Source organism: Oncorhynchus gorbuscha, linkage group LG13 (assembly GCF_021184085.1).
Source record: "Oncorhynchus gorbuscha isolate QuinsamMale2020 ecotype Even-year linkage group LG13, OgorEven_v1.0, whole genome shotgun sequence".
NCBI classification, from domain to species: Eukaryota; Metazoa; Chordata; class Actinopteri; order Salmoniformes; family Salmonidae; genus Oncorhynchus; species Oncorhynchus gorbuscha.
Genome location: NC_060185.1, coordinates 70,326,459 through 70,470,637, shown reverse-complemented (window position 1 = coordinate 70,470,637; position 144,179 = coordinate 70,326,459). Strand labels below are relative to the sequence as shown.

Genomic DNA, 144,179 nt, shown 5'->3' with positions numbered 1-144,179 from the left:
AGACAACCCATATGGAATTCCTGGTCCAGCGTTTGGAACTTCCAATCTGCGGTCAAGAACTTTGCGTTCATCTCAGCCTATGCTGGCCTTCAGTCTCTGGACTTTTTGGCCCAGAAGGAGACATGGATTCACCCCAGACAACACAGCTACTCCAGCTGCTCCCTCTTCATCTATGTGTTCTCTCATAGTAAGAGAGGATCTGGTCATCGTGGTGGTGGCACTGGTCTACACATTTCTTCTATTTTCTCTCACCTGTCCATCTCCTTATTTGAATTCCATGCTGTCTCTGTCACTTGTACACTCAAACTTAAACATTTTCTAATTTATTGCCCACCAGGTGTCTTTGGAGAGTTCCTCAAAGAGTATGACACCTTGATTAGCTAATTTCCTGACGATGGCTCACCGCTCTTCGTACTTGGCGTCTTCAACCTTCCGACGTCTGCCATCGATTAATTTCTTTCCAACTTCCCCTCCTTGTCTCTTTTCACCTCACCCTTTCCCAGTCCCCTCCAACTCACAATGGAGGCAATATGCTTAACCTCACCCTTTCCCAGTCCCCTCCCACTCACAATGGAGGCAATATGCTTAACCTCAACCTTTCCCAGTCCCCTCCCACTCACTATGGAGGCAATATGCTTAACCTCACCCTTTCCCAGTCCCCTCCCACTCACAAGGCAGGCAATATGCTTAACCTCACCCTTTCCCAGTCCCCTCCCACTCACAAGACAGGCAATATGCTTAAACTCACCCTTTCCCAGTCCCCTTCCACTCACAAGGCAGGCAATATGATTAACCTCACCCTTTCCCAGTCCCCTTCCACTCACAAGGCAGGCAATATGATTAACCTCACCCTTTCCCAGTCCCCTCCCACTCACAAGGCAGGTATTATTATTATTATATATTATTAGGTATTATTCTTAACCTCACCCTTTCCCGGTCCCCTGCCACTCACAAGGCAGGCAATATGCTTAACCTCACCCTTTCCCAGTCCCCTCCCTCCCACTCACAAGGCAGGCAATATGCTTAACCTCACCCTTTCCCAGTCCCCTCCCACTCACAAGGCAGGCAATATGCTTAACCTCACCCTTTCCCAGTCCCCTCCCACTCACAAGGCAGGCAATATGCTTAACCTCACCCTTTCCCAGTCCCCTCCCACTCACAATGGAGGCAACATGCTTAACCTCACCATTTCCCAGTCCCCTCCCACTCACAAGACAGGCAATATGCTTAACCTCACCCTTTCCCAGTCCCCTTCCACTCACAAGGCAGGCAATATGATTAACCTCACCCTTTCCCAGTCCCCTTCCACTCACAAGGCAGGCAATATGATTAACCTCACCCTTTCCCAGTCCCCTCCCACTCACAAGGCAGGCAATATGCTTAACCTCACCCTTTCCCAGTCCCCTCCCACTCACAATGGAGGCAACATGCTTAACCTCACCATTTCCCAGTCCCCTCCCACTCACAAGACAGGCAATATGCTTAACCTCACCCTTTCCCAGTCCCCTTCCACTCACAAGGCAGGCAATATGATTAACCTCACCCTTTCCCAGTCCCCTGCCACTCACAAGGCAGGCAATATTCTTAACCTCATCTTTACTAGAGGCTGTTTTCCTACTTATCTCACCCACTCCACTACCCAGATGATCATGCGCTGTCACAATCTTCCCTCTCTCTTTCTCCCACTACTCTCTCCTCTTCTATCCTATCATCTCTCCCTAAATCCTTCTCCCACCTGTATCCTGATTCTGCCTCTTTGACCCTAGTCTCCTCCCTGTCCACATCCTATGACAAGCACTGTCCCCTTTCCTCCCGGCTGGCTTGTCCCTCCCCCTGCTCCGTGGCTGAAATGACTCATTGTTAGATTACAGAACAGGGCAGAAAATAAAGGAAAGCTCCTCGGGAAGTTATCATCCTTCCACTCCCTCCTCTCTACCTTATCTTCTGTATCCACTGCTAAAGTGACTTTCTTTCACTTTAAATGTCAAGCTTTTGCCTCTAACCCTAGGAAACTATTTTCCACCTTCTCCTCCATCCTTAATCCTCCAGCCCTTCACCCTCCCTCCTCTCTCTCTGCTGGCGACATTGTCAACCACTTTGAAAAAGAAATTGATGACAGGTTCAGCCTATTGAGTCCACTGGTCCCGCTCACACGGAACTATTCTCCGCATTTACCTCTTTATCCCCTCTCTCTCTCTCCATATGAAATCCTGCAACTAGCGAGGTCCAGCCGCCCGATAATCTGCCTGCTCGACCCATTCCCTCCTACCTTCACTAGGGCATCTCTGGAGACCCTCTCCCATTCCTCACTTCCCTCATCAACTCATCCCTGACCACTTCTACAATGTTGATACCTGGTTAGTGTTAAGGATGACATCACCAGTGGCTGTAGTAACACACACAGACTTCTGGTCCGGTAAGTCCTGGATACCAACAACTGTCCCACCGCCATTCTCTGGAAGGTAGTTCTAAGCTGTCAACGACACCTCATTCATCACCTGAACATGATGGGGAGAGGAAAAGTTGAATACAGTGTGTTAGTGATGGGCTGGTGTCATGCAGGTGAAAGAGGACCCAAAAGCGACTTAACAGAAACAGAGTTTATTCAAGTCCAAACAGAAAACGACAAATCCTGAATCCTTAACAGGAAATGTCCAAACAGGGAATAACAGAAATCCTCTAGTCTGTAGAGGGGAATAACAGGAGAAGCGGCCACAGACTGCAGGTCGCTTCGGGTAGGCGCAGGCCGTAGCTGACAGAGACACCTGCTCACACGCAGCATCTGATGAAGGCAAAAACACGACAGGACAGGACGATACACAATCACAGCACGGTGAATTCTAAACAAGGAACCGACAGGACAGGAACGGAACACAAAGGAAGAAATAGGGACTCTAATCAGGGGAAAGGATCGGGAACAGGTGTGGGAAGACTAAATGATGATTAGGGGAATAGGAACAGCTGGGAGCAGGAACGGAACGATAGAGAGAAGAGAGAGCGAGAGAGTGAGAGAGGGAGGGGGAGAGAGAGGGATAGAAAGAGGGAAAGAACCTAATAAGACCAGCAGAGGGAAACGAATAGAATGGGGAGCACAGGGACAAGACATGATAATAAATTACAAACATGACAGTACCCCCCCACTCACCGAGCGCCTCCTGGCGCACTCGAGGAGGAATCCTGGCGGCAACGGAGGAAATCATCGATGAGTGAACGGTCCAGCACGTCCCGAGACGGAACCCAACTCCTCTCCTCAGGACCGTAACCCTCCCAATCCACTAAGTATTGGTGACCCCGTCCCGAGAACGCATGTCCATGATCTTATGTACCTTGTAAATAGGTGCGCTCTCGACAAGGACGGGGAGGGGGGAGGGAAGACGAACGGGGGTGCGAAGAAAGGGCTTAACACAGGAGACATGGAAGACAGGATGGACGCGACGAAGATGTCGCGGAAGAAGCAGTCGCACAGCGACAGGATTGACGACCTGGGAGACACGGAACGGACCAATGAACCGCGGAGTCAACTTACGAGAAGCTGTCGTAAGAGGAAGGTTGCGAGTGGAAAGCCACACTCTCTGGCCGCAACAATACCTTGGACTCTTAATCCTGCGTTTATTGGCGGCTCTCACCGTCTGTGCCCTGTAACGGCAAAGTGCAGACCTCACCCTCCTCCAGGTGCGCTCACAACGTTGGACAAACGCTTGAGCGGAGGGAACGCTGGACTCGGCAAGCTGGGATGAGAACAGAGGAGGCTGGTAACCCAGACTACTCTGAAACGGAGATAACCCGGTAGCAGACGAAGGAAGCGAATTGTGAGCGTATTCTGCCCAGGGGAGCTGTTCTGCCCAAGACGCAGGGTTTCTGAAAGAAAGGCTGCGTAGTATGCGACCAATCGTCTGATTGGCCCTCTCTGCTTGACCGTTAGACTGGGGATGAAACCCGGAAGAGAGACTGACGGACGCACCAATCAAACGACAGAACTCCCTCCAAAACTGTGACGTGAATTGCGGGCCTCTGTCTGAAACGGCGTCTAACGGGAGGCCATGAATTCTGAATACATTCTCAATAATGATTTGTGCCGTCTCCTTAGCGGAAGGAAGTTTAGCGAGGGGAATGAAATGTGCCGCCTTAGAGAACCTATCGACAACCGTAAGAATCACAGTCTTCCCCGCAGACAAAGGCAGACCGGTAATGAAGTCTAAGGCGATGTGAGACCATGGTCGAGAAGGAATGGGGAGCGGTCTGAGACGACCGGCAGGAGGAGAGTTACCCGACTTAGTCTGCGCGCAGTCCGAACAAGCAGCCACGAAACGGCGCGTGTCACGCTCCTGAGTCGGCCACCAAAAGCGCTGGCGAATAGACGCAAGAGTGCCTCGAACACCGGGATGACCAGCTAACTTGGCAGAGTGAGCCCACTGAAGAACAGCCAGACGAGTGGAAACAGGAACGAAAAGGAGGTTACTAGGACAAGCGCGTGGCGACGCAGTGTGCGTGAGTGCTTGCTTAACCTGTCTTTCAATTCCCCAGACTGTTAACCCGACAACACGCCCATAAGGAAGAATCCCCTCGGGATCAGTAGAAGCCACAGAAGAACTAAACAGACGGGATAAGGCATCAGGCTTGGTGTTCTTGCTACCCGGACGGTAAGAAATCACAAACTCGAAACGAGCGAAAAACAACGCCCAACGAGCTTGACGGGCATTAAGTCGTTTGGCAGAACGGATGTACTCAAGGTTCTTATGGTCTGTCCAAACGACAAAAGGAACGGTCGCCCCCTCCAACCACTGTCGCCATTCGCCTAGGGCTAAGCGGATGGCGAGCAGTTCACGGTTACCCACATCATAGTTGCGCTCAGATGGCGACAGGCGATGAGAAAAATAAGCGCAAGGATGAACCTTATCGTCAGACTGGAAGCGCTGGGATAGAATGGCTCCCACGCCTACCTCTGAAGCGTCAACCTCGACAATGAATTGTCTAGTGACGTCAGGAGTAACGAGGATAGGAGCGGACGTAAAACGTTCTTTTAGAAGATCAAAAGCTCCCTGGGCGGAACCGGACCACTTAAAACACGTCTTGACAGAAGTAAGAGCTGTGAGAGGGGCAGCAACTTGACCGAAATTAAGAATGAAACGCCGATAGAAATTAGCGAAACCTAAAAAGCGCTGCAACTCGACACGTGACCTTGGAACGGGCCAATCACTGACAGCTTGGACCTTAGCGGAATCCATCTGAATGCCTTCAGCGGAAATAACGGAACCGAGAAAAGTAACGGAGGAGACATGAAAAGAGCACTTCTCAGCCTTAACGTAGAGACAATTCTCTAAAAGGCGCTGTAGAACACGTCGAACGTGCTGAACATGAATCTCGAGTGACGGAGAAAAAATCAGGATATCGTCAAGATAGACAAAAACAAAGATGTTCAGCATGTCTCTCAGAACATCATTAACTAATGCCTGAAAAACAGCTGGCGCATTGGCGAGACCGAACGGCAGAACCCGGTACTCAAAATGCCCTAACGGAGTGTTAAACGCCGTTTTCCACTCGTCCCCCTCTCTGATGCGCACGAGATGGTAAGCGTTACGAAGGTCCAACTTAGTAAAGCACCTGGCTCCCTGCAGAATCTCGAAGGCTGATGACATAAGGGGAAGCGGATAACGATTCTTAACCGTTATGTCATTCAGCCCTCGATAATCCACGCAGGGGCGCAGAGTACCGTCCTTCTTCTTAACAAAAAGAACCCCGCCCCGGCCGGAGAGGAAGAAGGCACTATGGTACCGGCGTCAAGAGACACAGACAAATAATCCTCGAGAGCCTTACGTTCGGGAGCCGACAGAGAGTATAGTCTACCTCGAGGAGGAGTGGTCCCCGGAAGGAGATCAATACTACAATCATACGACCGGTGAGGAGGAAGGGAGTTGGCTCGGGACCGACTGAAGACCGTGCGCAGATCATGATATTCCTCCGGCACTCCTGTCAAATCGCCAGGTTCCTCCTGAGAAGTAGGGACAGAAGAAACGGGAGGGATGGCAGACATTAAACACTTCACATGACAAGAAACGTTCCAGGATAGGATAGAATTACTAGACCAATTAATAGAAGGATTATGACATACTAGCCAGGGATGACCCAAAACAACAGGTGTAAACGGTGAACGGAAAATCAAAAAAGAAATAGTCTCACTGTGGTTACCAGATACTGTGAGGGTTAAAGGTAGTGTCTCAAATCTGATACTGGGAAGATGACTACCATCTAAGGCGAACATGGGCGTAGGCTTCTCTAACTCTCTGAAAGGAATGTCATGTTTCCGAACCCATGCTTCGTCCATGAAACAACCCTCAGCCCCAGAGTCTATCAAGGCACTACATGTAGCACCCGAACCGGTCCAGCGTAGATGGACCGACAAAGTAGTACAGGATCTTGATGGAGAGACTTGAGTAGTTGCGCTCACCTGTAGCCCTCCGCTTACAGATGAGCTCTGGCTTTTACTGGACATGAATTAACAAAATGTCCAGCAACTCCGCAATAGAGGCACAGGCGGTTGGTGATCCTCCGTTCCCTCTCCTTAGTCGAGATGCGAATCCCTCCCAGCTGCATGGGCTCAGTCTCAAAGCCAGAGGAGGGAGATGGTTGCGATGCGGAGCAGGGAAACACCGTTGATGCGAGCTCTCTTCCACGAGCCCGGTGACGAAGATCTACCCGTCGTTCTATGCGGATGGCGAGAGCAATCAAAGAGTCCACATCTGAAGGAACCTCCCGGGAGAGAATCTCATCCTTAACCACTGCGTGGAGTCCCTCCAGAAAACGAGCGAGCAGCGCCGGCTCGTTCCACTCACTAGAGGCAGCAAGAGTGCGAAACTCAATAGAATAATCCGTTATGGACCGTTCACCTTGGCATAAGGAAGCCAGGGCCCTAGAAGCCTCCCCACCAAAAACTGAACGGTCAAAAACCCGAATCATCTCCTCTTTAAAGTTCTGGAACTTGTTAGAGCAATCAGCCCTTGCCTCCCAGATAGCTGTGCCCCATTCTCGAGCCCGGCCAGTAAGGAGTGAAATGACGTAAGCAACCCGAGCTCTCTCTCTAGAGTATGTGTTGGGTTGGAGAGAGAACACAATCTCACACTGCGTGAGAAAGGAGCGGCACTCAGTGGGCTGCCCGGAGTAGCAAGGTGGGTTATTAACCCTAGGTTCTGGAGGCTCGGCAGGCCAGGAAGTAACAGGTGGCACGAGACGTAGACTCTGGAACTGTCCAGAGAGGTCGGAAACCTGAGCGGCCAGGTTCTCCACGGCATGGCGAGCAGCAGACAATTCCTGCTCGTGTCTGCCGAGCATGGCTCCTTGGATCTCGACGGCAGTGTAACGAGCGTCTGAAGTCGCTGGGTCCATTCCTTGGTCGGTTCCTTCTGTCATGCAGGTGAAAGAGGACCCAAAAGCGACTTAACAGAAACAGAGTTTATTCAAGTCCAAACAGAAAACGACAAATCCTGAATCCTTAACAGGAAATGTCCAAACAGGGAATAACAGAAATCCTCTAGTCTGTAGAGGGGAATAACAGGAGAAGCGGCCACAGACTGCAGGTCGCTTCGGGTAGGCGCAGGCCGTAGCTGACAGAGACACCTGCTCACACGCAGCATCTGATGAAGGCAAAAACACGACAGGACAGGACGATACACAATCACAGCATGGTGAATTCTAAACAAGGAACCGACAGGACAGGAACGGAACACAAAGGAAGAAATAGGGACTCTAATCAGGGGAAAGGATCGGGAACAGGTGTGGGAAGACTAAATGATGATTAGGGGAATAGGAACAGCTGGGAGCAGGAACGGAACGATAGAGAGAAGAGAGAGCGAGAGAGTGAGAGAGGGAGGGGGAGAGAGAGGGATAGAAAGAGGGAAAGAACCTAATAAGACCAGCAGAGGGAAACGAATAGAATGGGGAGCACAGGGACAAGACATGATAATAAATGACAAACATGACAGGCTGGTACAAAAACCTTTACCCAGTGGGTCTCCAGGACCATGATTGAAGAACACAGCTATGTGTAAAGTACCTGGCCAGCCCGTGAGTCCACCTCGGTGACGGAGTATTCTGAAGCGATGAGCACTTTACCCGTGTCCATCAGAACAGAGAAACATTGCGGCGTGCCCGGGCCCTGCAGCTCCGAACAACGAAGGCTCTTCAGCAACCTCAAGTTCCGCATCACACCCTATTTAGCTAGCTACCTAAACAGAGATGCCGACAAGGCACATTGGTTTGTCACAGTTACCATAGCCACATCGTCATAAACCCTGCCTCGTACTACATTTTAACTTCTTACAATGTGATTGTAAATCTAACCTTAACTAGGGTCATAACATTTTGTCAGACGGTTATTGTCATGCAAAAAGACTGACGGTCCCACGGTAATTGACCATCAATGAACATAAACAGGTTTAGCATTTCCAGGCCTTCAGGCATACAAGCCGAAAAAGTCTGATAATTAAATATACACCATCACAATTAATCCACTATTTATTTTGGGCAGGTCTAAAGAAACATTTACCACAAACAATTACCACAACAGTAGGCTACTCTGGTTATTTTGCTGCGGTACAGGTGATATTCCGTCCAAACTCTGTATGCCATGGACTCACCAACCCTGTTGCTGCAGCTACGCAATGCTTAATTTGGAAAACCAAGTGAAATTTGTTTGGGAACATGTATAGTAACATGTTTTCACAAGGAAACATTTCATTAATCTGTTGACAGACCCTGTCTCTGCGCACTGAAGAAAGGAATGAAGAAGAGAAGGGAGGAGATGGAATGCACAGTGGTGAGATATTGTGTAAATAAAGGTAATATGTCAGCCTATTAATTATACTATTATATATTATATATATATATATATATATATATATATATATATATATATATGGATAATCAAATAGAAATTCATTATAATTGTAGGCTAACTCCAAATTTCTCTTAATTTAGGCTAGACCAATTATGTACCAAATATATCTTTTTTTTAAAATGATTCTGCCGTGTGTAGTAAGCTGTAGGCTATGTACTGTATAACAGCACAATTATTATTTTGTTTCAGTTTTCTTGGGGTTGGGGGGCTTTGGCTCATATATAAGTTTATACGTATGTTTCAGCTCTAATACTGTATGCCTATGGGTAGTTTGAATTTAATCAACACCTTAGAAAATGCTGTCCATTTCGTTGTTAGGTTGCGAAACAACATGCACAATGACCATGTTTTACACTCAGTTTCAACCTGTTGCACATTCTTGAAATGGATCAATTACTGTGAGGTGAGTTTTAAAAGTACATACTGTTTTTAAGTGTTTGATGTGATTTTTTTTCTCCCCGGTTGCATTTACATTGATGTCAGAGTGGTTAGGGGACTATGAGTACCAGGCCATTAGCACTGAGTACCAGGTCATTAGCACTGAGTACCAGGCCATTAGCACTGAGTACCAGGCCATTAGCACTGAGTACCAGGCCGTTAGCACTGAGTACCAGGCCATTAGCACTGAGTACCAGGCCATTAGCACTGAGTACCAGGCCATTAGCACTGAGTACCAGGCCATTAGCACTGAGTACCAGGCCATTAGCACTGAGTACCAGGCCATTAGCGACTTGACAATCATTAGCATTGGGTACAACTAACACATATTCAGAGTGCACTCAATGGTCACAGTCCATATTGACTCATGACTGCCTGTGTAATGAGTGCACTGCAACAGCCCTAACCTTTACGCTAACCTTAACCACAATGCTAACCTTATGCCGAACCCACATTTATTGTTTTCAGGAATTTTTACTATATTGGCAATTTTGACTGTGTGGCTGTGCTATCTAGTGGAAAATGGAGTATTGGTTAGCATCTGTACCAGCAAGCTAGCTCATATGGTAAGGTAGCAAGGTATGTGTGTGGAGTAACAAATCCAATTTTATTTGTCACATGTGCCGAAAGCAACAAGTGTAGACCTTACTGTGAAATGCTCACTTACAAGGCCTTAACCAACAATGCAGTCCAAGAAAAAAAAGTAACAATTAATGAGTCTATATACAGGGTGTACAGGTACCGAGTGACTGAGCGGGGGTACAGGTTGGGTAGGGGTAAAGTGACTATGCATAGACAATAAACAGCGAGTAGCAGCAGTGTAAAAACAAAGGGGGAAGTCAATGTAAATTATCCAGGAGGCCATTTTATTAATTGTTCAGCAGCCTTATGGCTTGAGGTTAGAAGCCATTAAGGAGCCTTTTGGTTCCAGACTTGGCACTCCGGTACCGCTTGCCAGAGAGAACAGTCTATGACTCGGGTGACTGGAGTCTTTTTGACAATTTTTTGGGGGGCTTCCATCTGACACAGCCTATAATATAGGTCCTGGATGTCAGGAAGCTTGGTCCCAGTGATGTACTGGGCCGTACGCACTACCCTCTGTAGTGCCTTATGTTCAGAGGCAGAGCAGTTGCCATACCAGGTGGTGATGCAACCGGTCAGGATGCTCTCGATGGTGCAGCTGTAGAACTTTGAGGCTCTGGGGACCCATGCCAAATCTTTTCAGTTTCCTGAGGAGGAAAAGGTGTTGTCGTGCCCTCTTCACGACTGTCTTGGTGTGTTTGGACCATGAGAGTTCGTTGTCTTGCTCATATTGAGATAGAGTTTGCTGTCCTCTGACCTCGTCCCTATAGGCTATCTCATCGTTGTAGGTGATCACGCATACCACTGTTGGGTCGTCAATAAACTTAATAATGGTGTTGGAGTCGTGTTTGGCCACGCAGTTGTAGGTGAACATGGAGTACAGGAGGGGACTAAGCACACACCCCTGAGGGAACCCAGTGTTGAGGATCAGTGTGGAAGATGTGTTGTTGCCCACCCTTACCACCTGTGGGGAGGCCCGTCAGGAAGTCCAGGATCCAGTTGCAGAGGGAGGTGTTCAGCCCCAGGGATCTTAGCTTAGTGATGAGCTTTGTGGGTAATATGGTGTTGAACGCTGAGCTGTAGTCAATGAACAGCATTCTCACATAGGTGTTCTTTTTGTCCAGGTGGGAAAGGGCAGTGTGGAGTGCGAGTGAGATTGCGTCATCTGTGGATCTGTTGGGGCAGTATGCAATTTGGAGTGGACCTAGGGTATCCAGCATGATGGTGTTGATGTGAGCCATGACCAGCACTTGATGGCTCCCGACATGAGTTCTACGGGGCGAGTCATGTTATTCAATATAAAATGTATAATTTTAACCTCAATAAAAGGTACGTGACACAAGTAACCTACCTTTGCGTAACTCCAATAATATTTCCAAAAGCTAGCGACTGCATCAACAACATATACTGAATCTCAAGTAGAGTCCAAACAACCCGGCGTGTGTACCAACACAGAATGTACAGTAGAAGTTGAAGGTAATGCTAACTGGCAAAAGGTAGGTCGCATTTGTCAGCAGACAGCTCCCCTCTGTCCTGAGAAACGCTAAGGGACCTAGCCTGCTAAATTATTGTTTTAATATGCTATGGGGTTAGCATGTTTTAAAAGAGTACTTCATGGGGAAGAAAAGATGAGACATTGGCTTGTGAGGCAATTACAACAAAATGTGAGATAAGATAACAGACTGGTCACTGAATATAATGTAATTCTCTTCATGTTTTCTCATTTTGACAGGGAACATAACAAGTCTACTGGAAGTATACAGTACATAGTTTATAGCTTTCTCATGTAAAAACAAATGCACCCAGCCACCCCATTACATGTTGCTGGAAGAAGTAGGAGTCCCTCAGGTGTTGATTTATATTTATTAATGATGTGGGTTGGTGATAACACCTCTCTCTACCAAATCTCATTGGCTTGCTTTTCAACATTGTTGAATTGAGATGCAGACTGTGTGCTGTGTGCTTACTGTGTGAGAGGTCATAACATTATGATAATCTTACTCAGTTCACAGCCAATCATAATGCTATGTCCTTTGCAGATTGTCAAACTTCCTAATAAAAGCTGCTTGCTGATGGTGGTTGCAATCGAGCTTTTCTATTCTCATTGCATTCCAGTGGTGTTGAAATAGCAAATAAAATCGAATGCTTTCATCAGAGCCAATATCATTGGAAGTGCAGAACAAAGGATAGTTCAACTCATTGTATACATGTTCAGCAAAATCCTCCGTTTAATGAGTGTTCCCTGAGGCTCTACTGCTCCAGAGACGCAAGCAAACAAATGTTGTATTAAGTGCGTTTCTGATACACTGTTGGTATTTCAGACAAATGGAGAATAATTTACTATCTTATTTTTGATCTGCAGAAAACACGTTTGCATCACATTTCTGCTGGTTAGCGTGATAAAGAATGTGCATTGTTATGGGCATTGGCACATCATTTATTCCGAAGTTTAATAGCTGAGTTGATATGGTTTTTACTCTTTCCTACAACAATCACTTAGCAAAAGAGTCGTTATTCAATGTTCATGTCTAGCAATGGGATGAAAACAGAAAGGCCTGTCCACCCTATTTATATTGCAAACATGTCTACGAGGATATACGCCTCTTAAAAATGTGCAATAAATTTGATATCAACAAAGAGAGAGAGGAGACTGAAATAAAATGCTGTTCAGTTGTTTACTGGAGTATTTTCTTGAAGCTGTTGTGGAAGTTGTTCGAGAGAGAAAATGAGGAAGACTTAGTAAGTTGGGCATTTGAAAAAGGCCGCTGAATGATTATAAACCATCATCACCACCACCATCATAATCACCATGATCATCCTCATCGTCATGTTGAAACCATACCAGGGAAGGGACAGCATGAGAAATGTTTTTAAATTTGTTCAAATCATTTCCTTGCGATAACACCATATTTCGCCATATGACACTCTGCAACCCCTCGCATTGGAACTAGTGAAAGCGATCACCAGTTTCATCAACATTTCACTAGAATTACAAGAAGTCACTCAAGAGACATGCCCTTTGGTTGCACAAGCAAAATGACTTGTGTTAATTATAGTATAAAAAAATGTGAGTTGTTGGGGAGAAAACATTAACTTGACTCCTGATCACACAGTCAGGTTCCAGCATCTTGTTCTTGAAGGTAAGAGACTAATGTTGTTTCTTTGTGGTTTGGTTTGGTCCTGGAAGGCTGTTCAGACAACACAACTGAACACTACCTACAGAATCTACCTGTGATTTAGTCAAGTCATCTACACCATCCCAAGTGTCAGTCTTGGATATTTACTTTGTACACTGTATGATAAGTTGTGTTTTTAAAATCTTTTACAATCTAATCTTTTCAAGAGACTGTCCCCATGGCGACGATGTTGACTGTCCTTATCCTACTCAGCATTGCCTTTGCATGTGAGAGAGACACCTTCACACTACTAATTCCCACCTACTGTTAGTTGTTCTGCACCCCTCACCATTTCTATCCCTGTTTAGATTTGGAGTGTAGAGATATATAGAGATGTGTTTTGTAGTGTCTGTTGACCATTTTACCGTTCTAAATATTCCTTTTGTAAAGACTTTTTCTATTCTGAAAGTTTCATTCTAAGGGTTTCAATTCGAAAGATTCCATTCTCCTCCTAACCCTAACCCTAACCCTAACCCTAACCCTAACCCTAACCCTAACCCTAACCCTAACCCTAACCCTAACCCTAACCCAGTGCAGGATACATGCTGTAAACAGGTCAATGGAATTCAACCAGAACAGTGAAAATGCCATGGAAACACCTCCCACGCATCCCCCTGTGAGGGATAGATCTAGAATCTCCTCATTGCCACCCTTCAAAATTAACCTACATTTAAAAATGTTTGCCTACATTTACAGTGCATTCAGAAAGTGTTCAGAGCCCATGACTGTTTTCACATTTTGATAAGTTACTGCCTTATTCTAAAATGTATAAAATGTTGTTTTTTTCACTCATCAAACTACACACAATACCCCATAATGACAAAGCAAAAACTGTTTTTTATGTTTTTTTTCCAAATGTATATATATATATTTAAAAAACTGAAATATCATATTTCCTTAAGCATTCAGACCCTTTACTCTGTACTTTGTTGAAGAATCTTTGGCAGTGATTACAGCCTCGAATCTCTGGAGAGACCTGAAAATAGCTGTGCAGCAATGCTCCCCAGCCATCCTGACATAGCTTGGGAGGATCTGCAGAGAAGAATGGGAGAAACTCCCCAAATACAGGTGTGCCAAGCTTGTAGTGTCATGACACTACAAGCTTGGCACACCTGTATTTGGGGAGTTTCTCCCATTCTTCTCTGCAGATCCTCCCAAGCTATGTCAGGATGGCTGGGGAGCATTGCTGCACAGCTATTTTCAGGTCTCTCCAGAGATGTTCGATAGGGTTCAAGTCCAGGCTCTGGATGGGCCACTCAAGGACATTTAGATACTTGTCCCAGAGCCACTCTTGCATTGTCTTGGCTGTCTTCTTAGAGTTGTTGTCCTGTTGGAAGGTCAACCTTTGCCCCAGTCTGAGATCCTGAGGACTCTGAAGCAGGTTTTCATCTCTCAAGGATCTCTCTGTACTTTGGTCCATTAATTTTTCTCTTGAAAGATGCTGCTGACAAACTTCCTGACAGCATGATGATGCCATCACCATGCTTCACCGTAGGGATGGTGCCATGTTTCCTCCTGACGTGACTCTTGGCATTCAGGCCAAAGAGCTCAATCTTGTTTTCATCAAATCAGAGAGTCTTTAGGTGCCATGTGGCAAAGTCCAAGTGGGCTGTCATACCTTTAACTGAGCAGTGGCTTCTGTCTGGCCACTCTATCATAAATGCCTGATTGGTGGAGTGCTGCAGAGATGGTTGTTCTTCTGGAAGGTTCTCCCATCTCCACAGAGGAACTCTGTAGCTCTGTTAGAGTGACTATCATGTTCTTGGTCACCTCCCTGACCAACAAGGCCCTTCTCCCCCAATTGCTCAGTTTGGCCGGGCGGCCAGCTCTAGGAAGAGTCTTGGTGGTTCCAAACGTATTCCATTTTAAGAATGATGGCCATTGTGTTCTTGGGGACCTTCAATGCTGCATAAATGTTTTGGTTCCCTTCTCCAGATCTGTGCCTCGACACAATCGTGTCTAGGAGCTCTACGAACAATTCCTTTGACCTCATGGCTTGTTTTTTTTCTCTGACATGCACTGTCAACTGTGGGACCTTATATAGACAGTTTTGTGCCTTTCAAAATCATGTCCAATCAATTGAATTTACCATAGGTGGACTCCAATCAAGTTGTAGAACCATCTCAAGGATGATAGATGGAAACAGGATGCACCTGAGCTCAATTTCGAGTCTCAGAGCAAAGGGACTGAATACTTATGTAAATAAGGTAATTCGGTTTGTATATTTTATACATTTGCTGAAGTTCATAAAACCCCTTTTTCACTTTGTCATTATGGTTTGTTGTGTGTAGATTGCTGAGGATTTGTATTTATTGAATCCATTTTAGAATAAGGCTGTAACGTAACAAAATGTGGAAAAAGTCAAGGGGTCTGAATACTTTCCGAAGTCCCAATGCATTTTCATGTCATCGTCACCAATCAACTTTATTACAATTAAAAACGTCTTCACCTACAACCACCAATTTCTATATGCTAGTTATGTTACCAGCTTATATGAACAGGAAAAGTACACCTTCTAAATATTATGCAGCTAAAACAGCCAAATATGTCCAAATAGGATTTTAGTAACCACCTTGTGGGCCTGTTCGAACGTAGAAACGAGGGATTTGATGAATATCCACTTTTTTAATAGATTCTCTTTTTGAATGGGTGCCAATGACAGTGTTTCTTTTATCTCCAACGGTCTGCGTTCCATTGACCTCTTTAACGCATGTATGGTAAATGATGAGTTGATTGTTTGGTGGTTCCCCCAAAAACATTGCCATGTTGAATAAGAACACTCAGAATGATACATTGCAACAGTCACTCTTTAGCTCACGCTTATTACCAAAATGTGTGTCTAGACCTGTCCTTTTCAGGTAACAGGACCCTGGAACCCCCATCATCTGGAACCGAGGAGCCGTCCTTCTCAGGTGACAGGACCCTGGAACCACCATCATCTGGAACCGAGGAGCCGTCCTTCTCAGGTGACAGGACCCTGGAACCCCCATCATCTGGAACCGAGGAGCCGTCCTTCTCAGGTGACAGGGCCCTGGAACCACCATCATCTGGAACCAAGGATCCGTCTTTCTCAGGTGACAGGAACCTGGAACCCCCATCATCTGGAACCGAGGAGCCATCCTACTCAGGTGACAGGACCCTGGAACCCCCATCATCTGGAACCGAGGAGCCGTCTTTCTCAGGTGACAGAACCCTGGAACCACCATCATCTGGAACCGAGGAGCCGTCCTTCTCAGGTGACAGGACCCTGGAACCTTCATCCTCTGGAACCAAGGAGCCGTCCTTCTCAGGTGACATGACCCTGGAACCTCCATCATCTGGAACCGAGGAGCCGTCCTTCTCAGGTGACAGGACCCTGGAACCCCCATCATCTGGAACCGAGGAGCCGTCCTTCTCAGGTGACAGGACCCTGGAACCACCATCTGGAACCGAGGAGCCGTCCTTCTCAGGTGACAGGACCCTGGAACCACCATCATCTGGAACCGAGGAGCCGTCCTTCTCAGGTGACAGGGCCCTGGAACCACCATCATCTGGAACCGAGGAGCCGTCTTTCTCAGGTGACAGGACCCTGGAACCCCCATCATCTGGAACCGAGGAGCCATCCTACTCAGGTGACAGGACCCTGGAACCCCCATCATCTGGAACCAAGGAGCCGTCTTTCTCAGGTGACAGGACCCTGGAACCTTCATCATCTGGAACCAAGGAGACGTCCTTCTCAGGTGACAAGATCCTGGAACCCCCATCATCTGGAACCAAGGAGCCGTCCTTCTCAGGTGACAGGATCCTGGAACCACCATCATCTGGAACCAAGGAGACGTCCTTCTCAGGTGACAGGATCCTGGAACCACCATCATCTGGAACCAAGGAGACGTCCTTCTCAGGTGACAGGATCCTGGAACCACCATCATCTGGAACCAAGGAGACGTCCTTCTCAGGTGACAGGATCCTGGAACCACCATCATCTGGAACCAAGGAGCCGTCCTTCTCAGGTAACAGGACCCTGAATCCACCATCATCTGGAACCGAGGAGCCGTCCTCCGGAGTGTGAGAAGATCATGAACAGCAATGGGAGAGTTGATAATATTGATTACCATGATGTTGACCAGGGTATATATTTTTTTACATGTATATTACAGTGCCATGTCAGACACAGCCTGAGAGGGAAAAGTACAGCAATTGTTTGTCAGATTTAATTAGCATAATTGTTAACTTTTCTGCTATCCTGTCCAGTAACGTTCCATAACTATGTAGACAGTAAGGCCTTATATGCTGTGGTGCGTCTTTCATTGAAGCTTTCCTTTCCTCTGTGCTGACTGTCATTAGCAGACCTGGGCTCAAACATACTATCTGAAATCTTCCAAATACTTTGAGTGTTTTATCTAGCCTGTCTGAAGTGCTGGATGGGCAGTGTTTGCAGTTTTGGGACAATTGTATTGGTCCATTATACCATGCAGGCTCATTCAAGCACAGATTAAGTATTTGGAATGATTTCAAATAGTATTTTAACCAGGTCTGGACACAAGAAAATATTACATAACATACACATGTAAGATCCTGTTTTTGTTATTTTATCCCCCTCTACTTTACACAGGGCAGGAGGCCTTCCAGGCTTCTGGTCTAGCAGATGTCAGAGACCTCTGTAGTATGTCAGAGACCTCTTCTGTTTCATCATCTAAACCCTGTGTCCCATCATGTAGTTGCTTTGGAGGCATTCTGTCAAGGAATAAATCTATATGATCAAGATCATCTTGTCCTAGTTGCAAGGTCCCTCCTGGGAAGGTGGGTGAGGTCATTTGTTTTTCGTTGTTTCTCTCTTTGCAATTCTGTCACTATTGTGAAAGTTGTTTTAGACTTAAAGTATATAGCCCAATTGACAAGTACTGCATGACTGTGCCACCAGTGGACGCTGCTAAGGGGAGGACGGCTCATAATAATGGCTGGAATGGAGTCAATGGAATGCTATCAAACGTGGTTTACATGTGGTTGATACCATTCCAATGACTCCATCCCAGGCATTACTATGAGCCGTCCTCCCCACAGCATCCTCCACTGTGTGCCACACATTGTAATTGATATACAGTATGTTTGCCAAGGTTATACAGTGTAAGATTAAGTAGTGTATGGTTCCAACTTGTATAGATCACGGTAACATATAATGTACTAACAATATCAATATTATGTTTGCGTTTTCTCTAGGCAATGTTAATGTACTGTACTTCTTCATATTGCACTCGGTGAACCAGAACTGTGTGTGTGCGTGTGTATGCATATGTATTGCTTGATTAGGACAAGCAATACAAACGCAAAAGTGTACTTCTCTTGAGACGAGTATGATGAAGAGAGGAAAAAAAGAGTTGCCGAGTTGCATAAACGCCCAGGCTTTGGGGAAGTGTTGCTACTATTAAATAAAGAAGAGATGATTAATGCATATGCTCATTATTTCCATGTGAGGGGCTTCATTAATTAACCCCCACCCCCACCAGTGAGTGTGCTACTGCTGTTGGTGGGTGTTGGGTTACAGATGGTAGGTTGAGCGATGGTAATCCAACACGCTATTTGGAGCAATGCGTCGGCGGGACTTGGCTCCCTGAGTTCCAGTTCTCATATAAGCTGTGAGTTTACACCGGAAAACCAATAAATACTTGCTAAATAGACTCAAACTTCATCAAAATACTGCGGAGAAAAATTGGTTTCACGTCCAAGTTGTTTGGGGGGAGAGGATGGAACCAGAATATACAGGATACAGTACAGTTGCCTTCAAAATAGAGCAGAAACTGTCCAGAGGACCAGATGGCATGCCCGCTACTGTTGAGGGGGGTTTCTGTTTCTCTGGTGAGGATGTGATATGATACACTGAGGGACAGTTTCAGAGCTCTCTTTGAGACACAAAAATAACCCATTCCTCTTGGGTTTGTGGCATCTGACATCCATGGCCATTAAAATTAAATATCCATGGGATACTGCTGCTTTCTATTTTCTGCAGGTCTGCTTTAGCCAAGTCATCCTCTACGTGACGCAAAGGGTTGCCCCATGAGGAGTAAGTCAGCAGAGGTCAGGCGAACAATGAGTCACTGCAGCTCTGGCCTGCAGCGCACTGGCTTCTTGACGACACTCACCTTTAATTTGGATAGCGTGCTATTCAAATTCAGCGGGATGTTATGTACACGACCGTTCAAAGATTTTAGAACACCTACTCATTTAAGGGTTTTTCTTCATTTTTACTATTTTCTACATTGTAGAATAATAGTGAAGACATCAAAACTATGAAATAACATATATGGAATCATGCAGTAACCAAAAAGTAGTTTTATATTTGAGATTCTTAAAATAGCCACCCTTTGCCTTGGTTACAGCTTTGCTAACACGCTTGGTATTCTCTCAACCAGCTTCACCTGGAATGTTTTTCCAACAGTCTTGAAGGAATTCCCATAGATGCTGAGCACTTTTCCTTAACTCTGCGGTCCGACTCATCCCAAACCATCTCAATTTGTTTGAGGTCGGTGATTGTGGAGGCCAGGTCATCTGATGCTGCACTCCATCACTCTTCTTCTTGGTAAAATATCCCTTACACTGCCTGGAGGTGTGTTGGAGGCGTCCTGTTGAAAAACAAATGATAGTCCCACTAAGCCAAAACCAGATGGGATGGCGTATCGCTGAATGCTGTGGTAGCCTTGCTGGTTAAGTGTGCCTTGAATTCTCAATTAATCACAGACAATGTCACCACCAAAGCACCCCCACACCACAACACCTTCTCCTCCATGCTTTACAGTGGAAAATACACATGCGGAGATCATCCGTTCACCCACACCGAGTCTCACAAAGACACGGCGGTTGGAACCAAAAATCTCAAATTTGGACTCATCAGACCAAAGGACAAATTTCCACCGGTCTAATGTCCATTGCTTGTGTTTCTTGGCCCAAGCATGTCTCTTCTTATTAGTATCCTGTAGTAGTGGTTTCTTCACAGCAATTTGACCAAGAAGGCCTGATTCATACAGTCTCCTCTGAACAGTTAATGTTGAGATGTGTCTGTTAGTTGAACTCTGTGAAGCATTTATTTGGGCTGCAATTTCTGAGGCTGGTAACTCTAATGAATGTATCTTCTGCAGCAGAGGTAACTCTGGGTCTTCCTTTCCTGTGGCGGTCCACATGAGAGCCAGTTTCACCATAGCGCTTGATGGTTTTTTGACTGCATTTGAATAAACTTTTAAAGTTCTTGAAATGTTCCATATTGACTGACCTTCATGTCTTAAAGTAATGATGGACTGTCGTTTCTTTTTGCTTTTTGAGCTGTTCTTTCCATAATATGGACTTGGTCTTTTACCAAATAGGGCTTCTGTATACCCCCCTACAACACAACTGAATGGCTCAAATTCATTAAGAAGGAAAGAAATTCCACAAACTAACTTTTAACATGGCATACCTGTTAATTGAAATGCATTACAGGTGACTACCGCATGAAGCTGGTTGAGGAAATTCCAAGAGTGTGCAAAGCTGTCATCCAGGCAAAGGTTGGCTATTTGAAGAATCTCAAATATAAAATATATTTAGATTTGTTTAACACATTTTTGGTTACTACATGATTCCATGTGTTATTTTATAGTTTTGATGCCTTAACTATTATTCTACAATGTAGAAAATAGTCAAAGAAAGAAAAACTCTTGAATGAGTAGGTGTTCTAAAACCTTTGACCCGTTCTTAAGTTTAATTTCTGAGTATTTTACTTTCGGCTTTGTACACTGGCTTGAAACAGCTGAAAATACAATATTTTTTGTTAAGGAAAATATATCTAACAGGGGTTTAGATGGTACAATGATTCTCTACACTGTACTTGCTCGTTTTGCCACATGAACTGAAATTTTAGCAACAAGGAAATGAGGGGAGTGATTTCTGCATAGTGCACCTTTAATACAACAGATCCATCTTCATCAGTCTGGTAGAAAGGTAAAATATATTCAAGGATTCATGGGGTGGAGGAAAACTTTGTCTGCTTTAGAATTCATGGCTGTTCTTCATCTCTCCATCCATGCTGTGCTGGAAAATTATGCCTCTGACCTACTTTTGCCTCCTGTTGAGTTAACTACCATTTTGGTTGTGGGTCCTATCCATTGACTCTGCCCATGCAGAGTGCATTGGTCTTTACACAGGCTCCTCCATAAAGTGTCACTATGGATAGCATAGAGAACTACAGGTGTTTTGAGATCACTACCCTGTGACTGTTAAAAAACGTGTTTGACTGGGTTGTGAGTTTGGCTGCCGCGAGAGCAAATGTACACAGAGCATGGTGGGACATATTCTTCTTGGAATCCAAAAAAAAAATCAAATACATTTGGAACTGACATGCAGCTGTGAGACAGCCGGCCGACCTTTTTCTTTGAATGAACCATTTTCTGCAAGCGGGAACAAGCGATGACAATGTTCGGCTCGACTAGAAATGATAAGACTAGGGTACACAGGGTCAGGAAGATAGTCTCCTTTTAATGGACCATTAAAAATAAAAGCTTGCCAACATTCAGTAACTTCCAAAGCCTTAAAGCACAATCAAATGACCTGTTCTTTTAAAGCTCTCGGTCAAACTTTTTTAAAACAGGTTTGTTTTCCTTTGTAGCCACATCGGACTGGAAACTACTGTAATTATCACATAACATAGCAGGACCCCTGTTTTCATGCTGGCTGACATTTTGATTTGAGTGCGGAAAGAGAAAGCAATCAGAAGCACACATTCAACATCCCACAGAGCCCCCAAACCCTTTCTGACATGTTTACCTTCATTTTGAGAGAGCTCCGCCTCCATGTTTCGTTAATTGGTCCACCACAGGGCATCCCAGAGATCATTATGTTTACTCGGTCTCCACATGGGATGTGAAAGGTCACTTACCATCATCGCTGTTTAATTGTCAGTCTTGTTAACACGGTAAAATAATGGGCAAATGCTTCCATTGTGTTGTTTTCTTCACCAGGAATTATCGCAGTTTGTTACTTGTTGCAATCATGCAAAATGTACTAAATTATACTATTCGTTGACCCAGTGCTAGCACGTTACATCAGTACATGTGCAATTTATGTATTTATAAAACTTGATGTCATACTGTATATTGTAAATGTATATAATATAAATATAACTGTCATGCTGTATGTATGTAATATGTACTGTATGTATAAAAGGTATTTACACATGCAGCAATGACATCATCTCATGACACAAGGCGAGACCCAGATGCAGACACAGGAGGTAGACGGTTGGAGTATTATAATGTTTATTAATCCAAAGGGGTAGGCAAGAGAATGGTCGTGGACAGGCAAAAGGTCAAAACCAGATCAGAGTCCAGCAGGTACAGAGTGGTAGGCAGGCAGAATGGTCAGGCAGGCGGGTACGGAGTCCAGAAACAGGCAAGGGTCAAAAACCAGGAGAACTAGAACAAGAAGAAATGCAAAAAGCAGGAGAATGGGAAAACCGCTGGTTGACTTGGAAACATACAAGACGAGCTAGCACAGAGAGACAGGAAACACAGGGATAAATACAGTAGGGAAAATCAGATCAGGGCGTGACACATCATATATCAATCAAGTTGGCTGGCAAGCTCTTTTAAGCGTCCATCATCGCCTAAAAACAAAACTGGTGTATTTTTTAACAATGTTCACAAATTCCAAGGCCGTAATATCTTCTCTGCAGTCCTGCCAAGTAGTGAACGTGCAGCTGTCTTAACAGCCAGCGAGCTAACTGCAAACGATACATTACATGACCAAAAGTATGTGGACACCTGTTTGTCAAACATCTCCTTCCAAAATCATGGGCATTAATATGGAGTTGGTCCCCAGTTTCCTACCATAACAGCCTCCACTCTTCTGTGAAGGCTTTCCATTAGATGTTGGAACATTTCTGCGGGGACTTTCTTCCATTCAGCCACAAGAGCATTAGTGAGGTCGGACACGGATGTTGGGCAATTAGCCTTGGCTCGCAGTCTGCGTTCCAATTAGGTGTTCGATGGGGTTGAGGTCAGGGCTTTGTGCAGGCCAGTCAAGTTCTTCCACACCAATCTCGACAAACCATTTATGTATGGACCTCGTTTTGTTAACGGGGTATTGTCATGCTGAAACAGGAAAGGGCCTTCCCCAAACTGTTGCCACAAAGTTGGAAGCACATCACTATTATGACAAACATTTTTTGATGATTACATTACAAATTAATCCAACACTCAACAAGTCACTGTTTTAATTATGGCAAATTGATACCCGCACCCACTAAACAAGTTGGAAGGAGACCCAGCGATCAGACAAGGTTCTTCACTGCATCCTTGCTCTCAAAGATAGAATGCATTGAAGAGTGTAGAAACTCTCAACAGCACAACAGAGGCAACAAGGGAAGAAAATCAGCCTTCCTTGAGTACTAAGCTCCTGCAACATGGTGCAAAAGTTCAGCCAATTTCATTCTTATTTTGAAGCAAGAACCATTCAGAATTGATTCATTAATTTAAAAAAATGAACAGATAAACAATTAGTGCAAAGAACCGTCTAGAATGTCATTGTATGCTGCAGCGTTAAGATTTTCCATCACTGGAACTAAGGGGTCTAGCCCAAACCATGAAAAACAGCCCCAGACCATTATTCCTCATACATCAAACTTTACATTTGGCATTATGCATTGGTGCAGGTAACATTCTCCTGGTATCTGCCAAACCCAGATTAGTCCATCAGACTGCCAGATGGTGAAGCGTGATTCATCAATCCAGAGGACACATTTCCACTGCCCCAGAGTCCAATGGCGGTGGGATTTGCACCCTCCAACCAACGTTTGGTATTGTTCATGGTGATCTTAGGCTTGTGTACGGCTGCTCGGCCATGGAAACCCATTTCATGAAGCTCCCGATGAACAGTTCTTGTGCTGATGTTGCTTCCAGAGGCAGTTTGGAACTCAGTAGTGAGTGTTGGCCTACCACTTCGTGACTGAGCTGCTGTTGCTCCTCCACTTTTCCACTTCACAATAACAGCACTTACAATTGACCAGGGCATCTCTAACAGGACAGAAATTTGACGAACTGACTTGTTTGAAAGGTGGCATCCTATGACGGTGTCACGTCACGGAGCTCATCAGTAAGGCCATTCTACTGCCAGTGTTTGTCTACTGAGATTGCATGGCTGTGTGCTCGATTTTATACACCTGTCAGCAACGGGTGTGACTGAAATAGCGGAATCCCCTAATTTGAAGGGGTGTCCACATACCTTTGTATATATAGTGTATATCTTCTCATATCGATACCAACTCAGTGGCTGATCAATCACAGAGGACATGGCTAAGAGGCACTGATACAGTAACGGAGGGAGAAAAAAACAAATGGAAAATGTCCTGTTGTGTTTATAGTAACATGTAGCAGATAGGTTATGTGATGGAAGCTACCCAGATGAAAGGGAAATGAATCACTTCCCCTGCCAGATAACATGTCAGATAAAATGTTGTCCACATCAACAGGAATACGCTTGCAGTCGAGATTATTTTCACTACAGGCATCAGCAGATAAGATATGTTGTTTGAGAGAAGGATGATGTAATTCATAGACTGAGCCTGGTCCATTCTGAAAGGGTAGGGAGAGAGTAATACAAAGGTTTTCCGGGAATTTTCTACACATGAAAATATCATGGAAGTTGGATAATATCATGAAGGCTGGATACGCCACAAGGTCTACCCCCAATTCAAACGCCTAGATGATAAAGTAAACTACAGTGCAGTAGTTTTCATTCTTACATCAGCCCAAATTATGTGATTCATTAGAATGATAGAGAGCCATTAGAATGATAGAGAACCATAAGAATGATAGAGAACCATTAGAATGTAAGAGAACCTTTAGAATGTAAGAGAACCTTGTATTACAGTACATGAGTAAACCGGATAAAACTATGTGTAGATTTAAACCAATTGAACCGCATCTAAATCCTATTTAAAAATACAAAAACGACTCCTTGTCACTATTATGACAAACATTGTTTGATGATTAAATAAAAAAATAATCCAACACTCAACAAGTCACTGTTTAAATTATGGCAAATTGATACCCGCACCCACTAAACAAGTTGGAAGGAGACCCAGCGATCAGACAAGGTTCTTCACTGCATCCTTGCTCGCAAAGACAGAATGCATTGAAGAGTGTAGAAACTCTCAACAGCACAATAGGGGCAACAAGGGAAGAAAATGAGCCGTCCTTGAGTACTAAGCTCCTGCAACATGGTGCAATTTCACGAATCACTCAGTTCAGCCAATTTAACTCTTATTTTGATGCAAGAACCATTCAGAATGTATTCATTAATTTAAAAAAATTAAACAGGTGAACAATTAGTGCAAACAGAGAGTATTAGTGCACACAGAGAGTATTAGTGCACACAGAGAGTATTCGTGCACACAGAGATAATTAGTGCACACAGTTGTCCATAAAGGTGTTTTTGTTTACTTAATGTAATAACAATTTAATAACTGTTTAATAGCACATTAATAACACAAGAATAGGATATATTTCTGGCTGGTATTAAGGATTCTCTGTAAACAGACCCTATAAAGTCCAGCCAAATCAAAACAATATCCTGATGCCTACGCCTAAAGCATACTGTGCAGTCTTACATTTGTATTACATTGTGAATGTCAATTAGGGTCATTCATTAACATGCACGCCACAATGGGGGTATAACTGTGCTAATAACAGGCTGTCAGTGAAGTTTTTGGCAGAGAGGACAAGGTGCAGGGGTCAAGACTACAGCATCGGTGATAGATGTCCCTGGCTTTGTGCTGCCGATCTAGACGGCACACTGTGAACCCCGGGACTGTGCATCAAAACATGGCACAGCATCCTGTCAGGCTGTAGCGTTAGTTGATATGCTAGTACATGAATCATCCCGTATAGAAGTGAAGCTCGATAATGGAAGCAGAAAATAGTATGTCAATGTGGTGTTGCCGTTCTCCATTCACCACACTAAATCTGAACGGTTGTATCATGGGATTGTAGTGGGACGAATGTAACGTGCGGCCAAACATTATCCTGGAACTGGAAGGTGACAGTGAGACTGATAATACCTGTTCTCCTGGAAGAGATGAAATCCTGCAGAGATGGTTATTCCTGGAGGTGTTCCTGGAGGTGATCTACAGTAGTGCCTCAAAGCCCCTCCGGCCATATTTCTATAGAGGTTCCAGCTCCGTCCACAGGCAACACAACTTCAGCTTGATGCAGGTGGATAAAGGCCTGGTGGTATTAGGTGAGTGTGCCATAATAGGTGTTCTAATGCTGACATGCTAACCCCTTCCATGGAATACCATAGGTGCAGCGGGATTTATGCCTGCTCTCTTGCTATCAACAGCTTTGTAGGGTACGGCCTAAGAGGCGTAATGATCCATTGGACTGTGGTCAGATGATTTGTTCTAGTCTGTTAATTGGACCCTCGCTTAGTGCTCAGTCATGCCTCCGTTGGCCTCTGTAACACCACAACAACAAAGCCAAAGACGACAAAGGGACTGTCAATGAGCGGATGCATGTAAAAGGCGCATTAAAAGGTATATGTCTGTCGATACATTATTATGTATGAGTTTACTGTAAAAATATATATATATATATATATACGTAAAAAGGTGATTGGAATAACAATATCAAGATGTGCAATAGAAATAGCAAGATGGGTCTGTAAATCCAAAATCCCTCATACAAAGAACACAATGACACTGCGGTATTGATTTGCATTGACTCAATACCATACTGTGACTGAACGATACAATGATGAACAATGTCCCATTGTCTGCTTGGCTGAGCATTACCTTCTCACTATATCCCTGGAATGGATGATATCATTGAACAGATCTCGCTGAGCTGAATATTGTGAATCCTTTGTCATGCTCAGACGCTCCTCTCTTTCTCTCCCAGTTGTGTTAGCGTCTCTTTTTCCAGACGACTGAGCAACAGACAGAACGGAATCGCTTTGTCCTGGTCGGGCTCTCGTTTGTAGTGCTGGACTGCACATTTCAGACCCACTGTTCACATCACTCAAGCCAGGGAAAGGTCAAGTTAACCATGCACATTAGAGATGTTCTTTATGCATGCAGTGACAGGATCTTGCAAGCTAAACAAATGCCCTTTCACTTCCAATCCACCACGTTGTCAAATATATAGGGAACGTCGTCAGACCAGTGCTCCAAATAGCAGACGAATATGCAGTATGAATATGCAGTATGAATATGCAGTATAAATATGCAGTATAAAGATGCAGCATAAGACAATAGATTGGGAAGTCCCACTGGGGACAACGTCTATTCCACGTTGGTCCTATTCCACGTCGGTGAACTGTACCCAGTGGGGTATTTTTACAAAGATGATTTGTATGCTGCCTCCGTGCTGTCAGAGGAGTCCCTCATAAAATATTGAACAGGAGATTCTTTCTCTGGCCACACAAGTGAGCCAGCATTCACAGAGAGCAAGTATAACATTGAAGTTAGAACAAAAGAGGCCTATTCGGATTGAAGTGTAGCAACACAGAGTGGGGAGATGAAAGTGGGGTTTAACACGTCTGATTGAAATGGCATGCAGCCTGCCCGAAATGAAGTGCCCCGGGTATCCAGAGAATGCACACACACACACACACACACACACACACACACACACACACACACACACACACACACACACACACACACACACACACACACACACACACACACACACACACACACACACACACACACACACACACACACACACACACACACACACACACACACACACACACACACCAAGGGTCTCAGCAGGCTTTCTAACCACCTCCTAGCTAGATGGGTTTCTTAAAGAGCTCACTCACTGGCTGCTTTATATAGAAACATTGAAAGACGTTGACTCACCTGTAGCAGGGCGTCAGAACGAATCAGTTGGATGGGCATTTGATTTCTACAGGCAGGCCATTTTCATAGAACCCCTTGTGCATGAATTTTGTTAATGGGTATTAATGGGTGTTACAATTGTTAAATTACCGGCAGCCATGATTGGCTGAGATAATGTGTGGGCTGTACATAACGAAAGATGAGTTCGGATTGGGCTGCCATGTAGCACTCTTCTGTCTATAACATGAGCTGTTCTGTAGCTCAGTTGGTAGAGCATGGCGCTTGTAACGCCAGGGTAGTGGGTTTGATCCCTGGGACCACCCATACATAGAATGTATGCACACATGACTGTAAGTCGCTTTGGATAAAAGCGTCTGCTAAATAGCATATATTATTATTATTATTATTATTATATGTGTAGGTAATGCTTTCTAACACTGCTTCAAAAAAAGATATCACAGTAGAATTGCAAAAGTGTTGCTCTCCACCTTCTGGAGGACTGAGTTTTGAAATCAGTGGAATGCCCGGTGGAATTAGAATATGATAGCTAAGGAGATGGTGAAAATTCTGGCGTTTGTTTGCAAATATCCAAAGGGAGTCGAAAAGAAGACACACAGAAGGCTGTTGTATAAAACACCTGTCTCCGGATTACGTCTTCAAACTAAGGGCAACCATGGCGTCCGTGTAACACGTTCGTCATAACGATGAGACCAAGGCGCAGCGTGATAAGAATACATTCTTCTTTATTTACATGAAGAACACTTAAACAAAATACCAAACGACCGTGAAGCTATAAACACGAGTGCTGACATGCAACTACACATAGACTACACATAGACAATAACCCATAACAACGATAAACATCTGTCTTTGATTGGGAACCAATTCAGGCCACCATAGACCTAAATTTACCTAGACAATACCAAAACCCCATAGATATACAAAAAAACCTAGACAAGACAAAAACACACATAACACCTTCGTCACACCCTAACCTAACCAAAATAATAAAGAAAACAAAGATAACTAAGGTCAGGGCGTGACACTGTGACAGATAGGGAGAAGCGTCCATCCATGTATATGGGTAAGAGAGTCTAGCTAGCTACATTTTCAGATATCAGACGTTTCTAATTTTGTCAGAAAGCAATTTTCATTTCAAGTTAAAGTGTACTGTTAGCTAGCCAATTTTAGCAGGCTGGCTAGCTAGCTAACATTACGTGTATGATCTGTGTAATAATATTATTAATATCTCATTGTTAGTTATAGCCTAATGTTAGCTAGCTAACTTTGAACCTGGTTGGTTAGTTACCTGCAGATTTATCCAGGGTAGTAATGTTATGAGTTGGGATTATGGATAATTGTTTAGCTAGCTACGTGTCTAAACAAAATACTCCACTATGCAAGTAATAATTTCAATAGAATGTTCATGATACTGTCGATAGACGTAGCTGGTACATTCGCTCTGGCTATCTGCTCCGATTTCAGAGCACTCTCGTCTGAGTGTGCCAGAGTGCAGAATAACTGACAAATTTACGAACGCTCAACAACCGTTGAATATGGCTGGTGTCAGTAAACATTGGCAATGACGAGATGCTCATGTCTCTGCCCTAACAATGCCAGTCGTTGTCCTAAAGGCAGGAAGGCAGGCGACAAGCTTAGGTCTACCTATTATTCCCATAGAAACGCATTGGGTTTATTCAGGAATCAGGACAGATTTGGATGAGATTGAACCCTCTCCTTCACCTCTTCCTCTCTGCTGAAACTAGCGAGCAAAACAGTGCCCCTCTGTCTCACTATATGTAGCCCATGTAACTGATTATGTCTGTCCAGACGGCATCAGATACAGTGGCAAGACAAAGTATGTGAACCCTTTGGAATTATCTGGAGTTATGCATAAATTAGTCATAACATTTAATCTGATCTTAATCTTAGTCACAACAATAGATACACACAGTGTGCTTAAACTAATAATACACAAATTATTGTATTTTTCTTGTCTATATTGAATACCTCATTGAAACATTCACAGTGTAGGCTGGAAAAAGTATGTGAACCCCTAGGTTAATGACTTTTCCAAAAGCTAATTGGAGTCAGGAGTCAGCTAACCTGGAGTCCAATCAATGAGACAAGATTAGAGATGTTGGTTAGAGCTGCCCTGCCCTATAAAAAACACTCACAAAATTTGAGTTTGCTATTCACAAGAAGCATTGCCTGATGTGAACCATTCCTCAAACAGAAGAGATCTCAGAATTGTTGTCTTGCATAAAGCTGGAAAGGGTTACAAAAGTATCTCTAAAAGCCTTGATGTTCATCAGTCCACAGTAAGACAAATTGTCTATAAATGGAGAAAGTTAGTGTATAAGAGGTCATACAATACATTTTGTAGTGATTCCTATGTTGTTGATGTAAATCATTTTTTGTTAGTCCATGGTGTGTAATAAGGAGCAGACAGATGTTGCACTTGACTCATTTATGAAATTGCTTATCCCAGTTACTAATAAGCAGGCACCCACTAATACAATGACAGAAAAAAACTGTTAAATCCCAGTGGATTGATGAGGAATTGAAAAATGGTATGGTTGAGAGGGATGAGGAAAACCAGAATGGCAAATAAGTCTGACTGCACCTACTGCAAATTGAGAAATCATGTAAACTAAACTGAATAAAAAGAAGAAGAAACTATACTATGAAACAAAGAGAAATTACATAATCATAGTAAAAAGCTTTGGAGCACCTTCAATTACATTTTTGGGAAAACGGCAAACTCAGCTCCATCATTCATTGAATCAGATGGCTCATTCATCACAAAACTGACTGATATTGCCTACTACTTTAATGTTTTTAGGTATTTAGGTATGACATGCCAGAACCAAATGCTGACACTACACATCCAAGTATATCTTAACAAATTATGAAAGAAAAGATTTCCGTAAAGTGAATGTGGAAGAGGTGAAACAACTATTGTTGTCTATCAACAAATACAAGCCACTGGGTTCTGACAATGTGGATGGAAAATTACTAGGCATAATGGAGGATGATATTGCCACTCCTATTTGGCATATCTTCAATTTAAGCCTACTATTAAGTGTGTACCCTCAGGCCTGGAGGGAAGCAAAAGTCATTCCAGTACCGAAGAATAATAAAGCCCCCTTTACTGGCTCAAATAGCCGACCAATCAGCCTGTTACCAACCCTTAGTAAAGTTTTTTTAAATAGTGTTTGACCAGAAACAATGCTATTTTTTGGTAAACAAATTGACAACAGACTTTCAGAACGCTTATAGGGAAGGACATTCAACAAGCACAGCAATAACACAAATGACTGACGATTGGCTGAGAGAAAATTGATGATCAAAATATTGTGGGGGCTGTTTTGTTAGACTTCAGTGCGGCTTTTGACATTATCGATTATAGTCTGCTGCTGGAAAAAGGTATGTGTTATGGGATTACATCCACTGCTATATTGTGGATAAAGATTTACCGGTCTAATAGAACACAGAGGGTGTTCTTTAATGGAAGCATCTCCAACATAATACAGCTAGAATCAGGAACTCCACAGGGCAGCTGTCTAGGGCTCTTACTTTTATCAATCTTTACTAATTACATGCCACTGGCTTTCAGTAAATCCGGTGTGTCTATGTATGCAGATGACTCAACACTATACACGTCAGCTCGTAAAAAGCAACTGAAATGACTGCAATACTTAACAAAATGATGCAGTTGGTTTCAGAATGGGTGGAAAGGAGTAAGTTAGTCCTTAATATTTCAAAACTAAAAGCATTGTATTTGGGACAAATCATTCACTAAACCAAAACTTCAACTAAATCTTGTAAAAAAATAATGTGTAAATTGAGTAATTTGAGGTGACTAAACTGCTCGGAGTAACCCTGGATTGTAAACTGTTATGGTCAAAACATATTGATACAACAGTAGCTAAGATGGGGAGAAGTCTGTCCATAATAATGCTCTGCTCTACCTTCTCAACAGCACTATCAATAAGGCAGGTCCTACAGGCTCTAGTTTTGTCGCACCTGGACTACTGTTCAGTCGTGTGATCAGGTGCCACAAAGAGGGACTGGCTCAGAACAGACCAGCATGGCTGGCCCTTGGATGTACACAGAGGGAAACATGAATAAAATGCATGTCAATCTCTCCTGGCTCAAAGTGGAAGGGAGATTGACTTTATCACTACTTGTATTTGTGAGGGGTATTGACATGTTGAAAGCACCGAGCTGTCTGTTTAAAGGACTAGCACACAGCTCAAACACCCATGCACACCCCACAAGATATGCCACCAGAGGTCTCTTCACAGTCCGCAAGTCCAGAACAGACTATGGGAGGCACACAGGTCTACGGTATATAGAGCCCATGACTACATGGAATTCTATTCCACATCAGGTAACTGATGCAAGGACTAAAAAATCTGATCAAAAACACCTAATGGAACAGCAGGGATCTTTTCCAAGATGGAGTAGCAGTCAGACGTCTTTGTCTTGTGTCCTGTTGTGTCCCTTGTATATATCTTTTACATCTTTTTCTTCGCATATCTTTTAAAAAATATTTTCCGAAACCTCAACTTCTAAATACTCTCCTGCAACCCGCCTCACCCAATGTGGCATGGATTTCTATTTACTTCGGATCTGGAATCCCTCAACTGAAGCTAGCCAGCTAACTACCTACCAGCTATCAGTTAGCAAACCATTGCTAGCGGTCATCAGCTAACCTTTATCTCGGAAAGCTCTTCTCCAGTTCGAACAACATGACTCAAACCAGAGCATAACGGACCTATTTCTCTCCAGGGCTCCTGTGCTACCACCGAAGCCCACTCCTGGGCTACAATATCCGAACCCCTTCTACTGCCGGTACGGGGCACGGAACCCCGCCGATCCTCCACGACTGGAATACCGACATAATCTGCCCAAGGATTCAACAGGCCCCTCAGGCACTACGCCCGCTGAAGGCCCATTCTGCTAACCTGCAAGGCCTGCTAGCTACCTAGAGCTACTTGGAAACCTACTAACTCCACGACTGATCTATCGACGTCACTGCACGAAGAGGCAAAAACAGACTTACCCCCATCGCGACGTCCCCCAAAGGCTAAATTGCTAGCTTTGCTCTACTAACTGCTAGCTTGCCTGCCCCGGTCTGCTAACTGCTTGCTTGCTAACCCGGTCTGCTAACAGCTCGCTTGCCAGCCCCGGTCTGCTAACTGCTAGCTTGTTTAGCCGTGGCCTATTAACTGTTAGCGTGTTAGCATCGGCCTGCTAACTGTCTGAATCGCCATATTTCCAGTCAGCCCAACCACTCACTGGACCCATTTGTTCACTTGGCTACGCATGCCTCTCTCTAATATCAATATGCCTCGTCCATTACTGTCCTGGTTAGTGATTACTGTCTTATTTCACTGTAGAGCTTCTAGCCCTGCTCAATATGTCTTAACCAACCATGATGTTCCACCTCCTACATATGCAATTTTATTTTATATTTTATTTTATTTCACCTTTATTTAACCAGGTAGGCTAGTTGAGAACAAGTTCTCATTTACAACTGCGACCTGGCCAAGATAAAGCATAGCAGGGTGAACAGACAACAACACAGAGTTACACATGGAGTAAACAATAAACAAGTCAATAACACAGTAGAAAAAAAGAGTCTATATACATTGTGTGCAAAAGGCATGAGGAGGTAGGTGAATAATTACAATTTTGCAGATTAACACTGGAATGATAAATGATCCGATGGTCATGTGCAGGTAGACATACTGGTGTGCAAAAGAGCAGAAAAGTAAATAAATAAAAACAGTATGGGGATGAGGTAGGTAAATTGGGTGGGCTATTTACCGATGGACTATGTACAGCTGCAGCGATCGTTTAGCTGCTCAGATAGCAGATGTTTAAAGTTGGTGAGGGAGAAGTCTCCAACTTCAGCGATTTTTGCAATTCGTTCCAGTCACAGGCAGCAGAGAACTGGTAGGAAAGGCGGCCAAATGAGGTGCTGGCTTTAGGGATGATCAGTGAGATACACCTGCTCGAGCGGGTGCTACGGGTGGGTGTTGCCATCGTAGAGTATTGGAAGCTATTATGTAGATGACATCGCCGAAGTCGAGGATCGGTAGGATAGTCAGTTTTACTAGGGTAAGTTTGGCGGCGTGAGTGAAGGAGGCTTTGTTTTGCTGAATAGAAAGCCTACGCTAGATTTGATTTTAGATTGGAGATGTTTGATGTGAGTCTGGAAGGAGAGTTTACAGTCTAACCAGACACCTAGATACTTATAGATACACATATTCTAGGTCGGAACCATCCAGGGTGGTGATGCTAGTCAGGCGTGCGGGTGGAGGCAGCGAATGGTTGAAAAGCATGCATTTGGTTTTAATAGCATTTAAGAGCAGTTGGAGGCCACGGAAGGAGTGTTGTATGGCATTGAAGCTCGTTTAGATGACATCACCAGGTTTAAACCTCTCTAGAGACAAAATCTCTATCTTCATTACTCAATGCCTAGGTTTACCTCCAATGTACTCACATCCTACCTTACCTTTGTCTGTACACTATGCATTGAATCTATGCTGTCGTACCCAGAAACCTGCTCCTTTTACTCTCTGTTCCGAACGTGCTAGACGGTCAGTTCGTATAGCATTTAGCCATACCCTTATCCTACTTCTCCTCTGTTCCTCTGGTGATGTAGAGGTTAATCCAGGTCCTGCAGTGCCTAGCTCCACTCCCACTCCTCAGGTGACTTCTGTAACCGTAAAAGCCTTGGTTTCATGCATGTTAACATTAGAAGTCTACTCTCTAAGTTTGTTTTACTCACCGTTTTAGCACACTCTGCCAACCCGGTTGTCTTAGTCGTGTCTGAATCCTGGCTTAGGAAAACCATCAAAAACCTTAATCTCCATCGCTAACTATAACATTTTCCGCCAAGATAGAACTGCCAAAGGGGACGGTGTTGCAATCTACTGCAAAGATAGCCTGCAGAGTTCTGTATTACTATCCAAGTCAGTACCCAAACAATTCGAGATTCTACTTCTAAAAATTCACCTTTCCAGAAACTAGTCTCAGAAACTAGTCTCTCACTGTTGCCGCTTGCTGTAGACCACCCTCTGCCCCCAGCTGTGCCCTCGATACCATATGTGAATTGATTGCCCCCCCATCTATCTTCTGAGCTTGTGCTACTAGGTGACCTAAACTGGGACATGCTTAACACCCCGGCCATCCTACAATCCAAGCTTGATGCCCTCAATCTCACACAAATTATCAATGAACCTACCAGGTACAACTCCAAATCCGTAAACACAGACACCCTCATCGATGTCATCCTAACTAACTCGCCCTCCAAATACACCTCTGCTGTTTTCAATCAAGATCTCAGCGATCACTGCCTCATTGCCTGCATCCGTAATGGGTCTGCGACCAAACGACCACACCACATTACTGTCAAACACTCCCTAAAACACTTCTGCGAGCAGGCCTTTCTAATTGACCTGGCCGGGTTATCCTGGAATGACATTGACCTCATCCCGTCAGTAGATGATGCCTGGCTATTCTTTAAAAGTGCCTTCCTCACCATCTTAAATAAGCATGGCCCATTCAAAAAATGTAGAACTAGGAATATATATAGTCCTTGGTTCACTCCAGACCTGTCTGCCCTTGACCAGCACAAAAACATCCTGTGGCGTTCTGCATTAGCATCGAAGTTAGGAACAAATATACACAGGCAGTTAGGAAAGCTAAGGCTAGCTTTTTCAAACAGAAATTTGCATCCTGTAGTACTAACTCCAAAAAGTTCTGGGACACTAAAGTCCATGGAGAATAAGAGCATCTCCTCCCAGCTGCCCACTGCTCTGAAGCTAGGAAACACTGTCAGCACCAATCAACAAATCCACTATAATTGAGAATTTCAATAAGCATTTCTCTACGGCTGGCCATGCTTTCCACCTGGCTATTTCTACCCTGGTCAACTGCCCAGCACCCTCCACAGTAACTTACCAAAGCCCCCACCATTTCTCCTTTACCCAAATCCAGATAGCTGATGTTCTGAAAGAGCTACAAAATCTGGACCCCTACAAATCAGCCAGGCTAGACAATATGGACCCTCTCTTTGTAAAATGATCTGCTGAAATTGTTGCAACCCCTATTACTAGCCTGTTCAACCTCTCTTTCGGATCGTCTGATATTCCCAAAGATTGGAAAGCTGCCACGGTCATCCCCCTCTTCAAAGAGGGTGACACTCTAGACCCAAACTGCTACAGACCTATATCTATCCTACCCTGTCTTTCTAAGGTCTTCAAAAGCCAAGTTAACAAACAGATTACCGACCATTTTGAATCCCACTGTACCTTCTCCGCTATGCAATCTGGTTTCAGAGCTGTTCATGGGTGCACCTCAGCCACACTCTAGGTTCTAAACAACATCATAACCGCCATCGATAAGAGCCATTACTGTGCAGCTGTATTCATCGACCTGGCCAAGGCTTTCGACTCTGTTAATCACCACATTCTCTTTGGCAGACTCGACAGCCTTGGTTTCTCAAATGATTGCCTCGCCTGGTTTACCAACTACTTCTCAGACAGAGTTCAGTGTGTCAAATCGGAGGGCCTGTTGTCCAGACCTCTGGCAGTCTCTATGGGGGTGCCACAGGGTTCAATCCTCGGGCCGACTCTCTTCTCTGTATACATCAATGATGTCGCTCTTGCGGCTGGTGATTCTCTGGTACACGTCTACGCAGACGACACCATTCGGTATACTTCTGGCCCCTCTTTGGACACTGTGTTAGCTAACCTCCAGACGAGCTTCAATGCCATACAACTCTCCTTCTGTGGCCTCCAACTGTTCTTAAACGCAAGTAAAACTAAATGCATGTTATTCAGCCGATCACTGCACGCACTTGCTCGCCTGTCCAGCATCAGTACTCTGGACGGCTCTGACTTAGAATACGTGGACAACTACAAATACCTAGGTGTCTGGTGAGACTGTAAACTCTCCCTCCAGACTCACATTAAGCATCTCCAATCCAAAATTAAATCTAGACTCGGCTTCCTATATCACAACAAAGCATCCTTCACTCATGCTGCCAAACATACCCTTGTAAAACTGACCATCCTACCGATCCTCGACTTCGGTGGTGTCATCTATAAGATAGCCTCCAACACTCTACTCAGACTGCATCCACTTTGTTATCACAGTGCCACCCGTTTTGTCACCAAAGCCCCATACACTACCCAACCATTGTGACCTGTACGCTCTCGTTGGTTGGCCCTCGCTTCATACTCGTCTCCAAACCCACTACAGGTTATCTACAAGTCTCTGCTAGGTAAGGCTCCACCTTATCTAGGCTCACTGGTCACCATAGCAGCACCCACTCGTAGCACGCGCTCCAGCAGGTATACCTCACTGGTCACCCCCAAAGCCAATTCCTCCTTTGGTCGTCTTTCCTTCCAGTTCTCTGCTGCCAATGACTGGAACGAATTGTAAAAATCTCTGAAGCTGGAGACTCATATCTCCCTCACTAGCTTTAAGCGCCAGCTGTCAGAGCAGCTCACAGATCACTGCACCTGTACATAGCCCATCTGTAAACAGCCCATCTATCTACCTACCTCATCCCCATACAGTATTCATTTATTTATTTATTTATTTATCTTGCTCCTTTGCACCCCATTATCTCTACTTGCCCATTCATCTTCTGCACATCTACCATTCCAGTGTTTAATTGCTATATTGTAATTACTTCGCCACCATGGCCTATTTATTGCCTTAACTCCCTTATCTTACCTAATTTGCACTCACTGTATGTATACTTTTTGTTTTCTTTTGTTCTACTGTATTATTGACTATGTTTTGTTTATTCCATGTGTAACTCTGTGTTGTTGTATGTGTCAAATTGTTATGCCTTATCTTGGCCAGGTCGCAGTTGCAAATGAGAACTTGTTCTCAACTAGCCTACCTAAATAAAGGTGAAATAAAAAAATTAAGTGACTGTGAAGCAACAAAAACATGGGCCCAGACACATGCATACACACACATGATAACATACGCACTATACACACATATACACAGGGATCTTGTGTTTTAGATATCTGGGAGTGGAGTAGGGGCCTGAGGGCACACACTTGGTGTGTTGTGAAATCTGTAATTAATGTATTGTAATGTTTTTAAAATTGTTTAACTGCCTTAATTTTCCTGGACCCCAGGAAGAGTAGCGGCTGCCTTGGGAGCCATAATAAATATAAATACAAATAACCCAATTACACTTCATAACACAATTGTAAGTTGCTAGCTTGTATTCGTTCAGTAACATATTATAAGTGACTTGAACTAAAGGGGTCAAAATACTCAGGCCCTTGACCCTGAACCGACAAGTTGCCTAGAATCTCTGAAAATACTGAACCACAATGTTAGTTTCTTGTTTATCTATCCATCTTATATAAATATCTCTGTTTACCAATGATTTAAGACTATTTTGTTGGGTAAATTTCTGAAATGTCGATCCCACTGGTGAAGAGTTTCAGTCCCCATAACAAGTATGAATTATTGAAGTTCATCAGCACCCGTCCTAATGATTTACTTATCACATTTCCCTGAGGAAACTGTTTCTTTCCAGTCCAGATGTAGCTGTCGCCTCAAATTACCTGCTCTCTTTCATTTTCCAGTCTCCTACAGACCAGAACATCCCAATAAACATATTTTTGTCACACAGAGTTAACTTTGACCAAAAGTGAATAAGAACAGCATGCTCATTTTGGAAAATTTTAGGCTAACCATCCTGAAGAATTTAAAACTGCTCTTAATATTATTGACAAGATGAATCTATCAGCAAAGGTCAAATTCAGGTGCTGCTGAATGGTCTTCTCCTCATTGTTATTCAAACCAATTTCAGAGCCCTGAGAAACAAATCAATATAATGTGTTATAATCTCCACGGGTAGCATGGGATAGGAAATTGATGAGGAGAAATAGTTGGGCTGTTAACCATTAGTCTATCATCCTGCCTTTGAATACCAACAGTCAAAATGGACGCTTTCTCATTTGATGATTCAGTACATTTATATCCATGGTTGTTCTGACTTCCAGACATACCAACTAAGAGTTACAAAGCCGTTATTACCAAGTGTCACGGCAGTTGAAAGAACTCGACCAAGGTGAGCGTACATTTTCTTTTTATTTGAAAAGACGCCGAACAAAACAATAAACACTACAAAAACAAACAGTGAAGCTAAAGGCTATGTGCCATAAACAAAGTCAACTTCCCACACAGAAAGGAGGGAAAAGGGCTACCTAAGTATGGTTCCCAATCAGAGACAACGATAGACAGCTGTCCCTGAACCATACCCAGCCAAAACATAGAAACACAAAATCATAGAAAACGAAACCTAGAATGCCCACCCCAAATCACACCCTGACCAAACCAAATAGAGACATTAAAAGGCTCTCTAAGGTCAGGGCGTGATACCAAGACCTTAATGATCTGTCTTTGCCTGAAACAAAAACAACTGCCAAGGCTTACTGCAGGCAGTGATTCGTCATAATGTATGGGTAAAACAAACTGTGCTAGCAAAAGAGACAGGAGACATATTCCAGATCAGGGTATTCCAGACGTATTTCCACCCATGGGTTTCTACCTCAAATTAAGATTGCCAATAACAAGAAACACCCAGGTGCAGCTCGGCAGCTGTTTGAACGTTCTGCGGTGTTTCTATTATTTCATGCCTGTCGTTCTCATGAGCCGGTCCATGTGAAACTGCCAAAGCCATTGAAAATGTGACAAGAGAGTGAGCAAGCGAAAACAAATAAAGAGCACAATTAAATGAGTTTTAGCATGGCACTATTCCCTCTGTGGTAATTCAATTGAAACTGTTTTTTATTTGAAACGGGGTCTGATAGGTTATGCCACAGTGTTTATCTGGCTCTTTGTAAATATCATGGACAAAGCAGAAATGCCACTCATTGTGTTTTGTCATGGCTTGTGTCCTGCAGGAGAACAAAGACTATATTTCCATAAAAGTGTCGCAGATGTCTATGTGACTCACAAAGCATATGCAAACATCTTGCCTTGTTTTTGAACTTAAGGCTTTACCATAAATGTTTTATATACATTTCCACGCCACGATGTTGGAATAATACTGTGAAATTGTGAAAATTATGATAATGCCATTTTAGTGTAAGAACTGTTTGAAAAGACTACCTTGGCTTTCCATGGTGACATCACCATGCGGTAAATTAGTTAATAGACCAATAAGAAAGAGAATTCCAAATCTCTCTGCCAATAACAGCTACTTTTCAGTTTCCCCTCCCCAATCAGACCACTCCCAGATAGTCCAAGCAAAATGCATGCTTGAGAAATTGCCCTTTGCTAGGAAGCTATTTTTGTTTATTTTTTGTTTACTATTTCAATTGAAACCATCACAGTAAGTACTTAATTGTTTCGCAGAAATGTTTTATATTGTGATAAAAAAAGATGCATTGGACCATTAAAAAAACGTGTGATGAGAATACAATTTATTTAACTTATTTCATGTGAGAAGTCAAATGTAAACAGCATCTATGTACAGTATGAAGTGTTGTTGGCTTTTGTTACTATTGCAGGCACAATAATAAGAATCCCAGCTTAGCGAAGTGCTTTTGCAACCAGTCTGGTCTTGACTGAGGACTGGCATTGTTCAGCACTTCTATCAGGGATAAGCAAATGTTTCGCAGTTTTCAGATGCAACACATTTCAATGGGTCTGAGTGCTCTTATGAATCCCACTGATGAATAACAAACGTGTGCAAGACATTCAACTTCTTATCACTATTCTTTGCAGGTTAAATGTGAGCATATGACCCAAGCACATATTTCCAGTAAGCCATTCAGCTGTGGTTGTCATGCTTTTCTGAGACGACAGAACAGTGGCCTTTGTGTAAAAAGTTCTCAATAGTATACTGCTGAATATTAACAAACATACAGTATTCCCTATTTCTTTCAAAACATTATTTGCTAAGCTTGAGGGGTACACCTCCATTTTCACAACAGATCATTTCCTGGCCTTCTCTCTGATGTCACCTTGGAGGAAGGGTAAGAGCGGTTAAGATATCGATGAGCTTTAATCCCTTTTGCATTAGCCTCTAGAACAGGAACGAGAAGCTTCAATGTTCTGTGTGTCATCTAAATGCAGCCTCTGTACAATGCAGACGTGTGTGTCTTTTGCGGGAAACACGTGCAGGACTCAACCAGGGAGACATGTCATTGGTGCGTGACATGGGTCACTAGACTGTATGCTAAGTGATGTAGCCGTCAGGACCCAGCTGCCCCTCATAGATAATTTAGTGAATGATCGATAGCTAATGTTCGGAAGAGTTGTGTGTGTGTGTGTCTCAAGGTGTCACATTACTCAAAGGGTCTCAATGAGACAATTTGAAGAAATATGGGCCGTGCAACGAGGAAGGGCAACATAATAGAGACATAGATCAAGTTGAAATAGTGACTCTCAGCTTATACAGTACCAGTCAGAAGTTTGGACAATCCTACTCATTCAAGAGATTTCCTTTATTTTAACTATTTTCTACATTGTAGAATAATAGTGAAGACATCAACACTATGAAATAACACATATGGAATCACGTAGTAACCAAAAGAGTGTTAAACAAATCCTAATATATTTTATATTTTCCATTCTTCAATGTAGCCACCCTTTACCTTAATGACAGCTTTGCACACTCTTGGCATTCTCTCAACCAGATTCACCTGGAATGCTTTTCAAACAGTCTTGAAGGAGTTCCCACATATGCTGAGTACTTGTTGGCTGCTTTTCCTACACTCTGCGGTCCAACTCATCCCAAACCATCTCAATTGGGTTGAGGTCGGTAATTGTGGAGGCCAGGTCATCTGATGCAGCACTCCATTACTCTCCTTCTTTTGGACTCATCAGACCAAAGTCTAATGTCCATTGCTTGTGTTCCTTGGCCCAAGCAAGTCTCTTCTTCTTATTGGTGTCCTTTAGTAGTGGTTTCTTTGCAGCAATTTCAACCATGAAGGTCTGATTCACGCATTCTCATCTGAACAGTTGAGAGATGCTGAGATGTGTCTGTTACTTGAACTCTGTGAAGCATTTATTTGGGCTGTTAACTCTAGTGAACTTATCCTCTGCAGCAGATGTAACTCTGGGTCTTCCTTTCCTGTGGCGGTCCTCATGAGAGCCAGTTTCATCATAGCGCTTGTTGGTTTTTGTAACTGCACTTGAGAACTTTTGACTGACCTTCATGTCTTAAAGTAATGATGGACTGTCATTTCTCTTTCCTTTTTGAGCTGTTCTTGCCATAATATGGGCTTGGTCGTTTAAGATTTAGGGCTGTATTCTGTGTACCTTGTCACAACACAACTGATTGGCTCAAACGCATTAAGAAGGAAATCATTTCCACAAATTAACTTTTTAGAAGACGCATGTTAAACTTTTGACTGGTACAGTAGGTTCCAAGCAACTGGGAAATCACCCAAGCTAGCATTTTATCACCAAGCTCTTTTGTTTGCCTAATAGTTAACAATACTGCATTTAGGTCTATAAGCACAGAGGTAGAACATTCACTGAGTACACAAAACATTAAGATCACCTGCTCTTTCCATGACAGACTGACCAGGTGGATCTTGGCGAAAGCTGTGATCCCTTATTGATGTCACTTCTTAAATCCACTTTAATCAGTGTAGATGAAAGGGAGGAGACAGGTTAAAACATGATTTTTAAGCCTTGAGACATGTATTGTGTATGTGTGCCATTCAGAGGGTAAATGGACAAGACAAAATATTGAAGTGCCTTTGATCGGGGTGTGGTAGTAGGTGCCAGGCACACCGGTTTGTGCCAAGAACTACAACGCTGCTGAGTTTTTCACACTCAACAGTTTCCCGTGTGTATCAAGAATGGTCCACCACCCAAAGGAGATTCAACCAACTTAACAAAACCGTGGGAAGCATTGGAGTCATCATGGGCCAGCATCCCTGTGGAATGCTCTCGACACCTTGCAGAGTCCATGCCCCGACGAATTGATGCTGTTCTGAGAGCAAAAGGGAAGGGTTAACTCAATATTAAGAAGGTGTTCCAAATGTTTGGTATACTCAATGTATATTTTATTATAATTATTGTTTTTATTATAAAATTAGAAAACATTACCAAGGTCCGAACCTTGGTGTCCTTGTAGTTACGGTCCTGTGTACAAGCATTATGTGGTTTTATAACACTGTGTTGCATCATTCCCAAAGCTTTTCAACCCATTAAGAGATTCGGAACTCAGAGATTCAAGCCTAACAGTTGATCTGGGAGTCTGTGATTTGAATGTGTCACTACAATATCACCCAGTTCTCTTGGATGCCTCTTATGTTATGTTCCCTGACCTTGATGGTGATTTTGCAAACTTGCAGACAGACAGTAGCTTTGATTGGTTTGCCTAGCATCTCAGAGTGAAAGCGAAAAGTTGACAGCTATGGCACATGAATACTCTCAAGTCTAGTCCCCTGTCAAGGGGATAGTCAAAAACCCAAGCTCAATCAAATTCAAACAGTCTGTGCCCACACTTCACATAGTCCACTTATAAAAAGAAGGAAATATTGATTTAAATAAATACATAATTCCAGATCATTATCAAGTTTGAGCTCTTAATTGTGGTAGTTTATCTTGAATCAGGACTCATAAAGGGGCAGTGCAGTCAAACATGTGATTTTTCCATTTTTTATATGACATTTTTTTATATGACATATGACATTTTCAAAATGATGATGATTACCTTTTTGTGCAAGAGCCTGTTAATTAAGGTGGGATGTTTTTTTTGGCCCAGATCACGACATCACAATTTGATCGGATTATTCTGAACAATGACCAGTCTTGCTTTATTTGCATACGTATCCTCCTAATTTGAAGGGGTAAGCGTGGTCGACTATAGAGCAGGGGTGTCAAACTCAGCGCATATTGAAGAAACACAACAAATTCGCAGGCCAGACTGGCCATTGTTTTATTTGGAAAGATATGGCCCTTATGTACATAGGATAATGTCCACTTATGCACATATGATGCTGTATATAGCATTTTAGTATATCAAAATAAAAGACGAGAGATGAGGTTGAGGTTGAATGCAGCATTGCTGTATGGTGCACTCAAAATATCTTGTAGTTGATCAAAATGTTGTTGTTTGTGTTTTTTGGTTATTAATTGTCAAGCTTTAAAAAACGAAGCCAAACTGCAACCTTTTGGTAGCTTAGCGAGGACTAAGTCATGTGTCTTCCCCTCCGCTGCACGCTGTAAACGGACACACAGACGCAGCACAATTGAAGTTGAATTCACCGATACAAGCTCATCAGGTTGTAATTTCATAAAAAAGACTCAACTGTTGACTCATGTATACTCGCTTAAGTGTCCTATTGTCCTAGTCGTAATGTATACCCTCGGTGTGAATCCTTTATCTTAGAACTTTTTGACAATCAATATGACTTTTTTGGTAAGCTACAGTAATGACCTACAGCAATGACCTACAGCAAGGAAACCTCGCCATCCATCCCAATTCTTAGCCCCCCCCCCCCCCCATTTCATCTAATCAACTCCCATTTGTCCCATTTCCCTTCTCCGTCTACATCCTGCATTTTTCCCCCTCGTGCCATTGTTGTTGACTCCTCAGTGAATTCATAACTGTAATCGACCTATCTGTCATGCTGTTTCTTCACCTGGACTCCCTGAGACCGCCACATCCGCCCGTTGCTGTTTTGGATGCCACAGCGTGTTTGTGGCATACTTTTGTGGGCTTTATACAAGAACACTTAGCCCATGTTGGTCCAGGTCATTTTTGATAATAACGAGCAGTATTGTAAGACATTATTCAAATACACCAGATTTGGTTATATGGCATTTCCCCCCAACTGTTTTTAACTCGAAGGACTAAATTGGTCTGTATACAATGGGTATCATAATTATTCACCCCATTTTGTTGATTTACAAAGTGGAAGTGAAGTATATATAGTTGTTATTTAAAAAAAATCATTCATCAACACAAAATACTCCATAATGTCCAAGTGAAAATAAAGTTCTACAAATAAATAAAACTCAAATATAGCTGTTGCATGAGTACAGTTGAAGTCGGAAGTTTACATACACTTAGGTTGGAGTCATTAAAACTCATTTTTCAACCACTCCACAAATTTCTTGTTAACAAACTATAGTTTTGGCAAGTCGGTTGGGACATCTACTTTGTGCATGGCAAGTCATTTTTCCAAAAATGGTTTAACACAATTCCAGTGGTTCAGAAGTTTACATACACTAAGTTGACTGTGCCTTTAAACAGCTTGGAAAATTCCAGAAAATTATGTCATGGCTTTAGAAGCTTCTGATAGGCTAACTGACATCACTTGAGTCAATTGGAGGTGTACCTGTGGATGTTTTTCAAGGCCTACCTTCAAACTCAGTGTCTCTTTGCTTGACACCATGTGAAAATCTAAAGAAATCCTCAGACAAGTCTGCTTCATCCCTGGGAGCAATTTCCAAATGCCTGAAGGTGCCATGTTCATCTATACAAACAAGAGTACGCAAGAATAAACACCATGGGACCATGCAGCCGCCATACCGCTCAGGAAGGAGACGCGTTCTGTCTCCTAGAGATGAACATACTTTGGTGCAAAAAGTACAAATCAATCCCAGAACAACAGCAAAGGACCTTGTGAAGATGCTGGAGGAAACGGGTACAAAAGTATCTATATCCACAGTAAAACGAGTCCTATATCAACATAACCTGAAAGGCCACTCAGCAAGAAGAAGCCACTGCTCCAAAACCGCCATAAAAAAGTCAGACTATGGTTTGCAACTGAACATGGGGACAAAAATCATACTTTTTAGAGCAATGTCCTCTGGTCTGATGAAACAAAAATAGAACTGTTTGGCCATAATGACCAAGTTAAGTTTGGAGGATAAAGGGGGAGGCTTGCAAGCCGAAGAACACCATCCCAACCGCGAAGCACAGGGGTGGCAGCATCATGTTGTGGGGGTGATTTGCTGTAGGAGGGACTGGTGCATTTCACAAAATAGATGGTATCACGAGGAACTAAAATTATGTGGATATATTGAAGCAACATCTCAAGACATCAGTCAGGAAGTTAAAGCTTGGATGCAAATGAGTCTTCCAAATGGACAATGACCCCAAGCATACTTCCAAAGTTGTGGCAAAATGGCTTAAGAACAACAAAGTCAAGGTACTGGAGTGGCCATCACATAGCCCTGACCTCAATCCTATAGAAAATGTGTGGGCAGAACTGAAAAGGTGTGTGTGAGCAAGGAAACCTACAAACCTGACTCAGTTACACCAGCTCTGTCAGGAGGAATGGGACAAAATTCACCCAACTTATTGTGGGAAGCTTGTGGAAGGCTACCCGGAGCATTTGACCCAAGTTAAACAATTTAAAGGCAATGCTACCAAATACTAATTAAGTGTATGTCACACCCTGACCTTAGAGAGCCTTTTATTCTCTATTTGGTTAGGTTGTGGTGTGACTAGGGTGGGTACTCTAGTTTTTCTATTTCTATGTTGGCCTGGTATGGTTCCCAATCGGAGACAGCTGTCTATCGTTGTCTCTGATTGGGGATCATATTTAGGCAGCCTTTTTCCACCTGTTGTGTGTGGGATCTTGATTTTGTATTGTAGCTTTTTAGCCCTACAAAGCTGTATGTTTCGTTTGTTACGCTTTCTTGTTCTGTACCGGTTATCATAAATAAAAATGAATAACCTACCCCACGCTGCATCTTGGTCCGACTATCCTTCCAACAACGATCGTTACAGTGTATGTAGACTTCTGACCCACTGGGAATGTGATGACATATTCTGACATTTCACATTCTTAAAATAAAGTGATGATACTAACTGACCTAAGACAGGGAATTATTACTAGGTTTAAATGTCAGGAATGGTGAAAAACTGAGTTTAAATGTATTTGGCTAAGGTGTATGTAAACTTCCCACCCTTTGTTTAGGCAAGCCAAAATTAGTTCAGGAGTAAAATGTGGCTTAACAAATCACATGATAATTTACATGGACTCACTCTGTGTGAAATAATAGGGGTTGACATGATTTTTTTATGACTACTCCTTCCTCTGTCCCTCATACATACATCTGTAAGGTCCTCTATTCATGTATTGAATTTCAAGCAGAGATTCAACTACAAAGGCCAGGGAGGTTTTCAAAAGGCTCGTCAAGAATGGCAGTGATTGGTGAGATGGTTAACAATAACAGATCAGACATTGAGTATCTCTTTATTGAGCATGGCCAAGTTAATAATTATGCTGTGGATTATGTATTAAACCACATCAAAGATGCAGTCATCTTTCTGAACTGAGCTGCAGAACAGGAAGGAAACTGCTCAGGGATGTCCCCATGAGACCATTGGTGATTTTAAAAGGAGTTCAATGGCTGTGATGGGAGAAAACTGAGGATGGATCAGCAACATTGTAATGACCTAAATGACAAAGTGAACCGAAGAATAAACATTTTGAATAAAAATATTTCAAAACATGCATCCTGCATGCAACAAGGTACGAAAGTAATACTGAAAGAAAAAAAGAACACGGCAAAGGAATGTACTTTTTGGCCTAAATGCAAAGCCTTCTGTTTGGTGAAAATCCAACACAGCACGTGACTGAGTAAGTGCCTCCTTATTTTCAAGCAGGGTGGTGGCTGCACCATGCTTGACATCGGAAAAGACTTTGACGTTTTTCAGGATCAAAAGAAAAGGGATGAAGCTATGCACAGGCAAAATCCTAGAGGAAAATCTGGGAGAGGAATGTACCTTTCAGCAGGAAATAACCTGAAACGCAAGGCCGAATCTACACTGGAGTTGGTTACCAAGAAGATAGTGAATGTTCCTGAGAGTCCAAGTTATAGTTTTAAACCTGCTTGAACATTTCTGGCAAGACTTGACAATTGCTGTCCGATGATCACCAACAACTTGACAGCGATTGAAGAATTTTGAAATGATGAATGGGCAAATATTGCACAATCCATGTGTTAAGCTCTCAGAAACGTACAAAATAATCACTGTAATCACTGCTAACGGTGTTTCTAATGTCTTGAACCAGGGTGTTATTGCCATAACAGTCACATACTGTAACTGTTATGGCAATAATCCAGTTTATCTCTTGCTTATGTCTTTTAATAATTCATCACATGCATTATTCCTGCCTGTGAGCTACTATAATATCACCTTGCTAGCTCCTTGGAAGCTGCACAATACAGTATTGTTACTCTGATGGGGGAGACTTGCTATTCATTCAGGATTTTGTTCACAATTAAATGTATTTAGAAGAATCTAGTTTATCTGTGTACATGCGCATTGCAGACAGCGTCCCCCTTCACTTGTTCTCTTTTCTATAGATTGTGAAATAAGCCTATGCTTTAAACACCATATTCAGTTTCATCTTACCCTTATTTCACCAGGTAAACTGATGGAGAATACATTTTCAATTAATGCAACGCCCTGGGGAATAGTTACAGGGGAGAGGAGGGAGGATGAAGGAGCCAATTGGAAGCTGGGGATGATTAGGTGACCATGACGGTATGAGGGCCAGATTGGAAATTTAGCCAGGACACCGGGGTTAACACACCTACTCTTATGATAAGTGCCATGGGATCTTTAGTGACCACAGAGAGTCAGGACACCCATTTAACATGCTTCATTCTATAGCTAGAGGACTCCTGATATCTCCAGGAGTGATAAGTATCATTTTTTTGTCTTTATCTGTTTTGGTCTAGTACTGTCTTTTTGCTAGCTACGGCCATCTACTTTAGCCAACAGTGCAGTTCAAGAAGAGTTAAGAAAAATATTTACCAAATAAACTGAAGTTTTAAAAAATTATGTAGAATAAAAAGTAACACGGTAAGTATAAGTATCATTTCTTTGTCTTTATCGGTTTAGTACTGTCTTTTTGCTAACTACGGCCATCTACTTTAAGTGCTACCTCTTCCCTGTGGTCTACTTAGTGTGTAAACTGCTGACTGTTCATAATTTGCAGATAGTTGTTGATACATTATCCAGGATCAAGGGGCAGGTAAATTTGTGACTTGTTTTGGTAATCAGTGGATGTATTCGAGGGGGAGTGGTTTCTCCTCTCTTAGGCAACAGCAATTAGCACAGGCAGGTGTGCTCTCCACCTCTGCGAGGCCATCATTAATTAGAGTTAGTTCTTCAGTCTCCTCTGGTTTCTCAATTGCAGCTGTAAGCGGTGATCGTGTCAGTGGCGGTTTTGTGTACCCTGCTGTTTTTGCGTCGAAGAACACCAAGTTCATCTCAGCCTATGCTGCCCTTCAGTCCTTTGACTTTTTGGCCCTGACGGAGACACGGATCACCCCAGAGAACACTGCTACTCTTTCTTCATCTGACTATGTTTTCTCTCATAGTCAGAGAGCATCTGGTTGTCGCGGTGGTGGCACTAGTATACACATTTCTCCTAAATGGAGATTCTCTCACCTGTCCATCTCCTCATTTGAATTCCATGCTGTCACTGTCACTTTTCCACTCAAGCTTAACATTATTGTCATCTATTGCCCACCAGGTGCCCTTGGGGAGTTCCTCAAAGAGCTTGACCCTTTGATAAGCTCATTTCCTGACAATGGCTCATCGCTCTTCGTATGTGACCCTGGACAACACCCTGTCATTCTCTGCAAACATCAAAGCAGTGACCCGCTCCTGCAAGTTCATGCTCTACAACAACCGACCCTACCTCACACAGGAAGCAGCGCAGGTCCGAATCCAGGCACTTGTCCTCTCCAGTCTGGACTATTGTATTGTGCCATCAAAAAGTATCAAACAGTATTTCAATTAATCTTCCCCCCCACCTCCGACTACTGACTCTACTGATAGCTACGATATTGAGGGAAAATGTACTTTCTATGCCTGTGATATGTGGTTGCCCCACCTAGCTATCTTAAGATGAATGCACTAACTGTAAATGGCTCTGGATAAGACCGTCTGCTAAATGACTAAAATGTTCAAAAAAGACAGGGTAATGTCCCCAATCACTGCCCTCCGAGCAGCACCTGTAACGTTCCTCCATGTCCAACACGCCTGTGTTTCCGGGATGAAAATGCCTGACGGACAAAGAGGAAGAAGAACACAACGCACTTAAGAGCAGATGGGGAAAATAATTATACGAATAAAAGTGCCACTAAGAACCAAAGCGGTTGTATATCAACGCTAATCTGTACAGTTAGTTCCTGCAAACAAGAGTTTTCATTCATCCTCCCCTGACTTCAATCATTTCAAACGCTCCGGAGGGCTCCAATAGAAGCATATCAAAAATGTCTCAAAGGGGTGAGTCACACAGTATGTTACAAGAAGTGCGTTGAGAATTCCTCCCAACTCCCCATTTTATTCATTCGGCTTCAGTCTTGATCAGAGTAGAGTAGATCAGAGGTGATATCTCTTTGGGGGGAAACCAGAGAAACAAAGTAAATACCTTTTAAAATAGAGACACGTAACAGGTTTGGCAACGCTCGGAGGTACACAACAAACAACCATGCGTGTCTAAACACCCAATGGCAGATGGCAAGCGGTGCTAGACGGGTAGTGTGTTGTGCGATAACACTCTTTGACATGCTGTAGGCTGCACTCAGCGAAGTGGAATGGCGGCAGTGTGCACTCCGAGGTGAGGTCACACTGCCGAGCCCACTGGGAATCCAGCCATTACGAAGGTGTAGCGTAGTGCCCTTGGCTAGCTGCTAACACACCGCATGACCTCTTGTCACTGGATAGGCAATTAGTGCTAAATGAAATCTGTGAAACCGAGTTGATTGGATTATTTTGTCCCTTCCCTGAGATGGTGAGGCATTAATGCACTGAAAAACAGGCCAGGGTGATGGCTCAGTAGCCTCTAGTACACTACTGTCTTTCTGCAATTATAGTCCAATATCATTGCTGTCTCCTTTTTGCAGATGGGTGAGTGTGCTATGATTAGCATTATCTTAAAGGGTAGGTACATGTAGATTAGCTTAAAGGGTAGTAGACATGTCTGGGCTCAGTTAGCAGCGGTGAATCCCCGGCTGCATCTATCAAACCATCACCGGACTTTAAAGGTGGCATGGTGTCTTCAGGGAGAATTCCCTCTCAGTTCTCATACACCTGTACAGTCTCTCCAAGTTTCTCAGGTTCCATTCTCTCGCTCTCTCTCTGTTAGAGCAGATGTTTTCCCCTGTTATCTGGGCTGATTCAAGGGCAAGACTGCATATAAACATTGTGTTCTCTGAAGTCAGAGTGAAAGTATCAACATTCACAGGTTCAAAAGCTGTATGATATCACCTCTATTTAGTATATTAAACTCTGTGTTCTTTTGACTCTCCCTTAGTTATGCATCCTGGTTGAATTTCCAGAGGTGCTATATGTCCCGAGCCATTCATTCAAAGCAAGTCCTAGTTCAATCATCGATACATTGTGTCATTTCAACAACCCTATTTATTTAAAGCATTGCTCTATCCTAAAATATATATCGCACTTACTCTCCAGAAATCCCCATGTGTTTCTAGTACAGGGATAGATGTACTTGAATACATAGTTTTTTGTTAACACAAAACTGCAACTCATTTTGGAAGTTAGGGGTATAATACAGTATGTAGTCAGGTCCGAATGTTGATGACATTACTATTTTGAACAAAGATTATTACAACAGGGAGTTGAACTTTATATTATGAATATGAATTCTATATTACCATATTTCCCAAAAATGCAATAAAACAAAGCAATTTTGAGAGGGATAGATGAAGAAGAGAATCCTTTCTCTTTTCAATAATACAACCCACAAAGTGTATCAGTAAATATTGCTTATACAAACTAAAACAGAAGATAAAAAATATAGCTTCGAGCAGCAATGAATGGGGTTCACAGGATGACAGAAAGGACACAAGATCAGTTGGATAACAAAGCAAGCAGTCTATCATGTAGGTACTATCTTCCTTTATGTGCAATCAGTGAAAGCATTACCATGTTTATTTCTCAATACCACAAAGATGACTCAAGTGAAGTTAAGCGTGATAGAGCTATCAGCGCTATGACCATGCGCTATGACTATGCGCTATGACCATAATAGCAATGTCAAGTTTCAAGTTTATAGGGCACTGTGGAGTGGATTTACAGTGGTTTCAATGGACACAGAAAATCTGACTTTTGATTTGTCAATAACTCAGCCATCTTTTGACCGATCCCTTCGATTTTATCAAATTAAGTTCGGACATATACCATGGATCTGCATTCCAAATGGTGTCATTTGGTTCTACGGTTCATGAGAAGTATACTAAGAAGTATACTATAAGTATTGTTTTGCACATTTTAGCATATTAGCATACATGCTAATATTCATCTATGGTATAGTATGGCCATCTTTGAATGCATCAACGTTATTTTCTCAAACTCTTTAGGGACTATTATGATGAGTACAAAGACCAAATTTTGAGTGAATCTGACTTTTAGTCCATGAGAAGATTTTTAATGATTTTTTAAAGCGTTACATAGTCAAAAAAAGTGAATTCTTAATAGTTTCCTTTTTTTCAGATATCAATGCCAAACTTAACATTGTTCATCATAGTAATGTCTGTGATGACTCTTAAAAGGTTCAAGTTGATAGGACATTGTGGAGTGGATTTACAAAGGATTAAAATGGACATATCTATAACTCAGCCATCTCTTAACCAATCCCTTAGCTTTTCTCAAACTACGTTAAGAAATGTACCATGGGCCTACATCAGGTACGGGTGGTTCATGAGAATACATTTTTCTAAAGTTTTCCCAAATTGCCAAGATGGAGGAAAATCTATCCTGACAGACCTTATATGGGTTCTTGAGGCAAATTTCTTTAGCATGAGGAAAGACACCTACATACAATGGTTTTTAGGTCGAATGGGCTAGCGGATATGAGGCTTTAAGTGAGACTGCTTATAACAGTGCCACCTATAGGCCAATCGGTGACATTCTTTTTGACCAAGTTACTCATGGCCTGTAGTCTCTGTCTGACAAATTATTAAAAAAGTAACAAATCTATGCTTGAGTTATTTGCTATGCTGTTAATGCCTAATTACATTTACTTCGTCATACTCAGCACCATGACCCCTTGTATCCAGTCTAACAACCCATATTTATCGTTCACAGTATGATTTCATCAAACTTACTGGATCTACTATTTCCTTCATGATCTGGAACCCCTGAAAAGAACAACCACTGAGGTGTTATAAAGATTATTATTTACCAGTCTAGTCTATTGTGCATCAGGCATTTTATGACGGAACATACATTAAAATGATGTGTGCATTAGTATTTCAAATAATCTTCAATAAAACAGATACAGTCTGGCTGTTGTCAACGTAGAATCAGTGTGGTGTTAGAAAAAAGACTGTTTGGCAGACTAATGCCTAGCAGACGATGATAGATACTGAGGAGGAGGAATAGAAGGTGAGCTTGGCCTTTAAGTGCTGCTGTTATCCGTCACACCGCATGACAGCTGAATTTAAATTGAGGAGCAGAGTTCTTCAATCAATCCATTTTGGATGTCTGCTTCTGAGCAAAAGTTTTCTGGGAACACTGCAATGACAGGTCCCAAGAAGTTGGCCCAGGAGAGAGAAGAAAATAAAAATGGACTACTTTTCACCCTTTGGTGAGGCTATTAAAAAAATTGTTGTTGTGAAATTGTTAGATATTACTGTTAGATTTTACTGCACTGTTAGAGCTAGAAACACAAGCATTTCGCTACACCTGCAATAACATCTACTAAACACGTGTATGTGACAAATAATGATTTAAATTAACTATATGTGTATACTTTTCACACAATACATGCTTACTTAAACACCCTTAAGCAACAGTGCAGTTCAAGAAGAGTTAAGAAAATATTTACCAAATAAACTAAAGTAAAAAATAATAAGTAACACAATAAAATAACAACAACGAGGCTGTATGCAGGGGGTACCGGTACTGAGTCAGTGTGCGGGGGTACAGGCTAGAGGTCATCTGTACATGTAGGTAGGGGTGAAGTGACATTGAATACATAATAAACAGTTAGTAGCAGCAGTGTACAAAACAAATGGGGGGATGGGGTCAATTTGGTTAGTTGTTCAGCAGTCTTATGGCTTGGGGGTAGAAGCTGTTAAGGAGCCTTTTGGTCTTAGACTTGGCGCTCCGGTATCACTTGCCGTGCGGTAGCAGAGAAAACAGTCTATGGCTTGGGTGACTAGAGTCTCTGACAGTTTTATGGGCTGACACCGCATATTATATTATTATATAGATTATGGATTGCAGGAAGCTTGGCCGTATACACTACCCTCTGTAGCGCCTTACGGTCAGATGCCGAGCAGTTGCCATACCAGGCGGTAATGCAACTGTTCAAGATGCTCTCGAATGTGCAGCTGTAGAACTTTGTGGATCTGGGGACCCATGTCAAAGCTTTTTAGTGTCCTGAGGGGGAAAAGCCTTTTGTCATGCCCTCTTCATGACTGTATTGGTGTGTTTGAACCATAATAGATTGATGGTGATGTGGACACCAAGGAACTTGAAACTCTCGACCCGCTCCACTACAGCCACGTTGATGTTAAAGGGGCCTGTTCGGCCCGCCTTTTCCTGTAGTCTACGATCAACTCCTTTGTCTTGCTCACATTGAGGGAGAGGTTGTTGTCCAGTTCTCTGACCTCCTCCCTGTAGGTTGTCTGTGATCAGGCCTACCACTGTTGTGTCATCAGCCAACTTAATGATGGTGGTAGAGTCGTATTTGGCCACTCAGACAAGGATGAACAGGGAGTACAGGAGGGGACTAAGCACACACCCCTGAGGGGCCCCAGTGTTGAGGATCAGCGTGTGGCAGAAGTGTTGTTACCTACCCTTACCACCTGGGGGCGGCCCATCAGGAAGTCCAGGATCCAGTTGCAGAGGGAGGTGTTTAGTCCCAGTGTCCTTAGCTTAGTGATGAGCTTCGTGGGCATTATGGTGTTGAACGCAAGCTGTAGTCAATGAACAGCATTCTCACATACACTACCTGCTGGCCTTCTAGGCAAAGCTGCAAAGATAAAGCCATATCTCAGACTGGCCAATAAAAATAAAAGATTAAGATGGGCAAAAGAACACAGACACTGGACAGAGGAACTCTTCAGGCTTGTTTCTCAAACGAGACACTCTAATGTATTTGTCCTCCTGCTCAGTTATGCACCGGGGCCTCCCACTCCTCTTTCTATTCTGGTTAGAGCCAGTTTGTGCTGTTCTGTGAAGGGAGTAGTACACAGCATTGTACGAGATCTTCAGTTTCTTGACAATTTGTCGCATGGAATAGCCTGGTCTAGAGTTTTTCTTCCTCTGGTTGCACATGCGACATGCTGGTAATTTTTGTTAAAACTGATTTTAAAGTCTCTGGCCACTAGGAGCGCCTCTTCTGGGTGAGCATTTTCTTGTTTGCTTATGGCCTTATAGAGTTGGTGCGATCTTAGTGCCAGCATCGGTCTGTGGTGGTAAATTAATGGATACGAATAATATAGATGAGAACTCTCTTGGTAGCTAGTGTGGTCTACAGCTTATCATAAGGTATTATACCTCAGGCTAGCAATACCTTGAGACTTCTTTAATATTAGACATCGCACATCAGCTGTTATTGACATAAAGACACACACCCCCACCCCTCGTCTTACCAGACGTAGCTTCTCTGTTCTGCCAGTGTGAAAATCCCTCCAGCTCTGTATTATCCGTGTCGTCGTTTAGCCACGACTTGGTGAAACATAAGATATTACAGTTCTCAATGTCCCGTTCGTGGGATAATCGTAATTGTATGTCATAAATTTTATTTTCCAATGATTGCATGTTAGCTAGTATTGATGGCAGTGGGAGTTTACTCGCTTGTCTATGGATTCTGTGTCCTCTTATCCTCCGGCTTTTCTTCACCCAAATGACGGGGATCTGGGCCTGTTCCCGGGAGAGCAGTATATCTTTCTCGTCAGACTCATTAAAGGAAAAAGTTATCCCAGTTTTGATGTCCAGAAGTTATTTTCGGTCATAAGAGACGGTAGCAGTAACATTATGTACAAAATTAGTCAAATAAATAAGTTACGGACAAACGCAAAAGAAATTAACAAAATAACACAACGGTTACGGGCATGAAAAACGTTAGCCATCCTCTTCGGCGCCATATTACTGCATTGGTTACTTTTCTGGTTTCTGTGACGAATACAAAAACTCTGCCTTGACAATGACTAGATGTCCAGACCTCTGCTACTGCAGGACTAGAATATGTCCCCTTCCTCTCCACATCTCCCTCCACCCCCCACCTCCACCCCCACACATCCTCACTTGTTATCTGCCAGGCATCTTATTGGTGAGGCACCCTGTCCGCAGGATACATGATGACAGGGACCATGGCCAGTGCTGTAGCTTTCCTGTTTAGGTGTCAGATAGAGGCAAGAAGTGTCTACCTGTTATAGCATTACAGCCCTGCAGTAATCACTACAAAGCCGACATGCCCAGAATAGGAAAATGTGTTGCAGACTGTACAGTAATTAGATTAGTCCCAGCATTTCAGTTTATATCTTGTATTTCTTGTATTTGTGTTTTCTCTTTTTGGTTTACTTCCTGTTTACATTTAATCTGATTAGCACTCATCAGTTTTGTTTCCTTTCCTTCTTCTAGGAATGAAATGTCAGATCACTCAAATGTTGAGGTTTCTGCCAGGATGTGCAATTCCAGAGGCTATGTCAGCCATCAAGACAAAGTACATTATAAAGATACCTCAGTGTGAGAAGACCACCTACTTTGCCATCATCTCTTCCAGTTGTCTCCTGAAGCTGGCAGCACATTACATGAGAATCTCTTCGGCTGACAGAACCCTCATTCCTGCCAAGCGCAATTACACACCCAGCGCACACAGGCCCTACCAGCAGTGAGGGCCTTGTGTACCCTGTCCCAGACCTCTTTGGTGGATCCATGGACCAACTCCACTCGTTGTCAAATGCAGACAGTTTGATTGAATTTTTTTTTTTAAACCACCAAGTTCCTGTTGGGCACTGGCTCAGCATTCAACCTGTATGTAGGCTTGTTCTGTCAGGTGCAGCTTGTTGGCAGTGAAACAAACACCTGGCAGACTGGCCCTTAGTGATCCCTGTGTTGGGTTTGGACTGATACCATGCTGTTGCATGGAATTTGTTTGGGTTATGTAAGAACAAAGTGCACACTTGAAGTACAATTTGGCCAGTAGCTGTTATGAATTGAATAGACAGCTGTAAATGTTGGTATGTTCATGCAACAGCCTACAAGATGTTGTGGTTCTTAAATCTTTAAACAACTATCTCTCAGAAAATGTGGATGTTGAATCTGCTATGCTGTGCCAGTGGAAGACTTGGCAGAGACTCAGGCCTTATTCATTGATCCAACAGGAGGACATCAGTAACTGTCACCAGCCTTATAGTCTAGCACACCATGAAAGCTTGTGATGCATTAAATTGATGAAATACATGATGTGTGGGGTAAATCAATAGGATCTCTGGAATAAAACTAGATGGATTCAAAAAGGATCAGGACCATTCAGCCCAGTGGACAAATGTAAGATCATTATCACCCCCCCCCCCCCCCCAACATTCCAAAGCATCATCTAAAAAGTGTGTGCCTCATGTAAATGGATCAATGAAAGTAAGCTGTGAACTCTAGGAAGATCACATCATTTAACTAATTGGCCAGTTGCCTATTACTATTGCTAGGGGATGTTCCTTTTGGCTTCTTTCACTTGGGTTTCCTCCTGCAGTTTATGTTTATTAACCTTTCTCCCATCTACAAATGGGAATGATTAACCTCTCAGTTGACCTTTCATGCATTAGTTATTTACCTTTACAGAGACAACCATTCTAGGGCAACAAAGAACACAATCAGAAAGGGTGGCAGCCATATGTGAATGTCATGTGTGAATGTCAGACCACTCAATGTGTATGAAGGTTTGGCTGGTGTCAAGGCGAGGTTAATGAAGGACTGCCAAACATAGGCTACCCCTCAACTTCAGAGTACTACCTGTTTAGTACCCATCTCACATTGTGTGGCCTCCCCCAGACGTTGTTTCAGGGGATAAAAGACAGGAAAGATTGATGTAAAATCAAATCAAATCAAATCAAATCAAATCAAATCAAATCAAATCAAATTTATTTATATAGCCCTTCGTACATCAGCTGATATCTCAAAGTGCTGTACAGAAACCCAGCCTAAAACCCCAAACAGCAAACAATGCAGGTGTAAAAGCACGGTGGCTAGGAAAAACTCCCTAGAAAGGCCAAAACCTAGGAAGAAACCTAGAGAGGAACCGGGCTATGTGGGGTGGCCAGTCCTCTTCTGGCTGTGCCGGGTAGAGATTATAACAGAACATGACCAAGATGTTCAAATGTTCATAAATGACCAGCATGGTCAAATAATAATAAGGCAGAACAGTTGAAACTGTTGTCCTGCTGTCCTTCATGTTCCACTGCCTTGCTCGCCTCACTGATAATCCTCCCCATCAAAGACATGCAGACCTGGACAACAGCAGGAGACCAACACCAACTCATAATCCTCCCCATCAAAGACATGCAGACCTGGACAACAGCAGGAGACCAACATGCTTTTCAACTACAGTAAGCGCACAATCATTCTGCTCTGCAGTCCTAGGGACTTAACAGCATCTGTTGCTCTGTGCTCAGTTAATAATGCCTGCATTAGGGTTGGATATCATGTACAATAAATTCATATAGTGCTGTTCCCAATGCATTCTGAAGGACTGTTAGACAGTCATTCATTAGATTCCTCACTTTAACCGATCCAGCATGGTTAGAACTGCCAGGGTTCTAGGAACATAAAGTTATATGTATCATAAATATGTTCTTAGCCAAAGTCACAGAAAAGGGAGACTCACAAATGAAAAGAACAGTGAAAGAGATCGTTGGAGAGAGAGAACGTTAGAGAGAGAGAGAGACAGACAGAGAGAGAGAGACAAAGGCAGAGGCAGAGGCAGAGGCAGAGAGAAAGAGAGTATATTACCTACCAAAAATACATTATGAGAAAAGGTTTAGAATAAGGTGCTTGTTCTAATAATGTATCACAGCTGAACTTTTAAATGGTCAAATGTAAATGTGACTGTTTCTCAATCTTATCCTCCCGACAGTGGTTTGAACGTTGCACTGTGGGGATGGCTTAAATAATATAACGGGAAACAAATTGATGCACCGAACCAAAGGTTGTATCCATAATTAATTTCCCCCTTTAAAATATCCTGTTATGATCCAAATAAATAATTACATTTCCTTTAAGGCATAATGGGAATTGATGGAAATGATGTAAATATATATATATATATATATATATATATATATATATATATATCACTAGCCACTTTAAACAATGCTACCTTATATAATGTTACTTACCCTACATTATTCATCTCATATGCATATGTATATACTGTACTCTACAACATCGACTGCATCCTTATGTAACACATGTATCACTAGCCACTTTAACTATGCCACTTTGTTTACTTTGTCTACACACTCATCTCATATGTATATACTGTACTCGATACCATCTACTGTATGCTGCTCTGTACCATCACTCATTCATATATCCTTATGTACATGTTCCTTATCCCCTTACACTGTGTATAAGACAGTAGTTTTTTTTGGAATTGTTAGTTAGATTACTTGTTGGTTATCACTGCATTGTCGGAACTAGAAGCACAAGCATTTCGCTACACTCGCATTAACATCTGCTAACCATGTGTATGTGACAAATAAAATTTGATTTGATTTGATTTGGGGTAGTCAACTGCAAAAGCAGCATGGTCCCTTGCTGGTCGGAAGTGGCCACTGTAACATGGCTTTTTATCATGTGTTTAATAAATTCCTTCATATCTTTTTTAATTGTGAGTAGACCTCTTTGCTCTCTGGTAGGGTGTGTTTTGGTGGACTCTGTTAAGAAATTTAAATCCAACAGTTGGTTGATTAAAGCAGTTCACATTAGCATTTCAAAGCATCTTATTTTTTCCAAAAACTTGTAGAAGTTTCTTTGCCAAATACATAAAATGCACAAGTAACAAGGGTTATACTTGTTAAAAGTCTTGCAGAGCAACAACGACTTTACTGACAACCTGTGTGACCAGTGTACAAGATGAGAGCTTATTGGCTTTTGAAGTGTCCCTTTTTTTGGAGTGCAGAAATGTAATCATTGCCAAAGACGAGTGGGTGGTATTCTGCTGGGAAGACATGAGTTATACAGCAGTCACTTTTTGGGTGCCCTACTTGCAGATCAGTCTTGCGCCAAGGAAATATTGACATTCAAAGTGATATAGGGTCAGTAAACACTGTGGGGATTGGATAGAGAAGGGAAATCCCAATGGGCAAAAACTACTTGAATCAATGTTGTTTCCACGTCATTTCAACAAAAGCATTCAATGTGATGACCTTGAATCAACAAGAAAAACTGATTCAATTTGAAAAAAGACATCAACGTAAGTGAATTTCGTCTCTTTTTTAATCTAAATCCAACGAAATGGTGACATTTTTTGTTAATTTCACATTGAATTCACATTCATTGACAACTCGACCAAATATATTTCAAAAACTAGACGTTGAACTGACTTCTGTGCCCAGTGGGATGTAAGGATTTAGATTCATAGAATGCACGGCTTCTGGCACCGTTCCAGTCGCCTAGCTGGTAAATAATGTATTCACACTCTTTCCTCTGGGATATGATGAACCGTCAAGCTTGCGTAACTAGGCCAACATGTCTGACTACACAGCCAAACACCATTCCATGGCACTGGAAATTCTATCCAATGAATTAGACTGCACCTTTCTTGCCATATTAATTCATTCAAAACGTATAGTTTTTTGTTTGGTTTATTATTTTGTTCCTTGAAGATGACATATTCAACAGCACGGTTCAATGGATTGTTCAATAAGTAAAGAGTCGTTCGAGCTGTGCAGTCGTATTTTGTGGCAAGGAATTGAGTGACCCTTTTGTGTGTCTCTGCTTGTTAGTGTGGTGTTAGCATGCACAATCATTCTGAGTCTGAGGGCTTGTTTCTCACCATCAATTCACCTCAAAAATGCTAAAAATGGAAGTTATACAGTGCATTCGGAAAGTATTCAGACCCCTTTTCCATATTTTGTTACGTTACAGCTTTTCCTCATCAATCTACACACAATACCCCATATTGACAAAGCAAAACTTGGTTTAAAAAAAAACTTTAAACATTTAATTAAGTATTCAGACCCTTTACTCAGTACTTTGTTGAAGCACCTTTGGCAGTGATTACAGCCTCAAGTCTTTTTGGGCTTGATGCTACATCTTGGCACACCTGTATTTGGGGAGTTACTTCCATTCTTCTCTGCAGATCCTCTCAAGCTCTCTCAGGTTGAATGGGAGCATCGCTGCACTGCTATTTTCATGTCTCTCCAGAGAAGTTCAATTGGGTTCAAGGCTCTGGCTGGGCAACTCAAGGACATTCAGAGGAATATCCCGAAGCCACTCCTGCGTTGTCTTGGCTGTGTGCTTAGGGTCGTTGTCCTGTTGGGAAGTTGAACCTTCACCCCAGTCTGAGGTCCTGAGCACTCTGGAGCAGGTTTTCATCAAGGATCTCTCTGTACTTTGCTCCATTCATCTTTCCATCAAGCCTGACTAGTCTCCCAGTCCCTGCCGCTGAAAAACATCCCCACAGCATGATGTAGCCACCACCATGCTTCACCATAGCGATGATGCCAGGTTTCCTTCATCCGTGACACTTGGCATTCAGGCCAAAGAGTTCAATACTGGTTTCATCAGACCAGAGAATCTTGTTTCTCATGGTCTGAGAGTCCTTTAGGTGCCTTTTGGCAAACTCCAAGCGGACTGTCATGTGCCTTTTACCATAAAGGCCTGATTGGTGGAGTGCTGCAGAGATGATTATCCTTCTGGAAGATTCTCCCATTTCCACAGGGGAACTCTGGAGCTCTGTCAGAATGACCATTGGGTTCTTGGTCACCTCCCTGACCAATGCGCTTCTCCCCAGATTGCCCAGTTTAGCCAGGCGGCCAGCTCTAGGGAGAGTCTTGGTGGTTCCAAACTTCTTCCATTTAAGAATGATGGAGGCCATTTTTTGTACCCTTCCCCAGATCTGCGCTTCGACACAATCCTGTCTCGGAGCTCTACTGACAATTCCTTCGACCTCATGGCTTGGTTTCTGCTCTGACATGCTCTGTCAACTGTGCATCTAAAAAAAAATTTTTGCTTTGTCATTTCTGGGGTTTTGTGTTTAGATAGATAGATTTTTTATTTAATACATTTTAGAATAAGGCTGTAATGTAACAAAATGTGGAAAAAGTCAAGGGGTCTGAATACTTCCCGAATGCACTGTATGTTGTGATATATTAATAATGTTGATTAATGTGGTAATGATGTTTAAAAACTACCAGATCACCAAGCAGGTTTTCTCAGCCCTGAAACATGAGTAACACATTTCATCTCTCACTTTTCTGCAAACAAAAACTGTTTCTCCTGCACAGGGAATTCCTTTCTTCATTGAAGGGAGAAACATTGTCAGCTGTCAGACAAGAAAACTTGAATATCTCAAATCGCCATGGCGCACGGAGATGGTAAATTCATGAGATTGTGAAGTCTTGTCAGAGGTACAGTATGTCGACAGGTTTTGTCACAGTTGGACTTTCGGTGGTTCAGCACACCTCGCATCATGCAGATCTTTTCCCATTGTAATCAAATCATGTAATGTCTGCAATGACGGCTAACCATGGTGCATTGGAATGTGGCGATTGCTCAGAGCATGGAGGCAGATGCAGAGAGATTCAAATCAAATCAAATGCTATTTGTCACGTGCTTCATAAGCAACAAGTGTAGACTACCAGAAAAATGCTTTCTTAATGGGCCATTTGCTACAATGCAGAGAGGAAAATATAGAAAAATATTAACACGAAGAATAAATACACAATGAGTAATGATAACTTGGCTATACCCACAGGGTACCAGCACCGAGTAGATGTGCAAGGGTACGAGGTAATTGAGGTAGATACAGTATGTGCATATAGGTAGGAGTAAAGTGACTAGGCAACAGGATAAATAATAAACAGTAGCAGTAGCGTATGTGATTAGTCAAAAAAGGGAAAAGATGGTCAATGCAGATTGTCCATGTAGCTATTTGGTGAACTACTAAGGAGTCTTATGGCTTGGGGGTAGAAGCTGTTTATAGGGTCCTGTTGGTTCTAGACTTGGTGCATCATTAGCAGTTACCATGCAATAGCAGAAAGGACAGTCTATTACTTGGGTGGCTGGAGTCTGATATTTTTTTGGGCCTTCCTCTGACACCGCCTGGTATAGAGGTCCTTGATGGCAGGGAGCTCGGCCCAAGTGATGTACTGGGCCGTACGCACTAGCCTCTGTAGCGCCTTGCAGTCAGATGCCAAGCAGTTGGTACATCCAGTCAAGATTCTCTCAATGGTGCGGGGGAAGAGTCGTTGTTGTGACCTCTTCACGACATTGTTGATGTGTGTGGACCATGGAACTTGAAGCTCTCGACCCGCTCTATCGATGTGGATGGGGGCTTGCTCGGCTCTCTGTTTCCTATAGTCCACGATCAGCTCCTCTGTCTTGCTGACGTTGAGGGAGAGGTTGTTGTCCTGACACCACACTGCCAGGTCGCTGACCTCCTCTCTACAGGCGGTCTCATCGTTGTCGGTGATCAGGCCTACACCCGCAGTGTCGTCAGCAAAGTTAATGATGGTATAGGAGTCGTACGCAGCCACATAGTCGTGGGTGAAAAGGGAGTACAGAAAGGGACTAAGCACACACCCCTGTGGGGCCCCCGTGTTTAGGGTCAGGTTGGCTAATGTGTTATGGCTGACCCTCACCATCTGGGGGAGATCCGTCAGGAAATCCAGGATCCAGTTGCAGAGGGAGATGTTCAGTCCCTGGAACACTGAGCTGTAGTCAATGAACATAATTCTCACATAGGTGTTCCTCTTGTCCAGGTGGGAGAGGGCAGTGTAAAGTGCAATAGAGATTGCATCTAGGGTGTCTGGGATGATGGTGTTGATGTGTGCCATGACCAGCCTTGCAAAACATTTCATGGCTACAGATGTGAGTGCCATGGGGTGATAATAATTGAATAATCATTTTGTAGTCTATGATAGTTTGCAAGCCCTGCAACATCCGACGAGCGTCAGAGCCAGCACAGTAGGAGTCGATCTTTGTCCTGTATTGACGCTTTGCCTGTTTGATGGCTCGTAGGAGGTCGCTGCTGGATTTCTTGTAAGAGTCTGGATTAGTGTCCCCCAAAAAGGTATCATTTATTTGGAAACTAATCAGTATGGCTGAGACAGCTATGCTCGCTTCATTCAAATAAAATGATTTTGTTTTTTACCCAGGGCCTGAAAAATTATGGATGTGATCACACCAGGAGTTTTGTGAAGTCACCCTGAGAGGAAGTCACCCTGAGAGGAAGGCGCTATACATTTTGCATTACACCTTGTTTTGTAAGTTCTCCTGATGTGCCTATTACAGTGTAATATTTATATGTTTAAAAAATATTGGGATATAGAGATCTACTGTAAAACCTGTAGAGGCCACCAAGTTTTTGCTAGAGGTATGGTGTCTTTCCTGCAGAAAATATTGATAGCTTTCTGTTTTGAAGTGGGATAAATAGTAAATTGTGGTATGATTTATTGAGTGTGATGGCTTGGTCTGACAGCTCGTTTATCCTTCAGCCTTGTTTTAAGGTGATTTACAGCGAGCATGTGTGTGTGTGTCACATAAATGTTTAAAGATCTGCTCTCTCCAGTGTCCACCCGGGAGACTAAAACGCCATAGGCCGTCCTCCTTCCTGCGTCACGGCTCTGGTGATCTCACTCTCTACTGTAAGGTTTTAAAGATAGAGTGCACTGGAAACCAATAGTGTTCAAGTGGCATGTCAAAGTGTTTTGAGTTTACTACGCATGCATCAGGTTTGCACTGCATCAGGTGATCTCAGTCCCTAAGCTATTTGTTGTTGTTTAAATGAAGGATTCTAGCTTTAATTGACGTAAGTAAACTAATTACTGTCTGATATGCTGTTGCTCTGTGCGTTTAAGTACAAAGTTATCCTTTGACAACGACATAATAATATTGTGAATCAGCCATTTTATTTCACAGTATGTATGTGAAGAAATATATCTATGCAAATGCTCAGATCTCCCATGTGTTTTGATGGGTTGGATGTGTTGTGTTTGTGAAACAAGAATCAATCAAACAACACACTGCGATTTAATCTACAGAAAAACAGGTTGAATCCAGGTGTCAAGGTACAAACGAGACGAGTGCACTGCGAGATTCATCTAAACTTTCAAAAAAATCAGACACTTGCAGGGGATGCTTTGTGTTCTCTCTGTCCAATAAGGCATTTTTTTTCACCGCATTACCAAGATAAATAAGACTGAATCCTCTTAGCTATTATTGGGGTATGATATTATTTTGTGCTAACACTAAAAATAACAGGAAATGTGGAGTTTGGCTACACTGTGGTAAATGTGCTACATATCAAATGTGCTTATTTCATCGGTTTATTTTCCAGGGGCCACAATCAATGTACTATTTCTCTAGAGGTGACAAGTGAAGACAACTGATACCATGGTACATGTCAAATAATTGTCACCATTCCTACCGAAGGTGGCTCCCCTTGCCGTTCGGGTGGCGCTCGGCGGTCGTCGCCGGCCTACTAGCTGCCACGGATCCTTTCCTCCCCCTCCTTGTCTTTTTATTGGCTACACCTGTTATGCATTGTGGTGATTAGTTGGACTTTATTAGTCAGCCGTCCCGCCTGTTTCTTTGTGCGGGATTGTTTGTGTAACATTTGTGTATGTTGAGTCGAACGTGTTTGTTCCTGTTCATGGGTTTTGCTGGACTGTTTTAGTCCCCGTGTTTGGGGCATTTGTTTTTTAGCGCCCAGTGTTTTGTGGGGTGGCCTATGTTCGCCGTGTGAGCATTAAAGAGCACTACCTTGAACTCTTTGTTTCCTGCGCCTGACTTCACACTCACGACACCCAGATCGTTACAATAATACCAAAATAAAAACTAGTAGTACTTAGCCCTGATGTCACACAGTAGCAGATTTAGCCCTGATGTCACACAGTGGCATACTTAGCCCTGATGTCACACAGTAGCAGACTTAGCCCTGATGTCACACAGTAGCAGACTTTGCCCTGATGTCACACAGTAGCAGACTTAGCCCTGATGTCACACAGTAGCAGACTTAGCCCTGATGTCACACAGTAGCAGACTTTACCCTGATGTCACACAGTAGCAGACTTAGCCCTGATGTCACACAGTGGCAGACTTAGCCCTGATGTCACATAGTAGCAGACTTAGCCCTGATGTCACACAGTAGCAGACTTTGCCCTGATGTCACACAGAGGCAGACTTAGTCCTGATGTCACACAGTAGCAGACTTTGCCCTGATGTCACACAGTAGCAGACTTAGTCCTGATGTCACACAGTAGCAGACTTTGCCCTGATGTCACACAGTAGCAGACTTAGCCCTGATGTCACACAGTAGCAGACTTAGTCCTGATGTCACACAGTGGCAGACTTAGCCCTGATGTCACACAGTAGCAGACTTTGCCCTGATGTCACACAGTAGCAGACTTAGTCATGATGTCACACAGTGGCAGACTTAGCCCTGATGTCACACAGACGCAGACTTAGCCCTGATGTCACACAGTAGCAGACTTAGCCCTGATGTCACACAGTAGCAGACTTTGCCCTGATGTCACACAGTAGCAGACTTAGCCCTGATGTCACACAGTAGCAGACTTAGCCCTGATGTCACACAGTAGCAGACTTAGCCCTGATGTCACACAGTAGCAGACTTTGCCCTGATGTCACACAGTAGCAAACTTAGTCCTGATGTCACACAGACACAGACTTAGCCCTGATGTCACACAGACACAGACTTAGCCCTGATGTCACACAGTGGCAGACTTAGCCCTGATGTCACACAGTAGCAGACTTAGCCCTGATGTCACACAGTAGCAGACTTAGCCCTGATGTCACACAGTAGCAGACTTTGCCCTGATGTCACACAGTAGCAGACTTTGCCCTGATGTCACACAGTGGCAGACTTAGCCCTGATGTCACACAGTGGCAGACTTAGCCCTGATGTCACACAGTGGCAGACTTAGCCCTGATGTCACACAGTAGCAGACTTAGCCCTGATGTCACACAGTAGCAGACTTAGCCCTGATGTCACACAGTGGCAGACTTAGCCCTGATGTCACACAGTAGCAGACTTAGCCCTGATGTCACACAGTAGCAGACTTAGCCCTGATGTCACACAGTACCAGACTTAGCCCTGATGTCACACAGTACCAGACTAGTACAGTAGAATGACAAACAGCAACGTTTGGATAAGCCAATAGTATTTGTTTGTATACTGTAAAGATCATGAGAGCTATCCCTATGCATTAGCCTCTGGCCTCTGTGAAAGGGGGTACATTATGGGAGTAGTGTTGCAGTGTGTTCTGTGTACACTGCTACTATAGCTGGAAGTTGTTGAGTGTTGGACAGACGTTCTTGTATTCAGGAAAAGTGTACAAGGGAAATGCATGTACAATTGTACATGGTACATTTCACACCACGATAAGAGTCAATGACTCATAGCAACAAGAGGGTAGATCAGATTTCAAACGTTGCTTGTTAGGGGGAGGTAGTTGCAGAAATGTTGGAATGTTTGGAAGGCCAAGTTTAACTCCTCCGTATGATGTCTTAATTTACACATGGCCAGATGTTTGCACTACAACAAACTGAGACAATCCCAGTACAGAATATGATCTGTGGCCAGGTGTTTCTCTGGTATAGAGCCCATGAAATAATGGAGGTTTAGTGGGACAATAGATAACTCTCTCTTATAGCACACAAATAAGGACCAAGTTTATTTGATTAGCAAAACATTTTTTACAAAAGTGTGTTCTGTAGCTCTACTGTAAAACTGCATGGTTACCCCCAGACATTATCGACCAATCCGTATATATCAAGTTCAACCAATTGTATTTTATTAACTTTAATTACATGCAGAAAACTGTCACATTTTATGAATCACTTGTGTCCTCATTCAAGGGTGCCATCTTGAGAATGGAATTATGAAATCAGTGACAATTAAGTTTTAGAAGAAGCAGACTCGAGTTCAGAACGAGGCCATTCCATTAAAAAAATACACTAAGGAATATTAAGCTACCCGTTCCTTATTATGTACGCTCTGGGGTTTATGTTAAATTATTATAAGGGCTAGTGTGTGTTCTTGGATGGTCCCAGGGGGTTGTGGGACTGTAAAGCTTCTCCTTTTCTCCTGTCTCTTTTTCTCTATATCCCCAAGTCATGCTGTTCACTTCCACTGATTTGGTGTCTCGTTAACAAGTGGAGCATGCCCATTTTTCATGCCCTCTTTACCCCAAGCTTGTCAACTCAGCTGTTTTATTTGAGTTCACTTTCTAATTTGGTACAGTATTCCTGTGCTCTTTTTCTTGCATTGTTGCCATCTTTGGAATCAATTTGGATGTTGAGAAAATGGTTTGTGTTAAGGCCGATGTATTACCAAGGTAATGTACGATCTCTTTGACTCACTAAATGTAAGCTCTCTCTGACTCACTGAATGTAAGGGCTCTTTGACTCACTGAATGTAAGGGCTCTTTGACTCACTGAATTGAAGCTCTCTTTGACTCACTGAATGTAAGCTCTCTCTGACTCACTGAATGTAAGCTCTCTCTGACTCACTGAATGTAAGCTCTCTCTGACTCACTGAATGTAAGCTCTCTCTGACTCACTGAATGTAAGGGCTCTTTGACTCACTGAATGTAAGGGCTCTTTGACTCACTGAATTGAAGCTCTCTTTGACTCACTGAATGTAAGCTCTCTCTGACTCACTGAATGTAAGCTCTCTCTGACTCACTGAATGTAAGCTCTCTTTGACTCACTGAATGTAAGCTCTCTCTGACTCACTGAATGTAAGCTCTCTCTGACTCACTGAATGTAAGCTCTCTCTGACTCACTGAATGTAAGGGCTCTTTGACTCACTGAATGTAAGGGCTCTTTGACTCACTGAATTGAAGCTCTCTTTGACTCACTGAATGTAAGCTCTCTCTGACTCACTGAATGCCAGCTCTCTCTGACTCACTGAATGAATGAATGTAATCAAATCTACATAACAATGTATGTATGCTATGCATCATTTTTGGATTATTTCCTAAAATAATGTGTTGATTCTGTTAAAGTATAATAGTACCTGATTAATTGTCACACCGGATAGGTGCAGTGAAATATGTTGTTTTAGTACAGTGCCTCTGGAGCAAATTAGGGTTTGGTGCCTTTCTCAAAGACACATCTGAAGATTTTTCACCTTGACCGCTCTGGTATTCAAACCAGCAACCTTTCGGTTACTGACCCAACGCTCTAACCGCTAGGCTACCTATCGCCATATAAGGCAGGATAAGTACTAACGTATGCACCTTAAAAATATGTCCACACTTAGCTAAACTATAAATAATATATACTCATTATCCGCTTAAATAACAAAGAGCATTGAAGAGATTTGGTAGACAAATTTGAAGGCAATGTCCTCTGCAATAGCTGTCTTGTAACTAGAAACTATAGATGTGACATTACAAACTCAGGCTAACATTGAAAACTTCTGAAACAAAAGCCTGCATTTAAATTTCAAAGCTACTCCTTTACTTTGAATAGGGCACAATTTAACTTAGCATAAATCCAGTCTCTTCTTCGGAACAAATTATGTGTCTTGTATTGAATCTGAGGCAATTAGGCTCCCAACAATAAGTAATTGGTATTCTGATTGAATGAAAATGCTTTGGTTTAGGCCTGGGTGGGTGGAAGTGGAAGAGTGAGTGGATGGAGGGTTGCAGGGAACATGGACTGAGTGGCCCAGATGTTTCATCAATCAGTTGCATAATGAAATATCAAAGGCTTTCCTTTGTGGACAATACTGCTTAGACTGCTGACTGCACTTGCATTCCTTTTTTAATTAAAAAAAACTTTATTTAACTAGGCAAGTCAGTTAAGAAGAAATTCTTATTTTCAATGACAGCCTAGGAACAGTGGGTTAACTGCCTTGTTCAGGGGCAGAACAACCGATTTTTACCTTGTCAGCTCTGGGATTTAATCTAACAACCTTTCAGTTACTAGCCCAATCCTCTAACCCCTGCTTTAGAGAAGAATTTCAGATATCAGGTTTAGAGCATTACTCTCAGTTATCAAATCTCCATAGATGGCTGACCGTTACATTTTGCAACTCAGCAGAGCTTAATCCCGAGCACCGCTTTCAAAGAAGTAAAGACAAGACATTTACTCTGGGAGAAAGTACTGCAATATTTAGTAGGTCTGTGTTTAAAGGTAATTCAACTCGGTGCAGAAAATACACACAATCTTGGTTGTAAACCCATATTTCAGATTGAATGCTTCTACAACATAACATTGCATTTGCATATATTTGTAAGTGATACATTTATGTGAAAAAATAAGACAAACCGAAACATACAGGTTATGCATTTAAGATACTACCTAGATACTAACTAAGTAGACTGCCGAAGAGGCTGCACTATACAATACCAGCTGAATATCCATACATGTAGTATTAAATGCATGTGACAGAGTATGTCTTCTGATACCAGATTTAGAAAGAACAATTTACATTAATGCAGAGAACAGAAAAGGCATCGTAAAAATATTTATAGAAAATATGTTTCTAATCCACCATATGCAAGATCACTTCCTGTTTGTAATCCGCATCTCCAAATGGAATATGGTGTAATATAACCTAGTGTACATGGTCTAGTAATGGTGGATGTTATTTTATGCATACATATAAATCAGGCCAAGCACTTCATAGGAGGGGTGACATAGTCTTGACAGTCCTGCCATCATCTTCTGGCAGCACCTAAAACTGAGGGGACACACTCACTAATTGAGGTCAGACGATCTCTCAAATAGGACTTTTTAATCTTTCCTAGTCATGTGCTGCTCCTTTTAACAAAATGAAATAGAGAAAGTCCTTCAGGGGTCCACTCTGAAATTAAATGCCCTATAATTCGACAGACAGCTTTCACTGTTGGATGGAGGACTCCCACATCTGTCCCTCATACAGCGAAGGTCTCTGGGCTACTTTACTCATTAACTGGGCCCATTATAGCTTCATCTGAGCTGCCGCCACTGCTCCAATCTCCTGTCGACGGAGTTGTCGGTGTTGTCAATCTGGGCCTTCCCTGGCCACACTGATACCTGTCTAGCTCCACGGCTCAGAGTTGCGGGGGGGGGGGGGGAAGAGTCTCCTGGACGTTTGATGACAGTTAAATGGATGTCTGATGGGTTTGAAATGAATTGTGCTTCCCTCGATCTGCCATTGACATGCAATCAATATGCAAAACAGAGGAGAATCTGTGGCCATGCACACTAAGCCTATCTTGTGGGCCAATTTGGATACTTTGATGAGTGAACAAAGATGTTGATATTTTAAGACGGACATTTCTTTGTTTTCCTCTCAGACTCAAAAAGAGCATCTAATATGTTCTTCTTAAACCAAATAATTGCACAGATGAATGACCGAACTAGAATATAGAGCGTCTACTATACAGTATACTGTAGGGAATATCCTTGCTACATGGAACACTAAACTGAATGTAGCCTACATGTAGTTATTCCACAAATGACAATCATTACTGGAACTATGCTTCGCTATCAACTTGTTTTTGAGTCTGTGGGTAAACCCCTGCCTCTGGAGGTGGGAGAATTCCCAGGCAAGCCTGAGAGATTAGGGCCACCGTCAGGAGTGGAATCATTTTCTATTGAGCAGAAGCCTGGGAGCTGTTCTGTGGGCTGGCTTCTGCAGTGCCCAGTGGAGAACAGTTAATTGACATTGACTTAAGCATGTCTGCAGGACACCAATAGAGACCCAGCTCCCCCACGGTTCTGAGTGGTGTTTGGAGATTGGGGAGGCAGCTGGGTATGAAAAGGCCACCCCTGAGTAGGAATGCTAATGGAATTGATTTATTTCCCTGTGTCTTGCAGCAATACCTCAGGGCTAATGTTACCAAGGAGTGGACGGAGACTGCTGTGTGCTAAACAGACCCGTTTGCTGAATAGTGATAAGGGAAAAAAAATCATTATTTATGGACTCAACATTGTGGATAGTTCTCAAACCGGTATAAATACATTATTGTGAGGAGTTGAAAACATATTTTAAAACGTAATTTCTGGTTTTGTCAAGGTCAGCCGTGAATCTCTGTTGTTTTTTACAGCTTTGATTCAAATGAGGAGCCATGTGACATGTTAGCAACCTTTCAAGATGAGAGAAATCTCCTCATGATAGCTGGCAGAGCATACAGCCATAAAGAAATCTGTTGGTATGTAGTTGGTACAGTATGTAGTTGGTATGATCAGCTACTTTTTAAAGCTACAATCCTTAATTGAAACAATAACTAAGCAGTCAACCGACCTCTGTTTTGGTAAAAAAAACTGAGGGATGGGCCTGGAGAAATGTAACTACTCTCAAATTCATACACAGATCTATGGATGCAAGGACTGATCATCCATGATATCAACATTATAGTTTTAACCACGTTTTGCAGGTATACAGTTTTTGTTTACATTTAGCTTGTTTACAAACATTGGAGTAAAACAAACGTATATTTTGGGTTCTGATGGTGTACGACAGTTGAACTAAACTCACGAGCGATATATAAGTTATATAATTTAAGAACCAATGGATATATATCATTAATTTATAAGTCCAAAATGTAATGTAGCAACTAAGGATTACGCTTTAACAATCAAAACATTTGATCAATCAAATCTGATAGGTAAGCAACTTGTGAAATGTCCATAGAAAGCATTGGATTGTAAATGTTATAATCAAAATGCTAAACCTCAACAGTTCAGAGTTATAGTTTTTTGTAGAACAGAGTTCAGTGTTCATCTTTTTATGTCGCTGTGAAAAATGTTGTATTAATGAATTCCAAACCCATAAGAGGGTTGAGCATTGAAGCACAAAGACCATTAAATTGGAAGATATGGATGGAATGACAACTGCTCAAATGGAGGCCTTTTTTGAGCGAGGTGATAAATGACTAAATAGAATTTCTAAGTGATCAAAAGCCCTGCTGTTCTCTATTTGGGTCATTCTCGTGAAACCATTCAAATACCATAGCAGTAATGATTTTAAATATAAAACATGTCATTTAGTAATATAACAAAACATCATAATAACGATAATAGTGTTCTCTACCTTGCATAAAGAGTATTCTCATTACCGCAACACGTTCAGCTCTGTCGGAATGTATGTAATTCAAACAGAGTCAAATGAAAATACTCTGGGAAAAAAATAAATGGATGTTCTAATAGTTTTCAAATGACAGAAAAATGATTATCTGAATATTCATGTCTAATAATATTGAAACAATTGTGGAAAAATTAGGTGTCCATGACTGATGTTCTCATCCTCTGCAACATTTTTTAAGGACTGTTAGAGAATTTTAAATAAAGTTTGATTTTGAATGAAGCAACACATCTGCCAGATGGCTACCAGGTAAGCAGATCTCTTTATATGTCTCCAGTTAAAAGTTAAACCTTCTCTTGTCAGACTGTGTACACGACAGTATTGATTATCATTACCGAAGGTAAAAGGTAGTTTTCCACATTTAGAAAAACGTTAGATTAAAAATGTTCTATGAAAATAGATGGCATTAATGTCTAATTATGTACAATGAGTTAGAAATTGCTTAGTCATTATGTTTTCTCTATTGTTAGCTAAACATGCTAAGGTCCCTCTTCCTCTGCAACACCATTCTCACTTACCGCTGCAGTTTAAGGCCAGTTGCGGTAGAGAGAACTTCTGTTTCGGTAATGAGAATTTAATCATACAGATTATATTTTTAAATATATATAATGAACTATTAATTTCAATATTATTTACTAGCTGTTGATATTTTGCTTTATGTCCTGTTTAATTGCAGACAGTCACCAAGTGACAAAAAGCTTTAGCGAAGGCAAACAGAATTCAGAGAAAAAATGTACACCAACCCAGAACTGCTGGAAGAGTACAGAAGGAAGGAGAGAGAGGTCAGGGGTTGGAGAGTTTACAGCATATATATATATATATAGTCAATAGGAAGCCTATGCCCCATACAGTGTCTATAGCAAGTCAATACCCTACAGTGTTTAGAAGTTTACACACACACACACACACACACACACACACACACACACACACACACACACACACACACACACACACACACACACACACACACACACACACACACACACACACACACACACACACACACACACACACACACACACACACACACACACACACACACACACACACACACACACACACACACACAGTTAGCCATTCAGTCTCTACTATAGGATGACATGTCCATAACAAACTGAAGAAGTTATTCAACATCTTCAAGACAGCCTCCTCAAGAGAACAGCCATTCTCACTTCAGCAGGTAAATGTCCCTGCCATCAACTCAACTCCTAAAGGACCAATGAAGACATCTACCCCAAAGGAATCATCCACAAAATATCCGGAGAAATTCAGAAAAAGGGCCAGATATTCCATAAGAGAGCCTTACCGGACACTATGGCAAATCTTCATAGAAGATTTCTGTCTGAGAATCCAAGGCACAACCTTTCCAAGGCCCCATTCTTTAAACTTAAGCCATTTTGGATTGGCCAGCGAAGAGTCACAGAGAAACGTGTGCTTGCAAAACGCATGAGAACTTTGGCTTGAAGATAAAGAAGCTGCACCAGCTTGGGGGTCATAGAAACATCATCCCCAATGGACACTGTACTGGCCAGTGTGTGTGGTGATGATGACATGTGCTGTTCTAATGTTTTTGTATGTGTTGTTTTTATGTGTTCTCTGTTTTAGCCTATGTATGTTATGTACTTTTGAAGCACAGCTAAATGAAATAGATTGAACTTGAATCCATGATTGTGCCGATATCTCATTTATTTTCTACATAAAACGTTGTTTTTAACCATACCTCAGTCTTAGTATACTTATTATCATTACCGAAATCATCAACCTCATTTCCGAACCTATGTATCATTACCACAACGGGTGTTCATTTAATGTTAATTGAATGAATGGAAAAACAGCAGTTTGCTTTTAAATGCATGTGCAGAATCTATACTTTACTTTCTTTCAGGCTTGCCACATCATTTTGAAAATAGGTCAGGTTTCAATTAAATATAAAAAATATTAGGTTGTAGATTGCATGGCGGTAATGTGAGAAATCAGTCAAAATCAAGTAAAAATGTTAATAAAAAAATATATTAATTCAGAGTTTCAAGTAACTGTGCATGACTGTTTATAATCAAAAAAATATTGTGAAAATGTATTAGCTTTCCTAATGGTCTTGACGTTTTCAGAGCGTTGCGGTAATGAGATTTTTAAGCACTTGTTTTGGAAAATATGTTCAAAAAGGTGTAAAATTGACAGTAAATTATTTTAAATGAATGCTCACAAACACTTAAGACCTTGTTATTAATGCCTACAAATTACATTTATTGATTGCAAGTCTTTTTAAAGATTTCATGTTTGAAATCATTGAAACCGAGATTTCGTGAGAATAGAACTCTGTACAAACAGAGAGCTAATGCCTGCAACCTTTAAAACGTTCATTAAATCTCAAAACAAAGGCTGCTTGCATTACAGTACTTTCCCCCCCTCCCATTGTAATCGATTCATTTAAATCCTGTGTCTGTGTCCTATGCAATGGCATTTAACATAATACAACAAAAAAATATGTCTATAACCCTTGCTAGGCATACGTCCATCATCGTTCTAGTGGATTTGTTTGGTGTAGAAGGTTGCTCATACCCATATCAGAGACCTTCTCATGGCAAACAGACTTTATTCTGAGAGGAGCACCATTTGCATTACTTTGATGTCCCTTTACCACTCACCCTGCAACATGATTACCAGTTACATCTTTTGGAAACAAGATCCAATCACCCTTTGAATGACACAGTACCTTCTGTTCACAGCCCTTTCACTTTTATTGAATAGATGTCAAATTGATTGGAAAAGGTAAAGATGCATAACAACCATGTTGAGATGAAAAGTGAACGTCGTCAGCAACAGAAACAGTTACAATTGATACATTGTTGTCTGCACATGTAATGTCGTTGCTTTACTAAAATAAGCTAAGTATGATTTCATATTGCGGTTCTGGAAGTAATCTCTACAGTCCTACAAAATCTTTTCTCATTTCCCTACAACAGAACTACATTTATACCACTGCACTGCTTTTGAATAATTTATGAGAATTATAATGTACAGCGAGCCATCAGAAACACACGACGATGAACAATTATATGAAATCACTTTATTCTCAGAGTGTGCGGTGATTCCATTTTGGCAGGAATGTTACAGAGACTAAAAGATCAGCCTAAAATGGCATGCAGGGAGGCTGTCAGGTGGAGCTTTTCAACACAGAAGACACAAACAATTATCTTAACAACCTTGCCTACAGTACATCGCACACCATAAGCATGCACACAATTGTCAACAAATAGAGAGAGAGAGAGAGAGAGAGAGAGAGAGAGAGAGAGAGAGATAGGGAGAAGGGTAAGAACATTTTACAATACAAAAAAATACTAAAGAGACAGATTTCTCGAAGTAAAACCACCAGTGGACGTAAACAGGAACGATACAGACAGAAAACTGCACCAGGATAAGCATCTTCTCAACACAGAGGAAACAGTCGAAGACAATGCAAAGATAGAAACATCAGACAGTTACATTCAAGTCACAACATAGGAATGTTTTAAGTGAGATTTTTGTCAGGCAGTTTTTATCATATCGACGGTTAATTGAGGGGTGAAATTAAAGAATGGTTTCACTTGAAGGGCGAGAAAGAGTGGATCAACAGTAATCTGGCATGGTGTCTACTAGAATAGCAAACAAAGAACCATTTTAGACATGTGACTTGTTTTTCAGCCATTCGTCAATAAGTGGCATTTGTTTGCGATTAGGTGATGACAAATAGGCAGAGATGCCATTTTGTAGATGAAAGGTGAAGGTGACTGTTTTTCTTTCTGAGCACGTTCATGACTGTTTAGAATTCTACAATGTGTTGTTCCAAGTAGGAAATCTGGAACTTTGACAGGATTTCAGACAACTGTAAGTTGCTGGAAAACCTTGTCGGGTTGGTTCTATAAAAAAATGTATAAGGGGCAAATCAGATCCATGCCATCTATCCCATTATCCTCGTAAATTAATGATGTGGTGTGCTTGGTCCCTAACAACAAAATACTGCAATTTCAAACTAAGTTGTGGTCATTACATGATCACTACAAAATATGAATAAAAACGTACAAACGAAAAGCTAAAATACCTGAGAATTTGAAATAAAGAAAAACATGAGATAAAGAAATTGAAAATATGAGACATTCTATCACTAACAAGACTATTCTTTGGTTTTTAATAGAATAAAACATGTCAATGATGAATTGAATGCTGTCGATGAATGCATGTGCCAACAACTAATAAATAGAAAAGTAGTATACAGTAATTATATAATACCAACAAGTATTGGTCGTTCATTTCAGCTAAGTTTTAGCACATTGATAAATAAGTGGCTGAAGGCAGTTCACAAGTACATAAACATCACAGGAAGTTCAATAAATGTGCTCTATAAATGACCTCAATGTTGTGGCTTTCATATGTCTAGGTTTAAACATTGTAGGCAATTGGCAGGAAAGTTTGAGAGCGTACTATGTAGCTAGGTTTTACGTCATGCTCATTTTTCTTCTCTATTTCACTGCTACTACATTAGTAAGGCCCCAGAATCACACCTGGCAGGTTTCTAACGGTTAATCTTGAATCTAACTAGCATCAACACTGGGCCGATATAAACAGTGGCAGTTTCACAAATACCATCGCCTAACTGCTTGGCACTTGTCTAGTGTACTCAACATTTATTGGTTTGCAAGCAAATATTATTATCCCAGATTGTGCATTGTTGACAAATGCTCAATAGCTAGCTAACTAGCTTGTTCACTCCCAAATAAAGGCTTCACAAGCTATCTGTTACCTAGCAATCTATAAGTTAGCTCGCTAGCTGCTATAATGCATTACATTTTTCCCTTTGATTACATGTTGGACTCTTTTTTCTGTACATGGCAGGCAAGATAGCTATTGACATTTACATGGTCATGTGTTGAATCTTTATCTACCTCAACACTTAAAAGGGATTTTCAAGCACAATTTCCTTACAGGAAGAGACGAACATCAAAGTCATTCTTTACACATACTAGTGACAAATTTGTCATTTGATGTCCATGATCCTATGAAGCCAGTGGCCTTATGGAATGTGTTAAATATTTGGAATGTTTGAAGCCAGTGGCCTTATGGATGTCCATGATCCTTGAAAGTTCATTTTGAAATGTTTGAAGCAGACGGTCCAGCTTAATTCATTTGAAATTAAGAAATTAAGAAATAGATTGAAAATTATGAAATTACTTTCAATAACTTTCAATAAATAATTCTGTGGTAGAACTAAAGCACAGCAACTTCTGGGGAAATGTACATGTTGATCTCTGGGATCAAAATGGATAACATTGACATGTATACAAACTCAGCGGAGGACAACTCTTTCCTATGGTGTATACATGCGTCTTAAGCTATTACTAATTACCTGTCTTGTCCTGCATTCTCACAATTTACCGGTATGTTAGAACCACAAACCAAATCCCACTGAGAGACAAGGACCCTCACCGGTTCAAATGCTGTCCGAACAAACCCCTTACGTTAAGCCAAACCTCCACCTCTTTCCCCACATCACATTTCAGACGGAGTTCGTATGCTTTGCCGTTACTAGTCAGACAGCGCTGTGTCTGTACACTGACACACAAAACGTATTAAGCTCAACACATAACAATGAAGTGTCTGTTTTTGCTGATTCAGGACTGCACTCCATTTCGTTAACAGGAAAACCTTGAACAATACTGTATATTGCACCATTGTCACTGTCTGTTCACATAAAGTGTGTTCACAACATAGTTGTGCTTGAGAAAATGATGAGTACATCTCGTTAAATCTATATTTACAGACATGGAAATAAGAAGAGTAAGCATCTGCGTCCAATTGCCCGGATTTGATTCCCACAAGTACTACTTTATAGGAGCGAAGCAGATAAAGTTAGCAACAAGACATACAACTCTATTGGTTTGTACTAAGCACAGGTACATCAGGAATGTTGCCAATGTTGTTTGGTTCATTGTTGAGCATTTTCATTTTTATCGTGGACATCCCTTGGAAGAACAGTTAGGATGTTTATGTCTAGCCTACTGTACATAGTAGTAGTGGTGTCATTGAAACAAAATTGAAAACCAGCGTTATTGCCTCAGTATTAATGTATTTCACTTAATCATAACAAATTAAATGGAATTTGCACATGTACTGTCCTCCAAAAAAATATATTAACTGCATACTTGAAAAACATTTCTTGTAGAATTCTTTCTGGTTCACCACATTTTTACTATTACCATTATTATAATTTATTTTACATTAGAACCTATGAATGTTTTGGGACGTAGAACCGTATATGGATGAAGTCTCAATGGAGAAGCAATAAACAGCTAAATTCAATCAAATTTGATATGATTTGGAGAATTTCTCAAAAGTTTAAATTATGGCTTAGACTTTTTAATATATTTTCTGATAACCACATATATTTATTTTAAACCAGAGGCTACAAACAAAAAGGGTGGATTGTGGTTGATCTCAGATCACATTCTAAGGCCTGGACACCTTGAAAACCTGACATCAAATTTGTCTTTAAGTTAATGTTTTGGATCTATGCAGATGCTACATAGGTCTCATAGTATCACCAATCAGTGGTCTTCCTTCCACATAAGACAATGTAACACAGATCATTTAAGTTAAGGACAAATATTATGGCATCTTGATTCAACCAGGGCTCTTAGAACAAGGATGTATGGGTGAAGGAGAAGGGTTGGTTAGGGTGGTGGTCTTGGTTATGTGTGTTGGAAGGTTAACAATCTAATATCGCCAACACTGTTACTTTTTATTGAACATATCCATAAGTGGACCAGGAAGGAATTTCATGACGGTGTCCATGATACTTTCCTCCTCCTCCTCCTCGTCTCCGCAGCCGGGTGGGACAGCCTTCTTTGGGCGGGTGAGACTCCCTTCTGCTGCCTGATCCAAAGCAGCCTGGGCCTCGGCTTCCTTCTCCTCCTTCTTCTTGATGCCGTACTGGAACAGAGAACAAACAAAGGCAGCCATTTTATGGAACAAATATAAACTTCACATCACACGTGCACTTTTGTACTTTCTATCAATTTTGTGGCGCTCTTCAGTCTTAATAGCGTTTTGTGCACCTCAATGTGACAATATAATACCCATAACAGTACAAGATGGTAGTTATGGTTGATTTTATGATAATTAAAAGGGGGGGGGGGTTAGTCTACCTTTTCTCCTTGCAATAGCCTCCCCTGGAATAAACCAAGTTTAGAGGGCTTTTTTGAATGCACAACCAAGATCTTGAGCTTGCAATGTACTTGTCTCGTTATGACCCGCCAAGATGCCTTATGCCAGTTACTTGGCAATGAGCCACCTGGCACTTAATCTGCCTCCTTGAATACCAACAATTTGCATAGTAATATAGAGACCTTGTGCCCCTCTCCATTCAAATCAAGTGGATTTGTTCTTGAATTAAAGTCATTATTTTAATACTAAGCTGAATATTGGCAGGAAAATCCTTTTAGTGTAAAATCATTTCAACAACTTCACTTGTCTTTCCTCCACATTCAATTCAGGTTGAAATCACATCATACTTCAAGTGATACATTTTGGGGGGGGAATTTTGTGTTCCTCTGGAGACATATCTCAATGGTTGTGTATGTACCCGTTATCGTTGCAAAATATCTCAACCTTCTTCTGTCTTTGATCAAGTAGTGTAAAACACATTATGGAAAGTGGAAATCATTTCCTCTTGCAGGACAATAAATAACAATTAATCAATACATTAACCAATCAATCACCATGCATTTAAATAATTTAGCAGACACTCTTATCAGAGCAATTAGGGTTAAGTGCCTTACACTAGGGCACATCGACAGATGTTTCACGTAGTCGGCTCAGGGACTTGAACCAGCAACCTTTCAGTTACTGGCCCAATGCTCTTAACCACTACGCTTCCAGCCCCCCGTGATTTTCCATATAAAATGATCTACAACAATAGCACCCATTATACTGCACAGTAGGAACAAAACAAGACTACTTTATCTGAGATCAGCCAAGTGAGCTTTCCACTATGCGAGGGAGGATTGGGCCTCTATTAGACCTCTGGCTAAGAGAGCTTCTGGTGAGTTACTGTCAGATGCTGAGGAGGGGAGTAGGGCCACAGTGAGGGACGACAGCCTACCTGACTGACTGATGGACCATCCTGGGGCACGGAAGCGGAAAATGAGTCGGACTCTCCTGTGACACTTTGCTGCTCTCCCAAGCAGAGAATGTGATTCTCAGCCAGTAAACATCTTAAAGGAGGATGGATCACGTGGCTTTAGCAGAGAGAGGACATAGTTTGTGAACTGGGACTCAGAAGGGGGCAAGGCAGGGAGTGCTCTCAGTACTAGAGGTCGACCGACTATGATTTTTCAACGCCGATACCGATTATTGGAGGACCCAAAAAAAAAAGCAGATACCGATTAATCGGTCGATAATTTTTTTCTTTATTTGTTATAATGACAATTACAACAATACTGAATGAACACTTATTTTAACTTAATACATCAATAAAATATATTTAGCCTCAAGTAAATAATGAAACATGTTCAATTTGGTTTAAATAATGCAAAAACAAAGTGTTGGAGAAGAAAGTAAAAGTGCAATATGTGCTATGTAAGAAAGCTAACGTTTCAGTTCCTTGCTCAGAACATGAGAACATATGAAAGCTGGTGGTTCCTTTTAACATGAGTCTTCAATATTCCCAGGTAAGAAGTTTTAGGTTGTAGTTATTATAGGAATTATAGGACTATTTCCCTCTATACTATTGTATTTCATTAACCTTTGACTATTGGATGTTCTTATAGGCACTTTAGTATTGCCAGTGTAACAGTATAGCTTCCATCCCTCTCCTCACTCCTCCCTGGGCTCGAACCAGCAACACAACGACAACAGCCAACATCGAAGCAGCGTTACCCATGCAGAGCAAGGGGAACAACTACTAGAAGGCTTAGAGTGAGTGACTTTTGAAACGCTATTAGCGCACGCTAACTAGCTAGCCATTTCACTTCGGTTACACCAGCCTCATCTCGGGAGTTGATAGGCTTGAAGTCATAAACAGCGCAATGCTTGACGCACAACGAAGAGCTGCTTGCAAAATGCACGAAAGTGCTGTTTGAATGAATGTTGACGTGCCTGCTTCTGCCTACCACCGCTCAGTCAGATACTTAGATACTTGTATGCTCAGTCAGATTATATGCAACGCAGGACATATCTAGTAATATCATAAACCATGTGTAGTTAACTACTGATTATGATTGATTGTTTTTTGTAAGATAAGTTTAATGCTAGCTAGCAACTTACCTTGGCTTACTGCATTTGCGTAACAGGCAGTCTCCTTGTGGAGTGCAACGAGAGAGAGGCGGGTCGTTATTGCGTTGGACTAGTTAACTGTATGGTTGCAAGATTGGTTCCCCGAGCTGACAAGGTGAAAATCTGTCATTCTGCCCCTGAACGAGGCAGTTAACCCACCATTCCTAGGCCGTCATTGAAAATAAGAATGTGTTCTTAACTGACTTGCCTAGTTAAATAAAAGGTATAAAAAAAATATATATGTATATAAATAATAAATTAAAAAAATTCATTAAAAAAAATTATAATAATAAAAATAAAAAAGACAAATCTTCACCCAAAAATACAGATTTGAAATTGGCCCTAATTAATCGGCCATTCCGATTAATCGGTCGACCTCTACTCAGTACTATCTAAGGCATATAGAAATGCTAATGCTAATTTAGTCACAATAACACAAATCAAAAGTGTGTAAGACATTCATTAAAATGCATCAGACTGGTATTGTGGAATATTCTAATCAAGTGAGAGACTTTGTTATTTCTTCAATAATCATCTTTATTCAATATCGATTAATTATTGCAATAGTGAGACTAGTCAACCGGCCGAGCAGCCTAACTCATAATGAAAAAATAAAGATCATATATAGGACCTAAAAATCCTTATTCAGGGCTGATTCCACCCCTCCCATAAGGCACCCTGGTCTATCTCCTGGTTATCTGCATGGGGTGTTGTTTTACCCACAACCTGGCTTCGTTTCCCAGATGCCAGGAAGATGAGACAATGAGGGATTGTTCTAAACTCTTCCAGGCTCTCTCTATCTCAGGTCACACACACCACATCTTGTCTATGGAATGCCAGCTTTAGGTTTTTATCACCAAGTCATTGTCAGCTCAAGCTATCTCTAGCAAAACCCATTTATTTGACCATACTCCCAGACTAACTGCAGGAAGCTAGAGTGGAAACCATCTCTTTATAGAAACACAAAATTAAACAGTACAGAAATGTCCTACTTTCTGTTAAGTGTATAATCGTTAACTATTAATATCAAACAAATCAGGTAAATACATCATTTTTCTAACACACTGGTCATATTTCATATTCCAATGTGAATTTGCTAATTGCTCATGAATCTTTCATGGCAGGCCTGCTCGAAAAAGCGTTCTTTCATCTTCGAGGCTTAAACAATGAAATAAGCTGACTCACTTGATTTTCCAAGACAATTCCTGACTGCTTTAACAAAACGGCACAATAGAGACGGCACAAGTTTGCTAGAAGTTACTGAAAGAGCCGTAGCATTTTGCTGACGCCAATAGTGTGGTTGTGCATGTTGGAGAAGATCAACAGAGATGTTACTGCATCTCAGTCACATCTTGAGTGACACATGGGGATGAATTCTTAATCCTGGTGAGATCAGCTAAGTGCCAGTGCCGCAAATAAGATGCTGCGTCTTTAGCCCCTCTCTTTGCATAGCAATTGATTGGCATTAAATAGGAAGTTGGTTATCTCACAGACGGTGATGATTCCACACATTACTCCACACTTACTGACAGTAACATCTACAGATTACATACAGTGAGGAAACCTTTAAGTCTGGTTTAAAGACTGATCACACCTATTGTGTTGGATGTTAATGGCCCAGTGCAGCCAAAAAACGTGAGTTTACAAAACAATAAGGACACCTGCTCTTTCCATGACATAGACTGACCAGGTGAATCCAGGTGAAAGCTATGATCCCTTTTTGATGTCACTTGTTAAATCCACTTCAATCAGTGTAGATGAAGGGGAGAAGACTGGTTAAAGAATGATTTTTAAGCCTTGAGACAATTGAGACATAGATTGTGTATGTGCTCCATTAACTTCTTGGATATAGGGGGCGCTCTTTTAATTTATGGATAAAAAAACGTTCCAGTTTTAAACAAGATATTTTGTCACGAAAAGATGCTCGACTATGCATATAATTGACAGCTTTGGAAAGATAACACTGTTTCCAAATCTGCAAAGATATTATCTGTGAGTGCCACAGAACTGACGCTACAGGCGAAACCAAGATGAAATTTCAAACAGGAAATGCCCCAGATTTTGAATGCGCTTTGTTCCAATGTCTCCTTATATGGCTGTGAATGCGCAAGGAATGAGCCTACACTTTCTGTCGTTTCCCCAAGGTGTCTGCAGCATTGTGACGTATTTGTAGGCATATCATTGGAAGATTGACCATAAGAGACTACATTTTCCTGGTGCTCCGGTTGGTGTCCTCCGTTGCAATTATTGTGTAATCTCCAGCTGCGTGTATTTTACTATTTGCTTCAGAGGAGAAACCAAACTGCCACGAATGACTTATCATCGAATAGATATGTGAAAAACACCTTGAGGATTGATTCTAAACAACGTTTTCCATGTTTCTGGTCGATATTATGGAGTTAATTTGGAAAAAAGTTCGGCGTTGTAATGACTGAATTTTCAGTTTTTTTTCTTAGCCAAACGTGATGAACAAAACGGAGCGATTTCTCCTACACAAATAATCTTTTTGGAAAAACTGAACATTTTCTTATCTAACTGAGAGTCTCCTCATTGAAAACATCCGAAGTTCTTCAAAGGTAAATGATTTTATTTGAATGCTTTTCTTGTTTTTGTGAAAATGTTGCCTGCTGAATGCTAGGCTTAATGATATGCTAGCTATCAATACTCTTACACAAATGCTTGTGTCGCTATGGTTGAAAAGCATATTTTGAAAATCTGAGATGACAGTGTTGTTAACAAAAGGCTATGCTTGTGAGCCATATATTTATTTTATTTAATTTGCAATTTTCATGAATAGTTAACATTGCGTTATGGTAATGAGCTTGAGGCTATAATTACGCTCCCGGATACGGGATTGCTCGACGCAACAGGTTAAGAGGGTGTATGGTATGATAACCCTCCTACTTTGTCTGCTGTATTCTTTCTCTCTGCTCTAGTTTTCCTTAATAAGATGTCGGTGGGCGGAGCTGGGAGTCTCGTCAGTGAAATGGGACACACCTGGGATCGGGTGAGGGTAAGCAACAACACATCTGCCACGCTGCTCATCAACACTGGGGCCCCTCAGGGGTGTGTGCTTAGTCCTTCCTATACTCCCTGTTCACCCACAACTGTGTGGCCAAGCACGACTCCAACACTATCAAGTTTGCTGACGACACAACAGTGGTAGGCCTGATCACTGACAATGATGAGACAGCCTATAGGGAGGAGGTCAGAAACATAGCAGCGTGATACTAGGACCACAACCTCTCTCAATGTGAGCAAGACAAGGGAGCTGATCGTGGACTATAGGAAAAGGAGGGCCGTACAAGCCCCCATTAACATCGACAGGACTGAAGTGGAGCGGGTCGAGAGTTTCAAGTCCCTTGGTGTCCACATCAGCAACAAACTATCATGGGCCAAACACACCAAGACATTTGTGTAGAGGGCACAACAACGCATTTTCCTCCTCAGGCGACTGAAAAGATTTGGCATGGGTCCCCAGATCCTCAAAGTTCTACAGCTGCACCTTCGAGAACATCCTGACCGGTTACATTACCGCCTGGTATGGCAACTGCTTGGCATCTGACCGTAAGACTGAGGGTAGTGCATACAGCCCAGTACATCACTGGGGCCAAGCTTCCTGACATCCAGGACCTATAGAATAGGCGGTGTCAGAGGAAGGCCTAAAACATTGTCAAAGACTCCAGTCACCCAAGTCATAGTGTTCTCTCTTCTACCACATGGCAAGTGGTACCGGAATGCCAAGTCTAGGACCAAAAAATCATATCAAATTTTATTTGTCACATAAACATGGTTAGCAGATGTTAATGTGAGTGTAGCGAAATGCTTGTGCTTCTAGTTCCGACAATGCAGTAATAACCAACAAGTAATCTAACTAACAATTCCAAAACTACTACCTTATACACACACAAGTGTAAGGGGATAAAGAATATGTACATAAAGATATATGATTGAGTGATTGTACAGAGCGGCATAGGCAAGATACAGTAGATGGTATCGAGTACAGTATATACATATGAGATGAGTATGTAAACAAAGTGGCATAGTTAAAGTGGCTAGTGATACATGTATTACATAAAGATGCAGTAGATGATAGAGTACAGTATATACGTATACATATGAGATGAATAATGTAGGGTATGTAAACATTATATCAGGTAGCATTGTTTAAAGTGGCTAGTGATATATTTTACATCATTTCCCATCAATTCCCATTATTAAAGTGGCTGGAGTTGAGTCAGTGTGTTGGCAGCAGCCACTCAATGTTAGTGGTGGCTGTTTAACAGTCTGATGACCTTGAGATAGAAGCTGTTTTTCAGTCTCTCGGTCCCAGCTTTGATGCACCTGTACTGACCTCACCTTCTGGATGATAGCAGGGTGAACAGGCAGTGGCTCGGGTGGTTGTTGTCCTTGATGAACTTTATGGCCTTCCTGTGACATCGGGTGGTGTAGGTGTCCTGGAGGGCAGGTAGTTTGCCCCCGGTGATGCGTTGTGCAGACCTCACTACCCTCTGGAGTGCCTTACAGTTGTGGGCGAAGCAGTTGCCATACCAGGCGGTGATACAGCCCGCCAGGATGCTCTCAATTGTGCATCTGTAGAAGTTTGTGAGTGCTGAATTTCTTCAGCCTCCTGAGGTTGAAGAGGCTATTAGTCAGGTTGTTGTACCAGTTAGGTTTCGTGAGTTGGTGTTGAAGACTTCCCAGGACAATGCTCCTGGACATCTGGGCATGAGCAAAACCTACAATAGCATACTTAGACATTTCTTTTGGTCTAAGTTAAAGAGGGATGTTTCTACATTCATCAACCTGTCAATTAACGGGTAAACTAATCAAGCTATTAAGCCGGTACCGCTGTATCCTATTCCCATAGTCAGCCGGCCTTTTGAGTATCTGATTGTTCACTGTATTGGCCCTTTGCCTCGCTCTAAGAATGGTAGTAGTTACCTGTTCACTGTGATGTGTTAGACCACTAGGTTTCCTGCTGTCTCTGGTCTATCACGATTAAGTTCATGCTAAAAGCTTTGACTCAGTTTATCTCGCTGTTTGGAATCCAAAAGGATATTCAGATGGTCTGTTTAGTCAAGTTCTCCAACAGCTCCATATTAAACACAATTTGGTTAGGGCCTATCACACGCAGAGTCAAGGAGTGCTGGAGCGCCCTTATGTCTTTGAAAGCTTATTGTACAGAGATGTATAAGGATTGGGAGGAGGGGTTGCCATGATTAGGTTTCACAGGTTTAATTACAAATGACCTAGTGTTTGGAGATGGTGTGCACTGACTTCTGGCAGTGGTCTGTGATGACTGGGGTTCACCCAGGCCACCTCAGTCCCTGTTGTCTTATGTGTGTGTGGTTTCCGGCAGTGCCTGTGCACCGCTGGTGGGATGGCTGAAGAGGACTGTCATCTTCACAGGTGAGGATGAAAGGAATATTTTGGGTTTGTGTCTCATTGGAAGGTGAAACTTTGCCCCAGTCTGAGGTCCTGGGCACTCTGGAGCAGGTTTTCATCAAAGATCTCTCTGTACTTTGTTCCATTCCTCTTTGCCTCGATCCTGACTAGTCTCCCAGTCACTGCCGCTGGAAAACATCCCCACAGCATGATGCTGACACCACCATGCTTCACCGTAGGGTTTCCTCCAGACGTGACGCTTGGCATTAATGCCAAATAGATCAATCTTGGTTTCATCAGAACAGAGAATCTTGTTTCTCATGGTCTGAGAGTCTTTAGGTGCCTTTTGGCAAACTCCAAGTGGGCTGTCATGTGTCTTTTACTAAGTAGTGACTTCAGTCTGGCCACTCTACCATAAAGGCCTGATTCGTGGAGTGCTGCAGAGATGGTTGTTCTTCTGGAAGGTTCTCCCATCTCAACAGAGGAACTCTAGAGCTCTGTCAGTGACCATCAGATTATTGGTCAGGGAGGCCAAGGCCCTTCTCCCCCAAGTGGCCAGCTCTAGAAAGAATGGAGGCCACTGTGTTTTTGGCGACCTTCAATGCTGGATAAATGTTTTTGAACCCTTCCCCAGATCTGTGCTTCAACACAGTCCTGTCTCGGAGCTATACAGACCATTCCTTCGACCTCATGGCCTTGTTTTTTTCTGTCAACTGTGGGACCAACTGCCTTTCCAAATCATGTCCAATCAATTGAATTTACCACAGGTAGACTAAAATCAAGTTGTAAAAACAGCTCAAGGATCAATGGAAACAGGATGCACCCGAGCTCAATGTCCAGTCTCATAGCAAAGGGTCTGAATACTTATGTAAATAAGATATTTCTGTTTATTTTTTATAAATTAACAAACATTTCTAAACCTGTTTTCACTTTGTCATTATGGGGTATTGTGTGTAGATTTGCATTTTATTGAATCCATTTTAGAATAAGGCTGTAATGTAACAATGTGGAACATGTCAAGAGGTCTACATACTTTCCGAATGCCTTGTATAGAGTTTCTACAGAGAAACAAGGGTTGTGACGACTCTCCCATTCATTCTGTCTACCGTATTCTTTCTCTCTGCTCTTGTTTTCCCCCCCATACATCAAGGAGACTCTCTCCACGCAGACACACTGTTGTTTTTGTTGTGACATTTTGGGGCTTCTTTGTTCATTTGTTTTGGCACCTCTCAACACCCCTCATTATCCCCATCTATGCATGCATCCACTACACACACCACTGTTACTTGTATATAGTTTACTTTGTGTAATAAATATATTTAGGTTATTTATTTATCTCCATCTTTTCTCTGTCTTTGTTATGGTCTACGAGCCGGTTTGTAACAATGGGCAAGACTAAAGATTTAAGTGCTTTTGAATTGGGTAGGTACTGGACGCACTGGTTTGTGTCAAGAACTGCAATACTGCTGGGTTTTTCATGAGCAATAGTTTCCCGTGTGTATCAATAATGGTCCACCACCCAAAGGACATCCAGCCAACTTGACACAACTGTGGGAAGCATTGGAGTCAACATGGGCCAGCATCCCTGTGGAACGCTTTTGACACCTTTGAGTCCATGCCACGACAAATCGAGGATGTTCTGAGGGCAAAAGTGGGGGTGCAACTCAATATTAGGAAGGTGTCCTTCATGTTTTGCACATTCAGTGTATATTTTCACACTATGAGGTTGTAATAATACTGTGAAATTGTTAAAATGATAATGCCTGAAATTGATGCCTGTTTTTGGTGGGATAGAGTTTTGGCCTGCCTGGTGATAGTATTTTAACTACTTTGGAGGTATGAAACAAACAGACAATCATATCAGTCCAAAATATCAAATTCCCAGTTTATGCTGCAAAACCAACTTTATAAGAGGTTTAAATATAGGTTATATTTGAACCATGTACATTAAGGCATTGTTGGCAGAATAGATGGATGCAGTTAAATGCATGATTACTATAATTCGCCATAATACATTTCTTGGTAGTCCAAGAAATATTGCTATCAGGTTGTAAATCGCCGCTGGCCTGGTACATTGCTTGCTCCCTCCACCCATTTGGCATGCACTGTTCAGTTTTATTGACTCAATTTTTAAAACAAAAAGGGACGACTAAGGCTGGAAATGTCAATACAATCAAACTAGCAAGGGCAATGAACACAAGTCTGTCATAACGTGGCTAATAAGCTAATGCACATGTGTCAAACAAGGCCAGTGGGCTGTATAGGACACACAAACGAGTATAACTGAGTCAACGGTTGAGTCATCTACTTTATGAAATTACAGCCTGGTGCGCTCGCATTGGTGAATTCAACTTCAATTGCACTGCTTCCATGTGTCCCGTTTACAGCGCGCAGCGGAGGGAAAGTGTACAGACACACGCCACAGTCCGAGCTCGGCTCCTAAAATGTTGCAGTCTGTCTTCGTATTTTAAAGCTTGACAATTAATCATCTAAAAACTAAACCTGCAACAAAACACCATGCAAAGGAGAAACACGGAGGCCTATTACAGCAACAATTGATCAGTAGTCTAGGCTGGCCGCACCCGAGCAGGGCAAAAAAATTAAACTAGTTTTAAGTTTAAATGTTGCAACAATCTTGCTACGTTTTTGTTATTTGGAGTTATTACATACTTTTTGATTAGAGTTGCAGCATATTATGCACATCTGCAAACATAGCAGCAAAGGCTGGACAAATATAATTTATATTGTATTTTAATGTTAAAATGCTATATACAGACGTTATAAAGGGCCATTGGGTTTGCAGTTGCATGTAAAAAAATAAATCATCAAATAAGTTATGTCAATATGGCCCTTGCGCTGATTGAGTTTGACACCCCTGGGATAGCATATCTATTTATTTAGCAAGCTAAAAACACCAGGCATAACATTACTTCGCTAGCTGCTGGGATGATGTCATATAATTTTGCAGTTGCTACAGCTAGAGATGCAAGTGTCATGGTTAGCTAGCATGAAATGTGAATCGCTTTACTACTGTAGCTAGCTTGCTATACTGAACTTGAACGGTATCCACAGTTAGCATATCTCTTAGTTGTCAATCAAATGTATTTGACATCGATCAAATGGGCAGGCAAGTTCCCATTCAGTTGTCAAAAGGTGGGTTGAGACAAGCATGCTTTGGCAGGCAAGCTGCAGAAGGACGAGCAGTCTACTATTCCCCATTGTTTATCTGCAATTTTGACGGTCAACTAGATAAAAAAAAAAGGTTTGAGGGTTTAAATAATGTTCCCTCGTTCGATTTTAGCCAATCTTGCTCTGGCTAACATTATTTGTTGATCTTGTTGTTATTGTTGATGTGCATACGCAAACGAGGGACAGAGAGCCTACCTTTTTATTGGTTGTTTGATGAATAGGACTCCCGTGGTGTTTACGTATTTGCAGAAATCCATTCAGGTGTATTTTGTGGCCTTTGGCGAATGCGTTCTAATGATCTAAACTCACCCTGTTGCTACTGCCTGTAAACACAGTCCAGTTCAAAGTGAGTTATGGGGCGGCAGGTAAACTAGTGGTTAGAGCTTTGGCCTAGGAACCGAAAGGTTGTAAGATCGAATCCCCAACAAGGTAAAAATATGTCGTTCTGCCCCCGAACAAGGCATTTAACCCACTGTTCCTAGGCCGTCATTGAAAATAAGAATTTGTTCTTAACTGACTTGCCTGGTTAAATAAATGGCCAGTGTACCAAATGGATTTATTTGCATATAGGTCTACTGTAGCTCTGATTTGCTATGGCCATGTAGACTCCTTGACAAGACCGATGGTTTTATTAACTGTCTTAGCGCATGGCTGCTTTCCCACTCTATATTGCTAGATAATTTTAACATTACATTTTGAAATACATGAAAATGACCATGATTGCTTGCTTGTCATATTCTTCCTGGGGGTCTATATGAACAGATTTGTATGAATAAGATTTCATATTGCTAAAATGCTGTCAGTTCCACTTTAATAGACCAATAAGAAAGAGTTCCAAACCTCTGCCAATAACAGCTAGTTTTCAGTTTTCCCCTCCCCACTCAGACCACTCCCAGACAGTCCTAGATAAAATCTTGCTTGAGAAATTAGTCTTTGCTAAGAAGACATTTAGTCAGTCTCCACAGTCTTCGGTTTCCAACACTTGCTGAAGCTGCACTTTGTCATTTCTGTCTCTCTCCAAAGCAAGGGCTCTCATGACTCACTCAAGCTCACAGCTAATTCTCCAACTCTAAAGCATGTTTCTCTGAGGTTATATCAAGTCACTCTTTTCTTGCCAGGCTCAAAAGACACCGCTACTGAACCAAGCCACCAGATTTTCAACATTGGATGACATGGAAATAATTATCAAATAGGAATTTAACAAGCATAGTGCATTGTTTGTTTATGCACAGACAGACAGACATACACACACACACACACACACACACACACAGCGATAATGTATGCATGAGTTTTGCTTCAGGAGGCAATCACATGTGAGTATGAAACTTGCAATGGGATTGAATATATTTAAATAAGATTCATTTAACAGGATTACATTTTTACCTTATCCCTGATGCCCTGTCGGACGTTTTCTCTCTCCGATTCCATTTTTGCATATTTTGCCTTCCTCTCCTCCTCCTGTTGCCGAAGTGCCTCTTGTCGTTCCTCCTCCTTTTTCTCCGCATCAGGATCCTTCTCAGCCTCTTCCCCACCCAGCATTTTCCCCATGTCTTTGGTAGCTCCTTTAGAGGTGAACGAAAGGGGGGGAAGACATGTCAGTCATGGGTCTGTTATGAGGGAACCCACAGTACAGTATTGAACAACAGAGGAAACAACAACTCCGAACGTGAACCCATTTAAAGACCCTCTAAATGATTTCCTTTTGATGGGCTTTGCGTTGGACTCTTCGGCCATGGTTATCTCTGTCAGAGGTTGAGCCACACACAAATGTTCCAACTGGACAGTGGGTCAAGACTTGAGAACAAAGGTCTTTTTTTATGGCTTGGAGTTCTGTGGCAGGATTTGAAGATAGCTGATAATAAGCAGATAAAATGACATCCTCTCATTGATCTCTACCCCTGGCCGGGCTTTTTAGATATGCTAGAATAATAGAGCACAGAGAAGTCTTATTCAATGACATCTGGATTTCATTACGGAATATACCGGAGCCCTGGAGTGCGTCACATGATCACTTCTATTCCGAAGTGAAAAGAGGCTGGACAGACTTGCCAAACGCCCAGTGAATAGGCATTACCTCAGAGACCAATTGCTCATGCATACTCTGCATTGACCAAGCAGATGGACATTTACATACTGTATGTCGAAATGTTGGACTATTGGGAAGGAAAAGAGAACATGAACACAAAAACGCAGGCAGTTATTATAAATGGAGAAGAGGGGAGTTGATGAACATCTAATGGTTTATTCCGTGCAGACATTTGGCTTCTAGTAGTTGTAAGTGGTGACAGGTCATATAGATCACATCTGGGGACGTGAGCATGTTTTCCTTCCCAACTTTTTGGAAAGTGTTCCCCTCGTCATAATTAAGCGGTTTGCTTAACCTGCAAAACTGACACTATGCCAACTGCTCTGAGCATTATAACAAATGACACTAGGACAATCAGAACACTTACACTGTCAAATTAAACAAATCCACTTTGCTGCCTTTTTGATGTCCCTGAGAAGGATGCTTGTGTATTTTCCTAAAATCAAGACCACACATTTCAGCAAAATACACTCACGAATAATAGATTAAAGAATGTCTACATAAATGTAAAAGATGTAAAAGCCGAATACTACATTTTGAGTGAGAGTCAGATTGCAGAGGGCTGCTCCAATGTGTATTCTCCTCACATCGAGGTCGGACATGGAGCGTGTCGAGGCATGAGACATTGTGTATTCACATACTCTCCTCCAACAGCCATGCCTGTGCTCTCTCTCTCTCTCTCTCACGGCCGCCCATGGATACCCAGACACCCTCACACACCACACCGCTCATGCCCCAACTCGCTGGAAATGTATTTTAATGAGAACTGGGCCTCCCTGATGACAGAGGAAGATGCAGTGGAGATGTCTCCACCACACCCCATCCTTCACGAACCTTTCCCGGTCCAAAAGGCTTACTCTTTCAGCATTAGTCCCGCTGTCTTGATCCAATCTGTGCAAAGTTCCGACAAGCCAGGCTGCACCCAGCTCTCCAGAGGAGGAAGAGAACACACGGCCATCTGGTTTCAACCCGAAATGTATGAGATTGCCTGCCATGACCTTCGGGGTCGCTGGCTACTCTCCACCATGCATTCTGATGCTGTCAAGCAGGAGTTAGGCAAGACTATAGCACCTCGTCCTGAGAAGAGAACGTTAATTCATAAACACACTGTCAAATTTGGTGTTTCATTAGCGAGTTAGCATAGCAAACAAACGACTAGGACTAGGTTTTGTCGACATCTCACAAAGGGTCATTTGAGGTCTCCTCGTTGCTTTACACATCAGTCTTAACAGTTTCATTCTACAGTGGATGTCATATAACGTGCCATTGAGCACCAATTTTGATGATACGTTACACGTAGGGGTGAAATAGTGGTGAATTAAATTAAATGGAGTTTCTCTCCTTAGCATTGGAGACCACATAGATTTGTAATGAAAAATGATCTGTTCAAAACTGCACAATCCCCCCCAACTATAATATTGTAACCCTTAGATGCTTCCATTTCCAATTGTGGTCCACTGTATTCATTGTGTAATGAGTGGGGTGTGATGTTACATCGTGTCTTTAAATGTAAGCCATTTGGAAGCAAGCTGAATACAAAGCTAAATCTGAATGAGGCCATAAAACGATTGGCCTTTCTACAAAAACCCTTATAATATAATACATTCACGGCTGAAGAAAACAGTTACTTTTAGAGAACTGATGAAAGGCAAGGCTGTGATGAGCTGTATTGAAGAGCAGACACGTTGCAGTGACTTCTACGAAAATCATTCGACAAAGTACAAAAAAACATTGAGGCATCGCGGGGAACAAATATTTCACTCTAACAAATATTTTCGCTCAAGGTCAGAATAAAGAATATCCCGTCTCAACAATGTATTGATCTTCTTTACAAGGTAAGAGCCACTGTCACTGATCTCCCTCCAGCGTGTGTGGAGCCACAGACGTTTGAGTGAACACTCTCCGCGGTTGCCAGACGCCTGGGAAGATGTTTCCAACTTGCACATACATTTGTTTTGAGATTCTTCATGTACTGTAATGAAAATAACTCTATAAATCTACTATTATTATTATTTGTATTATTATCATCATCTGAAAAATAGAAATCATGCACAGAGTCTTGCTACTTCCAACATGTGGTTCATTGTTACATAGTGACAGACAACTCTGTCACACAGTCAAGTTAAATCCTAAATACATTATTTTGTCATGGTTTTACCATCTCTCTGTGTGCAATGTTGTAATTAGAATTGATTTCACACAATATGGACCTTTCCTGGCCCTTGGCTGTTAATAAGTCAGAAAACCTACATGGAAACCCTGGCTTCCGACAAAACAACTTTCATAGGTATACTGTATATTCTCATTCTTGCTTGTCTTTATTACTGTTGACGATGTCATCTGAACGTTATCGGCTTTTAATTCATACCATTTTCTCTTAGCAACGCTGTTCTGTTCCTCTTCTCCCCTCACACCGTACGCTTAATCTCAGCTCCCCAGGCCAATTAGCTCATCTGATTGTGACAAAGTTGCAGCGGAACAGCATGAGACAGCCACCATCCCTTTAGTCATAGTGGTGCCACTCCCTACCAGCTGTGTAGCCTAAGTGCTAATGGAAATGGTCTGGTTGCTGAGGCCTTTCGGCTGCATTTACTGAGAGGAGTCTGTGTTGCGGCTAGCTAACAGGCGCGAACGGGCGCCAACTCAACAGAGCTTAAAAGGGTCTCCTCAGTTCAGTCCAGAGGGCCAATTTTTAATGGTGAAAGGAGTGAGTGTGCATCGTGCACAAAGAGTTGAAATTGAAAGGGATCAGGAGAATTTGAAGTTGTGGATGAGCAAGGTCACGTGTTGGCCTAAAATGTGCCGTGTTACGTAAAGGCATGCAGTGGACTTGGTGGAGAGTGTGAGAGTGATTGGAAGAGTGGATGAAATGGCACACTTGACAGGGTGTGTGTGTGTGTGTGTGTGTGTGTGTGTGTGTGTGTGTGTGTGTGTGTGTGTGTGTGTGTGTGTGTGTGTGTGTGTGTGTGTGTGTGTGTGTGTGTGTGTGTGTGTGTGTGTGCGTGTGCGTGTGCGTGTGAGTACACAGTAGCTGTCTTTTGCTTGTGTATGTGTGGCAGAGGAGGCTGTTGAGGGGAGGACGGCTCAAAAATAATGACCGGAATGGAGCAAATGGAATGGAATAAACACATGGAAACACATGTTTGATGTATATGATAGAATTCAACCAATTCCGCTCCAGCCATTACCACGAGCTCGTCCTCCCCAATTAAGGTACCCCCAACCTCCTGTTGTGTGTGGGTGTTTGGAGGTGGCTCCATGTGGGTGTTACTGGCAGAGAACAAAATGTACCACTCTTGTCAGAATGTGACTATGTATGTGTTTGTGAGTGGGTTGTGTGGGATTCTCCGTTCCTGCACTCCTGTCCATGTACAGTGCATTCAGAAAGTATTCAGACCCCTTGACTTTTCCCACATTTTTGTCACATTACAGCCTTATTCTAAAATGGATTAAACCATTTTCCCCATCATCAATCTACACACAATACCCCATAATGACAAAGAGAAAACAGGTTTAAGACATTTTTGCACATTTATAAAAAATAAAATATATGGAAATATTACATTTACAAAAGTATTCAGACACTTTACTCAGTACTTTGTTGAAGCACCTTTGGCAGCGATTACCGCATCGAGTCTTCTTGGGTGTGACGCTACAAGCATGGCTCACCTGTATTTGGGGAGTTTCTCACATTCTTCTGTGCAGATCCTCTCAAGCTCAGGTTGAATAGGGAGCACTGCTGCACAGGTATTTTCAGATTGGGTTCAAGTCCAGGCTCTGGCTGGGCAACTCAAAGACATTCATAGACTTGTCCCGAAGCCACTCCTGCGTTGTCTTGGCTGTGTGCTTCGGGTCGTTGTCCTGTTGGAAGGTGAACCTGCGCCCCATGTCTGAGGACCTGAGCGCACTGGAGCAGGTTTTCATCAAGGATCCATCTGTACTTTACCCCATCCATCCTTTGCCTCGATCCTGACTAGTCTCCCAGTCCCTGCCGCTGAAAAACATCTCTACAGCATGATCCTGCCAGCCCCATGATTCACCATAGGGATGGTGCCAGGTTTCCTCCAGACGTGACGCTTGGCATCCAGGCCAAAGAGTTCAATCTTGGTTTCATCAGAACAGAGAATCTTGTTTCTCATAGTCTGAGATTCTTTAGGTGCCCTTTGGCAAAATACAAGCGGGCAGTCATGCCTTTTACTTAGGAGTGGCTTCCGTCTGGCCACTCTACCCTAAGGGCCTGATTTGTGGAGTGCTGCAGAAATGGTTGTCTTTCTGGAAAGTTCTCCCATCTCCACGGAGGAACTCTGGAGCTCTGTCAGTGTGACCATCGGGTTTTTGGTCACCTGCCTGACCAAGGCCCTTCTCCCCCGATTGCTAATTTGTCAGGGAGGCCAGCTATAGGAAGAGTCTTTGTGGTTCCAAACTTCTTCAATTTAAGAATGATGGAGGCCTCTGTGTTCTTGGGGACCGTCAATGCTGCAGAAATGTTGTGGTACCCTTCCCCAGATCTGTGCCTTGACACAATGCTGTCTCTGAGCTCTAAGGACAATTCCTTTGACCTCATGGCTTGTTTTTTTCTCTGACATGCACCTTCAACTATGGGACCTTATATAGACAGGTGTGTGCTTTTCCAAATCATGTCCAATCAATTGAATTTACCACAAGTGGACTCCAACTAAGTTATAGAAACATCTCAGGGATAATCAGTGGAAACAAGATGCGCCTGAGCTCAATTTCGAGTCTCATAGCAAACGGTCTGAATACTTATGTAAACAAGGCATTTCTGTTTAATAAATTTGCTAAATGTACTAGAAACCTGGTTTTGCTTTGTCATTATGGGATATTGTGTGTAGAATGCTGTGGATTGTTTAAAAATACAATCCATTTTGGAATAAGGCTGTAACATAACAAAATGTGGAAAAACTCAAGGGCTCTGAATACTTTCCGATAGCACTGTATATGCACCACTAAGTGTGTATGTCTGTGTGTTCCTTTATGTCTGTGTGTTCCTTCATGTCTCTGTGTTCCTTTATGTCTCTGTGTTCCTTTATGTCTGTGTGTTCCTTTACGTCTGTGTGTTCCTTTACGTCTGTGTGTTCCTTTACGTCTGTGTGTTCCTTTACGTCTGTGTGTTCCTTTATGTCTGTGTGTTCCTTTATGTCTGTGTGTTCCTTTACGTCTGTGTGTTCCTTTACGTCTGTGTGTTCCTTTACGTCTGTGTGTTCCTTTACGTCTGTGTGTTCCTTTATGTCTGTGTGTTCCTTTATGTCTGTGTGTTCCTTTATGTCTGTGTGTTCCTTTACGTCTGTGTGTTCCTTTATGTCTGTGTGTTTCTTTATGTCTGTGTGTTCCTTTAAGTCTGTGTGTTCCTTTATGTCTGTGTGTTCCTTTATGTCTGTGTGTTCCTTTACCTTTGTGTGTTCCTTTACGTCTGTGTGTTCAGTTATGTCTGTGTGTTCCTTTATGTCTGTGTGTTCCTTTACGTCTGTGTGTTCCTTTATGTCTGTGTGCTCCTTTATGTCTGTGTGTTCCTTTATGTCTGTGTGTTCCTTTATGTCTGTGTGTTCCTTTATGTCTGTGTGTGTTCTTTTATGTGTGTGTGTGTGTGTGTGTTCCTGTGCGTGTGCATGTGTGTGTGTGTGTGTGTGTGTGTGTGCCTGTGCGTGTGTGTGTGTGTGCCTATGCGTGTGTGTGTGTGTGTGTGTGTGTGTGTGTGTGTGTGTGTGTGTGTGTGTGTGTGTGTGTGTGTGTGTGTGTGTGTGTGTGTGTGTGTGTGTGTGTGTGTGTGTGTGTGTGTGTGTGTGTGTGTGTGTGTGTGTGTGTGTGTGTGTGTGTGTGTGTGTGTGTGCCTGTGCCTGTGCGTGTGTGTGTGTGTGCCTGTGCGTGTGTAAGAAGGTTGCTGTCCTTTCTGAAGGACTGCGAGGGCGGTGACGGCGGCCCCTGCCGAGCCCAGACACAGGTGGTGTTTGCGGGGAGCAGCGGGACCAGCTCAAGGACTGTGTGTTCCTTCTCCTCCATCTGTCACCCTTCACATGACCCTCGATCTAGCCCGACATGAACTATATATATCTTCATTAATAATTAGTAACTTCATTTTTGTTTTGTTTTGAGATTCTTTATTTACTGTAATGAAAAGAACTGTATAAATCTATTATTATTAAATATATTATTTGAATCCTGCAGAGAGTCTTGCTACTTCCAAAATGTGGTTCATTGTTACATAGTGATAGACAACACTATGACAGTAAGGATCTTCCATAGAACGTCATGCTTTGGGTGCAGCAATACTGTGCTGTTCCTTCAAGCTACCTCTCAAGAAGGGTCAGGTGGTAGGATATTGTGAAAGCAACAGTCTTTGCATAGCTAGACACATAGCAGGCACCAACTTAAAGCACACAGCAGTTTGTTCAAACAGTCAAGAAATAGCTTAGTTGTTTAAATAAATAAATAAAACACACTGACCACAGGGAGGTAGTTCGCTTTTTCACATGGATTGCAAGAGCTAGATCAATTCTCCATTTAATCTCTACTCCCCAGCAGAATAGTTTGCCTCCCCACACACATCCACCATTTCCCACCCAGTGATGCAGCTCCCAAAACCATAACAGCGTGCAAAGGTATAATCTGGAATTATATATCTATCGGTGGTGGCTGAATGGGGGGGGGGGGTGACAGTATAAAAGGGCCCCAAGGGCTGAGAGATTTGGCCTGCAGACAGGCCGTAATGAGACTGGGGTTTTTTATGTGTTGGTGAAGGGGGATGGGGGAGGAACAGGGCGGATGAGCCACCATATCTAAGTAAATCTCCCGTGGGAAGATGGAAAACGGAGGCCGGAGGTTCAACCTTGCTGCGTTTTATCACCCATTCTCCGTCATTATTGTTGGACTGCAGGTCACAGACTTTCAGCATGGAGATGAGCGAGCAGAACCGAACGCATGTATCACCGTGAGGCTCACACCAATCTACCTGCAGAGGACGCAGATCACGCATGGTTCATTGTATACCACAACCAAGAGCCACATTTGCAATAAAGGAGGATTCACCCACAGTGGTATGTAGGGGAATACATCTCGTATTGTTGAAGGGGGCATATAGACAGAATCTATATGGCGCACAATGATGATGTCATTTGGACAGTTGTATACTCTTTTCGCCACAATCATAGGAGGAGTAGGCCTACAGTACCACTTGCTGCCTTTAAATAGAGTTTAGGGCTGATGTATTTTCTCTGCTTCCTCAGATAAGCACTGTCTTTGGTGGAGCGTGCTGTAGCAACCATGGGCAGTCCGGGGTGGTTCACTTGGTTGCCTGCCAGAGATCACAGAAGACCATTGCGGACCTTCACAAGTTATAATGCTCGTGTCACTGGGTAAACGGTCACGGACGGCAGCGAGGCGGAGAACACCAACCCACTGATACTGAGGTAACTGAGGAGTCAAGAGGGCCCACTTCATAGGATGTTAGATAAACTTAAACACCACGCTGAGTAAATGCTGAATAAAAGTCTGTGTTCGGTGACTTTTACAAGCGTTGTGCTTAACAAGCGCCTTCAGTTCTGAGGAGATGCAGGAAGATGAGAGGGTTCAGCCAGACTGAACGAGACACAATGTGACAGGCTGGAACTATGCAGCCGAAGGGCACTATACCCTTTAGACAAAACATTTCCAAACTCAAATGGGGCATAAAGTAGCCCTCTACAGAGAACAGCAGTATAGTACAGATTAGAGCGTACATTAACAAAATGTATTAATATCTAATGCTGTGTGCTAACATAGTTTTCTCATTTGTATTCATTCTAAAGAGAAATCTGTTTCGTCCAATGCTCCAGGGTTGTTAAAGGGCACAGCTAGAACCTTTAAATCCCTCAGTGTTCATTTTGGTACCAAGGCCTAAATATAATCAGCCGGTCTGCTGCTAACACATGCCATGCTGCAATGAGATAATAGGTAAACAATTAAAGCATCTATGAAGGACAAGGGAATGCAACCAGACCTAATTAACCTAAAATAGAGGTCTGCAGAATACCTTTCCTTCGAGGAAGAATCGTGTACTTTTAGATTAAAAGAACTCAATTATAATTCCTGTCTGACTTGCGCCCCAAGTATCAAATAATCCAATACTACTTTGATACAAAAAGACGTTTCTATCATCTATGCTTTAATCAAATCAACATAATGACAAGTTGGCATGTCATTTCTGTTGCATATTTCCGACACAATACCAGACTTGAATTTCAGGAGGACAATAGTGTGGAACTGGATGTTAAGTTGATGTGAACATTCTCCCCTCCAGTCACCCCTTTTGACCTGTGTGGTGTCTGAGTGGATCTACCAGGACTCCTCCTGACTCAGAGAAAGCAAACACAGTATTTAACTGTGTTCGTCATAGCGAAAGGCATTGCATGTACTTCATCCTAGCCCTTGCACTAAAGAAGAAATGGCATTCCCCAAGGTTCAATTGTTGCTGCTTTTTGCTCTTTTAATTCCCTTGACTCTGCCACCTCAGGTCATTTCTATGCTGTTGATATGTCGCTGTTCTCCACCATTATCAGCATCCTCTGCGTGCCTCTGTATTTTTTAAAACTTGCTCAACCTCAATTTATGTAGAATAATTAATAGAAAAAGTTTCAAATATATTTAAGTTACCAATATTGTTTTGAGTACTGATCCCCCTATGATGGAGGAGGTAAAATAAGTGTAACTGTCATTAGATCAAGCTCACTACATTAGCATACCCCCAATTCGGACTCGAGCTGTCTATTAGAAGACCTATCCAGATGGGTTCATCTGGATGTAGCCAGTTATAGACGCCCACGCCAAACTGTTTATGCACTAGATGATTCCCAGGGTCACGCAGTCAACTTACAAATGATTCAGGTCCTAATTATGAATTTGCTTGTGCAAGCGTAGTTGTGTTCCTATTCACTTGTTTTGCCAGGTGTGGTGGTTAAAAGGAATTAAGCTGATGTCACTCCGGGAATATTGTGCACGACTCATACTTTTCGAAGCTTCCATATAATTGCCTCTGAAACATGACTTGATTAGTTTGGAAAGTAGGGCAAAGAGAATTAGGCTTTTTAATTCAAATGACAGGTAATCAAATCCATACGAACTAAATTACCAGATAAAAGAGGGTGATGAAAAATGGCTTTTAAAGATCTGCATAGGCATATAGATTCATTACTGTGTCTGGCTTTTAAAGATCTGCATAGGCATATAGATTCACTACTGTGTCTAGCTTTTAAAGATCTGCATAGGCATATAGATTCACTACTGTGTCTGGCTTTTAAAGATCTGCATAGGCATATAGATTCACTACTGTGTCTAGCTTTTAAAGATCTGCATAGGCATATAGATTCATTACTGTGTCTGGCTTTTAAAGATCTGCATAGACATATAGATTCACTACTGTGTCTGGCTTTTAAAGATCTGCATAGACATATAGATTCACTACTGTGTCTAGCTTTTAAAGATCTGCATAGGCATATAGATTCACTACTGTGTCTGGCTTTTAAAGATCTGCATAGACATATAGATTCACTACTGTGTCTGGCTTTTAAAGATCTGCATAGGCATATAGATTCACTACTGTGTCTGGCTTTTAAAGATCTGCATAGACATATAGATTCACTACTGTGTCTGGCTTTTAAAGATCTGCATAGGCATATAGATTCACTACTGTGTCTGGCTTTTAAAGATCTGCATAGACATATAGATTCACTACTGTGTCTAGCTTTTAAAGATCTGCATAGACATATAGATTCACTACTGTGTCTGGCTTTTAAAGATCTGCATAGACATATAGATTCATTACTGTGTCTGGTTTTTAAAGATCTGCATAGACATATAGATTCACTACTGTGTCTGGCTTTTAAAGATCTGCATAGACATATAGATTCACTACTGTGTCTAGCTTTTAAAGATCTGCATAGACATATAGATTCACTACTGTGTCTAGCTTTTAAAGATCTGCATAGACATATAGATTCACTACTGTGTCTAGCTTTTAAAGATCTGCATAGACATATAGATTCACTACTGTGTCTGGCTTTTAAAGATCTGCATAGGCATATAGATTCATTACTGTGTCTGGCTTTTAAAGATCTGCATAGACATATAGATTCACTACTGTGTCTGGCTTTTAAAGATCTGCATAGACATATAGATTCACTACTGTGTCTAGCTTTTAAAGATCTGCATAGACATATAGATTCACTACTGTGTCTAGCTTTTAAAGATCTGCATAGACATATAGATTCACTACTGTGTCTAGCTTTTAAAGATCTGCATAGACATATAGATTCACTACTGTGTCTAGCTTTTAAAGATCTGCATAGACATATAGATTCACTACTGTGTCTGGCTTTTAAAGATCTGCATAGACATATAGATTCACTACTGTGTCTGGCTTTTAAAGATCTGCATAGACGTATAGATTCACTACTGTGTCTAGCTTTTAAAGATCTGCATAGACATATAGATTCACTACTGTGTCTAGCTTTTAAAGATCTGCATAGACATATAGATTCACTACTGTGTCTGGCTTTTAAAGATCTGCATAGACGTATAGATTCACCACTGTGTCTGGCTTTCAAAGATCTACATAGATGTTATAGATTCACCACTGTGTCTGGCTTTTAAAGATCTGCGTAGATGTATAGATTCACTACTGTGTCTAGGACTATAACCCCATAACCATCCTAGGCAGAACTTGCATGTCACCTGCACATATGCTATTACCTCACACCTTGTAAATAGACACCTCCCAATCAGTACCTGTGAAGTTAGCATCTGTGAAACCCATTTCACAACTGCTATGTGATTAACAACTCTACATGTACACGTCATTGTCTCAATTATCACATTACTTTGATTAACTAGCATAAAGGTTGTATGTTTCATTGCTCAGAATAGCTTCACCTGTTATACCTACAGTATCTATTTGAGCTTGCATTGTGAATTTGGCAACCAAGAGCTCAGGTCTGTAGCCCTCCCTTGGAGATTGGCACTCGTTGTAATGATAATTTCTACGTGAGTGGAAATGGTGGCGTTGCTCCCAGTCCAGCACAGCTCTGCATTAGATCTCTTTGTACAACCGTTTACTTGCTTTGACAACTGCACTACCCCATTCACACGGAGGACAATTGCAATATCCTCTGAGGTAGCATTCCTCTCTCAGTATTTTCAAAGCCATCGCTAAACTACTTAAGTGGTTGGTTCCAGCTCTCTGTTAATGCCATTCTTCTCTGTTTGAAAGGGAGTCACATGTGAGGCTGAAACGCGAGCAAGATATACAGTAGGGTACATATCACTGCAATCCATGCTAAATCAACTAGAACCACAATGGTGTCCGGTAACATCAAAGAATTCCCCTAGAATCTAGAGCATCAGATTAGCATCAATTGTCCTCTCAGTGGTGATCATTCCAGAGACTGGTTATTGGGGACTGGGTTAGTGTTAGTGTTAAAAATTAAATACAAATTCTCGCTGTTGCAAATTATAAATATTGAGTTGAAAAAGGAAAATACGTTTTCAAGAACATTCAGAATATGAGGTATGGGTCTTTATTTGAATCTCTGTATCGACCCTTTTCCAGTTCACGACACTCTGACGTCACACACTGATGCACGCGACTCTTGGCTGCAGTAAGCAAACCATCGCCATTTGTATTACTTTGAAACAAAATCACTTTTATGGGTTCTCATACTCTTACAATGATGTTTTGATTTTTGCTTGAACTGTTGATAAGATTATATTTAGTTGTGATCTTTGCAAAATAACTATTTTGGATGAATCAGTTGTTAGCTAGAATGCTAACGCTCATTGACATAGGCTGTAGCAAAAGCTAGCCAAAGAGTAATTTTACTGGTTGAAGTTCACGTGTTTTATTTAAAAGTATATAATGCAGTTGATTTGCATTGATGACACACACATTATATTAAGCAGGACATTCATACAAGCCTTAAAATACAATCATAATCCACAAGTAGTGTGAAATGCACTCATAAGCATCATGTAAACGTGTAAGTGTGTTCTTGCGGCAATGTTTGCAAGCACAGAAAGGAGTTTATATCTCCTTTGTCTTCATGTGTGCTTTGTGTTAACCACTAATGCTTACTGATACAAATGACAAATAGTGACTTGAAAAAGGAAATGCATTTTCAAGAACATTCATCTAGCAGCAGTTGATTGTTATGGAGGTTAAATCCTTAAAGCCATTTGCTATAGTTTTCATGGAGTACGGAATATTTCAAGAGGGACCATTTGTGACAAATTCACATATTCTGAAAGCATTTTGCTTGGCCCTAAAATAATTACCATCCTTCCTGTTCTCCTCATTTTCTCCCACAGAGCCAACAAACCCTATTGTAATGATGGGAAACTGTATAATAAAACATCTCCTTTCTGACAAGGGTTGATGGCCCATTGAATTATTGAAAGCTTTGTCACATTTGCAGATTTCAGCCTCTTCACATTAATGTCATGTGAAATATTTCGGAAATTTGCAAGTCAAAATGTCACTTGACGAGAAGATATTGTGTGTAAAGGTAGAGATGCAAGACCAATGTAGACCTTACAAGCCTCTCAGTGTTTACTGGCTCCAGTGACCAAGACAACAAATCGTGTTAGAACATCTGAATCTCAAACCCATTACCCACGCAATATGAAAAGCCCATGTGCTTGTAAGAACATGTAAAGATGTGCTTTGCAATACCTCTGTTGGTTAGAATGTGTTGCTTGCAACCTGACTAGGGCTGTGAGTTTGATTCCCGCATAAGCCTCACATGCCTTTTGAATATATTTACTGTAAATCGCTTTGGATGAAAGCCTGTGATGAATGAGCATAATATTCCTAGTATATAACAGATTTTTAAATGAGGTCTGACCTACAAAGCTGCCATCACCTTGGGCATTATCCTAAGATCTCTGCTGCACTAGGAGGGATCTCTGATACTTTGGTATTTACAGTATTTTCAGTGTAATTCATGCACATTGAATTGTATGCCTTGGGGCTCCAATCCCTTCCCCCAGTCTCTTCCTGGTGGCTTTGTCTTCAGCTCCCATCTTACTCCCTGGCTTCACGCTAATGTCAGATGGTATGATTCAATCCTTTCTTATAATAATAATATTATCCCGTGCTTGCATGGCTTTGGAAGAAGTTCATTAGTCCAGCGAATCATTAGCTCCCTTCTGCGCACAATCACATCTCCCCATCCGCTCTGCCATTCGTGAGAAACACTCATTGATCACGCAGGCAATCTGATCTCTTAGATAACTAACACCATCGTTCAAATACGAGATGACTTTTCCCTCGACCGTCATGCATGGACTGAATTCGTATAGCTTCGGATAAGCATGTGACATATGACAATCCCTTTCACAGCATGTCACCTATGTGGGAGCACTAAGAGTGTCACTGCAGATCTCGGAAGGTTGTTGCATCTATGCATTCTAAGCGTATGCCTCTAGAATCCACACCATTTGATTACATTCGTTTCCTTCATTCTTCATGTGATGTGCTGTTTTCTTAGGCTCTTGAGTGTTTACAGTCAATCACATAGAACATATCAGCTGCTTTGGTAATACTGAGAAAACTAAGGCTAAATTCATCTCCTTTGTCCTCATGTGTGCTTTGTGTTAACCGCTAATGCTTGCTGATGCAAATGACAAATATTGACTTGAAAAAGGAAATGCATTTTCAAGAACATTCATCTAGCAGCATTCTATTGTTAAGGAGGTTAAATCCATATTTTTCCCACAGAGCCAACAAACCCTATTGTAATGATGGGAAACTGTATAATAAAACATCTCCTTTCTTACAAGGGTTGATGGCCCATTGAATTATTGAAAGCTTTGTCACAATTGCAGATTTCAGCCTCTTTACATTAATGTTGCGAAATATTTCTGAAAAATGTAAGTCCAAATTGCCTGACTTGATGGCACATACTGTAAGTGTTATTGAACACAAAAAAATCAAAACTCCTGGCAGAGGCTAGTATTTTTCTTCTAATATAATAAAAAATATATATACTGAAAATTATGAATACCAACCATCATGCGATTATCTCAAGTCAGTGTCATTATAACAAGCTATTATGCCAGGGCTGATGTTAGCATACCACCAGGGCTGATGTTAGCATACCACCAGGGCTGACGTTAGCATATCACCAGGGCTGATGTTAGCATACCACCAGGGCTGATGTTAGCATATCACCAGGGCTGATGTTTGTTTAACTGATGTGAAACACCTAGCTTAGTTAGCGGTGTGCGCTAAATAGCGTTTCAATCGGTTACGTCACTTGCTCTGAGACCTTGAAGTAGTTGTTCCCCTTGCTCTGCAAGGGCCGCGGCTTTTGTGGAGCGATGGGTAACGATGCTTCGTGGGTGACTGTTGTCAATGTGTGCAGAAGGTCCCTGGTTCGCGCACGGGTATGGGCGAGGGGACGGTTTAAAATTATACTGTTACATTGGTGCCGTGACCCGGATTACTGGTTGCTGCGGAAAAAGGAGGAAGGTCAAAAGGGGGGTGAGTGTAACGGATGTGAAATGGCTAGCTTAGTTAGCGGTGCGCGCTAAATAGCGTTTCAATCGGTTACGTCACTTGCTCTGAGACCTTGAAGTAGTTGTTCCCCTTGCTCTGCTGACGTTAGCATATCACCAGGGCTGATGTTAGCATACCACCAGGGCTGATGTTAGCATACCACCAGGGCTGATGTTAGCATACCACCAGGGCTGATGTTAGCATACCACCAGGGCTGACGTTATAATACCACCAGGGCTGAGTTCTTCTTTGAAGTGCCATGCTGGGAGAGAGGGAGCTGAGAATTGAGGTCACCGTTAGCTTCTGTAACAGTTTGCAGTAGCTGAGAGGACTTCTTGCTCTATCAAGCAGGAGCTGGTAAAAAGGATTGGCCGAGGAGGAAACAGGAGAGAGGAGGCAGGCGAGAAATGAGAGGAGAAAGGGGAGGGGAGACAGGAGAGAGGAGAGAGAAAAGAGGGAGCAGGATAGAAAAGACAGGAGAGAGGAGAGAGAAGAGAGGAGACAGAGGAAAGGAGACAGGAGAAAGGAGACAAGAGAGAGCAGAGGGGAGACAGGAGAGAGGAGACAGGAAACAAGAGACAGAAAGCAGGAGAGAGGAGAGAAGATAGAGAAAGCAGGAGAAATGAGACAGGAGAGAGGAGATAGGAAGCAGGAGACAGGAGACAGGAGAGCAGAGACAGGAGAGAGGAGACGGGAGACAAGAAACAGGAGAGGAGAGAGATAAAGCAGGAGAGAGGAGAGCGAAGACAGGAAACAAGAGAGAGGAAGCAGAAGACAGGAGAGAAAAGACAGGAGAGAGGAGAGATGAAGCAGGAGAGAGGAGACAGGAGAGAGGAGACAGGAGACAGGAGACAGGAGACAGGAGACAGGAGACTGGAGAGAGGAATCAGGGAAAAGGAGACAGGACTGAAGAGAGAGTAAGCAGGAGAGAGAAGAGAGAGGACAGGAAATGGGAGAGGGGAAGCAGGAGACAGGAGAATGGAGAGAGGAAGCAGGAGAGAGGAGACAGAGAGAGAGCAGAGAAGAGAGATGAGAGAGGAAACAGGAGAGAGGAAGCATGAGACAGAAGAAATGAGACAGGAGAGAGGAGACAGAGAGAAGAGAGGAGAGATAAAGCAGGAGAGAGGAGAGAGGAGACAGGGGAGAGGAGAGAGAGGACAGGAATGGGAGTGAGGAAGCAGGAGACAGGAAAAAGGAGAAAGGAAGCAGGAGAGAGGAGACAGGAGAAAGGAGAGAAGAGAGAGGAGAGAGGACGCAGGAAAAGGAGACAAGAGAGAGGAGAGAGGAGACAGAGAGAAGAGAGAAAGCAGAGAGACAGGAGAGAGAAGAGAGGAAAGAGGAGAGGGGAGGCAGTAGATAGGAGAGAGGAGACAGGAGATAGGAGAGAGGAGACAGGAGAGAGTAGACAGGTGAGAGGAGAGGGGAGACAGGAGAGAGGAAGCATGAGACAGAAGAAATGAGACAGGAGAGAGGAGACAGAGAGAGGAGAGGAGAGATAAAGCAGGAGAGAGGAGAGAGGAGACAGGGGAGAGGAGAGAGAGGACAGGAATGGGAGTGAGGAAGCAGGAGACAGGAAAAAGGAGAAAGGAAGCAGGAGAGAGGAGACAGGAGAAAGGAGAGAAGAGAGAGGAGAGAGGACGCAGGAAAAGGAGACAAGAGAGAGGAGAGAGGAGACAGAGAGGAGAGAGAAAGCAGAGAGACAGGAGAGAGAAGAGAGGAAAGAGGAGAGAGGAGGCAGTAGATAGGAGAGAGGAGACAGTAGATAGGAGAGAGGAGACAGGAGAGAGTAGACAGGTGAGAGGAGAGGGGAGACAGGAGAGAGGATGCAGGAGACAGGAGAAAGAAGACATGAGAGAGGAAGCAAGAGAGAGGAGACAGGAGAGAGAAAAGTGGAGACAGGAGAGAGAAAAGTGGAGACAGTAGAGAGGAAGCAAGAGAGAGGAGAGAGGAGAGAGGAGAGGGGTAACAGGAGAGAGGAGACAGGACAGAGGAGCGAGGAAGCAGGAGAGAGCAGACAGGAGAGAGGAGAGCGGAGACTTGAGAGAGGAGAGAGAGGACAGGAAACAGGAGAGAGGCAGCAGGGGATAGGAGACAGGAGAAAGGAGAGGAAGCAGAAGCGAGGAGACAGAATAGAGGAGCGGGGAAACAGGAGAGAGGAGACAGGAGAGAGGAGAGAGGACAGGAAACAGGAGAGAAGAAGCAGGGGACAGGACATAGAAGAAAGAAGATAGGAAGCAGGAGAGAGGAGATAGAAGAGAGGAGCAGGGAAACATGAGAGAAGACAGGAGAGACGAAGCAGGAGAGATGCGAGCGAGGACAGGAAACCGGAGAAAGGAAGCAGGGGACATGGAGACAGGAGAAAGGAGAGTGGAAGCAGGAGAGAGGAGACAGGAGAGAGGAGAGCGGAGACTTGAGAGAGGAGAGAGAGGACAGGAAACAGGAGAGAGGCAGCAGGGGATAGGAGACAGGAGAAAGGAGAGGAAGCAGACGAGGAGACAGAATAGAGGAGGGGAAACAGGAGAGAGGAGACAGGAGAGAGGAGAGAGAGGACAGGAAACAGGAGAGAAGAAGCAGGGGACAGGAGATAGAAGAAAGAAGATAGGAAGCAGGAGAGAGGAGATAGAAGAGAGGAGCAGGGAAACATGAGAGAAGACAGGAGAGACGAAGCAGGAGAGATGCGAGCGAGGACAGGAAACCGGAGAAAGGAAGCACGGGACATGGAGACAGGAGAAAGGAGAGTGGAAGCAGGAGAGAGGAGACAGGAGAGAGGAGAGAGATGACAGGAAACAGGAGAGAGGAAGCAGGGGACAGGCGACAGGAATCAGGAGAGAGGAAGCAGGAGAGAGGAGACAGAAGAGAGGAGCGGGGAAACAGGAGATATAAGACAGGAGAGAGGAAGCAGGAGAGAGGAGACAGGAGAGAGGAAAGAGGAAGCAGGAGAGAGGAGACAGGAGACAAGCGAGGAGCGGGGAAACAGGAGAGATAAGACAGGAGAGAGGAGACAGGAGAGAGGAGACAAGCGAGGAGCGGGGAAACAGGAGAGATAAGACAGGAGAGAGGAAGCAGGAAAGAGGAGACAGGAGAGAGGAGCGAGGAAGCAGGAGACAGGAGACAGGAGAGAGGAGACAAGCGAGGAGCGGGGAAACAGGAGAGATAAGACAGGAGAGAGGAAGCAGGAAAGAGGAGACAGGAGAGAGGAGCGAGGAAGTAGGAGAGAGGAGACAGGAGAGAGGAGACAAGCGAGGAGCAGGGAAACAGGAGAGATAAGACAGGAGAGAGGAGGGCGGAGACAGGAGAAAGGAGAAAGCAGAGTGAAGACAGGAAACAGGAGAGATGAAGCAGGAGACTGGAGACAATAGAAAGGAGAGAGGAAGCAGAGCAGAGAGGATTGGAGCGGAGTGCTCTGACTTTAACACGTTGACTCATCCTCAGCCACTGATCTTCGCCTTCCAACCAACGCCAGGTGGAGCATATCAATTTCCATGATTTTACAGCTCCCTGACTGTTTATTTTCTAGCCGATAGTTAGATTAGAGTGTGGGAAAAACATGGCCCATGATGAAGAAAGCTAGTAGTTATGCAGCATATCACCTACAGAGATAACCCATCCCAAATGGGTGCCATTCAAATGAGCACTCAAGATCAAGCTCTTTGCCAGTCATTTGAAGTCCTAGGTTGCACATGATTGCATGATACCTCTTCCCAATATCATATACACTAAAATTAGAACAAAATGAGAGAGGATTGATAGTAGTAAAACACTTTCTACAGAGAAGTGTGCACCGATGGCAGTTACTCTTTTTAAAGGAACTCTAGTTATTAAAGGAACTCTACTGTGTGGTTTTGTTTCCTGTTTTGTATCCTAATGTACCTGACTTTGTTCTGGTCATGCCAACAAACACAACGTCCTCTGTATTGGACACTCAATTTGTTCTCCAAAAGCAAATAGCAAAACTTCAGCATGAGAAAGTGGGACAATATTAAAGAAGATTACAAATCTCTCCATGTCCCCTCATAGACCATTAAGCGGGATTACTCAGTTCCCCTCGAGGACTGGCCTCAGGGCTGGAGTGAGCATCAGGTGTTGCAGTCACTCACACGCAATGTACTCATCTCTGCTCTCCGAGACCGTGCAAGTTCGTGCCAGCGATCACTCAGGCATTGGGATGGGTTTTATGGCCTCCTTGTGCGTTCTCAAAGGCTACGGTGGCATCGGCGTCGTCTGTGACTCAGTGAGTCACGATTCGGGAGAGAGGCGCCACCCTGAGTGTTCATAGCCAACATTGCCCCATTCTGTGAATTATTGCTTTAATGCATCTGACAGGAGTTACTCGCTCAGAAAATGTACCTTTTATCCTTTTGGGGGAATGGCAGTTCTTGTTGACCCTCTGAGGTGTTTTTGTGTGAACTGGAAGGTGTCAGATATGGGTTGATCTGGCATCAAAGCTGCTTAGATGCTCAGCTCGCTGGTGATAAAAGCCCAAGAGGAACACCAGAAGGGTTATCTGAGCCCAGGCTGTAGAGATAAGACTCCCCCTCCAACTGGCTGGTGCTGTGTTCCCAGAAAGTTCATGGAGGAATGTATCTATTAGGACTGTACATACATGTCTGTCTGCCCATAACAGATTATTCAACACATAACACTCCAGGTGCTGTTTTTCTCGCCTCTCGCACTGAATAAACACGAACTACTCGGCACTCCTCGTATCACATACTCTCTGTTTGCAACCCAATTGAAGCCATAAGTGATTAGCAGCTTTAAGATTAGCATGCATTCCAAATTAGTCCCGTTTTCTTCGGAAATACGTATTGTTCTGTTCCTTATTTATTTATCTTGTGTATATTCTTGGCATCTAATGATGCTACTTAATCATGTACACTGTCCTGCTGTTTTAGCATTTTTAGCAACTTCCTGTCCTGTATAGTTTTCCTTTCGTTTTGAAACACATGGCTGCTTTTGAATGATTCATCTTGTCTTGTTGTGTCTATAATTGTATCATTCATCATCGTGAGCACTCACTAAATATGTTTATCATGACATGCATGTTGAAAGGGAAGTCGTTACCTCGACAGTGTGCTGGACTGAGCGGAAGAACAAGACAAAGGTTACAAGTGACACAACGTTTTATTCATGGGATGTCCAATGCTGTCCTGGTTGAAAACCGCTCGTCGTTGCACTTTGATATTTCGACACACTCGCCTTGAGCCAACTCCACTGCTAATGAATCGTTCATTTCATCTTTCTCAAACAGACACTCTTCATCTGGATTCACGACATTGTTATGTCTGCATTAGTGTTGAACGAATAACCTTAGTGAACCCTAAGCTCACCCTGAATTTCACTTGTTGTAGTTGCCTTGACTTCAGTGAGAATCCTTATTAACTGCAACTACTGTTTTTTTTTAAACAATGTAATCTATGTGGCACTTCAAATATTTCAGCTGCTTCTTAGTGTACGATGGTGTTCGTCAGAGTATGGCAAATCTATATTGCAATTTGGCTTGGCTCCACATTTAGGTACTACCAACCGTTAATTCACTGTTCATTGTGGAGAGGAATGAGAGGAATGTATCAAATACATCAAACGCATGGTTTACAGGTGGTCCATGCCACTCCATTTTCTCCGTTACAGCCATTATTATGAGCCGTTCTCCTCTCAGCAGCCTCCTGTGCCTAGGGTACATACTTTTCCTCTGGCCATTGCTGGACCACGTTTAGAGTATGAAAGGCATAAACTGTACCCAATAAAGTTTGATCTGCTTTGTCTCATCATCTTACAGGCTGTGTTTACGTGCTGTTGGCAGCACATCCAGAAGACCATAACCCTAACCCAAATTCATCAATACCTCATCAACAAACGGCTTTTATCCAGCTCATGTGGCCTTTAGGGACAAGGATCTTTGTGAAGGGTATGGATTGGAGAGATACCACAGTGCTGTTGTCCTCCAGAACAAAGCCTGCTATTGATGTCTGACCTGTGCAGACTCCTGATAGCCAACCTGTCAATTCCCTCTCTAGATGATCGCTGTTTCCCGATCCAAAAGACGTTCCATTCTCAAAGGCATTGGGCCCTAAAGCTGATATCGATTGGGTAATTTTGTCAGACCAGGGATTCAATGTGCGAGTGTGACATTCAGCCAGGTCAAGCTAACAATAAGCATTATTGTCTGTCAGGTGAGAGTGCTGAGGCAATCGGGTTGTGGATTGCCCTGTGGTGGAGTCTAGGAGATAACCTTCATGCCAATGGCTGGTCTCCCCTCACATCTAGAATGGATCAAGTCGTCTGTCTCTCTCTATGTCAGAGCAGCTCTGTATGCTCCGCTGTCTGCCATCCCCTCTATCATGTCCCACAAATACATTTTTACAAAGGCCTGTGATCAATTGGATGTGAACGCTGTCGTTGATTCGGCTTGTGTCGCAAAAACTCTCTCATTCAACTCGAGTTCTCTCCTTCCCTTTTATGTGAACCTCTCAGTTCTTTCCTCCTCTCTGGATTCTTCCATAGCTGCGGGAAGTAAGGGCGCTGCAGCACCCCCCGATGAATTACAAAATACATTAACCCCCCCAGCACCCCCAACCTAAAACATCTGTCAACAAGTTAGGGCTGCAACGTCAATCCAGTTGATGAAATTATCTGATTTGCTATTGTTGTTTTGTAGGCGAGAATCTCCAGTCCGTGCTAAAACAGACCTTATTTTGGATGGGTTTCCATGACTCATTGCCAGGATGTAAGTGGCCAATTCCATCCTCTTTCCATCCCAAGCCACTGACAAAATGAACAATCCCTAAATTGAAGCAAGTGTAGCATTTGCCTACCAATTCTCAGCCGCAAACTAATTAGTACTCTATTGTGTCCAATGGCTGCACCACCTTTTTTGATGGTGCAGACTCATCCAAATAGTCAATCTATTTGTTTTCCAAATGAGCTATATGCACAGTGAGCGTTAAGCTGAGAACATAGACTTCATCAAATGTTCTTTGGCTGTGAAAGCGTGAGAGCCAGCACACGTATCAAAAGCCAACACCTCAAAAAGCCCTTTCCCTTCACTTGCATTAAAGAGGGATTTGCGGAACTATTTTCAGAAGCGAAAGCAACAACAGCAGTAAATACCAAGTGAGCCTTGAAAATGAACCAATCGGCGTCACAGGTGAGGAAAAAGTAGTAAGCACACTTTGACCTCTCCAGCCTTCAGTAATTGCTCAAGCTGTTTTTCTTAGATGCATGGCATTGCTTTCAACCAGAGAGATTTCGGGAATCAACCATCCGTCTTTTCTTACTCGCCTACAAATATGTAGTGCTGTTATTCATCTCAGAAGAAGCTGGAGATATAGTCTCTGAGGTAGTGACGCTGTAAACCAGGAAGCCAATTTCTAAATTTGATGTTGTGTATTAACATGCTTTAATCAACATTCCCAAAATGTCACTTCTTAACCTATACAATGAATAGTTCTAGCATTGAAATGCTATAAAATCACAATCTCAATATTCAAAGGTAATCAATCCCTTCAGAATTTGAGCTCAAATACAAACCAATCTCTTGTTCAGTTGTGCACCGGGGCCTCACACTCTTTTCTGGTTAGAGCCAGTATGTGCTGTTCTGTGAAGGGAGTAGTACACAGCGTTGTACAAGATCTTCAGTTTCTTGGCAATTTCTCGCATGGAATAACCTTCATTTCTCAGAACAAGAACAGACTGACGAGTTTCAGAAGTGAGTACTTTGTTTCTGGCCATTTTGAGCCTGTAATCGACCCACAAATGCTGATGCTCCAGATACTCAACTAATCTAAAGAAGGCCAGTTGTATTGCTTCTTTAATCAGCATGACAGTTTCCAGCTGTGCTAACATAATTGCAAAATGATTTTCTAATGATCAATTAGTCTTTTAAAATGATAAACTTGGATTAGCTAACACAACGTACCATTTCAACACAGGAGTGATGGTTGCTGATAATGGGACTCTGTGCACCTATGTAGATATTCCATTAAAAATCAGCCGCTTCCAGCTACAATAGTAATTTACAACATTAACAATGTCTACACTGTATTTGACCATGCTGGTCATTTATGAACATTTTAACATCTTGGCCATGTTCTGTTATAATCTCCACCTGGCACAGCCAGAAGAGGACTGGCCACCCCACATAGCCTGGTTCCTCTCTAGGTTTCTTCTTAGGTTTTGGCCTTTCTAGGGAGTTTTTCCTAGCCACCATGCTTCTACACCTGCATTGCTTGCTGTTTGGTGTTTTAGGCTGGGTTTCTGTACAGCACTTTGAGATATCAGCTGATGTACGAAGGGCTATATAAATCCATTTGAATTTGATTTGAACAATTTGATGTTATTATAATGGACAAAAAGTCGCCTTTTTTTCAAAAACAAGGACATTTCTAAGTGACCCCAAACTTTTGAACAGTAGTGTAAGTCAATTCAAGCTTTATTCATACAGTTTTGTTGAACAGGAAATACATACATACCTATTTCATATTTTCATATTTGTATCATATTTGTTCTGTGTACTTGAGCTTTTGTTCTCAAAAGTGACTACACCTAAGCAATTTATAACTATTTTACCAGAAAGGTGAGATTTAAACCTTTCTTTGAGTATGCAACATCACTAGTTATGGTTTATGGACCTCTCATGATAAATAATCACTTTTGGGGATTACGTACAGTAGATTACATTTTCGATTACATTTAGTTACATTTAAACATTTACCATGATTTTTGAATGACTACCTCATCTCTGTACCCCACACATACAATTACCTGTGAGCAGTCAAGCAGTGAATTTCAAACACAGATTCAACCACAATGACCAGGGAGGTTTTCCAATGCCTCACAAAGAAGGGCACTTATTTTTTATTTTACCTTTATTTAACTAGGCAAGTCAGTTAAGAACAAATTCTTATTTTCAATGATGGCCTAGGAGCAGTGGGTTAACTGCCTTGTTCAGGGGCAGAATGGCAGATTTGTACCTTGTCAGCTCGGGGATTTGAACCTGCAACCTTTCGGTTACTACATTTAAGTCATTTAGCAGACGCTCTTATCCAGAGCGACTTACACTCTAACCTATCTATTGGTAAATGGGTGGAAAATGGGTGGAAAATGGGTGAAAAAAAAGAAGACATTGAATATCCCTTCAAGCATGGTGAAGTTATTAATTAACTTTGGATGGTGTATCAATACACCTAGTCACTTCACAGATACAGGAGTCCTTCCTAACTCAGTTGCCGGAGAGGAAGGACACCGCTCAGGGATTTCACTATGAGGCCAATGGTGATTTTAAAATAATTACAGAGTTTAATGGCTTTGATAGGAGAAAACTGAGGATGGATCAAAAACATTGTAGTTACTCCACAATACTAACCTAATTGACAGAGTGAAAAGAAGGAAGCCTGTACATAATAAAAATATTCTAAAACCATGCATCCTGTTTACAACAAGACACTAAAGTAATACTGCAAATAAAAAGGGGGAAAAGCAATTCACTTTTTGTCCTGAATACAAAGTGTTATGTTTGGGGCAAATCCAATCCAATACATGAATACCACTCTCCATATTTTCAAGCATAGTGTTGGCTGCATCATGTTATGGGTATGCTTGTAATCATTAAGGACTGGGGAGTTTTTCAGAATAAAAAGAAACGGAGATAAGCACAGGCAAAATCCTAGAGGTAAAACTGATTCAATTTCCTTTTCACCAGACACTGGGAGATGAATTCACATTTCAGCAGGACAAAAACCAAAAACACAAGGCCAAATCTACACTGAAATTACTTACCAAGAAGACAGTGAATGTTTCTGAGTGACGGAGTTACCGTTTTGACTTAAATCTACTTGAATATTTATGTCGATACATGAAAAATGGTTGTCTACCAATTTCTATAAACACGTTTTCACTTTGTCATTATGAGGTATTGTGTGTAGACAGGTGAGAATAAAATAAATGCAATCCATTTTGAACGCCACAAAATATGAAATATATCAAGGGGTATGAATACTTTCAGAAGACACTGTAGGTGGAATGGAGTTTTGATAGAAAAAACACCAAGAGTAAATAACAGTCTGTCTCACTCTCTCTGAGAGCGTATCAATTCAGAGAGCAGATTTGTTGAAGGGAATATTTGATGAAGTGAGGCTGAGGCACAGAATGCAGAAGGGCTCGTTCTCATATTTTCCTCACATTCCGTTAAAGAAACACAGTAGGCCCTCCAAATTGCTTATTATGCATGATAGGAACTGGCTGCCTCATAAACAGGTTGCCGATGCATCCGTCACGCCCAATCCAACGGCACCTCTCTCAAGCAACGGGTGGAGTTAGTTATGGAAACAGGCAAGTTTTGACTCTAGAGAAAGCACCTGGTCCGCTCAGATCTCTACCATGAGACAGATTAATCACACCAGATTAATCATAACAAAATCCAATTTCCTCAATGATTCCCACTCCCTATAGACCTAACTCCTAAAGTCATTTGAAACTGACCCTCCCATTCACTACAGTCGATGGCCAACTGAGCATTCCTCCAGCCACAATTAAAATGCTGTCAGGTAAAAAAATTATTATAATAATTACACCTAAACCCAATTGACCCTTTTCAGGAGCAAGGAAAGGGAGGAATCTCCCTTGGACAGATGGCGCATGACGCAGCCTCCGGCATTATCATCAGAGACCAGGGCATTGCCTCCACCGGCAGAACCCAGCCCAGTCCACATGTCCCTCTCCCCAAGCCTTCAAAGCTATGGGGCAAAGGCCTGCTCTGCACACAAGTGACCAACCAGGCACATTGCTTGTGCTCTACTTGACTAGAAGTAGAATGCACACAGGGCACCATTGGGTCTTACTAGTAGATTGTTGCACAATATAACGAGCAGAGAAGAGCAATTGGTGGATTGGATTATACAGGCGTTGGTAATTGGTGGATTATTAGCTGACTCATTGACCTTCATCTGAACCTTGGGTTCCCCACTGAATAAATTATTTGAGGGAAAGGCGAGGCCAACTCTCCACCGTAAATCTTGATTTCAGGGATTTTATTTAGTTACAGCAATACATTGAGATAATAACCTGTATTCTAGACTGTAACACCACAATTTCATCTTTCACCTTTCATTTTGTCATCCTGTGGTGAGGGTGAAAAACTGTGTTTTATGAAAGGCAAAGTACTGTACTGAGTGGGCTGTTATGACCCACTCTCCTTATCTGCCCCTCATTCTCTCTCACAAAGACAAACACTCTCTCTCTCTCTCTCACACACACACACACACACACACACACACACACACACACACACACACACACACACACACACACACACACACACACACACACACACACACACACACACACACACACACACACACACACACACACACACACACACACACACACACACACACACACACACACACACACATACACACACATGGAATCGGTACCAGACACCAGGAGTGTACATGATAAATGACCTAGCACACCAAACAGGACCAGGCTGTTTAATAGACCTTAAAGTCAGTTTGGTTGACATAATTGATGAGCCTACATTATGTTTGACTAAGTTTCAGGGAGGGAGCAGGGAGGAAGGTAATGGAAAAGTTAATGTGTGGAGAGACCAGAACGGCCTGTAACCTTATGGGAACCACGTCTCACTTTTACTATATTGATGTTGGCTAAAGCCTGGCAGAGGGAGACCAGGATTTTCTGCCAAGATGACATACGAAATTTTGGAAGGTGGTCAAGGAGGCACAGTGAGGATAACCGATGCTCCGGCCAAAGGACCGTAACATACTACCAGCCAGTAACATAGTCTCTATGGGTGGTGTAGGGTAGCATACAGTATCGGAGAGACCCAAGCGGAGAATTTGAGCTTATCTAATGGCCAACGTCACAGGCCTATATTTAACAGAAGTAGTTCCTTTATATCAACATCCCCTGTTACTAGCCTTTTAAGTGTCAACATTGCTTAACATTTCACTTTCAATATTGGGAACAGAAGAACGGCCCAGCATGTACTCTGGGTGTCTATTTTAGTGGAAGAAAGTTTTTGCTAAATTAGGTCAAACGATTTACATCACCAAGAGGATAAACAGTGTTTCAATGCTACGTGACCACAAATAACATTTTTGTCCAAATTTCCACAGAGAAAAACACAAAGATGAACTGATTCCAATAAATAAATCATTCTAAGATTCATCAAAAAACTAAACAGTTTTGTTATTTTAAACTACAGCGCTCTGCTCTAAACCATTAATCGTCATTCCCCTTCACTGATTCTGAGTTTTTATTTTACTAGGCAAGTCATCTAAGAACAAATTCTTATTTACAGTGATGGCCTACCCTGTCCAAACCCTGACAACACTGGAAGAATTGTGCAGCGCTCTATTGGACTCCCAATCACAGCTGGATGTGATACAGCCTGGATTCGAGCAGGTACTATACTGACACCTCTTGCACTCAGATGCAGTGCCTTAGACCGCTGTGCCACTTGGGAGCCCACTTCAAAGCATTCCCAAAAAAATGACAATTATATTTGGATAGTCTGAAGTACTACTTGGCTCTCTGTTGCCTTAATGGGCAATGCCAGGCAATTGATGATGGCGATCATTTCAACTTCATGAAAGGTCAAGCAGATTCAAATTACACAAGAACTGGAAAATTGCTTCCCAAAATCAGAAATATGTACAGTAAGTGTGGGATCTTAATTTGATCACTCTTTTGTTGCTGAGAATTTTCCTGCACATAAGGAATTGCAAAACTGTAGTGTATTTGAGTTTTAAACTTTAAGTTTGTAATTTACAATGACTTGATTTGCCCACATGAAAAATCTATCAGTCCCTTCAAAAATGTCAATTAATCATAATCCACATAATAATTCACATTTCCTGTTGCTGCAGGATTATCTTCCTGCTGCAGCAAATTGGCTCACATTAAGATCCCACATCTGTATGAGATCAGTTCATACTCTAAGTGAATCTACACCAAGCTCTGAAGTTGTTGGAACTGTGTGAAAAAGCATTGTCTGCTTTTCTCACTGAAGGAGCTTTATGACCTAAACTGAATTGAGCATTTTGTGTTGAATTGCCGTAATATAGGTTCAAATATCCAGGCCAAACAAATGAGTCACTCCAACACGGCACGCTCAGACGGAGCAGAGGAAAGTTAGCCCATCTGTGACGTGCATATGTGCGAGAGTAATATGTGTGTGTCTAGCTATTAGTTTTAATTGTGTATATTGAACTTTCCCTTTTGTATTTCTGTGAATAATGGCTTTGTCAGTGTGTGTGTGTGTGTGTGTGTGTGTGTGTGTGTGTGTGTGTGTGTGTGTGTGTGTGTGTGTGTGTGTGTGTGTGTGTGTGTGTGTGTGTGTGTGTGTGTGTGTGTGTGTGTGTGTGTGTGTGTGTGTGTGTGTGTGTGTGTGTGTGTGCTCGTTCGTGTCTGCTGTGGCTGGTGTCTTCTCTGGTCCCCAGGATGGTATGAGGGGTCTACAGCACAGTCGTAATCCCTACTGCCTACAGCCAACAAGGGCCAGCACTGCCAAGTGGGCTGGCCAGGAGTAGAATGTACAGCTGCTGAACCCTAAAGAACTCTCCATGCTGGACACAGCCTGTCTGAACTACAACCCAACACATCCGCCTCAGCCCGTCTGCACAGAGGGGTTGGGAAACATCATGGTAAAACAGACAATATGTTGTAATATGCTGCAGGTTTGTGTGTTAGAGGGGGGAGTGAGTGAGTGTACGAGAAGGTACGACTCTGAGCCAAAAATACAATAAATTCAGAGCAAATTAAACCATTTATCCATTTCACACGCTATCTCCCTTCCATTTCAACAGCTATCTCTCATTCATTTCAGCGGCCATCTCCCTTTCATTTCAACAGCTATTTCCTCCTGATGGTGCTGTATAACTCCTAGACGTGCTATATCAGTAACCCTCCTGTTGAGAGAAGAAAATAAACATTCATTATTTAAGGAGGATGTCACCATTATCTCCCAGTAACCCAACCTCTACATTTCATCTCTCCATTGAACCCACAGCAGTGCATGTGGATCCCCTCCTGGCCACCTCGTCATGGATGCTATATTGATTCTGTCACCCCCCCCCCCCCGTGATACTGCCGCTAACTTCCTGGTCATTCACACACAAACACACACACACAAACACACACTCATTGAATAGTATACACTATTAGCTGTTTCTAAATTAGTAAGCGGCAGCGCTCATGCGGCACACACACACTCGACTCCCCGGAATCACAGGTAGACTGTTTTGATTCCAACTCCACACTAAAAGAAAAGAGCCATTTGGAAACATAATTAGCTCCACGGAAGCTAAGGAAGCGGTTTTGTTATTGTACTGTAGTTAGGGTAATAAAATCTTATTTGACTCCACGGTCTGCTGAGCGTGGGTTCGGAGAATTGGGATTATTGTAATAATGATGATGGTAATGATTGTGGTTACAGCAATTATAATAGTGCCACTGCTATTATGTTTCTGCATATCTATTTAGTACATTACTTCCTAATTGAATTTATTTATACATAGATGCACAATCCGGGGTTCAGATATTCACTAACCAAACAAACAGATTTTAACACCAGGAATCCAGATTACGAGCTTTGATTGACAGCAGTCCGCAGCGCACCCCTCTTGGGATTTTACCTCTAGTGGTCATTGGTCAATCTAACCTCTCTCCCACTACAGTGGAAGGAATCTATCATCATTATAACATGAGCACGGACAACACATAGTGACCTTAATGGGACATGCCAAAGACAGACCTCACAGGATTGATGAAGGCAGCTGCCAATACATCAATCATTTAGAGATTGCTGTGTTTCTCTTCCACCCAGTCCATTACTTCTGTAGCTCTACCCTTTGTAGTGGTGGGGTTTAAGGACTATGCATCACCCAATCTCTTATTCATGGGTTGCATGTTTTGTCACAATATTTTGTAATATTCTTTTTAGGACTGATGCCCGACTGAGCATTCTAAATGTGATCAAAAGTGGATTACAGTGGCTTGTGTCACGTTCTGACCATAGTTCTTTTGTGTTTTCTTTGTTTTAGTGTTGGTCAGGACATGAGCTGAGTGGGCATTCTATGTTGTGTGTCTAGTTTTCCCATTTCTATGTTTGGCCTGATATGGTTCTAAATCAGAGGCAGGTGTTAGTCATTGTGTCTGATTGGGAACCATATTTAGGTAATCTGTTTTGTGTTGGGTTTTGTGGGTGGTTGTCTTCTGTCTTTGTGTCTGTGCACCAGATAGGACTGTTTTGGTTTTTCATATTTGTTGTTTTGGTATTTTGTAGTGTTCACGTTTATGGTCTTTATTAAACATGTTGAACTCTAACCACGCTGCGCTTTGGTCCGATCCTTCGTCCACAGAAGAAAATCGTTACAGCTTGTTATTACACTATATATTCAAAAGTATGTGTACACCCATTCAAATGAGTGGATTCAGCTATTTCAGCTCCACCCGTTGCTGACAGGTGTATAAAAATCAAGCACACATCCATGCAATCTCCATAGACAAACATTGGCAGTAGAATGGCCTTACTGAAGAGCTCAGTGACATTCAACGTGACACGATTCAGTTGACCGTTTTATGTGTGGATTAATTGTCGGAGTAGAGGACCTTGTGCATTTCAGGTAAAATAACAACTCAACATTTATATCCCAGGAAAAATTCGCTAGCAACAGCAAGCTAGCTAAATAGGACAAATTAATGCTTTTCGACCTGTCCCCAAATTCTTATAATTGGTTCAGAGTTTGTTTTTATATTTCAACCGGTGTCTCTTGATCGCGTTTCGTGTGGGGGGGTCAAAATCAATTTGCGCACGTTGGCACGCATGGACGCACGCGTGCACCCGGTTTGGGTATGGTGTTAGTTCCAGTGAAGGGAAATCTTAATGCTACAGCATACATTGACATTCTAAGCGATTCTGTTTTTCTAACTTTGTGGCAACAGTTTGGGGAAGGCCATTTCCTGTTTCAGCATGACAATGCTCCCTTGCACAAAGCGAGGTCCATACAGAAATGGTTTGTCAACATCGGTGTGGAAGAACTTGACTGGCCTGCACAGAGCCCCTACCTCAACCCACATCGAACACCTTTGTCATGAATTGGAACGCCGACTGCGAGCCAAGGCTAATCGCCCAACATCAGTGTCCGACCTCACTAATGCTCTTGTGGCTGAACAGAAGCAAGTCCCCACAGCAATGCTCCAACATCTAGTGGAAGGCCTTCCCAGAAGAGTAGAGGCTGTTAGAGCAGCAAAGTCGTGACCAACTCCATATTAATGCCCATGATTTTGGAATGAGATGTTTGATGAGAAGGTGTCCACATACCGGCATGTAGTGTACATTGACATTTTCAAAAGGAGGCAAATAATTAGTAGGAAAACCTTTTGTAATCAAAAGGAAATAACTTTTGGATATCAGAGGGGGAGGTAACTCACCAGCATTTTCCGGGAATATACCCCTCAGGGCAATTGAACTGATTCCAGAGGCTGATCCAAAACACCGCCAGCTGAGAAGAGGTATTTGGAGTGGACTTCTAGCCCGACTCGGGAGGCGCACACACCATACACTTCTTCCAAGTATATTACTTGCTAATGTTCAGTCTCTGGATAATATAGTAGACGAGCTCAGGTCGAGAATCTCCTTCCAGAGAGACATCAGGGATTGTAACATATTCTGTTTCACTGAAACATGGCCCTCTCAGGATATACTGTCTTTGTCCATACAGCCAGCTGGGTTCTCAGTACATCGCACAGACAGGAATAAAGAACTCTCCAGGAAGAAGAAAGGCGGGTTGTATGTTTCATGATTAACTACTCATGGTGTGATTGTGAAAACATACAGAAACTCAAGTCCTTTTGTTCACCTGATCTGAATACCTCACAATTAAATGCTGACCATATTACCTCCCAAGATAATTTTATTTGGTTATAGTCACAGCCGTGTATATTCCCCCTCAAGCTGATACCACGACGGCCCTCAAAGAACTCACTGGACTTTATGCAAACTGGAAACTACATATCCTGAGCTTGCATTTATTGTATTGAGATTGCGTCATCTGTGGATCTATTGGGGCAGTAAGCAAATTTAAGTGGAGCTATGGTGTCAGGTAAAGTAGAGTTGATATGATCCTTAAATGACTAGCCTCTCAAAGCACTTCTTGATGACAGAAGTGAGTGCTACTGGGCGATAGTCATTTAGTTCAGTTACCTTTGCTTTCTTGGGTACAGGAACAATGGTGGACATCTTGAAGCAAGTGGGGACAGAAGACTGGAATAGGGAGAGATTGAATATGTCTGTAAACACTCCAGCCAGCTGGTCTGCGCATACTCTGAGGACGCGGTTAGGGATGCCGTCTGGGCCGGCATTTTTGCAAGGGTTAAAGCGCTTAAATGCCTTAAATGCCTTACATCGGCCACGGAGAAGGAGAGCCCACAGAGTCCTTGGTGGAAGGTTCTCCCATCTCCACAGAGGAACTCTGGAGCTCTGTCAGAGTGACCATCAGGTTCTTGGTCACCTCCCTGACCAAGGCCCTTCTCCCCCGATTTCTTAGTTTGGCCGGGGGCCAGCTCCAAGGAGAGTCTTAGTGGTTCCAAACTTTTTCCATTTAAGATTGATGGAGGCCATTGTGTTCTTGGGGACCTTCAATGCTGCAGAAATGTTTTGGTACCCTTCCCCAGATCTGTGCTTCGACACAATCCAATCCTGTCTTGGAGCTCTAAGGACAATTCATTCAACCTCATGGCTTGGTTCTTGCGCTGACATGCACTTTCAAGGAGGGACATTATATAGATAGGTGTGTACCTTTCCAAATAATGTCCAAACAATTGAATTTACCACAGTTGGACTCCAATGAAGTCATCTCATGGATGATCTATGGAAACAGGATGCACCTGAACTGAATTTCAATTCTCATAGCATAGGGTCTGAATACTTATGTCAATAAGGTATTTCAGTTATTTTTTGTGGATAAATGTGCAACTATTTGTCATTATGGGATATTGTGTGTAGATTGATGAGGAAAAATATTTAAATATTGTTTAATCCATTTTAGAATAAGTCTGTAACGTAACAAAATGTGGAAAGGGGAAGAGGTCTGAATACTTTCCGAAGGCCCTGTTTATGGATAGGGCAAAAAATCATACTTTTTAAATGCTGTCATTTAGCTCTTATCCAAAGCGACTTACAGGATCAATTAAGGTTCAGTGCCTTGCTCAAAGGAACATTGACAGATTTTTCACGTAGTCGGCTAGGGGATTCGGGCATTTAATCCTAATTAAACACCATTAGGCTATCTGCTGCCCAAAATTGAAATGTTTCTTACAGAAGAAATATGAAAAGCACATGCATAACCATGGTAACCATTGAAAGGGAACAGTTTGGAGATCATGGGGAAATTATTTGACCAAATGAGGACACAACAGTTCACCTGACTGAATCCAAACATTACACTGTTGATTTTATGTGCATTTGACATTTATTGTACTTTTCGCCGCATTTGTTGATAACGAAATCTGAAAATAGTAACATGATACACATCAGTAACATGATACAAATAGTAACAAGTAACATGATAAGAATATTCCTGGAAATGTGGGGTGAGTGCAACATAAGACAAACAAATTACAATGGTTTGAGTGAGAGTACTAACTGGTGTCTTCAAGTGGCCATATAGTACACCTCTCCAAAGTGTGCACAGTTACTGAGTAATATCAATGCACTTTTTTGTTGACTCAAAGAAGAGTCTTCAACTATAAGGGGCTTTTTGGAGCTCTCCTAGCTGTGCCGTTCAGGAGCTAGAGAAAGCACAACACCTGCATCCCAGCCCTCACACAATTACTGTTGTTGTTTACGCAATCCAAAAACGGTCCATTGTAAATCGCAATGGGCATCATTTGAAAGCCTGTTTAATTTCCAACATGACTAGCAAAGTTATGTTATATTACAGTGTTTCACAATGCAATTCAGGGAAACGGACCATAATTTGATCTGCATTGTAACATGTACGCTAGCAGTCGGGAAGCAAGTACAGGGACTGAATATTTAATAAAAAACGAATATGGAACAACACAGAAACAAGAGTAGCGTACAGACATGAAACACGAACAGAGTGAATAAGGCCTAGGGACAGAACCAAAGGGAGTGACAGTTATAGGGAAGGTAATCAGGCAGGTGATTGAGTCCAGGTGAGTCTGATGAGGCGCTGATGAGCGTAACGATGGTGACAGGTGTGCATAATAACGAGCAGCCTGACGACCTCGAGCGCCGGAGAGGGAGTATACGTGACACGCATAGAAAGATGCGTAGGTGCGTGTGCACTGGCGAAAGCTCTGATTGGGATCCAATTCAGGCCACCATAGACGTAGACTAACAAACAAACTAACTAACTAACAAACACTCTAGATATACAAAAACCCTAGACAGGACAAACAAGCATACCCACCCTCGTCACACCCTGACCTGACCAAAATAATACAGAAAACAGAAAACTAAGGTCAGGGCGTGACATACATAGAATAGCAGGAAATTAGCTCAGGGATTCTTGAAAGTCGAGATAATCCTTGTCTGGCAGGGAATATTTATTTTCATGGTAAAAAAAAATTCAAAAAAGCATTTTTTTGCATTTTTTAGGTTAAAGTTTACATTTAGGGGATTTTTTTAAGGAGAAATATATGTTTTTTTAAATTTTCTAAATACTTGAAATATTATTCATTTCCATGTTAGCTCTATGCCTGAAAATTCCTTTGCCTGGAGCAAAGGATCCCAATTTCAAAATATCAACAAACAAACAAATTTGAACAACTGCCGATAATGGATATTAAATGGCCCTCTGTGAAAGAATATTTCTATCAAAACATTGATTCCTAAAATATGTGTCTGGAGATATGGCCAACTCCGTCTGATTTGTATAAAATGAATCAGGAATGAGCATTGTCAGCAACACCATAAGGACACCTTATTCATGTCTTCATTGCATGTAGTGTAACAAGACCACTCATGGCCTGTAGGGTTCTCTACTTTTGATAGATTTAAACAAACAATATTAGAATCACCATGGTCACAACCATAAACTGACAATTCAATCTGCTTGACAGATTAAAATAAAAATATGACTTTTGGTTCAAATATGTTGCATTTACTTAGGTTTTAGTGTCATAAAGCAACTGAGGAAAAAACTAAATTGCTACTGTGAATACCACTTGAATGAAGAAGAAAAACAATATTTTTGTCAACTCCGTAAAACAACAATGTCAGGTTTGTGTCCAAAGTGCACTCCGTCAGAATGCTAAAAGATCTGATGTTTTTATTGGGGGTTTTCAAATGAATAATTGTCCATGTTTTACAAATGTTTGCATTGAACTTTTCTTTTTGGAGGCAATAATATGTCTGTTTTGAGTATCTGTTGTCTACTCCGTCAGTAACTTGTCAACACCATCACTGATGGCTAACCCCCTTAGGATATTGGAATCACTGTTCTGCAACATATGCTTAAACAATGGAAGTATTTGCTGTGCTAGACCTAAGGGATAATGCTCTTGAAATGTTGTTTTATGTTTGTAAATCTAGAAAATCATGCCAAAATGCTAACGGAATTAGCCCTGAAGCATTTACCAGCGCTATAAAACAAAATAAGAAGAAATTTGGAGATTTGTATAACGTATTTGAGTGTTAGAATTAAACAATCAAGGCTTTTAAACACTTGTTGTACAATAATATTTCAAATGAACTGCCTTTTATGGTGTCTAATGGAGTTCAAATAAATACAGTTCGTGGGATTTTATGGACAAAAATAGGAGGTTGTTCCTTTACATGGTGATACTTTGATCTATCAAAATATTAAGACAAATATTTGTGAGAAAAAATTGAAGATTGTCCTCAAGAATCGCTGGGCTCTAAAAGAGCACCATTTTCTCACAGCCTCATGGCAAGATATGTAAAATAACATGAGATTAGCTATAAAACTGCAAATGTTTATCTCGGCGCCATGGCAAGAAATATGTATCATATTAAACATGGGTTGGAGGGGGGCCTTGCTCGAACCTTGCAGTGGCCGCAAAATTTTGCTTCATCACTGTGCATGTGACATGGCAAATTTTATTCACAATCGACAAACATAGGCTCATTCTGTTGAGAACAACCCAGGGTATGACGCCATGTCATCTTGCAACTGTACATCAAACACAGTGATCAAACACAGTGATCACAAACACTGTATATGACTAAGCTACAGGACTGTTTTGCTAGCACAGACTGGAATACGTTCTGGGATTCTTCCGATGGCATTGAGGAGTGACCAAATGGCAAGTGTCTTCGCTGACATTTTCAACCTCTCCCTGTCTGAGTCTGTAATACCAACTTGTTTCATGCAGACCACCATAGTCCCTGTGCCCAAGAACACTAAGGTAACCTGCCTAAAAGACTACCGACTCGTAGCACTCACATCTGTAGCCATGAAAGGCTGGTCATGAAAGGCTGGTCAGCTTTGAAAGGCTGGTCACAGATGATGCAATCTATATTGCCCTCCACACTGCCATCTTCCACCGGGATAAAAGAAACACCTATGTGAGAATTCTATTCATTGACTACAGCTCAGCATTCAAATCCATAGTGCTCTCGAAGCTCATCGATAAGCTAAGGACCCTGGGACCAAACACCTCCCTCTGCAACTGGATCCTGGACTTCCTGACGGGCCGCCCCCAGGTGTTAAGGGTAGGTAACAACACATCCACCACGTTGATCCTCAACACGGGGGCCCTTCAGGGTTGCATGCTCAGTCCCCTCCTGTACTCCCTGTTCACTCAGGACTGCACGGGCAGGCACAACTCCAACACCTTCATTAAGTTTGCTGATGACACAACAGCGGTAGGCCTGATCACAGACAACGACGAGACAGCCTATAGGGAGGAAGTCAGAGATCTGGCCATGGGTTGCCAGGACAACAACCTCTCCCTCAACGTGATCAAGACATAGGAGATGATTGTGGACTACAGGAAAAGGAGGATCGAACACGCCCCCATTCTCATAGACGGGGCTGTAGTGGAGCAGGTTAAAAACTGGTGTCCACATCACCAACAAAATAACATGGTCCAAGCACACCAAGGCAGTCATGAAGAGGGCACGACAAAACCTATTCCCCCTCAGGAGAAATTATTTAGCATGGGTCCTCAGATCCTCAAAAGGTTCAACAGCTACACAATTGAGAGCATCCTGACTAGTTGCATCACTGCCTGGTATGGCCACTGCTCGGCCTCTGACCGCAAGGCAATACAGAGGGTAATGTGTACAGCCCAGTACATCACTGGGACCAAGCTTCCTGCCATCCAGGACCTCTATACCAGGCGGTGTTAGAGGAAGGCCCTAAAAATGTCAATGACTCCAGCCACCCTAGTTATAGACTGTTTTCTCTGCTACCGCAGGCAAGCGGTACCGGGGCGCCAAAAGGCTTATAAACAGCTTCTACCCCCAAGCTATAAGACTCCTAAACATCTAATCAAATGGCTACCTAGACTATTTGCATCCCCCCCTTTTACACTGCTGCTACTCTCTGTTATGATCTATGAATAGTCACTTTAATAACTCAACCTACATGTACATATTACCTCAATTACCTCGACTAACTGGTGCCCCAGCACATTGACTCTGTAACGGTACCCTCTGTATATAGCCTCCCTATTGTTATTTTACTGCTGCTCTTCAATTTTTTGTTACTTTTATTTCTTATTCTTCTTTTTTTAAACTGCATTTTTGGTTAGGGCTTGTAAGTAAGCATTTCACTCTAAGGTCTACACCTGTTGTATTGGCGCATGTGACAAATACAATTTGATTTGACATGCGTTTTATGATATGGAAAAGTGAAGTGCACATTTGGACTCATGAGTGTTTGGCTTGCTTGTATGACATCAAGGCAGTATTTATTATATTCCTCAACTTCTCATCTTTCAAAATACATAGTGTCATCTTCATTTACAGCACTTCCCTCACTGAGACAGCAACAAAAAATTCAAAAGTTGCCTAATTAGCGGGAGGGAGGCAACTTCTTGTCGCAACTGTCAGTCAAAACCCATACATCACTGTGAAGGGCAGAGTCAGAGCTCTGACGTAATGCAATAACATGTTACTGTACAGCCACTGCGTTCCAATTTAGGCGTGTATCAGTGTCCAAATCCGCCAGTGTAAAGGGCTACAATGGGGAAGCAAGCCAAACTTCATTAACCAAAAGGCAATCTTCTTCCACACACACATTTCCCACATCAATAGGAAAGAAATAAACAAGAGCATGTCTCCAAACTGCTGAAGGTTAGGACCTTGGCACCACAGCTCAATTTCCTCATGTGTGAAATCCCTTTGCACACAATTCAGTGGATTCTACTCGTTTTCTTTATCGATGTAGCTGTGTACAGATGACCACAGGCCCTGACAAACTGCCTTATCTAGCAGCTGTTTAATGAAATGAATCCCATCTCTTCCTCTTCCTTATGTAACACATGTATCACTAGCCACTTTAACTATGCCCCTTGCTCTCATCCTAATCAGTCAGTGTTGGTTTCTCCCACGTATCCATCATAAGACAGTAGTTTTTTTGGAATTGTTAGGTCTCACTGCAGAACTAGAAGCACAGCTGTCTAAAGCCAGCAATGACAGGGATGCATGTCAAGTCACGATTTTTATGGCAAGGGCAAGGTTGTGTGTGCGTGCGTACGTGCGTGAGTGTGTGCGTGCGTGTGTGCGTGTGTGCGTGTGTGCGTGTGTGTGTGTGTGTGTGCGTGTGCGTGTGCGTGTGCGTGTGTGTGTGTGTGTGTGTGTGTGTGTGTGTGTGTGTGTGTGTGTGTGTGTGTGTGTGTGTGTGTGTGTGTGTGTGGAGGGAGGGGGCTGTGTAAGGATTTGAGAAGGTTTACTGTATTACAGTCTATCTCTAGGTTTAGCACCTCTCCATATAAGACACTTACTTCACCAGCCACTAGATTGATTTGCATATTGATGATAGGATCAATTTGTTACATTCATTAAAAAATGCATTACTTTATATGCTAATCCCACATAGGGACATCTCAGCTCAAGTAATTATGAAAATAAAATCATGCATATTTAATGTGCACTAATAAAATTGTTGAAGATTAAATTAGTGTTGATAGGCTTTTGCAGCTGGAAGATAAGGAGCTGTAGCACAAAGTCAAAATGTACTACTGCACAGTAATAATGTTTGTAATGGTGCTCATTGGAAGGCTACAGGTAGGCTTCCACTGTATTCGTTTATTGGATGGACAATTGTTCAACACCTATGCTCCAGATGAACTTCGTGGAAGAGTAAATAGCGCTTTAAGGATTCGGGCTTTAAAAACATGTGCAATGTATCTGTTCATATACTGAATTGCGCAAAATTGCCAATAGCTCTCAACAAGGGGACTGACTAAGTGCTGGATATGCAGTGCAAAATTGCGCATAACCAAAACAGTGGTTATTGAAAATACTATGATATTTTCGACATAATCTATCGATAAACATCCAAACCTTCTAAATATATAAATTATGCATGTTCAAATTTCACCAAGAAAAATATAGCCTTCAATGATGAACTGGCATAGTTTATGTTCCAAGTTGTCTTTCACAGAATATATACATAACTATAAATGTAACAGAATAACATGATAGTTGTGTATCTCCAAAACCCCATTAACCAATATAAACAAAGTGGTTTTAGTCGCCTTAACGGACCTCGTCATGACCTATATTCTGGAAGACTGGAAGACACTCGGACGCTCCCGTATCTCCCCATAGAGACAACAGACTAAGACTACATGATCTCATCAGGCAGTGGTAGCATAAGGTTAGCAATTTACCTCCCAACGCTTGCTTCATAACAAAATCCATGATGATGGCTTTTGATTCCTGACTTCTTTATCCTCGCGATCTTACATTCAGGTCCAGCAGGAGAAATAGTCCTTTATTGGCAGATCTAAAGTAGAAAGATAAACAGTCGGTATTGAGTTCCCACTGAAACGTGTAACTTGTCCTGACCGAAACCCTTAACTCGGAAGAAACTTTTAAAAGACTAAGACAGCCATATTTCCATAAGAATCCATTGATGTAAGTAACTGAATATGCCTCTTAGCACCAATAAAATAAGCAGGTAATAGCTCTCAGGTAGACTGAATGTTTAGGGCCCAGAGGAAGGACACCAAACGTCAATATATCAGACCTCATATCCTAAACGCAGACGCCTGCACAATCATGCATGTACAGTTTTTCACGAGCACAAATAACAATACGGTGCTTTACACTTCTCCTACACACTTATCAATATGCTAATTTTTAGCCTAAAACATCACATTTGATTATGTCTGGTTTGTTATTGAGAATTATATCGAAACTTGTGTTCTTATTGGTAGGCTACTCAAAGTCTAAAATATGTCACCGATACTTAATTAACTATTTCTTAGAGGTCTCCACATTTCCCGGGAGTCGCAGAGGTGAAGGGTGATGACCAAAATACACAATAATCCTCCTCATATTGAAAACTTCCAATACAGAGAATTTATATTTTTACGATTCCAAATGTTTGTCAACCCATCTTTAAACGATCAATGTTCCTGATTCCTATAACCTACGATGTTGTTACATGAACAATAACCATGCCTTTTTGATTGTATGTAGCCTATTGCAAAAATAGCGTATGTATTTAGATGATCAGTCAATTTGAACATAAAACTGATTAATAAAAGCGTTGCATTTGTGAAAGCACCATGAAAATGATTGCGGTGATACAGAAACACTTCCTTTTCGATCAAAGGCAGGTTTCAGCACCATTGCTGGTGGAAAGCTCCTTTCTCAACCTTCAACATAGTTAACCCGACAGCAGGGTTTTTTTCAGCGCTCATAATAATTACCTGTCCGGCGATTGGAATCTATCAAAAACGACAATAAGACTCTCAAAAATGAAGTTTTTTTTGCAATGGCAAACGATGATATTAAGTGCAAACGCCTAACATCTCCTGTTTCCTGGCAAAAAGGTATGTCCTTGCTCCTTCTTGCACACTGGCTATATGAGTGTGTTTACGAGGGGAACTGCAGCTGCCTTGCCTGCTGCTGATGAAGCAACTCACTGAATCACATGTAGAACTCCCTTCTGAAACGTCCCACGTTCTGACCGAAAGAGAGCGATCAATTATTGACGCGGTCCAGTCTTTGTGCGTCCCACCACTTTCGGTCCAATGGTGTCTTCTTGAGTAGTTTACCGGTATGTAGCCGAGAAAACAAAAACACCAAGTGGACGGCTTTTATGACCAGCTATATACCTGCCTTGCTGCCTTTTAACCATGTCTGACCTACATTATATTGTCCCAGGCGTCTGCTTTTGTGTATCTATGTGGTTGAATGCATCCTTTTAAGGTGACATCCATCTAGGGTAGCCTTCAATTAGGCCACACACACACACACACACACACACACACACACACACACACACACACACACACACACACACACACACACACACACACACACACACACACACACACACACACACACACACACACACACACACACACACACACACACACACACACACACACACACACACACACACACACACACACACACACACACACGACAACATGTGTAGGCCTACTTATCCGTCGTCAGGTGTTTCTTGAGCACCTCGGTTTTTTTGGTTTTTCACATCATTGACACAGACTTAATCAGATTACAAAGGTTTCACATTGCATCTAAACAGGGGTGAAACTAAGGTACGGTCTGGTACATGGCCTGTAAAAATCAATAGCCTATCACAATAATTAAAACAAAATGTCAAGAAAACGGTAGGGTAATGTACTGTTATTTATCATTACCGCATGTCAACGGCATGTAAACATTTGCGAATGGACATGAAAACCGGTGGTGTAACCTACGCTACAAAATGCGTTGTGGTTCGACGAGAACACTGACATTTTGCCAAGTCAGAGACGAGTGGACCAACACCCAAGACACGCGCGGACAACAGTCGACGCGTACATTCTGACCTAATTACAATTGGCAATTATTATAACAATTTTTGTTTTTTTGTGTATGTGATTTGTTTTTTGTGTGTATTCCATTCACCACTGTTTGGAGGCTGGAAATATTTTGCGTGTGAATGAACGTGCGCGGGTAGCATAGTGAAGGAACACATTGAAGTGATCATTTGACAATCAGATGAAAACATCATGACTGGTTGTCTTTATGCCACAAAAAAAAGGTCATACATTTTAAAAGTTAAATGATGACTAGGCCCACAGAGACTAGGCCCACAGAGATCCTATTGAATTAATAGGGATTCTATATGGAATTAAATGATTAGGCACACAGGAGGTCCTGTACCGAAAAAAATGTAATCTGACAATCAGACCCCTGCTCATCATTGGTACTTGGCCTAGTTCAAACCTTCATTAGGCCCAAACCCTTTGTCCTCCAACATTGTATTGGCCTTGCAGATATAGTGTAGCAACATCATGTCAGCATGTGTCCATATTTTCAACAGGACAATTATGTCATTTACTGCCATTTAAAATTAATAGCAGAATATTGGCCACCTTTAGCCAATAAGATGGAGGAATTAGTAGCAGATTCAGCTGATCATCTTTGCCTGTTAACCTTTGACTGATTATTGAATGGAATTCTATGTGCAGTCATTTGAAGGCTTGCAATGTTTTCTTGGCCTTATTAGATTCACATTGATTTAACCTTTCCTCCAATTAGATGAGAGATGGGTAGGGTTAAATCATCCCCAATTTAATGTGAAGCATTCCCAGTTTAACAGTGTAATTAGCAAAAGGCATAGATATGTACCTGTCTTGAGTTGGCTGGTGACCTCTATGCAGACACATATGCACACAGTAGACAATCTGTATGTCTTTTAAAGTACATACTTTATAGATGAAAATACAGTAGCATGCCTGCAGGTTGTTCACAGACAAATCAACACTGTGCCATGACTATAAAGTGCCCTGGTACTGCAATACTCTCCCAAGCCTTGTTTCAAAGCCAGACGTTAGTGTGTGCATGGCAACCCAAGTGATGATGATGATGATGCACGTATCGAAACTAAAGCCCTCTAATAGCCAGGATTACAGATTGACAGATTGATATTTCTCTCTCCACCCACCAAGTGCAAAACAAGCACCGTGGCGTCCTCCGTTGCTTTTAGTGAGCCCACATGAACAACATGGGCCCACACACTGAGTAATGTACAAAACAAACAAACTAATTGATGGGCTTTGTTAGTGCTCCATCTGTCATGTTTTGTCATTGATTATCATGTCTTGTCCCTGTGCTTCCCCTTCTATTCGTTTCCCTCTGCTGGTCTTATTAGGTTCTTTCCCTCTTTCTATCCCTCTCTCTCCCCCTCCCTCTCTCACTCTCTCGCTCTCTCTTCTCTCTATCGTTCCGTTCCTGCTCCCAGCTGTTCCTATTCCCCTAATCAATCATTTAGTCTTCCCACACCTGTTCCCGATCCTTTTCCCTGATTAGAGTCCCTATTTCTCTCCCTGTTTTCCGTTCCTGCCCTGTCGGATCCTTGTCTATTATTCACCGTGCTGTGTCTATGTATTGCCCTGTCGTGTCGTGTTTCCCTCAGATGCTGCGTGGTGAGCAGGTGTCTGAGTCTGCTACGTTCAAGTGCTTTCCCGAGGCAACCTGCAGTTCTTGATCAAGTCTCCAGTCTGTTCTCGTCATTACGAGTAGTATTATGCCTTTTGTTTGTAAAGTAACTTTACTGGATTAAAAACTCTGTTTTCGCCAAGTCGCTTTTGGGTCCTCATTCACCTGCATAACAGAAGGATCCGACCAAAGAATGGACCCAGCGACTACAGATGCTCGTAACACTGCCGTCGAGATCCAAGGAGCCATGCTCGGCAGACACGAGCAGGAATTGTCTGCTGCTCGCCATGCCGTGGAGAACCTGGCCGCTCAGGTTTCCGACCTCTCTGGACAGTTCCAGAGTCTTCGTCTCGTGCCACCTGTTACTTCCTGGCCTGCCGAGCCTCCGGAACCTAGGGTTAATAACCCACCTTGCTACTCCGGGCAGCCCACGGAGTGCCGCTCCTTTCTCACCCAGTGTGATATTGTGTTCTCTCTCCAACCCAACACATACTCTAGCGAGAGAGCTCGGGTTGCTTACGTCATTTCACTCCTTACTGGCCGGGCTCGAGAGTGGGGCACAGCTATCTGGGAGGCAAGGGCTGATTGTTCTAACAATTACCAGAACTTTAAAGAGGAGATGATTCGGGTTTTTGACCGTTCAGTTTTTGGTAGGGAGGCTTCTAGGGCCCTGGCTTCCCTATGCCAAGGTGATCGATCCATAACGGATTACTCTATAGAGTTTCGCACTCTTGCTGCCTCTAGTGACTGGAACGAGCCGGCGCTGCTCGCTCGTTTTCTGGAGGGACTCCACGCAGTGGTCAAAGATGAGATTCTCTCTCGGGAGGTTCCTTCCAGTGTGGACTCTTTGATTGCTCTCGCCATCCGCATAGAACGACGGGTAGATCTTCGTCACCAAGCTCGTGGAAGAGAGCTCGCGTCAACGGTGTTTCCCTGCTCCGCATCGCAACCATCTCCCTCCTCTGGCTCAGAGACTGAGCCCATGCAGCTGGGAGGTATTCGCATCTCGACCAAGGAGAGGGAACGGAGGATCACCAACCGCCTGTGCCTCTATTGCGGATTTGATGGACATTTTGTCAATTCATGTCCAGTAAGAGGCCAGAGCTCATCAGTAAGCGGAGGGCTACTGGTGAGCGCTACTACTCAGGTCTCTTCATCTAGATCCTGTACTACTATGTCGGTCCATCTACGCTGGACCGGTTCGGGTGCTACATGCAGTGCCTTGATTGACTCTGGGGCTGAGGATTGTTTCATGGACGAAGCATGGGCTCGGAAACATGACATTCCTTTCAGACAGTTAGACAAGCCTACGCCCATGTTTGCCTTAGATGGTAGTCATCTTCCCAGTATCAGATTTGAGACACTACCTTTAACTCTCACAGTATCTGGTAACCACAGTGAGACTATTTCTTTTTTGATTTTTCGTTCACCTTTTACACCTGTTGTTTTGGGTCATCCCTGGCTAGTATGTCATAATCCTTCTATTAATTGGTCTAGTAATTCTATCCTATCCTGGAACGTTTCTTGTCATGTGAAGTGTTTAATGTCTGCCATCCCTCCCATTTCTTCTGTCCCCACTTCTCAGGAGGAACCTGGCGATTTGACAGGAGTGCCGGAGGAATATCATGATCTGCGCACGGTCTTCAGTCGGTCCCGAGCCAACTCCCTTCCTCCTCACCGGTCGTATGATTGTAGTATTGATCTCCTTCCGGGGACCACTCCTCCTCGGGGTAGACTATACTCTCTGTCGGCTCCCGAACGTAAGGCTCTCGAGGATTATTTATCTGTGTCTCTTGACGCCGGTACCATAGTGCCTTCTTCCTCTCCGGCCGGGGCGGGGTTCTTTTTGTTAAGAAGAAGGACGGTACTCTGCGCCCCTGCGTGGATTATCGAGGGCTGAATGACATAACGGTTAAGAATCGTTATCCGCTTCCCCTTATGTCATCAGCCTTCGAGATTCTGCAGGGAGCCAGGTGCTTTACTAAGTTGGACCTTCGTAACGCTTACCATCTCGTGCGCATCAGAGAGGGGGACGAGTGGAAAACGGCGTTTAACACTCCGTTAGGGCATTTTGAGTACCGGGTTCTGCCGTTTGGTCTCGCCAATGCGCCAGCTGTTTTTCAGGCATTAGTTAATGATGTTCTGAGAGACATGCTGAACATCTTTGTTTTTGTCTATCTTGACGATATCCTGATTTTTTCACCGTCACTCGAGATTCATGTTCAGCACGTTCGACGTGTTCTACAGCGCCTTTTAGAGAATTGTCTCTACGTGAAGGCTGAGAAGTGCTCTTTTCATGTCTCCTCCGTTACTTTTCTCGGTTCCGTTATTTCCGCTGAAGGCATTCAGATGGATTCCGCTAAGGTCCAAGCTGTCAGTGATTGGCCCGTTCCAAGGTCACGTGTCGAGTTGCAGCGCTTTTTAGGTTTCGCTAATTTCTATCGGCGTTTCATTCGTAATTTCGGTCAAGTTGCTGCCCCTCTCACAGCTCTTACTTCTGTCAAGACGTGTTTTAAGTGGTCCGGTTCCGCCCAGGAGCTTTTGATCTTCTAAAAGAACGTTTTACGTCCGCTCCTATCCTCGTTACTCCTGACGTCACTAGACAATTCATTGTCGAGGTTGACGCTTCAGAGGTAGGCGTGGGAGCCATTCTATCCCAGCGCTTCCAGTCTGACGATAAGGTTCATCCTTGCGCTTATTTTCTCATCGCCTGTCGCCATCTGAGCGCAACTATGATGTGGGTAACCGCGAACTGCTCGCCATCCGCTTAGCCCTAGGCGAATGGCGACAGTGGTTGGAGGGGCGACCGTTCCTTTTGTCGTTTGGACAGACCATAAGAACCTTGAGTACATCCGTTCTGCCAAACGACTTAATGCCCGTCAAGCTCGTTGGGCGTTGTTTTTCGCTCGTTTCGAGTTTGTGATTTCTTACCGTCCGGGTAGCAAAAACACCAAGCCTGATGCCTTATCCCGTCTGTTTAGTTCTTCTGTGGCTTCTACTGATCCCGAGGGGATTCTTCCTTATGGGCGTGTTGTCGGGTTGACAGTCTGGGGAATTGAAAGACAGGTTAAGCAAGCACTCACGCACACTGCGTCGCCGCGCGCTTGTCCTAGTAACCTCCTTTCGTTCCTGTTTCCACTCGTCTGGCTGTTCTTCAGTGGGCTCACTCTGCCAAGTTAGCTGGTCATCCCGGTGTTCGAGGCACTCTTGCGTCTATTCGCCAGCGCTTTTGGTGGCCGACTCAGGAGCGTGACACGCGCCGTTTCGTGGCTGCTTGTTCGGACTGCGCGCAGACTAAGTCGGGTAACTCTCCTCCTGCCGGTCGTCTCAGACCGCTCCCCATTCCTTCTCGACCATGGTCTCACATCGCCCTAGACTTCATTACCGGTCTGCCTTTGTCTGCGGGGAAGACTGTGATTCTTACGGTTGTCGATAGGTTCTCTAAGGCGGCACATTTCATTCCCCTCGCTAAACTTCCTTCCGCTAAGGAGACGGCACAAATCATCATCGAGAATGTGTTCAGAATTCATGGCCTCCCGTTAGACGCCGTTTCAGACAGAGGCCCGCAATTCACGTCACAGTTTTGGAGGGAGTTCTGTCGTTTGATTGGTGCGTCCGTCAGTCTCTCTTCCGGGTTTCATCCCCAGTCTAACGGTCAAGCAGAGAGGGCCAATCAGACGATTGGTCGCATACTACGCAGCCTTTCTTTCAGAAACCCTGCGTCTTGGGCAGAACAGCTCCCCTGGGCAGAATACGCTCACAACTCGCTTCCTTCGTCTGCTACCGGGTTATCTCCGTTTCAGAGTAGTCTGGGTTACCAGCCTCCTCTGTTCTCATCCCAGCTTGCCGAGTCCAGCGTTCCCTCCGCTCAAGCGTTTGTCCAACGTTGTGAGCGCACCTGGAGGAGGGTGAGGTCTGCACTTTGCCGTTACAGGGCACAGACTGTGAGAGCCGCCAATAAACGCAGGATTAAGAGTCCTAGGTATTGTTGCGGCCAGAGAGTGTGGCTTTCCACTCGCAACCTTCCTCTTACGACAGCTTCTCGTAAGTTGACTCCGCGGTTCATTGGTCCGTTCCGTGTCTCCCAGGTCGTCAATCCTGTCGCTGTGCGACTGCTTCTTCCGCGACATCTTCGTCGCGTCCATCCTGTCTTCCATGTCTCCTGTGTCAAGCCCTTTCTTCGCACCCCCGTTCGTCTTCCCTCCCCCCCTCCCGTCCTTGTCGAGAGCGCACCCATTTACAAGGTACGTAGGATCATGGACATGCGTTCTCGGGGACGGGGTCACCAATACTTAGTGGATTGGGAGGGTTACGGTCCTGAGGAGAGGAGTTGGGTTCCGTCTCAGGACGTGCTGGACCGTTCGCTTATTGATGATTTCCTCCGTTGCCGCCAGGGTTCCTCCTCGAGTGCGCCAGGAGGCGCTCGGTGAGTGGGGGGGTACTGTCATGTTTTGTCATTGATTATCATGTCTTGTCCCTGTGCTTCCCCTTCTATTCGTTTCCCTCTGCTGGTCTTATTAGGTTCTTTCCCTCTTTCTATCCCTCTCTCTCCCCTCCCTCTCTCACTCTCTCGCTCTCTCTTCTCTCTATCGTTCCGTTCCTGCTCCCAGCTGTTCCTATTCCCCTAATCAATCATTTAGTCTTCCCACACCTGTTCCCGATCCTTTTCCCTGATTAGAGTCCCTATTTCTCTCCCTGTTTTCCGTTCCTGCCCTGTCGGATCCTTGTCTATTATTCACCGTGCTGTGTCTATGTATTGCCCTGTCGTGTCGTGTTTCCCTCAGATGCTGCGTGGTGAGCAGGTGTCTGAGTCTGCTACGTTCAAGTGCCTTCCCGAGGCAACCTGCAGTTCTTGATCAAGTCTCCAGTCTGTTCTCGTCATTACGAGTAGTATTATGCCTTTTGTTTGTAAAGTAACTTTACTGGATTAAAAACTCTGTTTTCGCCAAGTCGCTTTTGGGTCCTCATTCACCTGCATAACACCATCATGATCATTGTTACTATTGTTGTTGTAATTATTATCATCAGGGTGCCTTGGATATACTGTCCTGTACTGTATGTCATTTCAGTGCATTACATGACATTCGCCCATTTTGGCTTACAAAGATCAAACAAACCCACTCATAGTCAAAAGCTGTGTGGTTGGAATTACTTACCATGCAAGTATATCACAATAAACTGTAATATCATACCTTCGTTTGTACTGCAGTTCACAAGCTAAACATCACTAGGGACCTCTATGGATCTACAGAATATGAGGCCTCCTTTAAAGTTGAACTAACTGAATCTCCCACATTTTCATATGTAAATGTAAACAGAGGGTCCTCCAGTATTCCACTGTAATAGATTGACACGTTTACTGAAATTAGGGCGCATGTCGAGAATTTTTCATCCACCCCTTTTCAGCTTTCTATCCTGTTTCATTTTGAGGAGCAAAACAATGAGGTTGGGATTGAATAGGCTTGCCAAAACCAGGTAATTAGGCTTATTCTGCAATTCCCCACAGAGGTTTTCCCCGAACACCCACGACTTAAAAAGCGGAGATAAAATTCAAGTTAACTCAAACAGCATTATTGCTCTGTATTGACTGAAATAGGTTACAGATCCATAGCCATAAGCACAGCACATAGGAACATGTACATAAATTAAATTGAGATGAAAATAAATATTTTTCATGATGATCAGTTGCTTTTGTATTGTTCACACATTGAAATCACCTCGGAAACAGGTTATTATTAAACTTACATTTTAGTCATTTAACAGACACTCTTATCCGGAGCAACTTACAGGAGAAATTAGGGTTAAGTGCCTTGCTCAAGGGCACATTGACAGATTTTTCACCTAGTCGGCTCAGGGATTCGAACAAGTGACCTTTCAAGTACTCTCCCAACGCTCTTAACCGCTAGGCTATCTGCCACCTTTAACAAACTCAATTTAATACAGAAGAAGCTGCTGACGAATATAATTGAAGGGGCCCAACCAAGGTGTCCAACCAATTCAGAGGTCAGCCCTAGACCATCTTGAATACATTCCAATGCTTCCTTGAGAGAACCACTGATCTTTCACCACAAACAGATATTCATTCAGATTCATTGATTTTGAAACTCATTACAATATTGCTTTGCAATTTAATTGGCTCAATTCTATGATCTACATGATTTCTCTAACTTCATTTAATTGAACACCATCCATGAACTTTTCTTCATATTTATGCACCAGTAGGCAATATCGACCAGTGTAATGAAATTCCCAGTTGTAAACCATATCCCAGGGTATTCTTGCTTCTTACAAAGGTTGCCTTAGCTTTGCTTTCCATTTACGATCATCATCTTGTTACCTGATTAATCATCTTCAGTTTCTAGAAAGCCTCTAACACTTTCTAGAAAACCAAACACTCGTGTTCAAAGAGCTCTTCAAAGTAAACCTTATACAATCCACATATATAAAAATGGTTTAATAACAGAGTACTAAAGAAAATACAACTTCTACACAGGGTTGCATGGTTTGGACCTGATGATGCGTCTTCAGTTTTCTGTTTATTACAAAAGACTAGAGACACAGTCATTGTAATGCATGCTCTGCCTATCCGAGCTGAATAAATCACACTGATCTGCCCAAACCAGTCTTTGCCTTAAAATGGTGAGTTGGCCTCTAAATCAAGGTGGGTAATCTACACACTTTGATAACGTGTGTTCCGTCATTTAATTGAATTATTGGTCCTCCGAAAACATCTGAAGCTCTACCTACTTAAAGAGTGTAAAAATCCTGTGGCACTTGTATAAAAACAAATATATGCACTTGTATTTCCCTACTAGGGCTGACATTGCGGGTGACATGTACTTGCAAATATTGTGAATTGTTGTTGTCTCAGCTAGCTATCTTACGATGAAGGCACTAACTGTCATGCAGGTGAAAGAGGACCCAAAAGCGACTTGGCGAAAACAGAGTCTTTAATCCAGTAAAGTAAATACAATCAAAAAAACACAACTTTCACTCGAAATGACGAGGACAAACTGGAGACTCGATCTTGAACAGCAGGTGAACAGCAGGTTGCCTCGGGAAGGCACTTTGAACCAGACAGACTCAGACACCTGCTCACCACGCAGCATCTGAGGAAAACACGACACGACAGGGCGATACACAATCACAGCACGGTGAATTCTAAACAAGGAACCGACAGGACAGGAACGGAACACAAAGGAAGAAATAGGGACTCTAATCAGGGGAAAGGATCGGGAACAGGTGTGGGAAGACTAAATGATTGATTAGGGGAATAGGAACAGCTGGGAGCAGGAACGGAACGATAGAGAGAAGAGAGAGCGAGAGAGTGAGAGAGGGAGAGGGGAGAGAGAGGGATAGAAAGAGGGAAAGAACCTAATAAGACCAGCAGAGGGAAACGAATAGAATGGGAAGCACAGGGACAAGACAAGATAATAAATGACAAAACATGACAGTACCCCCCACTCACCGAGCGCCTCCTGGCGCACTCGAGGAGGAATCCTGGCGGCAACGGAGGAAATCATCAATGAGTGAACGGTCCAGCACGTCCCGAGACGGAACCCAACTCCTCTCCTCAGGACCGTAACCCTCCCAATCCACTAAGTATTGGTGACCCCGTCCCCGAGAACGCATGTCCATGATCTTATGTACCTTGTAAATAGGTGCGCTCTCGACAAGGACGGGGGGGGGAGGGAAGACGAACGGGGTGCGAAGAAAGGGCTTGACACAGGAGACATGGAAGACAGGATGGACGCGACGAAGATGTCGCGGAAGAAGCAGTCGCACAGCGA

The 144,179-nt window shown here is 42.6% G+C and overlaps 2 protein-coding genes across 3 annotated transcripts; one reads left to right on the top strand and one right to left on the bottom strand.

The window, feature by feature from the left end:
- The first annotated feature begins 13,004 nt into the window (after window positions 1-13,004).
- On the top strand, window positions 13,005-18,508 carry LOC123994095 (cell wall protein IFF6-like). Its single transcript, XM_046296596.1, has 3 exons — window positions 13,005-13,050; window positions 13,254-13,313; window positions 15,930-18,508. Exons 2-3 carry the CDS (start codon window positions 13,265-13,267, stop codon window positions 17,132-17,134), a joined length of 1,254 nt encoding a protein of 417 aa, XP_046152552.1. The 5' UTR covers window positions 13,005-13,050; window positions 13,254-13,264; the 3' UTR covers window positions 17,135-18,508.
- A 59,852-nt stretch (window positions 18,509-78,360) lies between these two features.
- Window positions 78,361-134,043, bottom strand: LOC123993456 (complexin-1-like). Of its 2 annotated transcripts, none has more exons than XM_046295626.1 (4): window positions 133,860-134,043; window positions 132,597-132,712; window positions 92,500-92,678; window positions 78,361-80,193 (listed from the first exon to the last, which is right to left on the bottom strand). In XM_046295626.1, the coding sequence occupies exons 2-4, from the start codon at window positions 132,625-132,627 to the stop codon at window positions 79,996-79,998; spliced, it is 408 nt and encodes a 135-aa protein (XP_046151582.1). In that variant the 5' UTR covers window positions 132,628-132,712; window positions 133,860-134,043; the 3' UTR covers window positions 78,361-79,995. The 2 variants fall into 2 exon arrangements, with proteins under 2 accessions (XP_046151582.1, XP_046151581.1); XM_046295625.1 differs by lacking the exon at window positions 133,860-134,043 and adding an exon at window positions 133,644-133,832.
- Between the last annotated feature and the right edge of the window lie 10,136 nt (window positions 134,044-144,179).

Excerpts from the sequence above, each read along its gene's own strand:
- LOC123993456 (XM_046295626.1), bottom strand. The coding sequence starts at position 132,627 with ATGGATTTTGTTATGAAGCAAGCGTTGGGAG. Across the intron at positions 92,679-132,596 it reads TATGAAGCAAGCGTTGGGAG|GAGCTACCAAAGACATGGGG; the intron begins GTAAATTGCTAA and ends TCACCTCTAAAG. Across the intron at positions 80,194-92,499 it reads GACAGGGCATCAGGGATAAG|TACGGCATCAAGAAGAAGGA; the intron begins GTAAAAATGTAA and ends TCTCTGTTCCAG.
- LOC123994095 (XM_046296596.1), top strand. The coding sequence starts at position 13,265 with ATGGCGACGATGTTGACTGTCCTTATCCTACTCAGCATTGCCTTTGCA. Across the intron at positions 13,314-15,929 it reads ACTCAGCATTGCCTTTGCAT|ACCTGTCCTTTTCAGGTAAC; the intron begins GTGAGAGAGACA and ends ATGTGTGTCTAG.